This window comes from Gymnogyps californianus, chromosome 1 (assembly GCF_018139145.2).
Source record: "Gymnogyps californianus isolate 813 chromosome 1, ASM1813914v2, whole genome shotgun sequence".
Lineage (NCBI taxonomy): Eukaryota > Metazoa > Chordata > Aves > Accipitriformes > Cathartidae > Gymnogyps > Gymnogyps californianus.
The window spans coordinates 76,606,955-76,719,935 of NC_059471.1; the positions used below are offsets into that span (position 1 = coordinate 76,606,955).

The window sequence follows — 112,981 nt, forward strand, 5'->3', positions numbered from 1 at the left end:
CTACCCTGCTCTTGTGATTTTAAGTATCTTGGCACCTTCGGAAACACTGGGAAGTTATCTTTTAATTCCATTTGGCAGATTACAAATTTTATTGTAAAATTTTACTATTAGAATTGAAGGTTTCCTTTTGTTAGCTAGTGTTTATTGATTATAATTTCTGATTTTCCTCTGTTCATTCAACTCTGACACAGCTGTGTCTTTTGGTCAATATCCACTTTCTAGTAACTAATCAACTTTTACTTAGTAAGTTCAGATTTTGTCAAGACTGGTTTTAATATGGTTGTTTTCAGGAAAAAAAGAGTGTAAACATTTCAACAAATATTTATACACCAAAACCAAATGCTCCAAAATCAAATCCAAATTCATCTCAGCCATCCTGGGCACCATGAAATATTAATTAGTTGGTGGCCATTAGTCTTATTTTCATCTCGTGCTTTTACTCAGCCTAGAAGGCCTCTTGAGGTTATGTAGCTCTACAGTACAGTCATGGATGGGAGGGCTGCAAGTACCAGTGCAAACAGAACACTCAGTGGTGCACTGGTCCTGTAACAGAGCTATGGAGAAAACAAGAGTATTTGCAGATCTTTCACTTATACCTCTCTCTTCGCAGTATTGTGGAGTTATGAATTAGAGCAGCGTGAATCTGGAGGGGTTCTGTTTGAAAAAAGCTTCACTGAAGTCAGAAGAAAACACACAGAAATTCAGGTTTTAAAAGAGGAAACTTCTAGGAGAAGAGATATTCTTCTAAACAAAGCTCAAGATAAGATGCCCTGTATCTGCAAATAAATAGGAGTAGGAAATAACCTACCAGAAGTAAACCCGTTCTCAGTAAAAAACGTCCTCTAGGTAATCTCGTAAAGTCAGATCAGGTTTACTTTAATAAGGCATAAAAAGCCTTTTTCAAAGTCAATAGCATCTCGTTGAATAGGACCTACTAGGAGCCTTCATTGATGCCTACTGGCAGGTGGCAATACGATGTTGAGATGAAGGAATTCATAGTAACCATGGGAACTTTTAAAACCATGTCAGCTTTCTCAGAAATGACAAGGTATGCTTGTAGAAAAGTTAGAGGAGCAAACCTCTAAAGGAATTATCCCTACTGACCCCTGCAGCCAAAACCAAGCCCATCAGAGGACCTTTGAAAAAAAAAAAAAATCAAAACCAGTCAATCTTGGGGGGGTTACCTATTCATTTAATTCTAAGAGACCAACCCCTTCGGATCCTTTGGAAAACCTAGATGCATCATGCCTGTGACATTACTCACACGAGGAAGAAAAAGTCTCCTGTCTCAAGGATCTTTATGGAGTACTTAAATGAGTAAGAACACATGTTGTTTTAAAAAACAAGCAAGCAACTTCAGGGTGTGGTACATGTAAACAAGGGGGAAAAAGGACAATTATGACAAACAGGAGATGGGTATGAATCACTGAAAGTTATGTAATGGAAATGCAGATGGCATAAGCAAGAATTTGAAGCTTCCAGAAGAAGGAAGCAAAGAATAGTTATCAACATTTTAAGATTTCAAAGTAATTCATCAACATTTCTCTCTCCTGTACTGTTTTGGAAGCAATCAAACCATATCAAGAACAAGTGGAACGACCCTCTCCTTAAAAAGTCATGATGGTAGCTGAGATTGGCTGTGCCTTCTTCCTAAAACAGTTGCTAGTTTTCATCCCTGAGCTGAGCAAAGCCTGAGGAAATTCTTGGTTACAAGATTCATTATCTTCACAGTCTGGGTAGTTAATTTATAAGCACTGCTCTCCTCAAGGGCTGGCTGTTAGTTCTACTCCATGCAACTTTTTGTGCAGTCTAGAGTAGATGTGACACGCTGTTTGCATAACTCAAAAATCTCTGTATATATTTTTTGTCTTAAACTTCAGCTCTTGGAATCATGTGATTAAGGGAGAATCTCTAGGTTTTTTCTTCATTACAATTCTTCATTGTCATGATTTCAGAGAAACAGTTGAAAACAGGAACCATGAATGCTAAGTACAGAATCCAGTAAGACAAAACACACGATTCTAAGCCACTACCATAGTTTTTTTGGTAATCCAATACTTATTTGATGATCAGAATGAGCCTTGTCCTGAGCAGCCTGCTCTGGCTGACCTTGCCTCAGCAGGGGGGTTGGACTAGATGATTTCACGAGATGCCTTCCAACCTCAACGATTCTGTGATTCTGTGTTTGCAATGTCAGACACTTAATTATAATTTTAAAGGGGTTCATCTTATAAACAGTAAAGAGACCTATTGTTTTCTGTTGCTATGTGCCAATCATTTCCCAAACACTTCCCCCTGTGCGTGAGTGCACGCACGCACGCTCTCCCTCACATACAAACACACACACAGATGGTCCTTGCTCTTATCTAGTCTATATGAATAATGACCTGAGTATAATAAAAAGCACAACTGGAATTTCTTTTAAATGCCTGTGTCAGAATGATAATGTGAGCCAACAGGAAGATGGCATTTCATTAATTGTGTTAAGTCAGTGACAAACATGAAAAGTATGAATGTGCCAGTCTCAGAATTCTCTCAAAAGCAGCTTGTTATGCACCTCTGATATGTCACATTTCCACCAGGGAGGTAGTGAGATCTGAGAAATAAGCCTTCATATGCAAGCCCACCATTTCCCATTTCCACAGTGATCATGCCTCTCTGTGGATCTGTGAGAGGCACAGTATTTCAGAAAACTCTTAGGACACTGGCATACACTTTAACTCACCACTTACCCAAGCAGCCATGTGTCAACATGTCTTGAGTACATCACCTATAGAGCCTGAGCATTGTGAACCTGAAACACAGTAAGAGATCAGTTGATTTAATTGCACTATGCGCTCTATGGAAAAAATAAATCATACAGTACAGCTTGCATTTAAAGTAAGTAATCGTACCTTGCCATTTTTCAAAATATCTCCTTCATGGTGTCTATTAAGTTGCTGAAGCCACTGGCTTCAGAGCTCTAATGAAAGTGTAAACAGTCTGCCATGTACCACTAGTTTCAGGGCAACTCTTTCCAGCATTTTCTTTCTGCTCTGAGCACTGTAGGCCTAAGAAGAGTAGCCCACTTGCCTTTTATTGGTCAGATTGCATATATTTTACCAGGAAGACTCAGATATTTTTTTTTTTTAAAAGATAATAGCATGGAGAATTGTTTTGAATGCAAATATCTCTGTGAAGCACACTTGAGATTGTAACATACTTATGAAGGACAGTAGAAAGGAAATCCTATTCATATACAATTAAAAAAAAAAGTTTTCTTTCATTAAAAGATGTTACAATATGTTCAATATACTGACTGCCCAGCAAAGAAATCCTGCAGGAGAGAGAACACTAGGTCCAGTTAGAAAAAACTTGGAGTTTAGAATCCATAGGTATTATACTAAATGCCAAGTGCCAGGACAATATTTTCAGAGAATATAATACATTAATTGAAGTTGTTTCCACCCTCTTTTTATAGAAATCCTAGGCTATCACAAAACTTGTCCGGTAGGTAGGTGCTTTCTATTCGTAAAACAGCTGAGTGTTGAGGACACGCTAATGAAGAATTGCTCTGCTAGAACACAAGCCTCAGGAATGAATGGCTTGCAGGGAGGGGTGAGCAGTAGTCGAGAAGCTGTGAGGAACATTTTGCACTTGCTGATCATCTTTAATGAATGTATTTTACCCCTTCTCCCATTCAAAACTAGGGACACTATTTCAAATTCTCAATTTCCACTAAATAACACACAGAAGGAAAGGTCACAACCTGAGACCAAATGTCAGCATCTTTCAGCATTTTCACTAGCAGTTCTCTTTATCTGAAAAGCTACTCAAACTGTTTAACACAGCTGCTTGCATTAATATTACTTATTTCCTTGCTATGTAAACTTAAATGCTCATTTAAGTTGGCCATAAAGAAAATATGTCTATGGCTAAAGGAAACAGTCCTTAGTTTATGGACTGAGTATTTGCAAATGAATGTGTATCTGAGACATCAAGACTAACATTTCCCTGATGTATTACGCTCTGCATTGCAGTGCTTTAACATGGAAAGTATACAAAACCCACTTAGCTGGTACCTCAGCAGCAAGTCTGTGGCTGTAAATGCTACATTTGTTGAGCCTTCGAATAAACTTTTCATATTTAGCATCTGGAACTGCATCAACTTCATCTGGGTCTTCCAATAGCAATCCAGCAATGTGAATGCAGTAATCTTTTTGAAAACCATCATCTGTCAAATGGTAGGTTGTTTTACTTGACACATCCGATATATCTGTATGGAAAGTCTTACACAATGACATCTTCCTAATTTGCCACTCATCTAGTGAGAGTGTTCACATGTTATCATTTTACTGAAAAAACAGAAGTATTCTCCTAGCTGTAAGGATAGCTTCGTTGCTCTAAATTGCTTAAACTCTCTGCGTATGTCCTTTTTCCTTGGGAAAACAAAGTAGCATAAATGAACAAGGACCACAACATTAAACAGAACAACCAACATTTGTCTCTTGTCCATTCATATTAATCAAGTGTTAACAATGCATTCGTATTAAATATTTATGGAATGCTTTCTCTTGCGTCCTGGGAACACACTGTAATTCTTAACACACGGCTAAAAGCCACATTATCATACTATTAAATAGATCTTCAATGTTTATATCTGTGCATGAAGTGAAATTTTCTTTCTGTTAACCAAGAATAATTAATAATTATTAATAATTATTGATTATTAATAAACACTGCCAGTTCTTTTTACAAACATTGCTTTTTCCATGCAAATGCAGCTGTAGAATCACTGTGAGTTAGCTGTTCCCTCCACTTTTACAATAGATTTGTTTATATTTCTGGTCTATTGACCATCTGAATACACAGATTTCGATTGTAGTACAAGGCAGCTTCATGAAGAGGCATAAGCACTTTTCCCAAGAGTCATTCTGCATTTTACCTAACGACTGCTTCACACAAAACACAGAAACAGGCCAAAGAGGAACACCTCCCCTGACCTCCCCTCCAGGCTAAAAGCTCCAAACGTACTGACATATCCCTTCTCTATCCCTTCTACTTCTTACTTGCATGGCTGTTTTGTGGAAGTTTCATTATAAAGCCTTGAAATGTGCTTCTCATCCATCCTACATCCAGGTGGAGAAGACACAGACTATGAGGAACAGCAGACATATCATGCTAGCTTAGTACTCCTGAATAATTTTGGAAGCAGCACTGAAGCAACGTACAGAAAAAGATAAAAGGTAAGAGAGTAAGTATACTTTATTACTCTGCTTTCTTCCTTAACTAGTTAGCAACTGGCATCCATGTTCTTTTCTCTAGAATGAATTTCCTGCACAGAACTTAAAATTAAGTCTCAAACAAGGTGGCTACATTCTAATTGTGAAAACCTCTTTTTCAGGGCAGGAAGGAAACGGGATGATCTCCAGACATCCGTGTGAGTCATAGCATGCTAATGAAAGACAGATGGGCATGCTTATTCAGCACGACTTTTTTAACTTCTCATTTGGTATAACTATTCTCTTAGCTTTTTCCTTAATTACATTGACATGAGGTGAAAAAAGCAACAGGTCCCAGGATGTTTGACTTAGATTTGCCCTGATTTGTACAACTGTAACAGACAAGTACTTCAGGATTTCATAGGTTAGGACCAGATAAAGACAGAGACTTATATAAACCCATGTTTAGGACTCCATTTCCTTGAACCATATTTTAAAAATATTATCTTGAGGAGAGGATTAGAAAAGCTTTCAATGCTGTTAGTACTGAAAGTCTGCTAAAAGCTTGTCTGTCACTGTAGCTTCAAAATATATTTTTAGTAGTGTTTCACTAGCCTCAACAATATCAACCCACCAGAAAGGTATGCATGCATGGAAGAGCTGGAGGCCCAGCAATAAGGTTTAAATATTATGATTTTCCATGAACTGAAAGAGGATCTGACCAATTCCACTCCAGTGGAAACGGGCTGCTGTTGCCTAATCCTGCCTCAAGCACCAAGTTTACGGCTTGCTAATGCTACCAAGAAGCTAGGCTGTTACTTAATATCCTATTATCTAAAAGCAGCATTTTTGTATTCTGCCAGTGTGCTGCATGCTCCTCCTGGAAACACAGAACTAGCTCAGCTCCAGTTTGAGAGAAGAAAGGCTGTGTCATCCAACCAAGAGTCCATTGGGCAACAGATCCCCTTCCTTCAGTGGCGAGTCCGTATCTGGACACAGAAGTTTATGATTTTCTTCTAAACCCGTTGTCTTAGGGGGGAAAGAAAAAAAAAAAGAAAAGAAAACTGTGATTTGTCCACGCTATCAGGTGGTGATAAATCGATTTTGTTATCTGGGTGATGTCTGGGAAGAACGAAAATAGAAAGCCTCTGCACTGCAGCTATACTGGTCTTCAGCACTCCACAGAGAGGGACTGCTTGCAGCAGGGCTAGGGACTTAAACAGCCAAGATGCTTTACAAACCATAGGTGCTGTAGGAGCTACAGCTTTGCCACACATAAATACTGCAGCAGGGAAAGAAATAGTACCTTCACCCTGGCAAGACTTTCTGGGCTAGGCTTATTTATTTGGAATTTGCTGAGTGTACAGTCTTAAATGGATGGTCCATGAATTCCAGTTATCTGGTCTTTTTTAGTCTCCATGAATAAATAAATCATAACCCAGGAAAAGATTAGCAGCTGTTCTCACTGCTGATAAGTCAGAACCTAGTCAACCAGTGTAGTACTCCAGGTTTCTGCTAGTTAAAAGCCTCTCAAAGACTTACACTGATAGAAAATTAAAGTCTCATAGTTGCATAAAGGAGCAAATCTCCTTCCAAGGGAATAACAACATAAACTGTAGTGCTTGGCATTGTGCCATTCAGCAGACATTTAGTCAGTACCGGCTAGGACTCTGGGAATATTGACTCTTGACTGAGGTTTTGAGGTTTTGCTCTGAAGTATTCTACCAAATCCAGAGCGTGCAGAAATCCTGTGAGAAGTTAGGTCCCCCACGCCATCGGGAGAACATGTACTCCGAAGCTGCTCTATTGCCGAGTGAAGCTCTCTGGAGGAAGGGAAGGAAGTTCAATCTTTGTTCGGCCAGAAAGTTCAGACCTCTCCACAGATGCAGCTGGGGGCTGCGCACTGCCCAGCGCCCTGCCTCGCTCAGCTGCATCTGGCCTAAGCAGGCAGCCGGGATCTGCCAGGGCGTGTAGTAGGAGCACAGAAAATACCGATGACTAACACTCGCCACTCACACCCTTGCATTACTTCCAGTTTGACTTAGACAATACTGCCTTTTTCTGGTATTTTATCTTGCCATACCCTTACTCACTTCCAGAGGGTAATTTTTCTGACATGTTGATTTTTTTTATTTAGCGTTTGATCTTTTGACAAAAGTCAGCATTTGGTCCCCAGCAGGCAGTTTTAGGACAGCTGAAGTGCTGTCTTAGCAATCACAGATGAGCTGGTTGTATCACACAAAAGCCACTTTGTGTCATGACTCATTTCAGATCCTCCCTATTTCTTATGCAGAGTCCAGCCTTGTTCCCTTATACACAGAGAATTAAATTTTGTGCCTGTATTTCCTTCTGGCTTTTCTGCTGGGACACAAACTTATTCAGAACAAGCAGACAAGCTCAGGACCAACACAAAGACATCACCAATAGCACTTGCTACCTACCCTGCAGGGCCCCTTTGCATTTCACTCCATGACCATCCCTGGCACTGAAGGACCACAGGAGCCGATCTTCTTCTCATAACTGCACCCTCAGTCAAGGGCCATCTTTTTTTCCTCCCTTTCCCAAGGAAAGTTTCCTGCTAGGACAAACTCTGGGCTGCGCTCTCCTGCCAACACTGAATTTTTAGCTTTCTGTATTTTTCTGCATGTTCTGGCTTTGGTAGGAGAAGCAGCACCTCTGTCAGCTGTGTGAGTATCTCTACAAATCTGTTATCTACAATGGTCCTGACTAACATCTGCTGGAGGATATTCCTCTTCACAAGTGCAGCAGGTGGTGTTACAGACTTTTATCTGGCCTTTGCACCGCTGTAGCCACATACATGCAAATGCGTGATAATCGTAAGACAAACCTCAGAGGAGGTAAAGGGAAAGTACGATTGCCTGCCGTATTTATAGGCTCATTATTCTCTAAGTGAAACTAATGTACACACAGGTGTCCTGTTCCCAGGAAGCCATACTCATTATGAAACACGATTCAAATATGAATAATTAACCTATTTTATTGTATCCAATTTGGGGCAAAAAAAGGCTACAAAGAGGAAATAAACCCCAAACAAATACATAGATCCTACTGAAACAAATATTTCACTTCTAGTTTAATTCTGATGGGACAGCTGTCTTGAAGCTTCTGCTGCTATGAGTAAATCTGGCATGCATCTCCCTTCACTGACAGAGTACTGCTTTCAGAAATAAAACTTCTTGCTTTGGTTACAGCTCACTATTAACATGCTTCTTCAAATATTTTATGAAAGCGACATCAGGTGTGTCAAAAGGCACTCTTTATGGCTGCCTTTGCAATTACAAAGCAAGTCTCCTAGATACTATTTTCTCCTTACTTGTGTAGATGAACTCCTTACATAATAACCATGCCTTCAATTTTTGAGCAGGTGACTATATTTACCTCAAAGGACAGACATACTCCACAGCAGGACCATAGCATGTTTTGATTCCCAGTCACCCTGATTATGGGACCTCCTGAAAAATCCTGCAACTATCTCCCATGCCTAACTTTCCAGGAGAGATGTGTATCTGGATCTTCACCTGACTCAATACCGGGATGGTGCAAAGTGGCACATCTGAAGCCAAGGGGTGGGAATCACTCCGAGGCTCCCCTGGTAGAAACGCAGCCTGGGAGACTGCTGATGGAAATTTTCTCATCTGTTTGAGAAGACACTTCTGCAAGTAAAGTGGGTTTAAGGAGTTGCTCCCACTGCTCAAGAAGTACATGTTTTCATAACAATTCAGCTATGTTTCTGTTGTGTGTATCTCTCTATCTCTGCTTTCCCAAACACAGACAGCAAGACTAACAACATGTAGTCTTGTAATCTGAACTTAAGAAATTAATACTGCTTTTTCCAGGAACACTGGAAGAAAAGCCCTTGCACTCCATCTATTACGTATTAAACAGTAAGGGAGAAAAGTGCTGAAGAACCTTAAGGGTGGTCCCCTCTGCCAGTGCCTTCTCTGGTCTGGTTTCAGTTTCAGTCCTGTTGCCATTTGTCTTGGTTTCGGCTGGGACAGAGTTAACTCTCTTCTTAGTAGCTGGTACAGTGCTGTGTTTTGGATTTGGTGTGAGAATCATGTTGATAACACTCTGATGTTTTAGTTGTTGCTAAGTAGCGCTTATCTTAAGCCAAGGACTTTTCAGTTTCCCATGCTCTGCCAGCAAGCAGGTGTGCAAGAAGCTGGGAGGGAGCATAGCTGGGGCAGCTGACCCGAACTAGCCAAAGGGATATTCCATACCATGGAACATCATGCCCAGTATATAAACAGGGGGGAGTTGGCCAGGAGGCGCGGATCGGGATCTAACTGGGCATCGGTCAGCGGGTGGTGAGCAATTGCATTGTGCATCACTGGTTTCCCCCCCCCTTCCTTTTTTTGTTATATTCCTTTTCATTACTGTTATTATTCTATTTCATGATCACTATCGTTAGTATTATATTTTACTTTAGTTATTAAACTGTTCTTATCTCAATCCACAAGTTTTACTTTTTTTTTCCTTTCCTCCTCCTCACCCCACTGGGAGGGGGGAGGGGGAAGCGGCTGCGTGGTGCTTGGCTGCTGGCTGGGGTTAAACCACAACACCATTGCTCTAAGTTTCCTCAGACTGCAGCTCCGCTGCCAGTGGTCACTTCTGGGTCCCCGTTTCTAAAGAAAACAAAAGCTTGCCTTGGCTTTGCAGGCGAGCTGTCAGCGCGCCTTCTCAATGCAACACAAGGGCTGGCTTCCTTCCCCAGTCCCCCAAGGACCAAGTGCCATGCCCAAATCTCTTTCAGAGCCTTCCTCCAGCGTGCTCTTTAGTTCAAATAAAAGCAGGCATTGAATTTTTCTTCCTGATTTTCCTCATGACAGCAGAGGCCAACTTCACTCAGCCAACAGCAGGAACCCTCCCTCAGCCCTATCCTCCTCTGAGATGTACTTAAGCAACTAGTCAGCTGCTTTGAACAACTGCACAACATTAAAAGCAAAGCAAATACTTTAAATTCTATGCTAAGCCTACAGAAGTAATTAGAGAAGTATAATCAACACAAAAAGTCATGCCAAAGATAACTGTTTGCATATGTGCTAGAGAAAGCAAAATCAAAATTATAGATATTCTAGCACAGAATTTATAAGAGAGATACAGAAACAAACCAACCAAGCACTACGGGGCTGGCCTTAGAGCTAAAGATGTGAACATTTTTGTGTCTTTAAACCAAACATTTTGTAACCAACTGTTATTTGGGACTAGCTTTGTTAGTAAGATTCACAACAATTTGAGAACAAAGGTGCAATGGCCTGAGGCTGGAATTGCCTCATTTTTTTCTACAGTTCCTTTTTCATACTGCATTTAGTCAAAAGATTACAAGTCCAGTGCAAAAAAAAAAATCAAAATTTTCAGCTTCAGTTGTTCACAGCACAAACTATGCTGACCTTTTCCAGACAATTACATAAACCAGCAATGATAAGCAGTAGGGATCCCTATTAAAATACAACCCACGGCTTTTGTATGTGTGCATGCCTTCTTTTTGGCCCACAGTTACTGGCTACACTGAAAAAGATTTTATGAAGAAAAACAACAGATATGATAAATTCCAACAGAAATCAGCTTCCAAATATGAACGGCAAGCATAACCACAGTTGAATCCAGCATTTGCTTAATTCACCAGGGATGGTCTGAGACATCTTTTATCCTTTATACTCAACTCAAACTAGGCATCCTAGTAAAACCCCATTAATCTGTTTCATGAGTCATAGGCATCTTTGTTCTGTGCGTTTTGCTGATGGTTTCCTTTATCTGAGGGTGGAGAATGTGCTTTGTATAAAGTTTCAAGTTGTAAGTTCTCTCTGGCACAGCGCATGTGTCCTACCCAAGAGACTGTTTTCCTTTACCACATACTGCTACAGCTGAAATCAGCCGAAAATCTCAAGCAGGAAATCCCTTAATGTGAACTACAGAGTTGTGCTTGGGTAGTCTCTATAGACAGTCTAGGTTACAGCTTCCCAGAGACCCTATTGCTCACGTACTGTGCCAGCCGCAGATCCTGTTCCTCTTTTCTTAGTCTTTGCAAAGAAATGGAAATAACTGAGCAGGCCTTTGGTTGCTTGTTTTTTAACATACAGGCTAGACAGTTGTATTTTAACAAAGAAAGTAACTAAATCTAGCATCTAATGTTTGCTTGTTGGATCACCAATACAGCGATTGCAGTTGGAAAATAAATTATGCTGGGTTTTTGTTAGCAGAAAGCACCTTTCTATGGAAAAGCAATGGCAACCTCTCCTACACAGTTTGAAGGGGATCAGATTTCAGTTCACTGCTACTCCTCTTGACTTCTCCAGCAAGAGCAAGCATTTCTGAGATATTCTCCAAATAGTGTATGAGGATGGCAACACGAATGAATTTTTTTTCTTGAAAACAGACTTGAAGACACAATCAGTAATGCACGCATAGCCACACAAAAATGCATCTGCCTCTCCTTGCAAAAAAAAAGTCCTACTTCAGCTTCTAAAAGAACATATTTGTGAGGACGTATAATGATTTTCTTCCACTCTTCCATTCTCTACTAAGGAATGTTTCTGAGCTCTTAAATAGCTCCACCCAAAATTAATGCTGCTGAGTACATCAAGGGTCCACAAGCCAGATGCCTGAGACTTGACCAAGTGATCAAGTGTTGATTTTTATCTTCCCATATGATAAAATGGAACACTTGAACAAGGATGTAAACTTAAAATTTTAGTCTTCTGGTCTTAAGTGGTATTAACTGAATAACTGACTTTATATATATATCAAATTAGTTGTGTGTATCAGTTTCACCTTTTATACTTGTAAAATCCTTTATATCACTATACAAATGCCTCACTGAAGAAATGCTGATAGCAGGGGAGAAGACAATTTATGGTATACTGTGAATTACGCTGGTAATTAAACATACCTGGAAACTCACAGGAACTAGGAATATGCTAAATGAAGAGGCAAAAGGTTACAATGCCATTAATTTTCTGAACAAATAAATGCTGCAAGTCATGCGACTATCTTCACGAGTTGTATAAAAAGTTAAAAGCAGTTATATAAATTATTATTTGTAAATAAAGATGAAGAGGCATGTGCAAGAACAGCACAAACATGACATTCAGCTGTTGCCAAGTGAGGACAATAAAACAGTAGAACTGGTGTGCTGAGCTGATGTTTTCTTTAAATCCCATTGTGTCGAGTTTAAAAAGTTCACTGCAAAAGCACTGGGCCAGAACAGAACTTGTCAGGTCTGATGCATGTTTGTCCAGCGCTTCACCCTCCTCATGCATCCTCTCCTGCCCTGCATTACTTCTGAAACAGAAAATTCATTACTATAAGACAAATAGATAAGCAAAGCTTGATTTTCCTTCTCATTAGCCAGCTTTAGGATGTGAACACTAAGGCTGGTGAGTAGAGTTAATGCAGCAGAGAAAAATACTGTGGAACTGAAGGTGTTTCAAAACATTTTCAGCTGTGCTTAAGACAGTAGGGAAGAGTTTCTTCTACCTGCTTCTTCTCAGTGCTGTCTTCAGCAGCACAGAAGAGGAAGTGGGCTAGGAAGCTATTGTAGAGAGTGGCTGGGAGAGAGTGGAGGAGACCTGATGTCTCTTTTGTACAAAGTTAAACTTCTGGAAATGAATGGGTTGTTGTTGTTGTTGCTGTGTCAGAGAAACAACATGTTGTAAACATCTGGGTTTTCTGGTGGTGTCAGTTTTGTGCTGCCCAAAATCCCTCCAGCACTGGAATGTAACAAGACACAGCTGAGGCTCAGTGTGCTGCATGCTCCTGCTAACTGGAGAACCTCTGCAAAGATGTTGCAATAAAGTTTTGGTCAGTTTTTCAGCTGTGCTAACTTCAACTGCGAAGGCTGGAATGTAGCCTTCCTGGTTCTGTATCCAGGAAGACAGAAATTACTTTTATGTCACCTGTGGTCTGCTCAAGTCATCCACTGCATCCGCGTTGGCTGCATCCAAGGATTGCACGTGGCACATTTTAGCTTGTTAAAAAAATCAGAGCTAAATTTTGAAAGTTTCAAGAGTGTCAGTCCACTTGTAGAGCTATGGAAAGAAACAAGAGGAAGATAATCTGATGTTTTCAGGATCACAAACCAGGAATAGAAACAGAAATCTCAACTACTAAGCTCCCTGTTTGCATCAGTAAACAATTGCTATCTTTGCTTAAAATGTGTATAGTCCTCTTTTGAACCTTTACACAAACCAAAAATAATTTTGTGTATTCTGTACCCTAATATAAAGGCAGTGGCGCTCTGTAGGACTTGGCTACTTTAATTATAAAAGGACAGCTCATTCCCCGTAGTCACACTTCCTCACAGAATATTCACAGAGAGAGGCTAAGTGCACCTTTCTCTACTTTTCTGCTAAAGTTCATCTAAACCATAGGCCACAGCTGTCCCTAATGTCCCATTACACGGTAGTCTCCTATAGGAACCCATGCTAGCAGGATGCATCTGGAGGGAGGGGACTGAGGTGGCAAATGTACATTTGTCACTCAAAGCACAGAAGTATACACACAATTAGTTCTTACTAATGAGCAGGAAGAAAGAAATTACAGATTTCTGTACTATTTTGTACATTTAAAAAGATTCCCCTGGCATATATATCAGCAGATGTCAACTAGAACTGGGGACCGTCTATAGTAAAATATATAATTATGGTAGAAATGCCCTGCACAGATCCATAAACATTACCTCTCTTCTGAGATACAATATGATCAACATGGTATGTTCCACTTTCTTAGCTGGTCTTAAAATAGTTAGGTAAGTCTGTCACTGCACTTAACACAGTGCAGACTGAAGCATAACAAATCATCTTAATCATTAGGGTTTGGCCTGGTTTTGCACAAGAAATGAGATACAGCGTAGTCAGTAGCAATGCAAGACCTCATCAATACACACATTCGTGCTTTTGATCCCTCCTCCACATCTGATATCACTATGTAGTTTTAGCTTCTTTTAAATCTTGGCAAGCATAAAGCTTCAGATTTTACATTACAAGGGTGTGGGCGAACGGTCTCCACATGAGTCTTATCTCAGTGTGGTCTCCTCTCTGACGTTACAGTACTAGATGTAGCTGGGGGTGCTTGAAACTAAGGCCATGGTGAATTCCTTTGCTGGCTCCTGTCTAGAGCTCTCAAGAGACAGCAAGGGCAAGCTTAAATGACTTTTCCAATTACCCAGATACAGAAGAAGGAGACATGGCAACAAAATGGAACAGTAAAGGGGGAAAAGAAGGTGAAGCGATGATCGGAAAGGCAAGCAGCAATAGCTTGGAGATTTTGAACCTGGTAATAACAAGCCCCATATGTGAAAATCTGGCCCTATCAGGACCAGTGAGACCTCACTCCAATTCCCCACTCCACCCCCGCCAAAAAAAGGCAGGAAAATTTGCTCTCATTTGTTTAAGCTTTCTGATAGCACTCTGGGCACTTACGAAAAGAGCAGTGTAAAAATAAATGAGACAGAAAAATGGATGTGGGAATGACAAATGCATAAGCTATTTTTCTCAAGTGACACTTGCTTTCCACATTTCTTAAATTCTATGGAGAACTTATTCACAGCTAGTATTCCCAAGGCAGGTACAGTTATGGTAGCTTGTTTTATGAACTCAAATCTTATGAACTCAAATGGAAAATGCTGTATTGTTTGACTTAACGACTTTTCCTAAATGACACAGACAGGAAAAGGGGGTGTTCCAGCTGTGTGGTTTGTATTTCACATACATACCATTTCACCTTGTATTTCTTTTCTTTTCTTAATTTTGCAATGCAGTAAAAAAATTAGACAATCAAGAACATTGTAAGTTTACTTTAGTAAGCTGCACTTCTCTATTTTTGCCTTTAGATAATAAGAGAAAAATATTAGAAGAATGCAATGTTGTGAATGTTCTTGCTCAGAACTACAGTGTAGATCTGCCTCCCCAGATCCCAGCATTAGCAACAAAATCACATATAAATAAGTAAATTTTTATTCATAAGATGTCCTTTAAGGAAATAATAAAAGATAATTTGAATTATTTAGGCTTACTAAGTGCCTTTCTGTTATATGTGCTTTTTTTCTGCAAAGGCAGAAAGGCAGAAGCGGAAAGGAAGCATATAATTAATAGAGAATTGGAGGAAAAACTATTTCCCTCTGTAGTATGGAAAAAAAACCCTACAATGTTACTCCTGCCCTTCAACTGACTTTAAAACACCAGTTTCAAAAAAAGAAAGTCCAAGTATGAATCAACTGATTAATTTGTGAAATATGTTATCGCTTGCTGTAAATTGAACCATGGAATAATTTAAACTGCTTTTGGTTTCTTCTCAGCTGGACCATGACACCAATATCAGCAACTCCTCAACTTTTTGTTTTTTTCTACCCAGACAAATATCTACGCTTCCCCACCGTTACACCGTTCTCTCTGTCACTGCTGTAGAGACAAGTGCAAGGGAAAGGATACTAACAGTCATCTTTTGGGAACCAAACTCAGGAAATCAACTTTGTTCACCAACAAAGTGCACGAGGACAGCCATGCATTTCTGTCATGATCCAAAAAAACCTCTATGGGCTGAGGAGGGAGCCTCGTGAGCTGGCTAATCGGCATCGAGCACAAAGACACAGACTGTCATCTGCTCCTAAACAGACGACAAGATAAACCACAAGAAAGATCCTAAAGCAGGAAATCCACTCTAATGCTGGAAATGATTCTTTAAAGAAGAATTTTAAAGTTTTCAAAGGGAAACAAGAACAATAGTTTCCTACCTGCCTTTTTAAGCATCTACCCTTTAGAGGGGCATTTGCCTATTTGGATTTGTTTGTTCCTAAGACCACGCATGACTAGCAATGCACTTAGTTCTCCTGTGTGTGAAAGGAGAGTGATTCTGGGTATTCCCATATTTAAAGCATTGCAAGTTTTCCGCTGCCATGATTTTGCATTCATTTATATAGCTCTGTCTTTTTGAGAATGGACAGTATCTACCTGTCCTGGTGCACAGGCACCAAACTGAACGTCTTTCCATATGCATGCATGATTGACTTAGTGACTTGAGCTTCTTTGGGTCACTTAGCCCATAGCCAGGCTATGCAAAGATGGAGGCCGCTGCCTTTCAAACTATGCCCGGGCCTCAGGCGTAAATTTAAAAGCTTTAGTCATAGAATCATAGAATCACAGAATGGTTTGGGTTGGAGGGGATCTTAAAGATCATCTAGTTCCAACCTCCTGCCATAGGCAGGGACACCTTACAGATCAGGTTCCACTAGACTACCCCTCATTCTATCACTACGCTCCCTGATAAAGAGTCCCTCCCCATCTTTCCTGTAGGCCCCCTTTAATGCCAAGTGCAACAACAGTACACTTCATAACACACTGGAGCAGCTGCTTCTTTTTTTCTGCAACACACGACTAAAATAGCTTATGCCTATCTTAGACTGTAGATGGCTGAAGTTGCCAACAGCATTTGCCATAATATCTTAATGAAGGATTCTTATATGGAGATCTAAGCGAGAAATACAGAGACGTTTTTGTTTTATCAGTGCAGTTCAAAAGATTTTGCCCTGATGTGATGCATCTAGCACGCATACACAAAAATCATTATGAACAAAATGCCTTCACAATTGGCTGCTAAATTCTTGCCATGTTTGTCAGATCTGCTGGCCTCTTTCAACAATCCAGCTACACCCTCAGCATGTTTATGAAACTGAGCAGTCACATAACCTGTGCTACGTAACAGAGGTGGAGATATAGAAGACAACAAACCATGGAAGAATAATTAGCTCTCAGTAAACCTTACCTTTCTTCCCTGCTCTAAATCAGCTGTTTCTAACCTGAGCCCTCAGCACAGCACATAACCTGGGGTTATCTCATCGGATAACCACTGAAATTCCTAAATCCTGGTCGTCTTAAAGTTCATGCAGTTTGGTGTCAAACTAACTGCCCCTCAAGGCAACCTGTCCAACTCATGTCTCTGGTGCAAGTGGTCCTGTGGCCCATGCTGCAGGAGGCTTCGGCTGAATGGATCAGAGGGCACGCAGAAAATGAAGCCCTAGCAAGCCCTAGTTACCCAGGGCTGCATTCCCGAGGCAAGGAAAGGAAGGGGAACACATAGAGTGACATGTACAACTGCTCCCCCTCATTTTTACAGAAAAAATGTTTTGGGGAAACTTGATTCTGAAACAATGAGACATGCAGACTTGAGCTTGAAGGGAAGATTTTCAAGAACAGAGGAACCTTCTGCCTTTTTTTACTGTCTAGACAATGTCAGTACTGGGAGTATCACAAACATCACACTGGCTGAAAATGAAGGCATTCCAACTTTGTTTTACTGCTTGTGAATATAACAGTTTATGAAAGTGAGCTATTTTTCCTTCAAGGAGAAAATACAAACAGCAACAAAAGTATTAAGTAGGATATGTTCAGATAATATGGCAAATGGCAACAGTACCCGAACAACTAAGACATATACTCACATGTACCTGTTTTACGGAATAAAACACCTCTAATACGTCAGGAGTGCCAAAATCACATTCATTTAGACTCGGAATGATGCAGCTCAATCGAATAGTATAAACTGAATGTGGCACTTACCTGTTCAAGAACTGCTTCAGTCAGTTTTCTCCTTCCTTCCTCTCTGAAGAGCAGAGATAAACAGAATTTAACAGCAGGGAAAATAACATACAAAACCAGCACTAAGTTATCATCTTAAAATTGAATTATTTTGTTCTTAGAAGAAAAAAGAAAAAAAAAATTGGACATCACAGGTTTTTCAAAAGGAACAAACATTTCATTACTGAAAATGTCACTTTGCCAGAAACAGAGGAAAGGTATTTCAGGTTTTCTTTCCAGTAAGTCAAATATTTAAATTAAAATAGAAGTGACTTAAAATATTCAAAACAAAGTTTCATGGTGAAATGCAAATATAGGAGAAACAGGTTTCAAAAGATATGTAGTGAACCATGAAACCTGAATCTCAGCAGTTAAATTACAAAGACAGATTAATACAGTTAGTATAAAATTGAAATATTACTACAGGAGTTAAGAGCCCCTATCAGCAGAAGACCTACTTTACTTTCATTGGATACATCTACACCATAGCATACCTTAAAAGGCTTTATCTTTAAAAAAAGTTTTTCACTGTAATTGATAAGCCTATGTAGAGGTCTATACCATATACTGCTACAACCAGACTGCTTTCAGCATTCATAGTAGACTAGATATTTCTAGCTTATACTATTATGAAGACAAACTGTTATAAATGGCTCTGTAGACAGCAAAAAGCTCAACTTACTAGAATTCAGTGAAGATACAATAGTCTACTGAAACAGGAATTAAAGAAAATAAATCTTTACTTGAAGAAGATGAATATAAACAATAATAAATAATAGAAATTTTAACACACTGTAGTAACTGTAAAAAAAAAAATGTTCCAACAGAAGAGGAACTCATAAATATACAAAATAATAATTACCCCCACACACATTTGGTATGCTTAGCCTAAAAATACCACAGAATTAATTCTAACAAAGAAGACCTCTTAATATTCTGCTTACTCTGACATCACTAGATCTTGCAGGGGAACTATTAAAACATCTTAAGAAAACCACTGCTTATACATAAGTAATTCAATACTTAGATGATGGGCAGCTAGCTGTTTAACACTTGATCCTAATAAAAGGCTACTTGTTCCAATTCTGCTGGTGTGAGTTACTCCAGAAGAAAATTAATTTGGCTTTAAGGGGAAAGGGTTGCAGCTGCATGTATTAAATAAGAAAACTCCTAAGAGAAGGGGAGAAAAACAGTAAAGATGTTGCTCAGAAAACTGTAGGAAAGTTAGTTCCTCAAGATCTATGTATTGGTTAAGAAAAGATACTCAGAAAAGAATTAGCAGTGAGTATCTACAGTTAGAGATATTAACGCACTTAAATAGCCTATGTATCACTACCACAAATCTGGTTGACAGCCTTCCTGTATTGTACTCATGTATGCATAAAAGCATAGCTGAGCCTCCATATAACTGAGGAAGAACATGTTAAGGGTTGTTGCTGCAGGCTGTATTTGCTTGAAAGGGGTTATGCAGGAAGTAAAATATCCCTCTGATAAAATACAATAATGCTAAAAAAAAAATTCTTATAAGAGAAGTTATTTCTTTAATCAATAAGCTGCATGTTCTATTATGGAACTAAACTTTGAGTGGCATCCATGTCATATAATATACAGCTACTTTTTAAACAACTTTTCGCCTAATGTCTCTTCAAATGTAGATTAGTATGCAGAAAAATGATCTATAAAATCATATTTCTCTTTATGAACTGTTATGAAAAACCATAATAGACTTTGGACATAGCAAAGTCTTCAGATAGTCTACAGGAAGTGTAGTCAAAGTATGTACAGATGTTACCGGAAGATAAAAAACAACAAAACAAAGTATAAAACTACGTGGAGGGAATCTGAAAAGGAAACAATACCCGGCTGATAGTTATAGTAGGAGAAATCTCTACACTAGTAGAAATGGGACGAGCTCTGAAGGAGATGGGCTCTCAGTTGCCATAGACCTTGGTGCTTTACTATTCAAGCTAGTGCTTTAAGTCATGTAGGCATACTGCAATAAGTGCTGCTACTGGAAGGGAACAAGTGGTACCAACAGAGAGAGGGCATTTACCACAGGCAAAGCTGAGGGTGACTAAGACCAGGTAATTGGTCTTTGCAGAGGTTGTTCAGGATCTACACATCTCCCGCACAAACTCCTTTCTGAAACGATCTTTGTTATTGAACAGGCTGGTTGTAGAGGAATCTAATTTGTTTCCTTAGGAAGAAACCCTTAGGCTGCAGTGTCTTAATGTCTCTTCTGTCCTGCAAAGCAGAGAGCATCAGAAAATGGCACACAACAGGGGAGCCAGCAGAGGTTACGCAGCAGATTCTGGAGCCTTTTTGGACTCTGGCTCATTCTGAATATACCCTTATAACTGGAAACAATACTGCTGCTTCTTTAAAAAAAAACCCAAAAACCAAACAAACGTGATGCAGTTTTTATAATCTTTAACCAAAGATCAAATGGGGGTTAACTATGTTTGTGATACATGCTTTATATTTCGTCCTTTTAAAAAAATTTCACAATTGTATTGACTGACTATACCATATCAGTGTGTTTGTGGCCCTAAAACTTCAACTTGCTGCTAATATACTACACTTATTTACAGGAAACGTTGTTGGTGGAACTAGCCTCTTCTCATTCTCACAGCTCAAGTATGAAAACATTGGGAGAAAATAAGGTTTCACATGTTTGACTTTTATTTAAAAATAAAGACAAATGTGAACCTTTATATCCTCACAGCAAGAAGAAACATGAAGATCAGAACCCATGCTTCAGTAGATGCCATGACAGAAACCACCGCTGAAACCCTGCCTTTCAGTTTGATTTCCAATTGATTAAAGAAGTAAGAGATGCTTCTGGCAAATAGCCTTCCAATACATGCTGTTAGATGAGGCCACAACCACAACATCAACACACCCAAATATACTCCTTACATATGAGTGTTCTTGGCATCAGAAACATTGCACCTGAAATAAAAAGAATCATCGCAGAGTATTGCCAAATTCTGGTGAATAGTAAAAGCAAAAAAGGAAATGTAATTTCCACGGTTATTTTCATACTCATACCAACTTTGTAACAGTAACCGAATGCGCGTGTGCATCAAAGAAATAGCTTTCTACCATTGCCAATACCGCCCACCTCCTTTCTTTTTTCCCTAGTGCTGTCTTTGCCCATCTGCTTCACCATCCACTGGCAGTGGCTGTGGCCTTCTTCCAAAAGGCATCCTCGGGGGACAGAGCAGTAAGGTTTTCACTGCCTCATAAAGACTTTGCTTTTAGCAAATAACAATCTGTTTGTCTTTCCTTTGCTTCTTTGAACATCTGGAGAGCTATGCTGTTTCTGGCAAGGTTGAGAGCTCATAGGTAAAAGGGGCAAAAAGTTATGCCAAGGCAGGAAAAGAGCTACAAGGATCTTACTTCAGAAGAGGAATTGGAGGAAACTGAGAAGAAGGAGCATTTATCTTCATAGCTTACAGACAGCTACAAAGACAGCTCTTCAGCTGCTCACATCACTGAGTTTGTTCAAGTTTGAACAGTTTCATCTGGGTTTACAATTTCCAGCCTTCATTGCGCTGCTGTATAAGTCATATTTTTCTTCGGGCCAAACCATAGATGATGCATGTCTTTTAAAGATCCTGTTCTTTAGAAATAAATCCTAAGGTAACCTTCTCTCCTTCCAAGGCATCTTCAGATCGGGCAAATGCCCGAGCTGTTTGCAGAGGCTTCCTGGTAGAGGCTATGGGCAGGACACAGACAGACTGAAAGACCTGCTAGGACAACCACTGCAGGTTGAGCAGGCCAAAGATAGGTGCTATCAGAAGAAGTGGGTCTTGGATTATGCATATTACTCACACAATCAGATAACCAGACCTAGTACTAAATTATTTTTATTTTTACAGATGAGTTGGCTTTACATGTGAAATGACAAAGCCTGGGTTTTTTTCTAATCAAAGTTCCACACATAGAAGAGCTGGTAACCACAAATAATGAAACTCATTTCCACAAGATGTCAGTGAAATCTTCAGATCAAAAGATTAGTAAGATTGAAAAAAATTACCTAATATTTATAAATCTGGAAAATTTATTTATTAATATTATAAAGTGGCTAGTGCCAGCAAACTGTACCCCTGCCTCAAGGATCGAACCAAGTGGAAACCACTAGCTCTAGTGCAAAGTGCCGTTATCTCACATCTGTTCTAACAGGAGGCTGCTTTTACCTCATCTGAAGAGAGTAACTTTGACAAAGACTAATTTTGGAAACAGGAAGCTACAGGGCCCTGATCTGATGTGGTAATTCCAGTCAGATAACTAGGCTTTCTCTGTTAGTTCTGCAATCCTGGAAGAAAAAAAAAAAAGTGGTTTGGTACGATGTGATTAAATAGAGAAGTGCACAGTACTGATCCTTGTTCTTTTTGTCAAGAGAGCAACCTCTTAGATGATGCTTAACAACAGCTATAAACAAACACTCTGTTAAAGGACATCCTTTGAGCAACGTGAATAATTTCCTGTGTATGTGCACACAGCATTAATGACTAGATCCATACTGCTGGATTACGCAATGCACGTGCATATATTCAATCTTACCTTCTAAGCATGGAGTCCAGAAAAAAGTAAGCTGCTGACAACAATGTAATGTTGACTCCAGTGCTGCTCCTGCAAAACTCAGATACTTTAATGGAAAAGCTTATCCTTAATTTAAAACACAGCATAATTTTAAGATGAAGTGTGTTTAAGTTTATTACTACAGTTAAACTCGTTATTGCCTCAGGTTAAATCTAAAAATTACTTGACTAGGCACTGTCAAGGAGGAAAAAAATTAACCATCAATTTATGAACTGGTGACAATGATTCACTAACTCTGTGACTTTCCACTTTTCCAGCTAGCAAGGTCCTACAAATGCTAGAGAAGAGGCATAGACCTCTCTGAGGAAGGTATAGGCCTATGACCAGTGAATCCAAGTCAGCTGCACACTACCAGTTACCTTCTAAGTCACACGCTGTGCATCGCTGAACTACTTATTATCCAGTCAATAATCAGTGCATACCTGGCAAGTGGAAAACCAGGATTTGGGAGAGGTGTTTTCGTCATACGTGCCCCTGAGCAGAGCTCAGCACAACTGCGTCCACACGATTCCCACCCTGACCCGCAGCAGCAGCGCTTCAGTCTGCTACCACAGCACCCGGGGGACGGACCAGCCCTCAACCGAAAGCATCTGATACAGGCCATTAGAAAAAGATGTATACAAAACCAGGATCTTTAACATTCATCTTCCCACACCAGCAAAATTAGTTAAGAAAACTCAGCGCCGTACTACACACAGGTTTACATTTGTACCCGTCAGCCATGGACCTAGTGCGGCATTGCTTGCAAATATGAAACTCAAAGCTATTTTAGCAGTTTTCTGTCCAACCAGAGAAAAAGCAAGCTTGTTATGGGCAAGATTATTAGGTGTCCTGGCATGTTTAGTGTTGGGTAACTTTTCCGGAGGAAAAGCAGGAAAAGAGAGTGCCTGGGTGAAGAGAAGGCCGTGGCGCAAGAGCATGCATCTCTACTATTAAAACCTGTGGCTAGTGTCTAAGCCCTGGAGCTCATTTCGTCCAGAAAACGGGGCCTCCTTTCGGGGCTCCTTGGTCCGGTGCGTCCCTCTGTTCGCAGGCAGGCTGCACAGAAACGGTCAGGGCTGAGCAGCACCAACCCGCACGCCCCGAAGCCCTGCTCCTTCTCCAGCCCGCCGGAGCCGGCAGGACTTGGCCCGGCCCACACGGGAAACCCGGCTCCCGGCCGCAGCCCGACGCCTCCAGCCCGCCGGCGAACGAGGCTCCGCCACCGCCCGCCCTCCCCGGGCGCGCTGCGAGGCAATGGCGGGTAACGGCCGCCCAACCGCTGCGCCCTGGCGAGAGCCGCGGAGGCTTCGCCGCCCTGCCAGCCCCAGGAGAGTCCCGCTTCCCGCAGCGGGGCGGGCTCCGCGCCGCCCCCCCGCCGCCACCGCCACCGCCCCGCCGTCGCGCTGCCAAGCCAGGCGCTGTCCCGCCGCCGCGGCGGGCAGGAGGGGCTGGCTCCGCCCCGGGAGGAGCAGCCCCGACGCGCCGGGCCGGGCCACCCTCGCCCTCCTCCTCCTCCTCTTCTCCCCCCCCCCCCCCGCGGCGGGGGGACGGCACCCGGCCTGACAGCGCGGCGGCCTGGGCGTGTTCCGCGGCGGGCACCCAGCCCCGGGGGGCGGTGCGGTGCGGTGCCGCCCTCCGGCCAGGCGGGAGCAGCTGCGGCGGGTGCGGGGAGCGGCTGTCAGGGAGCGGCTGGCGTGTGTGGGGCGGGCAGCAATGCGGCGCTGGAGGCTCCTTCCCGTGGTGGTGCTCCTCGCCGTCCTGGTCCCCGTCAGAGGTGAGGAGGGGCGGGCAGCGGGGAGCCGTCCTGCCGTGGACCCCCGCTGCTCCGCCGGGCTTGGGGAGGGACCGCTCCCCTGCCCTGTGTCCCCGGGGCGGGGGGCCGAGCGCTGCCGCTCGGCAGGGAGGCGGGGGATGGGGTGGTCGGCGGAGCGGCCCCGGGGACGAGAGGAACCCGAAGGGAGCCGGGCGGGGGCTGCCCGTGTCTGACCGGGGCAGGGAGACGGTGCTCTGTCCCTCCCGCCCTTTTTTGGGCGCCCTTTTTCCTTTTAACTAACTGGAAAAGTTCCTGAGCTTTCTGCCGGCCTCCCGCACTGGAAACCCTGTCTTGTTTTTGATCTCTTCGGTGAGTACGTGGTACTCGCCCCAGCAGGGCCCTTGGGTGCAGGGGGGTCCTTGAAGGAGGCTTGGAGGGGGGTTTCTGGGCGGCAGGATCTCTGCTGGAGCTCGGCTTCCATTTTAGGAAAGAAAGCGGAGTTACGGCAATTCCGGGGCATCAGATACTTACTCACCAGAAGGTCTGCTGCCACACGACAGCCTTTTAAAAAAAATTTCATTATGGCAAAACTGCAGGGTAAAACGCCCAGTGTATTTTCTGAGAAGCTTCTTACGGCTTCAGTGTGTGTCAGGGATGATTTTCTTGAACCCTGATCAAAACGGTGTGCATGTAGTAGCACATTGGTATAAGGAAACAGTTCGAGTGGGAGAGAAAAGTAGCGAAGTTCCCAATACCAAGTTTTTTTCAGGAGGAAGACTCCTAAACTGGAATATGCAGTGCAAACCGTCATCTCCCATTTATATGACTTATTTCTAAGAAACCTTTTTTTTTATTTTACAATGTTAATAAGCATACTTGGTGCTATGCCTAGGTATTTTCTTTCAGGTGCTTTGTAAAAGTAACACTTCAAAACTTAAATATCTCTTCACTGTAAGAGAGAAGGAAAAATACCTGTTCCTAGCTTTGACTGGAAACTGTAGATACTGCATGCAGGATGCCATATAAGCAGTTTGGCGTCAAGCTTGTTTGAATTCAGTTCTTCTGCTGTGGCCTTATTGTGGTCTTAACTGCTAGGTTAGCAAAGCTGAGCTCTTGGAAAAGTGGTACAATTTTACAGTAACCGCCTTTAAAACTGACATGATTCAGGCCACTAACATTTAGATATCACCTTACTACTTATGTGGAAAACTTGCTACTCCACCTCTGCAGGCAGTCCTCATGGTCATGAACAGCAAGATCTTTGGTGTGACGCTTTTAAGATGTGGAAGTATTTGAAGTCACTCAAAAATAATCTTTCTAAACTTTCTGCCAAGAAGTTTGGAGGTGAAGAGAGTCTGTCTGGTTTCTACTTCACCAGAGGGAAGGTGCACAAGAACTGCCTTCAGGGTTGAATTCTTGCCTTGAATTCTGAGGAGAATTATGCTACATTTTTAACAGATTGCTCTTAAAAAGCTGGTTAATTTATCTGGTTACTGGTTAATGCTGATAATACTAACCAAATAGATAGGCTATAATTAGTTTGGATGCTTTTTCCTTAAACAGAATGCGTAAGAATTCGAGAACTGTTGAGAATGTCAGCCTGGGGAGGGTGGGGCCCTTCAGGGGAATTTCAGATATGTGGTGGTGCAATCTTAAATTAAAATAAAGGCAAAATCTGAATTACATACTTTTGAAAATTTTAATTTCACTGTTGGTAGGCTGTCTGTAGTCTGAATTTGCAGAACTGGTATAGAAAGTTAAGGATCTTACCTTATAAGCAGTTCAGCTGTTGTGCGATGGTTTGGAGGGGACTGGTTTCACTGGGAGTGCTTGCTTTCACAATTCAAGCGGACAAGTCTGTGCCTCGGGACTGAGAACTTCTTACAGGATCATCCATTTTAGGCACATGAAAGCTGTTAGTGTTATAACAACATTCAACATATCATTATTAAGCAAGGGTGAACTTTGTTATTTGAGCTTGCTTAGAAAAAGAGCTTGCAGTTTTAATTTCAGAACTGGTATTCAAGTGTTGTCTCATTTGCCAAGTATAAGCTCTGCAAGTCAGGCAGAGCTGGAATTTAGATATCATTGGGGCTGGATCCAGAGGAAGGTCGAATGTGAGTTTTCATATTATCAGTTTCTATAGGCAGTCTGACAGCTTGCCCCTGCTGAGGAGTGGGATCTTTCCATTTCTCTCCTCCTGTGTTTGTCTCGTGCCCATCGGGGCCTGCACTGAGATGATTCAGCTTGATAAACCAGCGGATGACTAATCTGGTGCACCGAGTTTGCGGAGTGTTTGATGGGTGTCAGAGCCAGCGCCAGGGAGTGGGAGGGCCCAGCATCAGAGGGTGGAAATGAGAGGGGCAGGGGAGGAGAGGGCAGGAGGCTTCCTGCTTTGGCTGGCTGTGAGGTGTGAGACCAGCTCAGTCATCTTACATTTGCAAAACCACCAGGTTAGCCCCGCGTCTAGTTTTAGGCATCTGGTTTTCAAAATACAACAAAAAAAAGTATTAGGCAGCAGATCTTCTGTACAATTTATATGAAGAGCACGGCAGAAGGAGAATTAAACAAAAAAATCCATACATGATGAGTGGCAGAAAACTGCTGCATGCAGACACAAGGCTCAAAAGTCTCCCTCATCTCCTGTAGAAAGATCAAGGCATAAAAAGCTGTCTGCTTACTGAGGATCTCGAGTTTGGACTCAGGAATATATGCTTTAAGTATCCTTTGCAAGAATTGAGTAGAGCTTGTTGTTGATTGAAACACAGTTGCCACAAGAAACAGTTGTGGTAGTGAACAGGGGGAGGTGAGCAAAATACATGCTGGAAGCTAAGGTATCTGTGTTGTAAGATCAGTAGCCTAAGGTGAGTTACAGGTGGAGATCCCTTCTTCGTAAGACCGCTGTAATTATAGGGCAGTGAGCAAAGGGAAGGAAGGACTTGTGCCCCTGACTTCTTGTTGAGGCAAGTCAGTGTTGAGAAAAATGACTAGTTGGATGAAGGATGGTGAAATGAGCCTGTCTGTAACCTCGTAGACGGAGCTTTCAGCTGGGGCAGGGAGGTGATGCAGGGACTGCTAGAGACTGATCTCTGCTTTGTGGGCTTTGGAGTTGTTTGCCTTTTAAATCTGATTTAAAAAAAAAAAACAAACCACCACACAACTTTCAGTTGAACAATTTTAGTAGCAGCACTAGTGTGCATACATGGCAGCATGAACTTGAAAAGTGCAGCACATGTTTCTCTATCTTTCTATTTCTTCTAATTTGAAATGGCTAAGAGGGCTTTTTTATGTGTTGTTATTTATATAAGATGGCCACTGCACTGCTACATCAAAATGACGTCACTGCAACAGTCCTTAAGCTTTCCTTAGTTACAGTGATTTAACTTGGCAAGAGTTAAGTGTGACTCAGCCTACTGCCATCCAGCCAAGACCAATTTCAATATTTTCCTGATGTTACTCTGGTGCATGTGATGGGGTCGCCTGCGCTTGAGAAAGGACTCTGCTTTAACTCTTGCTGTCTTGAACCTCTCATTGTGATCAACTTGTATTTCATCAGGTGACAGCTGTGTTAGTGAAATGCAGTAATAATAGTAATCTTCATCAGTTAGTATCATCTTGCCAGGGGCAAGCCTCTTTCTTTTAGCCAAACTGCTTTTCCATGCTCTGGCACGGGAACCTACTCTTTGGAGTCTAGTAAAAGTGTTTTGAGAGAATGTTATGAGCAAAACAGTCTCAACTCAGGGAACTTTTACTTAAATTAGGTTACTGTCATTTAACACAAACTTCTAATCATGGATTTGGGAATTGAGAGAAAGAAAACGGTCAATCAAACCCCTAAGGTCCTCCCCCTTCCCTACTTTCAGCTTAAGCCAAACACCCCTACCCACCCCATCTTGGCTTCCCTGGTTTTCGCTACAGGTTATGCTGAGCCCATCCCCTGCTCCTTTGGTGAGGTGACAGGCAGAGCAGGAAGGTTGTATGGCTAATGGTTTCTTTCTGCTGCTCCTTCTTGCTTCCTGCTCATTTTCCTCTACTCCTCTTTGCTTCTCAGTGTCCCTACCCTAGTGAGGGTTGCTTATGGTCCCTCAGGGCTGTCGCTGCTCTGGTGTGGGTGGCCCTGGTGTGAGTGGCCCACAGCCGCAGTCCCTCAGGGGTGTCCTTGCCCTGATGTGGATGGCTCATAGCTGCAGCCCCTCAGGGGCGTACCCTGTTGGCATGGAACCTCTCCTGTCCAGAGCACATCTCCAGCCACGTGTCCCCTCTGCAGTCTCTCCCTCTGCGAGTCTCGCAGACCGTCTCCTCATGTGTCCTCTGTCCCTGCTGGCTGATGCTCTTTCTTAATGTGTGTTCAAGCAGGAATACTCTGTGCTCCTCTGACCAGTTGAAGGTTTGGTGCACACCATCGGTGTCAGTGCCAACGTGACATGACTGTAAGCGGCACGGGGCAGTTCATGGCCTCTTCCCATACAGGGCACCCTGCAGCCCTCTGCTGCTGAAACCCTGGTGGGTTCATGCCCTGTACGTTCTTGAGCGATGTGTACCTAGGAACTGCTTGGACATACATCTTGTCTGCAAAGACATGTCTTGTGTCTCCAAAACACATGGCGTAGTTTATGAAGTAAAATAAGATTATTTGTATTATTTATATGAGTGTGTTGGGTTTGTGTAGTGACGGAGGGGCTACAGGGGTGGCTTCTTTGAGAAGCTACTAGAAGCTTCCCTGGCTCCAAGTCGGACCCGCCTCTGGGCAAGGCCGAGCCCATCAGCAGCGGTAGTAGAGCCTCTGTGATATCATATTTAAGAAGGGGGAAAAAAGACTCCTGAGGGAGAGAGTAAGATGGAGGAGGAGGAAGAAGAAGAAAAGCTACAGTAAAAAAAGAGGAGGAGGAAGAAGAAGAAGAGCTACAGTAAAAAAAGAGGAGAAGAAGAAGAAGATGGAAAAGAAGAAGAGGAGCTCCAGTGAGGAGAGGGATGTGAGAGAAACAGCCATGCAGACACCGAGGTGAGTGAAGAAGGAGAGGGAGGAGGTGTGCCGGAGCAGAGATTCTCCTGCAGCCCCTGGAGGACCCCACGCCAGAGCAGGTGGCTGGGCCCAGAGAAGGCTGTGACTCCTCTGTGGGAAAGCCCACGCTGGAGCAGTTCGTGGAGGACTGCAGCCCATGGGAAGGACTTGAGTTGGAGAAACTCATGGAGGGCTGACCCCCATGAGAGGGACCCCGCGCTGGAGCAGGGGAAGAGTGTGAGGAGTCCTCCCCCTGTGGAAGGAACAGCAGAGACAATGTGGGATGAACTGACCGCAACCCCCATTCCCACCCCCTGCGCCCCTCGGGGGGAGGAGGTAGAGGTGGAGGTATCGGGAGCAAAGCTGAGCCTGGGAAGAAGGGAGGGGTGGGGGGAAGGTGTGTTTTTAAGATATGGTTCTATTTCTCATCATCCTACCCTGATTTGGTTATTAACAAATTAAATTGGTTTATTTTTCCCCAAAATCGAGTCTGTTTTGCCTGTGACCATGAGTGGTGAGTGATCCCTCCCTGTCCTTGTCTCGACCCACGAGCTTTTTGTTGTGTTTTCTCCTCCCCATCCCACTGGGGCGGGGGGAGGAGTGAGTGGGCGACTGTGTGGTGCTTTGTGGCCAGCTGGGCTTAAACCATGACAAACAGCACTTACTTAATTTCATTATCGTTTTTCCAAAGGCCACCTAGTAGGTAATTCCTGGTCCTCAAGTGATAAGGACTCCTTCCTTAGGGATGTCAGTTGCTGCAGGAGGATAGACACGAACTGGGGTCTCAATTCTGGTGTCCCCAGGGCTGGCTGGTACTTAGTCACCCAGCTGAACTTGGGGTAAATGGTTTTCTGCAGGGCTGCTATGACAGGTTCCTACTTTTGTGTTAACTAGCCCCCCCTGCCCCAGCTTCATAGAGGTGAGATTCCTTTTCCTTGGAGTGCAGTTTCAAGTAAGCCATTGTACTGTTCTACCTTTCCAGATGCCTGGGGATTAGAGGGAACATGATACACCCGCTCTGCTCCACAATCTTCCCCTCATTCTTGGACAGCTGTGGTTTTGAAATGACTACTGCTATCTGAGTCTAGCCAAGGCTGCATTCCATCATGCCAACAAATACGTTCGTTTGTTCCATCTAGGGTGCTGCCTACATTTTCTTTCCAAGTAGAAAAGCTTCTAGCAACCCATTTCTAGGTTTGCCACTGTGAGGACACAGCACCTGCTGGTGTTGCTGAAGAGAAGGGGGCCGATCTACTTGCCAGGCTTCTTCAAACTTCCCTTTCTCTCATCGCATGTACTGGTTCATCATTCATACTTTCCACGTGCGTCATACTATTCCACAGATCTCACACTGCCTAGTTGCTTGCACTATGGTTTCCTGAGACAAGTCTAAGCTGCATTCTCTGCCCCAGTACATGAGCAGCAGTTTTGTGGACCTACCTGGCTAAAAATAGCTTTCCTTTGTGCTCACACCCTAAATATATGCTGGCAAGTTGAGCTAACTGGTCAGCCTGGTTATTATGTTTCTCAGATTGCCTTTGAATTTCAGATACGTGCATTAACACCGTGTGATCAAGTAGATGTTTCTCTGAGTAGCTGTTGTATTACTTTCCATTCTGCTGCTGCTGCAAGTGGTTTTCCTCACTGCTGCTGGTTATCATGATTCCAATCTTTGAGCCATTTCAGCACCGCATTAGTGATCACTCAGAAGTCTGTGTATATGTATACTCGGGGCCACTGATGCTTCTGAGCATGTTCCAAGGTGACTCCAAAGGCCATTACTTCTGCAAACTGATGGCAGCCTCTTGTCCCTTTGCAGGTGGCAGCCTCCCCTGTGTGGGGGAGGCTGCCATTTCCTGCTGTGATTTTACAGGATCTGTCAGTAAGCAAACTCCATTAATTATTTTCAGCATATAATTCATCATATACTATAGCATTTTATAGCCAGAGGAGTTCAGTCTTCCTCATATTGTTGATTTGCTGGCCATGGACTAATCCGTTCAAGTTGGGAAAGATAAAGATTACCTGTTGCCCATTACTTTGTACTGCTTCAAGAGTATTTCCTCTAATCAATACATCATCAATGCAGTGGAAAAAATCTCTAGAGTTATGTTGCTTTAAAGTTTTGTGGATAATGCCATGGCAGATGGTAGGGCTGTGTTTCCACCCCTTGCAACAGCCAGTTCCAGACGTATTACACACCATTCCAAGTGAAGGCAATTGCAGTCTTGCTTCTTCAGCCAGAGGGATTGAAAAGAAAGTGTTTGCAACATCAGTTGTAACATACCAGGTATATTTTTTGGCTTCTGGCTCATGCAAGAGCTGCAGCATGCCTGGAACTACAGCTGCTAATGCAGCAGCTACTTCATTCAAAGCTCTGATGTCTTGTTAACTGCCATTCTCCAGTATGCTTCTGGACAGGCCAAACAGGACTGTTGTAAGGTAAATGTGTTTGAGAGCGCCCCTCCCCTTGTGTTTTCAGGGAATCAGTTACTAAATACTTTTTAAATCTCACCAGCGGCCCCTTAATCAGTTTGATACCTCTTTCAGCAAATTATTTGCTTTGCTAAGGGAAGAACAACTGGGTCTATCTGAGTGCAGGCAACATTGCTGGGGTCAGTAAGAGTCCTGTAGCTGGTTCTCTGCTATACAAAGCACACTGCCTGTACCAAAAGCCCAATGCCTTCCTGTCTCATCTGTCCATCTATAGTGGTCAAGAAAGTCAAGCCCAAGGAGGGCAGGGGCAGTGGCAACAGGTAAGGGCGACCAATTTTGTCTATTCAGACTGAGGCTCCCTTCCACTGGAGGTAGGCATGTGTCTTCCCAACTTACTCGGTGCATAACTACTCATTCATCACCGCTACATAAGGGCAATAAGGTGCATTGAGCATCAGTATCCATTAGGGCATGATGTAGATGGGGCCAAGTGGTGCCTGGCCACCTTACCCAGACAGGCCAATAAATTTGGTTATCTGCACCTGCTGCCAGGCCAGCAGCAGGTCCCGTCCAGTGCAGTGAATTCAGATGGATTGTCGGAACAGTATGTGGTCCGGAGGCTGGGTCAGGAGAAGGCAGTGGTTGAACTGAGCTCTGACTCTGCCCTGTGCTCACAACTCCTCAGCTGGCAATGCTGCATCTCTAAAGGACCTTCTGTTTGACTTGGTTATACCCTCTCTTTTTCTGTTCAGGAGCATCTGTAAGTCTCAGCATCTATGATGGGGACATACAGAATTCCCATTCTTTCCAGTCATTTTTCCCCAAGATTTACGATACTGACAGAAACTTGGTATTATCCCTGGCCTTGCTGGTAATCCTACGGCATGCTCCCTCCAGCATGGTATATAGTAGGTCATTCCTTGGTCAACAGGGGTCCCACCATGTTATCAGTCCCTGCTACCCAGGCCCTGCAAGTTATTCCCAATACAGAGAAACAGCGTTCCAGCTTGTGTGTCTTGCCCTTTGCCTGTCTGTCTGTATCTTATCAGCTGCCGCAGGTCTCTGTGCCACCTTGCAAAAGCACATACTGGCAGCAACAGCGCTGAGTCAGCTTTTCTGCAGACTTGGGACCAATACTGCAAAAGCTAGTGTTTGCAAGGGTGCTTGGTATCATAAAAACTAGTTTTAGTTTGCTTTTTCATCAAAAAAAAGTCTTACTTTCTCTATATGCTTGCAAATTCTAGTCTGGGAAAGATTTCTCTGCTTGCTGCAGGAGAGCACGTTTTTCACCTGTTGAAAATAAAAATTACTGCAGTGATACTCATCACAAGCTCCTTTTAAAATGGTTTAGTCTCTGCATTTGATGTGACTGGGGAGCCCAGAAGAATAGGATCCAGAAGATTCTCTACAAAGAATTCCAAAAAGTCGTAAGGCGAATTCCTGTGACAGTCCAAGAACTTAGTTCTTGGTGGCGTAAGGCCTGTTTACAATAGTTTTTCTAAATATAGAGCAGTTTCTTTAAAATACATAGTTAACAAGTCAAGTGCAGGAATCATTCTAACATGTTTTGGGAAAAAGATCATTTTGAAAGAAAACATTTACATTTTAAGTCAGGTCTCATCACACAACGTCATTGGCTGTGTAACAAATGCAGTTGGTTTCCTTTATACAGATTGCAGTCACCTGTGAAGAGTCCACATACTATAAACATCTAAGAAATGGCATCTTTAACTGTACTTGTAAAAGGAAAACCTCTTGACTGAGGCACCTGTTAATTAACTGCAGATGTTAATTCCACTCTACTTCCCTCATAGCTTAAGTCCTGTAAAACTCCTGTTGGATCTCTTGTTTCTTCAAAATTTTTCACAAGAAATGGTATTCATTTCTTGAAGTGTGTAATGTATCCACAAAGCTCATTTCACTTTGAGCCAAAGAGTTCTAATCTAGGTAAAATCAAACTTTGTTTTTAGGATAGCAGTTGTTCTTTCATCAGGTAAATGTTATGACTTGGTATACAAGTTAATCTTTGCATGAAATAGAAGTTCTTTTTGATTAAACACCCATCAATTTCATTGGTAAAAATCAGATTTTAATAAAACTATCTTTGTATGCTTTTTTGCTTAACCACAGAAAATATTGCTTGCATCTTTTCTGTTTGTGAAGAAGTCCAATGTTCTGAAGGAAAAATAAAGTGAAAAATGTGTTAAACTCTGATATTTCCAGGACAGCCAATTCTGCAAATCTGGTTATACTTTGCAATATTGGTAGTATTACTGTTTTTATTACTGCCACAAAAATACTACACTCTAAACCTTTTCTATCTGGAAAAAATTAGAGTGTTTAGACTTATATTTTACCACCACTTGTTTGTTCCCTTTGATTTGGAGGAAAATGTTGAATCTGTGTGAAGAGGGAAGGGGCTAGTGGTGATAGTAGTAGTAGCATGATGTGGTGAATTAAAAATAAGTGAGATAAATGTGTTGGGTAGGATACAGTTTGTATTAGAGCTGATGCTATTGTTGGACAAAATAGACAGCTCTGGAGTCATGCAAGTCCTGTTAAATTTAGAAACAACAAGTTTCAGGATAAGGTTTGGGGGAAGGGTTTGGGGAAGCCTATGTGGAAAGCTTTTGGATAAGGCTATCTTTTTCTATATTTCTATCTTTATCTTTCAGCCTACTGTTTCTTCCCTCACCTCCAGCTATCCATGCCTGCCTGTATTCTCCCTCTTTGACGCCAGAAATCTGCCTGCCTCTGTGTTTCTCAGTACATCCTGGATGCCAAGCATCTTGCGACTGAATCCCAAATTCAGTAGTTACTTCACCAACTATTCCCTGCCCTCTCCCTCCCCAAATGTTGCAAATGGTTATACAGACATCACTTCTTCAGATCAGAGCTGTCCCTGCTTGTCTTAGCCAGCAAGTTTGCAATCTGATTTATGACATCTCTCCCCCCTCCCCTTCTCACAAAAACTTCCAGCTTTCGTTTTTGCTGTTGTGGCCTTCTGTAAAGGCCAGCTCTTTACTGTGCTAACTAAGCAGAGATGTGGACCTTTTTCCTCCAAAGCTTCAGGCAAGAGTTGTGATTCTGAAGCTTGCGGCTGTAGCGAGCTGACAATTTCTGTGCATCCAGACCTCTCCAACTCCGTCTCCTTCTTCCTCTTCCCTGCCCACTGCTTCTTCTACTCCTTTCCCTTGGGTGTTACTGTTGCATCTTTGTCACTGTCTCCACTGCCAGTCCTATACCCAGGCATGGCTCCCTTCTTGCAGTTCTTACCTGTCCTGAGGACAATTTTTCCATCCACTCCTATTGCTTTCCTGTGGTGTTCTACAAAATGAGTAAATTCATAGTGCAGACTAAAGTCTGGCATGTGTAATGGCTGCCTGCAAGTGGTAACACTGGAATATAAAATCCAATTTGTGTTAGAAGGTGATACAGAATCAGAGTGCAGATGGTGAAACTGTTTCTTAGGGTGGACATGGAGAATTCTTGATAAAAGTTTTTGTCTAAATATAGCAGGACAGGAGTACTTTCACAAGATGCACTTGAACTAGAAATGCTTACGGTTTCACTGTGAACGCATTCCAGATGCTTTGCTGAGCTCATGAACACGTTGGAACTGCTAAGAACATAGCCTTGGTACAAAAGGGAAGATTTGTTACTTTCTCAAGTAACAATAATGAAGGATGGGAAGCAAAAAAACACCCACCAACCTTTTTTTAAATGAGAAACAAAAAATAAACCCTCATCTGACAAAACCTGTGCCACATTTCTGGCTTGCCATATATCTGTGGCTGCCACTTAGTTGGGTTCTAACTAATCTATTTAGTTTTTTATCTGTCTGGTTTGGGCAACTAAAACTAAACACATTCACCTGGGTGCATACAGTATCTCTGTCTGCCTGGCTGTCCTTCAGAAGTATTTTTTTAGGTAGTAATTTTGTATACACAATACGAAGTTGGTTGAAGTAGAAAAAACAAGCCTTCTCCTGCAGTGTTCCTCATCTCCCAGAGAAGCAGGCTGCTGTCACATCACACGTCCTGTGGCTGAAGCTAGTCTGCCTGTTTCCAAACCAATGCTGGTGTGGTGCAGTGGAGCACAAGCTGCGAAATCCTGGCTCACTGAATTGTCACTTAATGCAACTCTGTCTCAATTAATTCCTTAATAGTAAATACCTGTAGGAAGAAAAGTGTCACTGGTGCTACTGAAACATGTCAATGTTTGAAGTTTGAGCAGAACAGTAGGTTTTCTTATAAAATGAGTTGACTAGTGCCAGAACTGATTCAGTCTCAGGGCAATATGAGTTGAATCATTGCAAACCACTGTATGGGGTCTGGTTTCCTCTACCCCCACCTTCCGCACAGGAAACCCTCATTGTAAACCCCAAAGTCTTCCTCTTCTTTCTTTTAGCAAAAGCTGTAGTAGCTATTTTTAAGTGTACAGATTGAAAAGACTGAAGAATCTTTTTAGCCATAGCTGAACAAGCCACGATGAAAAAGAGTCTAGAAAAGCAAAGTCAATTTTACTGTTTGGTTAATGTTTCTGACTAGATTACAGATTTTGTTTGGATTTTGCTATTAGTTTACAAACTGTATTGAACTGGTAGGGTGAGGAAGGTAAAAGAAACAGGCTGTGAAATGAATTGTCAGTTTACAATTATCAGCAGACATAAAACAGTCCTGCTTACTACGAGCCATCGTTTTGGTGTACTACTGTAAAAATAAGAGTATTCTTGACCTAGTTTGGTGCGCATTGCAAGTGTATGTTTCAACTAAATTTTATTTTAAAGAAGGAATTTCTAAATGGAAGGCCAAGTTCCATTTACTTGTTCATCATAAGTTATATTTTAAATTCTTTTTCCTTGATCAGAGTGAGGATTATTTACCACTCTAACTGTTGAGGTTTTGGAGCTTTTACTTCACTGGCTGCCAGATCACAAATCTTGGTTTCTTAATACTTTCTTCTTCCTTGTGCTAAAATTTTACCATCTTTTACCTAATGCAGACCTCCCTAACCTTTCTGCAGCTGAGCCTCGCTGCTGCTCTTCCCTTTTCCTCCGAGCCCCCTCTGGGACTGCTCTTTCTTCTGTCCCTCCCTGCCCCAATCCAAGAGGCTACCAGAGGTGCAAATTCAGAGTGTGAGCAAATAAGCATGCAGACAAAACAAAATGCTGGTGTTTCCTGACCGTTTGGTGGGGAGGGAAGCCTCCAATCTGTCATCTCACACACTTTATCGCTGTGTAAGGTGTTTTACTGAATTGAGATGAGCAGAAAAAGCGCACAACTCTTGAAGCTGTGGCTCAAGAGATCACACAGTTGCCCTGAAAACACTTCTCCCTTTCTCCATACAAGGTTGGGCAGAGTACTGAACTGTACAGGTGCTTATAGAGGTTTTCAGTGCAAAGAAAGGAGAGTGTTATTATCTGAATAGAAGTACAGATAAACTTCTGGCGATAAAATAGCGTTAGGTTACGTGATGTCAGTTGTAGTTACTTTCAGGAGAACCAATGATTTTATTAAATTATACCATGCTGAGGAGTTTGCAAGCTGCTTGGATAATTTTCTTAAATTCGAGACTAATCTTTTGGTTAACTGCCATTGTAGTCTTTCCAGTGTATTTAACTGTTAATTTTGGTGCTGTCTGCAATTTGGGTTGTTATCCCAGTGAGGCTTAATGTTCATGAATCTGTTCACGAAGGTGAGAACACTGAGTGTTCAAAGGGCCTTGAATGCGCGCCCCACCATCTCCTCTGGTGTCCATCTTAGTGCCATCAGTGTGTATATTGTTCCACAGTTTTCAAAGTATAGTTTTGACTGCTTGTGATATGCCCACTGTTTTGAAGCACATGCTTCAGAGCAAGAGGTTTCACGGATGTCAGTCAACTGCGGAAAGGTTCTTGCCGTGAACTGCTGAAGCTATTACTAGATATAAGTGCAGAAATCCTCAAGAAGTAACGAGATTCCTTGACTCTGGAAGAGGGAGCGGTGCTGACATACTGACTTTGACCTTTGGAGAGTGTTATGAAAACTTGCAACTGACCCTTGGCGACTGAGGAAAGAGGCTAGGATGCAAAATACAGAATTACAGGGGTAAGTATTTATTCATGCACATGAGGTGTCTGAGCCAAATTGGGGCATCCCTAATGTGGTTTTACACAGGGTTCTTGTGGCCTTCAAATGTTCAGGTACAAAACGATATGACTAGTCACTAACACCCACACTACTGAGGAGTAATCATAGTAAAACTTTGCAAAACACCTATATTTCTGCAGCATTCTTGCTGCTTGTCTATTGATCCAGACGTCCTTGGAGTCAGTCTCGCTATAGTCACTTATCTATGATGCCAGACAATGCTGGGAGGGTTTCAAAGAGGTAGAGGGGCTAGGATGCTGGCATTATCTTGATTGTCCAGATGTATCTTTTATCCTTCACAGACAGCTCTAAGCTTCCAAGAAGTAAAGTCCTTATTTACAGGGCCGAGCTGTCCTTTGGTTTCTTTTACTTAAGCATGAACAATACCAAAGTCTCCAGTAAAATTCCACTACCTCACTACATTGCAATGTATAATGTGAACTAATATATGTTAACAAAATTAATACACTTTCATGCTATAAAGACTGATTGATACAATAGTTAGGGAAGGGAACTTTCATAACGAGTAAACGTGAGCCTTGTGGTAAGAGTGCACCTGCTTATGGAAATTTAGGCTGTGTGAGTAGTAGCTGCAAGGCTTGCCAGCTTTGTGAAAGCCTGAAGTCCTGTCTATCGAGTGGCTTAAACTTTGAAGTTGTAGACTGCGAGCAACATGTACTTAAAGGATTTTGGTTTCTTAGGCTTATAAAAAATTAACTGCTGACATTTCTTATGCCAAGACAGAATTTCAAAAGTGGCTGAATGCAAAGTAGGTGCACAGTGCCCACTTGATCTTGGTGAGTTTTGAGAACAGGGTTTCCTAAGACTGCTTCAGAGCTCCCGGTCCAACCCTGGCACAGGTTTCTGAAGAGGCAGTGGTGGAGAGCAGAGGTGTCTTGGCCCATTGTGCCTGCCCCATGAGCCTCCCTGGGGGAACGGTGATTGCCCTGGCACCTGAGTGGGAAGAGGGGCAGGGAGTACTCCTTGCCTGCCCCAGGGGCAGAAGGACAAGGCTGGCTTCCGCAGGTGCTCTGTTGACACAAGAGAAGGCAGTGGCAGCAGTGGCCCCAGGGGTGGCGTTGCTGACATCAAGTAACTTCATGCTTAATGCACAGAGTGACGTCTCTGTGGTTTAGGGCTGCTACGAGGAAGAGTACCAAGAACTCAAGACCAGTTACCTAGAAGGTTGAAAATTTCAGTGTGCCTAGCACTTGCAGGTGCAAGGACCAACATGCAGGCTTTAAGTAACATAAGGCTAGGCAATATTTAATCAAACACCTGCAGCCTTCATCCAGGGTATGCTGCACATGAATGCAGATAAGACTATGCTTCTGTCTGCCAGTCATATTTTGCCTTAGTCTTTGAATTTACACGAAAGGAAACTTAGTATTTGCTTTCTAGAAAATACTTTATTAGAACACTCACTAATTTTAGTAATGCATTTATGCTTGGTAAGGCCAAGTACTTAGGTGAAATAGCAATAAGCATAGTATATGACATTTGCAGTCTTGAAGCGTGGTCAGGCCCTTCTGAAGTTACAGGTAAGAAGAAATGAGTGAAAATCAAATAAATATGTCCAATATCTTTTTATTTGTTGCCATCTGGATTCAGCACTTTTATTAAATTTTGCAAAACCCTTCTACTCTCTTCCCACTTCCTAGCCCAGTGCCCCCAAAACTTAATCTTGTCATTTCTTGATGCAAGTGCCATGCTTCTGTCACCCAAATATTCTTCTGACAGCTTTTGTTAGTGTAGCTTAGGTTTCCACATACAAACTTCATGAGACAAAGCAATGTATTTCAGTTCTCATCTGTAAAAAGAATTGCAGAGGGACAGAGTGATTTATTTTATTTGTAGTTATATGAGTTTTGTAGTACAAGGAATTTAGTCCAGTGACTAGAATTGGCCCAAGTCACAGAACCACAGGGTGCTGAGGCTGGAGGACACCTCTGGAGACCTTCCAGTCCCACCCCGTGCTCCAGCAGGGTCAGCCACTGCAGGTTGCCCAGGACTGTGGTCAGCCGGGTTTTGAATATTTTGAGTGTGTGTGGGAGGTACTCTCTGCAAGAAACAACTTTCCCCGAAGCACAGAAAATACTTTAGCTCTTTCCAAGCTACTGTTAGTGACAGTGCTTTGGAAGCTCCTTTAAAGCTCAAGGAGGAGATCTGGGACCTGTGGCTCTGCCATTTGATGTTTGATATTGGTTTGCCACCGAGGGTTGTAACCAGAAGAGAATCACCAAGCATCCAAACCATTGCTTGGAGGGAAAAGTAGTCACATTGGTTATAGACATGCAGAATTACAAACTGTAAGAAAACAACCAGACTGTGGTAGACAACTCATCACTGGGCAGGTTGTGATTAAGATGTCAAATATTTGTTTTTATCTTCAGTACTTGATTGAAGGAACTCACAGGAGTTCTTAGATGTTTTGTAACTATTGTGTAGTTCTCTTTTACCCCTTCTTGTTTCTGGATAAGCAGCTCAGCATTTGGCAGGACTGTTGCCGTCGTGTTAATTCTCTAGCTTTGTGGTTGACTCGGTTCTTCTGTATGCTTTCTGCTGATTTAGAGCTATTCATTCTGTCCTCTTATTCCTATATCAAATCCTCCCTGGAAAACTCTGCTTATAGCTAATGTTTAGAGCCCCTTTGTATTTTCCTACTTTCTACAGCTCAAAGAGGCAACAAAAGTTGCCCAGTGCGTAGGAAACTTTTAGACAAGCAAAATTCCCCAAACTGTGCTTCAAAATATGGGTTTTTCTTCCCCAGTAAATGAGCTATTTTACCATGTTCTGTGAAAAAACCCTCACATGACTACAGTTATTTAAGTAAATAGATTTGAGTCAAATTGTGACCTTGTAGGCTTTTTAAAAATATAAAATTGCCATTTTTGGATGGAAGGAATAGTTAGTAATTCAAATATTAAAATAAATCACCGATTAGTCTAAAAACTATTTTCTAGCAGTCAGAGCAGAAAAAGATTAGGCCACATAATTGCCTAACTTTTTCTGTACTGTATTTTCAAGATTGGTGCAAATAAAGTAACTTTTCAAAGAAGTAGCTTTTGGATCACTGTACAAAAATTAAATATGATAGTTATTAGAGTAGTCATGCATCTTTTTGAAGAGGAAATAAATCTTTTTATTGGTTGCAGCGGAGGCTTAGCTGACTTTATTCCCGTCAGATACATTAGTGAACACTCCAGATGTGCAGAAAGCAGACACTCCCCAGATGTAAAAAATTGTCTTTGTTTTTTGGCTCATTTACAGTTGTTATTTGTGTTTGGGCCGTATTTATTTTAGGTAGGAAGGGGCTTCATTCTTCTAAACAGAACTTTATGCAAAGCTTTTTGTTTTCTCTTGCTCTGCAGAGAAACTAAACGAAAAGCAGCATCGATAGGTGGGTACTTGTAGGAGGAACAGGGTTTGAAACCAACTGTGTGGGATTTAATTTCATGAGACTCCAGGCAGGGCTAATTAGAAACTGCTGCTTGGCAGTGGGAGTAAACATCCCATCTGCATTGCCTGACGCAGAGGGATCTTGCCTGCAAACCTCTGCCCTGGCTGAGAGGAGTACAGTTTTAAGTACGTTCTTCAGCTCGCAGCGAGTGGTTTTCATGTTCCAGGTTCTCCATTTAAAAACTTAGAAAGGCAGTTCTTACAGCAAGGTATGGAGAACCAAGTCACCTTTCTCCCAGGTTTTTCGTGATTAAACTGCTCCTCTTGGTTTTGCCTGCTTAGGACATGTTGGAAAATAACTGTCAGAATGTGAGCTGAGCAGTAGAAGTCTTTTATTGTAGATAACGAATGCTGGTGGGGCAAAACCTGGATTGAAATCAAGTGCTGGTAAGCTTAAAAAGCAATTGTAAGGGATGTGATGGCTTTGCTCTGTTATTTAAAGTGTTTCATGAACAAGTTTCAATGTGTTGGCCTTCCTGCATTTTCTGTAGCTCCTGTTAAGGTTCGATGTTGAATATTTGTACTCCTCGTGTTTTCAGGCCCCCAAGGGGAAGGAGCACAAGACACGGGAGTATGAAATCCAGTTTCCCTGCTGGAAGTTGGAGAAGCTGCTTTTCGCCTGGTTGCCCAAGAGTTTATGCCCTTGTGGCTACCAGCATCCTCGTTCCCCAAGAGGGCTGCCAAACCACGTGTAAACTCTACAGAGATGAGAGGCCTCTTTGAGCTCAAGATTTTTGCAGATTTCATGAAAACAAATGACTAGGCAACAGGACAGACCCAAGTTGGGCAATCACCAACCGTATGAAATTTAACAAGAGCAAGTGCTGGATTCTGCACCTGGGATGGGATAATCCTGGTTATATGTACAAATTGGGGGACAAGAGGCTGGAGAGCAGCCCCACAGAAAGAGATCTGGGGGTTTGGGTTGATGGCAAGTTGAACATGAGTCAACAGTGTGCCCTGGCAGCCAAAAGGGCCAACCGTGTCCTGGGGTGCATCAAGCAAAGCATAGGTAGCCGATCGAGGGAGGTGATTGTCCCACCCTAAACTGCACTGGTCCAGCCCCACCTCGAGTACTGTGTGCAGTTTTGGGCACCTCAATATAAGGAGATGAAATGGTTGGACTCGATCTTCACGGTCTTTTCCAACCTAAAGGATTTTATGATTCTATGAAACTATTAGGGGGTGTCCAGAGGTGGGCAACCAAGATGGTGAAAGGCCTCGAGGGCAAGACTTATGAGGAGTGGCTGAGGTCACTTGATTTGTTCAGCTTGGAGAAGAGAAGGTTAAGGGGTGACCTCATTGCCATCTACAGGTTCCTCAAGGGGGGTAGCAGAGGGGGAGGTGCTGATCTCCTCTCTCTGGTGACCACCAATAGGACACAAGGAAATGGAATGAAGCTGCATCAGGGGAAGTTCAGACTGGACATTAGGAAAAGGTTCTTCACTGAGAGGGTGGTCAGTCGCTGGAACAGGCTCCCCAGGGAAGTGGTCACGGCACCAAGCCTGTCAGAGTTCAAGGAGCGTCTGGACGACGCTCTTAGTCATATGGTTTAGTTTTAGGTAGTCCTGCGAGGAGCAGGGAGTTGGACTTGATGATCCTTATGGGTCCCTTCCACCTCAAGGTATTCTATGATTCTATGATTGTAAGTTAGTCGGCCACTGAAGGAGTGGCAGGTAACGTCCAGTGGTGGGACAGGGACAAGCTGACCGCTGTCACCTGATCCATAGGCCTACAGCTGGAAGACCAGCTGCAGCATGCAGGCTCTGTGGCATCCTGTGGTGCGCAGGGCACTGGGGAGGGAGGGAGGGAGGGAGGGAAGGAGGAGAGCACCAGCATTTTTAGAAAAACAAAATTCAAGCAGTCTGTTGCTCCAGTCAGAAAGTTATGTTTGTGGTGATTCATCACAAGTCTCCTTTCTTGGTGTGTCACCATACATGTGACTAATGGAGGAACTTTCCAAAGCTCGTGTCGGCTTCTGCACTGGAATGTAAATATGACTAATCTAATACTGTAGCAGTAAGTGTCTGAGAGCGGTGATGGGTCTTTGCAAAGGACTCCTATTTGCGTAGTTACTTGGCTTTCTTGAATACCTTCTAGCTCATCAGCTTTTCAAAAGCTTATGTTTGCTCTTTTGTTTTACCTGCTGTTTTTCCCCCATCTGACACAAACTATGCAAGTTACTGGGGACAGCCTGCTGAAGATCTGTCTCTTGAGATCCTGGTATTTGAGCTACGGACATGGAAGGAAAATAGTGTAGACACTTCTGAAATGTGTGGAGAACAGTGGAGAAACACCCAGTCTTTGCTAGGAAAGCAGACTGCCAGCACTTCAGAGTGCAGATTATTGTAATGAGTTTCATAAGCTAGGTTTTGACATCTTCTGCTACTTTATTGAGATAAAGTAATGTGTTTGAAGATCATGACATCTTGCTGCATGCTTGGAAAACAGAATTGTGGTTGCAGAATATTGAATAATTCCAGTCAATATAGAATGACTTTTTTCTTTTATTAAGTCTCAAATTTGTTTATTGCTCTCTCAAAGCATGTCTTATGTGAGATTGGCAGTCAGCAGTCTCATCCTAAATTATTTCTCCATGAAGATCATGTGTGAAAACAGTCCCTTAAAATAGCAATGTCACTAAATGCATACTCTTTTACACTGGTTTCCTCCTCTTGAGGGAAACCACTGCAGCTGGAACCACTCAGAGTTCTTGGACTAAGTTTCATGGTGGCAGTGGGAGACTCTTCGAATAGCCTCTTTTCTGCTCCAGGTAAAACTTCAGCTGCACCAAAGCATAATGTTGAGTATATGTGCTTGTTTTTCCCTCTGCCACTCCTAAAAAGAAATAGTGTTCTTGAAATATACCCACCAATGTAACATTCATTGACTTAGTGATGTATCTTTAACCTTGAGACAGGTGGTGTTAACAGATGGTGGTGGTCCATTCTCTGGTTGCTACTCTGGTAGAGTGTTTTGAGGAGCATGCATCTTCAACAGATCCTTCTGCCTGCCTTCTTAGAGTTAGACTAGCAAATATCTGATCAGGTCCTGTCTTAGACATTCCTCCCTGGAGGACTGTAGCCTGAGAGATGTATGTACTTGAGAAACAAACCAGAAATCAAGTTTGAGGAACAACTATACAAATACCTGTTTAAATTTCTCTTGAGTGTTTTGACCTTTTTTGCCTGTTAATATGGAGGTTTCTTGGAGTAGTCTAAACAAAGGGGTAACTTCAAAGGTAACTGAGATTTGGGTCTTAGCAACTGCTTATTTTACTGAGGTTTTTAAGATTGTATTGCAAGATGATATAGGCTTCAGATAAACAACCTGCAAATATTTTGCATTCTGTGAAACAGTTTTTCATGAGCTAAGTATCTAAAAGAGCTTATGGTCTCCACCTGGAGTGAAGAACACCAAGTAAAACATCTTCTTGCTTTCTATCCAAGATCTATACCTAGTGACTTTATCCAGGATGTTCTAAATGCACTTTGCTTGTGCACCACGATAAAGCCATGAATTGCCTCTGTTTCCATGAAGGGGCCTGTCACAGACCAGGCAGTGCTACCTCCCTACTTGGCTGTGAGCAAGGTGGTACTCAGTTCAAATGTTACAGTATGGGAATCGCTGCTTAGACTTCAGAGTTCAGTTTCTCCTGTAGCAGTTCAGTTGGCCAGACTGAAGACTAGCTTGAAGGATGTTTTCAGGAAACTGCAAGCTTGTCTGATTTTTTTTATTGCAGTTGTCATTCCTTGCTTCCATATTAAAAAAATAAAAATGTATCTTAGTCTCATTTCTTCTCTGGGGAAAAAAAATGGCATTATTAGTGCATTTATCTGAGAAGGAAAAGAGATTTCAATTTTTACCTCAGTTGAGATGAAAGATGTCACAAATTATATGAGCATCCGTGATTCCTGGTACTAGACTTGTGACTTGTCCTTGTCTTAACTTGGCCTGTCATGTAAGCAGAAGGAACATTCTGCTTGTTGTTTGATTTCTGATGTTTGTTTTTTATTCCTCTCTTCAGACTTTGCAGTAGCCAGTTCTGATTCCTCTTCTGTAGCTACATTCTTAGAGGGAAAAGCCAGACACATCAATGCTTTATGCGTGTATCTTCTGAATTAAGGTAGCTCTGGCTGGAATTAAGTTTTGCTCTGGCTGGCTTGATGCTCAGTAGGTAGAAAAAGTCTTCCAGCTTCTTTGGGGCTGGAGCAGTATATTTGGATGTCTTTTTCTTGAATAGCTGGTATCTACTTTCATGCCTTTTTCTTTTTCCATGCTTCAGTGAAAGTAGGAATGATGAGCTATCAGAAATATCCCAAGCAGTTGTTTTAGCTGTCCATTTATCTTACGAGCCTCTGCTGCTGAGATCACACTACTATATTCATGCTGTGAAACCAGTTCGAATCATGAATACATTCAGTTAGTGTGTTTGCAGTTGGCTGGGTAAGCAACAGTAGCTCTAGCAACTGACCTAATACAGCAACAGAGAATGTTCTTTTCCTAAGGGCTGAAAATGAAACTTAATCTGCCTGAAGTGGAGAGCCCATAGTGGTGATAGCTGCATTTAAGTGTCTTTTAGGAAGTTGAAGAGACTGCTCAAGATCATCTGTGCTAATAACTTAATCACCTTCATACTGTTAACCTTTGTTAGGGGAAAAGATAAGTCTTATAAACCCATGAAAATTAATTTTTAATGCTAAGGTATTAAATCCATTACCCAATCATACAACTTTGATACCAGCCTGTGTGCTCCAAGGCTCTTCTTCACACCTGAATTTTGTAAATTCTTGTGAATTGGAGCTGTGCCCCTGCTCATTTTGTGGTTCAGTGGAAAGAAGGCTGAGAAACAATATGCTGTGGATGGCACTAAGAAAGCATGCAGTAGCAGTGGCAAGAATAAAGGATTAAGTGCATTATATTGACTGTAGGAATATATGATCTGGCCCTCTGGATCCTTTCTATAGAGACAATTTTTAGTGCTGTTCCTTTGTTTTCCGAAGAGATGTGTGGATAGTGGTCTGGAGAAATAGAGAAGAATGGCTGTCTTCAGCCCTGACTCAAAATATTCTTCTAGTGTGACGCAGGAAGCAGAAAACATACCTCAAGATAGATCAAAGACATGCTTATGACTGTAGTAAGTGTTGGTTTTGAGTAAGAAAAAACAGTGTTCTTACTGTTGCTTTCATCTTCTACAGGCAATTTTGACGACTTCAACTTACAAGATGCATTTGGTAATTATTACACTCTTGCAAATATTGGGAGGTAGGCGGGAAAATGGTGGCTGCTCTTTTGACTTGTTTGTTTCCGAGTATCACTGCATGACCAAGCACGACATCTTCCCCACATATGGTTTGTTTAAACCTCAGTGGAGCAATTCAGCTATGGGTATGTTAAAATGTTGACTGCATAGAACTGAAATCTGTCTTTGGGAACACTCAGGGATTCCTATTAAGGGGAAAATGTCTTGCTGTATAGAATTGATCTTGTGCTTTTCATTGTATGGACATAGACTTACATTTGTCCATTATCTTCCGAACAGTGTATTAAATAGTATTTAAACTTTTTTTTTCCTAACCATCCCTGACAGAAACTACAGCGAAGCCTCCTCTAACTCAGAAGCCACCACCATCAGATTTGGGTGAGATCTAATTGGCTTGTAATGCCAATTACTGTCAAGTCAAGTGTAGTTGTACATACTAATTTGAGAGCCTGAATTTTTCAATTTAGTAGCACACAGAGTTGTGATATTTCTATAAAAGAAAGCAGTTTCGTAATAGCAAAAGGATTTCTGCATTTTGGAGTCTTCTGCTAGTGCTTTCATAAATTTACTTTGTGATTTCACAAGCTTAAAGACCCTGTGAGAATGCCTTCTGTTGGCTTTCAATCTGCATGTTTGGAGCTTGCTCACCTTAAGCTGGCCCTTGGCATGTACCATGGTCACCAAAAGCAGCATACAGTTTGGCAGATAATGCCTGGTAACTCTGTGGCGCTCTTCCGTGGGCCACTGTTGAATGAGCATGCCGTTATATTCTTGGTGAAAACATTGTGAGGTGCGTTTTGAGTAAAAATATTCTAAAACTAGTTCAGTTTTTGCATTACATTTAAAACTTCCCTTCTTTCTTTGTAGATGATTTCAGCTTGGAACATGCTCTTCATCCTGGTAAGTATCATGTTTTCCTGGATACTGCTCAGTGGTACTTGGTGCAATGTCTATCCATCCTTTATTACCTAAATGTAATAAGGGCACTGAGTTGATTAAGGTAACAGACTGCAGATAAAAATAATTGCAGTCTAGTTATGTTTATTTACCTTCATTTTTAAGGATCTGGATAACAAAAACTGTATGTAATTTCACTCATTTCTTAGCCAAGTCCTATTTGTTTTCATTGCTGTGTCTTCACTAGATGGCACTAATTCCATAAACTATTACTTATGGAAGTAGGTTTTAAATCTGAAGTAATCTCTTCCTTTCCAGGAAGTAATTTTAGTAGCACAAGGAAACATTAATCTGTTTGAAATAATATGAGGGAAGGTACTCTTTCTAATGCACTTCAGCTCTGCAGTGTGGGCAGCAGTAGAAATTGCAGTATTGTTTTCACTCAGCCAGTAAAAGGTGCATCCAGTTAGGCAGGTAACGCACTGTAGCTTTTCGAGTACCATCACTAGACCTGTTGCAGCATAGACAGCTTTCCTAATACAGGGCATACAGTTGTAGGACAGTAGCACTGTTTGCTGCTCTGCTTGATTTAGCCCTTTGAAGTCTTGTCTCTCTTAAAGCAGTCTGTTTCCAACTGCTGACATTTTTGAAAACAGAGTTGGCTAATTGAGAAACAGCTGGCTGAATGAATCAGATGGCTCACATAAGTGAAGAGAGAGGATCCTTTATAGGATGGCAAGCCTAAGTTGGGGTCTTACAAATGTGCTCTGGAGGTGCCTGCCTCTTTACTTTGAACATGCAGATAGCCTAAGGAGACCTGATCTGACTTGTGCTAGAGCTGGGAGGAGACAAGACCATGCAACATCAAGCAGAAGTAGCATACAGAAGAAATGGGCCGCTAGATTGGTTCAAGCTGTTGGTGAAAACACGGTTTTAGAAAACCACTGCTGGTGTGTTAATTTGATGTGGGCAACAAAGACTGTGACCAAAGAGTACAGAGATAATTACTAAGGTATCTTATTCTCCTATTTTGTGGCAAGCTAAATGAAGTGTCATTGTGGGGACCATATTTCTAGTTTTATTGTGTGTATCTTTTCTTTTTTTTTTCTTTTTTTTTTAAAGTGAGGTACCAACCTTTATTATCGGTTAAAATCTGGTAATTTTAAAAGAGGAAACAGCCAAGTAATCTGCACCTGGTAGAAAAATTTAAAGAAGTTCAGTGTTTGAAATCAGATGTGCAAACTAAAATGCTGCATAACACTTAGTGAGTTCTTCTGTATATGTTCAGTTATAGCAAGGGTCTGACATACAAGCTAATGTAGCAGAAACACTGTTAATTGCATTAAAGTACAGTGTTTAACCTAAAATAACCAAAAAATACAGCATTAGCTAATGAAAGGAAAGGAGAATGACGTGGGGAAGATTTGATACCATTTTTTAGGTCAGATGGTCTTTCAAGGTCACTGTATGCTCTGCTTTTGGTCTCTTCACACTGGTAATTTTGCTCACTTTATTCTAACTCTGTTTGTCTACAGATGACCCCAAGCCAGGTCCGCCTGCAAATCCTAGAAACACTGGTAAGACTGACCTAACAGGAGTTTCTGAAGAGTAGAAAAGTATTTGTTAATCTTTCCTAGTCCCTTTCAAAGTTACTGTATTGTAGTCTGCTTTTGATATCTTAACCTTTTTCTTTTTTTTTCCTAAATCTCTCTTTTGTGTGCAGATAACCCCAAGCAAGGTCCACCTGCACATCCTAAAGACACTGGTAAGGCTTCTAGCACAAACTCCGGAATCGTGACATGGTTTTACTGTCTCAGTTAAACTTCTAATAATTACTCCTTGTTAATTGGCTGCTATGTATGTCAGATGTTGCACTGGATAAACACTGAGGATTGAGGAAAAATTGTCTTGCAAATAAGCTTTGCAGCAGTCTTGAAATTCCATAACAAACCTGTTGAGTCATTTTCCTTTCACTTAAAAGCGGGGTGGTGTGGGGAGGAGGAAGGATGGGACACTGTGTGCTTGGGCCAATGCTGTTCTTGGCTGCCTATGGTTGAGCACCTGTGTATTGGATTGAGTCCTTTCATCTTTACAAACTGAATCCCTGCTAGTTGTGCTAAAAAGTAAGTAGGAACTACCTGTGATCTGTATTCTTAAAGCATCTAAATTAAAGCTCAAAGTTAAAGGGCTATTTGGTTTAGGTTTTTTTTTTTTAAAGGCCCAGTTAAGAAATACAATTCTTTTGTGTTTGAAAGGTAGGCTTAACATACATGTCCTTCCCTGCCTGTTGTGCTTTAGAGGTCTTCTCTGTCTTTGCCTAACTCAGAACAAAACAGATTCAGATGGATGCAGCTGTGATGATGCCATTATCCACAAATATGCTGGTAAAGAGTACTTACCTGGAATGCAAGCCCTGGTTCTTGTTCCGTCTCCCGCCTGATTTGCAGCAGATACTTGAATTCAGGTCTTGCACGCCTCAGTACAGTGCTTTTGCCACCCAACTAAAACATCCTCTGATGCAATGCTTTTAGTTTTGCTACTTGAAACAGATTTGCTTTGCATAAACTGAAGATTCATTTGGCAGCAGAGGGAAGGAGGAGAACTCAGGCCACATGAGGTAGGGTCCAGTGGAAATGGAGAGGGACTGGTTCAATGTCCCGCAATAAATCAGAGGAGAGAATTATATTTGGATCTTCCCGTTGTCATGCAAATACTGCAGCCACTGGACTGTGGCATGTTGAACTCTTTTTTTTCTCTAGCTACTGTGTTGTACAGGTTCAAAAGACTGGTTGTGACTTAGAAACCCAACTCTGAAGAAATGTTCACAGCTGCAGCCTTGAAAAGAAATGGTCCTTTCCTGTCCATGTCCTTTCTCTGCTTTAACAGGATAGTGAGACTTGGGCTGTTGCAGTTAAGTAGCTTACAGGGCTTCTTGCTTGCTTACCCTATGAGTTGTGCAGTACTACCTGCTCTTGGACAGTGACTTCTCTCAGTTGTTCAGGAAGTCCAGAGGCAGCGGTGCTGGTATCAAACTGTATAGTGTCCACCTGAAGGGACTTGAGATTGGGAGGGCTTTTGAAACGTGAACGTGTTGTGACTATGATGCTGAGCCTAAAACCACCACAAACTCAGCTGAACGATCTAGAGAAAACTTCCATGTCCTTATGTGCCTTGAGGTGTCTTTTCACTGAACTTAAAACATGTAAGATAATACTATTTTTATTTTTTATAGGCAACCTTGATGATTCAGATTTATACGATGGCAGTTTACCAAAAGGAGGAGGCGGTGGTAGTGGCAGCAATGGTAAGAAGGTTGTGCTTCATATTGATCTATGGCTACCTGAGCTTTTCAGAAAAGCTTGCTCACAAGCTGGTTAACATGGTCTAATTTGTAACACCTTTGGTTCTGGTATCTGAAACTTAAGAGCATACCTTCCAGTTCAAAAGCAATTTGTTCTGTCTCTGCCAAAACCCCCCAGATAATTAAGACGTAAAACTGGTCTAGAGGTAAAACCTTCAATGATTTTTATTGTTATGCTAAGAAAGATGGGTTTTAAAACTGAGCTGTGAATGTGGTACTTATTTCAAAATTCACTGCGAATATAGTTCCTAAAGGCATCCAGGTGTTATTTTCAGTTCTGTGACATACTCTCAGTTTCTTTTAGTTCTTGTGGTTAGGAAGCCGAGGACTGGGCCAGAAGAGGGTCCGCCTTGTGTTCTCAAAGATTTCATCTGTCCCACAGGATGAACTGATTGTTAGACTTCGAAGTGATGTAGGGTATATCTACTCTAAGCAGTATAAAACCATTTCATAGCTTACCAAACTCTTTTTGAGTAGTCTGCCATGTCTAATTGTTATGGCGCAGCTCAGTACAGAGATGGTCCTTGGGACCAAGCTGCAGTAATGGTCATCATTAGGATGGGGTTAGTCATCCCTGTGTGCATTACTGCAACTTCACTATTTCCAGATCAGAGTTAGCTTAAGTATCTTGACGTGGTGTTGAGACATGCCGCTGGTCACTGACTTCTTCAGAGAGTTGTCCCAGACAGAGATTACTGATGCTGATTTTTTGGGAAGCTTTCACCTTCCAAGGTTCCTTTGGGGCAGTAAGTTGAAAATTGGCAGGGGCAAGAAGCATCTGTTGAGACCTGTGTGGTGTTTTCATCTGCACAGGTTCCTGCTTCAGTGGTACGAGTTGCATAGTGACAAGTAAGGATAGTATTACAGAACTTCTGTCTTGTTTCCTAAGAGAATTGCAAAGGTATTTATTAAATGAGGCTGGGATTTTAGGAAAAGATAGTTGCTTCCATGGAAATACAGTTAAATGCTACCTTGAAATTGTATGCTGTTCCTCTCCACTGAGCATTCTGTGGTGGTGGGCAAGTTGATTAAACCAGATTTTGCAAGTGTGCTGTGCTCGTTTTGTAGAAGTGCTGAGCACCCATGAAGTTGGCACCACTATGAGCTGTGCTTTGAAAATAGAAAGTTTGAGTGCCAGAGCTTAGCACTGTGTGGATATAATAGATGGCTTATAATTTTGCATGGTTAATTGACAAAAAGGTTGTCAATTATGATATGACTGTTCTTTAGACATGTAAAATCTAAACTTTTTGTTCATTTTTTACAGAACGAAAGAGCCCAAGCCCAAATAATGGCGAAGAAGCTGAGGGTAAGTGCGTAAATTTATGTGTATGATGGTGTCTGCATGTCTGAAGCTTGTTTTCTGTTTTTTTCTGTATTGCTAATATTCTGCTAGAATGGTCACTGCTGCTAGTGGGTTTCAGCTTAAAAACTTTTGTGGAATCTAGAATTCTTACTTTCAAGCTCTGCTTTCATAATTCTTTAAAATCTCTATGTTGCAAATGATTCAAAAATGTTAAGGTCTAGGAGATGCTGGTTCAGTGATTGCATGCATACAACTTAGATTTGTCTATGAAAGGGTAGCTTTTTTAATTAGTGGAACTTAGGCATGCTTAAGTTGCTTAACAATAGGCATTGCTAAGAAATCAGTGGTTATAAAATGAGAGAATTCACTTTTCATTATTCACAAAGACAGAAAGAGTTGATTAGTGCAGTTTCGTGTAATAATTTTAGTTTATTGGTTTTTGGAAGTGTTCACAGGGTTTACTTTGAGACGATACAAGTTGGACATTGCTTTCAATTCTGAAAAATGTAAACAAACTTTTCCCCCTCCCCCCCCTCCAGCTTCTCAGGGAGCAATAGCTGGAATAGTAAGTGCTGTGGTTGCTACTGTAATTGGAGCAGTATCTAGTTTCATTGCTTACCAGAAGAAGAAACTCTGTTTCAAACAAAGCGGTAAGAATTCTAAATTAGTTTTGTTTTCTACTGTCTAAAGAGATGTGTTTGTGTATTTATATGGGGGCTAGAAATTGATCTTATGCATAAGGTAGTTTTAATAGCACAGTGAATTTGTGTTCACAGGGAGTAACCTCTGTTACTAGTCATCTACGACAGGGTGTCTGAAGAATGCTTCGCCCAAAATTTAGACTTTCAGAAGCAGACAGACTTAAGGCTTTGCATTTCTTAAAATAAAAGTAATTCCTGCTAAAGAGTAAGCCAAAGAGACTGCAAGAAAACATTTCTTTAAGGAAAATTGAGTGGAGGTTGGGGATTAGAGACTATTTTCATGCTGAAAAATACTTTGTCATTTCTAATTTTGTAAATCTTGCCTTTGTGTTTTCACAAGATGCTTGCCTACATACCAGTTTTCTGACAGCTACCCAGATGTTCATCCCCAAATGATTCTTTCTTCTACAGTCGTTTATTGCTTGCTATCTACTTCCTTTCCACCTAAATAAGATACAACTTGGATCAGAGAACTTCAGGAGTACTGTGGGTGATAGGTGGGGCAGAAGCTTTGGTTTTGTCCTTTCTAGTCTTTCTGACTGGTTGATGAAGGGATAGAGCAGCCAGCCAGCCAGGCACTCCTGGTTTGTAATTTGGGAAGTTTGGAAACTGAGTAACATCTACCATGCATGTTAAAATTAACATGCAGGCAACACAGGGGCAACTCAATTACTATCAGTAGCCCAGTTTCTTCAGTGCTGTTTCTTCTCTCAAATTACCTCTATTAATCAACAACTTCGAAGATAGGAGAATTTGAATGCTAAACGTCTGTTTGTTTCCCAGCAGATGAAGAGAATGTGAATATGGAAAGCCATCGGGGAGCGCAATCTGAGCCACCTGGTAAGAGAAGAATCTAGATGGAAGATCAACTTTTTGGTGGGGATCCTATTAAATGCACTTTATTGACACCTAACATAGTGGAGAAAATTATTTACGCTGTTTTGTTTTGTTTCAAAACAAAATGTTTGTGACTACCATGACAACTTAGAACTGAATCAAGATTTCAGTTCTGATAATATGGCGTATCTTCTCTAGTTTTTCATTCTTTGAACAGATTGGTTTATTGCCTTGAGGAGTCCTTGAAATACAGGAGCTTAGAGAAAGTAAAGAATTGAATTTGCTCTGCAAAAGTGTTATTAAAGACAATTATGAAAACACAAACCTGCTCCTTTAGTGTGATACATAACTGCAATTAGCTGACAGGTGTTTTATTAGTGTATGTTGTGTCTGATTGGAATCTGATACCTTTTTTGATTGTAAACCCTTATAGAACTCTGCAAGAATGTATACTAAAAAATGTTAATAGTGTTTGGGCAGAGATGAAACTACACTGGAGGCAAGGAGGACTGAACTAACTAGCATGTTGTTGTAACTAAAATATTCTCTGTTGTGAACAGAGAATGATTCTTGTATGAAAGAATCATCATATAATAAATCTTTCTACAATGGTGACAGCTATGGAAGGATCTCTTTTAAAGCAACAAAACCCCTAACAACCTCACCCTTCCAGGTATGGTCATCTAGGGTGCTTGGCTGATGGAACAGGTGATTAACTCCAGGAAAGCCATAGATAGATCTGGAGGAAACAGTATAGGTGAAAACTTGGCCTTCTAGCCCTTGTGACTGGTCAACAAAGGAAGAAGCAGTACAACCTCATGCTGAAGTTTGTTGAGTGTCTTTGAAACACTGAATATTAAAATCTCAAAGCAGTATAGATTTACAATACATTCTTCTGTGGGCTTAATCTAAAACCCGCAGAACTAGTTCTGGTTTTTTATAATTTAAAAAAAAAAATTTATACCTTATTTCTCTCAGGTATTTCATCAGTTTGCTAAAAACTTCCATCTGGCTCACGATCCTCTTTATAAACATTTTTCCTTTAAGCTGTTAAATATATAAAACTCTCAAGGAGAAAACATTTTCTTGTGACTGGCTGTTGAAGTCAGGACTGGAGATAGGCAGGTATCCTCGATTCAGCTATGCATCAGTGAAGCAAGCAGTATTGTTCAAAGACCTCTACCAAAGGCAGTTAACATATGAGTTGGAGTCAGGATATGCTAAAATTTTGGCCAAGATTCACTAGAACTCGGATGTGAAATGTGTCAGATGATGCATACTTTATTTTAACCAATAAAGTCAAACTTTGGATGTTATCATAAATGATTACTCCTGCCTACACGTTGATGTCATGTTACATCCCAAATTTCATACCTCTATTATATTTTGCAGGCAAGCATGAGCATGTTTTGAGCCAAGAAACTGGGCAACCATGGTCAGCATGGTGCTACTCCTGATCTAAGTTCTGGGAGTCAGCAGACATTAGCTCTGCTTTTGGTAATATAGTGTTGATGTACCTGCATGGCTTCTAGTTAGAAGCAGTCTTGCATTAAGCCAGGTGAGATGGCATGGCAGAACAGGTTTGCGTTTCTAAAATTTTATGTAGACTTATCTTTGATTTCCTGAAAATGTAGATAACCTAGACTAGCACTTTCTTTCAATAATCCACTTATTCTATCAGTTACACAGACCGTACTCCACTTAATTTTTGCATCTGCAAAACTGCAAGTCTGAAACTGCATGTTGGGTTATACTGCAGGTGTAGATAGCTACGTGGATCTAGTAGGATGTGGTTATTTGAGTGAGAAATCTGGGATGTAATATCTCTTGGTATGCAGGGTACTGGCTTCACAGAATCAAGCCTCTGCTTAGCTGAATTTATCCCACAGTTTCAAACGCCTACTGAAAAAGTCTGTTGTCCACATATACTGTCGTATAGTAATACATAACTTACAATGTACACTAACTTAGTGTGCTAATCTTGAGTTGTTTTTCACTTTTTAGTTCAGCGCACACTTCTGGAGAACTAAATTAAAGAAAACATGATGAAGAACAGATCACTGAAACTGGATAGAGAGCCTGCATTCTGCCTGAAAAAAAAAAGGAAACAAAAAAAGCATAATGTAAACAGCAGAGTCTGAAGTTGCATGAGAAAACAGTTCTTGTTTGAAACACCTCTGGGAGTGTGACTTAGACCTGAGTACTTCTGTATGGTTAGCCCTGTGAAGCATTGTTGCACACCAATATATGGCCTTAATGACAGGAGTGTAGAAGTATGTTGTGCCTTTACATTCTTTCCTTTACTCCTGTGACAAATGGGTGTGTCTCAAGTGCATTCAGTATGTTTAACTTTTCCTTACCTCTCCAAAAACAATAAGCAATTAACTTTTTGTTATGCCATTGCTTTCAGGCAGTGCAAACTTTTTTTTTTAATATCCTATACACAGTGAGTGTACCAACCAAACAACTTGGTATATGTTGTGGGCACCTGAAAGCAAATGGTTCACTGTGTGTAGATAATGGACCTGGGTGTGGGTGCTGCTGATACAATCTGTGTAGCTGCCTGGGTCAGCCACCAGGGAAGAGATAGTTGTTCTTGATCATCCAAGAGACAAAAATTCAGTTTTGTTTTTGCATTTTTTTTGTTGCATCTGTCTGGTACAGATTCAGAACACCCGAACTAGTGCACACAGACCCTTCATCCTTTCTGGCTCTTCCTGCTTAGCAAGTATTGAGCTGGTCAGATGTGGAAAAGCCTGATTTGCAAATCAGAACCATGATTGAATTTTGTACATCTGGTGAGATTGATGTTTGGCAGTTGTTTAAACAGTTGTGGATGAAGTATTGGGGTGTGGGGATTAACATCTTCAGGCTTCCATAACCAAAAACTTAACAGAAAATAATGTTGAATTCAGAAGTCTTATCATACACACTTAAAAGACAGGAACAGTACTACAGTTTGAAAGTACCTAATAGCAAGACTGACCAGAACAACACAGCCTCATTCCACAAGCATCCATTGAACAGTATAAATAATATACGTGTGAAGAATGCTTTTGGACTTGTGAAAGATTGCCATCGGGATGAGGACCTGTGATTGCATCCTCAACTGAAAGCACTTGTGAGCTTTGCTGTGGCTCTTGAAAGCCACAGGAAGGTTTCAAGGATCTGTGGAAACATGGAAAACTGCAACTCATAACAGCTAAAGGACTAAGTCTGGAATAATAACTAGTTCTGTCTGGAAGGAATAGTCTGACCAGTTCTGTTGGCTTTCATTCTAATTGTTTCCAATTTTCATGCAATTTTACAATATGTGTCTTACTAATGCGCTTCAGCCATCTGGCAAAGTTCTACAGAAAGATGACATTTCATGGAACATCTTAGAAGTCATTATGAATTTGGATATTAAACATGTAAATATATCTGTGCATTCAGATATGAATGTATGCCAAGGATAATTCATTTAAGAATTTCTTGTACATGTTTCTTAGCTTACAACAAAGCTTTACACAGATTTTAGTATTTTGTTATGGAATTAATTTGTAAACCTCTCTTTGCCCCACTTCTGCTTTTAGTATAAAAGTGCTAAAACCTTTAAGTGTGTTTGAGGGTGGAAAAGTGATTTTTATATAAACATTTCATCTATGTAAATACAAGGAAATGAAATGTACTGCTTACCTGCATGAATAAACAGGTATCTCATATCAATGCCAAGTATAGAAAAAACAGAAATAAGCCAGTGTTTGTTAAGGATAGAATGGCGGGGGAAGCTCAAACTAGCTTTTAGCTAACCAGACTCTTGAATCCTTCTTCAGCTTTTGCAAGCCTAAAAATTACTTATTAAAACCTCCTATCAACATTGTGATTTTTCTAAAAATAAATTAAAAAAAAAAAAAGAAAATGTTTTTGTATTTTCCTTCTTAGTAGCTCTAGAAATACAAAAATTTTGGTGCTCCACCAGAGAAGCAGTCTTCAAAGGGAGTTTGTCTTCGTGCTCCATCAGCAATTCAGGTTTATTTCTTACAGATGTTTTAATCATTTTAGAAGGAAGTTGGCCAGTAGCAACAAAGCTGTGAGCTGCTTTCACAGGGTGCTTACCAGTGCAAAGTGCAGAGAAGACCTCTGTCTGAGTGAAGGACAGGCATGGCTTCTGAAGAACACCTAGATTTGGTAACACAGAATCTACGGAAAATATGCACACCAATAGAAGGCTTAGTATGGACAAACTTAACAGTGTTTGCGTTGAGTGTTCCTCATCCAGCTATCATCACAGCCCTTAGGAGTAGACACTTTTGCAGGGCCATGTGTCATTGTCTCACCTTCTGATACGAGAGGACCATAACTAAATGAGATGGCAATGCCAGGGTTGCCAAGTGACTAAATAGTAACAAATTTACTGATTTTTTTTTTTTTTTTTTTTTTTCCCCAGTCTGAACAGGCATGGATTGCTGCATGAAATTTGGGCACAGCTATACTCCACAAAGCAGGCAAACTTAAAGATGATGTTTGGAGGGAATGGCTGTTGTAATGCTGATTTCAGCAGCTCTCATCTCTTCTGGCTTTGTCCATTTATGGCTTCACAGGCTGGAGTTGTGAGAGAACGAGCAAAGACTGGCTGCTGCCACCTAGGAAGAAAAGGTTAAAGTGAAGGCTTGAAATTTCAGGCAGTTCTCTTGTGGTAAGCAAGAAACTGCCAATTTATGAGTTGCTATTACTTATCTGTGGATAAAACGTAGCAGTTCACTTATTTTTCAGTTACCAGGGTATTAATTGCTATGTTGCTATTTGCCTCACTACCCATTGAGACTTTGATCTTGTGCCTTCCTAGCTCAACTGTTCTTGCATTGCGTAACTAAATATCCAAATTCATTATTTCTCACATTCATTGGGTCAAGAAACATTATCAGTTAACAATTATTCTTCACCCTGCTGAAGTATTTTTATGGTTATCTCCCACGGATCAGCTGCTGCCCATCGTGGCCTTACGGGCTGTCAGTGACTTTCAGATCCCAGTTTGGGAATTAACATTCCAGTTTCCATACTGGTTTCAATCAGACCGTGCAGCGGGATGAAAAATTACTCTCCTTTCTGGGCCCAAACTGCAAGTTTACTTCTGGTGATGTACCTTCAGTATTAAGCTGAGTTTAAATGGATGGCAACAAAGAGCTCTGTCCCAGTCCTGTGGCACACCCTCTTCAGTTCTGGTTTTTCTCTAGTCTACCTCCTTTGAGGAGGAGGAGTTACCTTCAGTAATAGGAGGAAAAAAGCAAAGCAGGATGATCTTCTTCTAGAATATCATGTCACTTCAGCTTCCGCAAGGGAGCTGAGGTGGTAGTTTAGTTCGTCCAAACTATCAGTGAAACGACTGCTTGAAAAATGTTTTGACGGTTTTCAAATGTGATGTCCATTTCAAATACTTATCCAAACAAATTCATTGGGCTGTGGAAATGAAAGCAGGCGACTCTTAAGCATAAAATTTGGCAGCTTTTTACTGTAGCTTCTATTCATGCTCATTTCAATATCTGTGCCAAATTTTGAATGCTAAGGAAAACTTCTTAGTGCACTCAGCTTTCAGTGTACCTTGGGCTGAATTACACTCCCAATTGTGCGTTCTGGTGGTTTTCTCACTAATTATTTTAGGCCACTATCTAAACTGTACTATTCTCTGTGTGTTTTTCACTTGACAAGATTATGAAACAAACCTTAACCTTTTCATAAACTGAAAAGATTATTTTCTTTTTGCTCTTTTCTGTTATGCAGATATAAAAGACACATTTGAAAGAAAGCGAAGAGATGATTAGGAGTAGGAAAAGGACTCGAATGGAGCAAAAATACAATTTTTTCAAACCCCTGCATCTGGAGTACTTTAAGAACCACAAGAATAAAATACTAAAATGCATGTTCCTCCATTTGCTTGTGAAAAACCATTGAAGTTTTAGCTAGCGTGTAGTTATTGTATTCTTCCATTGCCAAGAAATTGCATCACTGATTCACTTGTGTATTTGGCTTATATTTAAATTAATGTCTAATATTACCGGATGTGTCAATATTTTAATTAAAATACTTCAATTTTCGTGACAAAATATGAATACTGTAGGATATTAGTGGCTTTCCCCAGTAGTTCTAGTGTATAATTTGGTTCTTTCATCTCCGATAGACTCATACAGCAGGTCACGCGTGCCAAAGAGAGCAATGTCTAACCTCTGCCCACAGGAAGGATGGGGCTGCAACTGTGGTGAGTTGTGACTGTCCTCCTCTTTTAGCTTGTCTCATCTAAAAGAGGCCTGATGAGCTAAAAGTATATGGTGTAGATAATAGACAGACACACTGGCTCTCTTTCTCCACCCATTTGCTATTTCTTAAATATATGTTTTTTTCTTCAAAGAACAAGTAAAAAAAATTAGGCAAGTCATCCACCTTGTCAGGTGAATATTAGGCAGAACTGTTTTCCCTTTAAATAGAAAAAGATGGGTCAATGATTTCTCAAAGTGGTAAAACTGCAATTTATGGTCAAGTTTAAGGCCTTATATTTGTTTTTAATATATAATATTGTTTACTTGATATCTTGGGCAAGCAGTTGCACGTCTTTGACAGAGGGAGCTAAGATTAAGAAGTTCCTGCAATGCCCCCAGAAACAGAAGTGGGATAAGTATTTGAGACATCCTGACTCCAATGCTAGGTCCACTCCTTTCTGTGCCGCCTTTGTATCGTTTTTATTTAGCTAGACAGAGCAGTAGCTGGCTTCAGAAGAACTAGACAAGGGATGCATCATCTTCAAACTTAATTTGAGAATGTTCAATATCCCAATGAACTAGTATCAGCAGACAGGTGAGATAACGTGTTTTGGGAAGACTTCACTTACAAGAACAACTGTTTTGAAGTAAAGCTACTGAACGTTTGTGAGCTGCTGGGACTTGCCTGGGACTAGTACATAGTGTTGCTAACTTTCCTGTTCCCTTCAGGCAAATTCGTCACTGATATGAGGATTAGCACATGTGTGCCTGCTTTTGTTATTCTGGAAAAAAATAAACAGTGGACTTATGGGATTGCTCGTGTCATGGTATAATTCTTATTTTAACTGGCTGACAAAGTCACCTCTTAAACCTAAATGTCCTTTAACTCTTCTGAGATGGAGCAATTGGCCCTGACAAGGAGAATGATGATACATAAATTGAGCTTTAGAGCTTCTATTACTAGCTTAAAAATAGTTAAGCCATGTGATACAATAAGCCAGGCCTTTATAAACCATTCTGCTGGTTCAAATTTGGGGTGGGGGGGCTGACCTGCCTGCTGTCACCGGGTTCTATCTGTCCAGTTTATGTTGTTGCGTCAGTTTTTTGTAGTTAGCATAAAAGCATGAATTCAGTGCACACACTGTATCGTATGTTCTAGGTAACTCAACAGAAATGCACTTGGGGCCAGCCTGTGCCCCGCATCAGACTGAATCACCCAGCAACACCACGAGTGTACAGATCGGCCGTTCGTGGGAGCAGAGCCCTGAGCGTATTTGCTGCCCTAGTCAAAACAGCCCTGACAAAACCACCTGCAGCTTACCCCCCAGCAAAAGGGAGGACGCACACCAGTCTCCTTGCTGGTGCTGGGCACCAGTGTGACGGTGGCAGTCCAGTTCAAGAGACAAGTGCGCTGACATACGTGTTTGCTAGAGAGAGGCTGTGACAAAACTGGATTTAAATCACATCAGTGATTTTAAAGTATGTTCAGGTATGGGTGGATGCATGATTTTTGTTCATTTTCCAAAGCTTTGTGTTCTCACGCTCAGCACTATCTGAGCTCTCTCTCCATGTAGGATATGCATGGATATTTATATTTAAAAACAGATCTAGATCAATGGAAAAAATCATGACAGCCAACGTTTACCTTGTGAAGATAAGCATCTGCCAGGGAGCTGAGCATGCTTCAGTTCAGTAGTCCGACATTACATTTTAAGTTTATAAAATTAGGGTTTTTGTCATCCCTCTGTAGACATTTCCCAAGTCTCTGCAAAGCAGATTCTTGGCCTCCACTTCCCTAACGCGGCAGCCTGAGTTAGCGGTTAGGACTCTGACAGGATTGCCTTTATCAGCAGTTACTGCTCAGCCAAAAACTGAGCAGGGAAGCAGCGCTTTGAGGACAGAGTATATCCGAGAGACTTTTTTCACGTATGCTTCAGAGAAAGCTGGTCTCCTCACAAGCTACTTGAGCTCCCACAGCACCACACCCTGCTTTGAAGGCGAGGATGTCAAACAGGTTGGCTTTCCCTCTGGCAAGGAGGTGGATTCAGAGCGCGCTGGCTCCCTTCTCATTGGGTGCTGCCGCTGGTTCCCCGGCTCTCCGCGCTCCCTGCCTGGGCGATAAATAGATTTCTTAGAGGGCGGGTGGCAGCTGCGGTGCTGCTCAGGGCTTGGCCGTAGCGGGGTTGTTTGCTTTTGTTACTTGTCTTGGACTAGAAGAGGTTGTTAGGGACTTCTCTCTCTTCTGCGGTGCTTGAGTGTGATGGTGAGAGAACTCTTTGGACAGAGCCGCTGATTCCAAGTGTCTCCCTCAAACCTTGGCACTGCAGTTGCAACATCTACTATCATCGCTTGGAAAAAAACAACCAGTGCAATCAAGGCACTGCATAGAAGACCATGGGGAAATTCAGAAGTATCCTTCTTTTGTGCCTTGGCTTTCTTCTAGTCCATGTAAGAGGTAAGTGACCTTTGCCTTGGCTTATTTCTAGGGTGTGATTATTAAAAATGAAAAAAAAACCCAAAACCTAAACGCCAACCCCTAAAAAAATACGCTTGTTTATTTGGAAATGCTTGCTGGCATTTTTGTTGCTACTGTTTCACGAGAAACATTCAAGAGTGTTTAGACAAGTACTTCTGCAGTTTCTAAAGACAGATGTATCTTTTGGATGATCGCTCATAATAGCTATTCTAGTTGGAGTTTGTTTGTTATAATTTCTTATTTTCTCTTTAGTGTTGCTCCCCTGAAGTTATTCACGATCTTGGACTTGAGTATAAACTTTTAAATGGAAGCTGTAAAATGAGACCTTCCAGGGGAACTTAAAGTTTCCAAAGAGATCCTTAGTCAAATACTAACTTCACGTTTTTAGAGCTTTTCTTGGTTATTGATATTTTGAAACATATTAGTTATATTGTAAAAACAAATTCTGATTCAGTTTAAAGATGCTCATGCTTTCATATTGGTGCTCATGCTTTAATAATTATAAATTAATAATTTATTAACTTTAGCCAACATATTCATGAATATATGAAATCCACACACAAGCAGGCATATTCTTTTTTTCATGCAGGATTAATGAAGAATTGAATACATTTTGTACATATTTTTTGACAAATGAGTAGCAGTTGGGAAGATGTAGTCCTTTCACATTGAGTCGTTTTTCTGTATTTGAACATAATTTTCTTTTAGCAAAACATTCTGTAAAACTTTTTTTGATATCAAACCAAATAGGATCATCCTCGTGTGCATCTGCCATGTAGTGTACTTGTAACTTTTTCTCTTTTGTATGTTAGCATTACTTCAAAAACTTGTAGCGCAGTGTTTGACTGCAGGAAGAAATCATTAAGCACTAGTTCCAAAATTGCTGCTGCTGCTGCTCATCCTCCCACCACCCCCAATTTACATGGAGTCCCTAGGAGATCTTGCAGTGATGGGCAGTGAAAAAACCTTGCCTTAAATTAGTGCCATAGTTCCATTTGAACAAATGAGGAATTATTTAGAGGTCTTCAGCAAGTAACGTGGCATAGAAACAGCAGAGCAGTAGGACTGTGCTGGCCTGCTCCGTAGTATGTTGTAAACAGCGATGATTCACACGGTCTCTCATCACTGGCATGCAGACTTTCTTGTTCTGGAGGACTGTCTTATGTTGAATATTTCTGTTCAAACAATCTGAGCATGGGCAAGCTAATTTTCATATATTCTATCACTTTAATTACAAGGATAGTCAGCCTAACCATTCTTGCTTTATACATGTGCTAATTTAGAGCCAGTTCAGGCCCTGCTTTGGGGAAGAAGCCACTGCTGAAAGCTGCTGTGGGCTTTGGGCACAGTCTTATGACTGTGGAAACTATTTAATCCACTTTGGAAAGCAAAATGAATTATTTTAAGTCTACAGCAACAGCCACTGAATTTTATCATCAAAGTATCTTTACCATGTTTCAGGGGACATTTACGGGAACCACTTCTCAGTCCTAATCAAGACATGATATGAGAAAGGCTTGGCCATGCTGGTGAAAAGCTGGTCTAAGTCCTTATGATAGGAATGTCTATGGCACGATTTACCTTTTTCTATGCACCCTTAGTTCTTATCTAAGCTGTAACCATCTGTGATAGCTTCTAGAAACTACCGTGCCGCCACGGCCAGGCCAGATCACATCACCCCACTTACCATCTAGCATTTCCTTTATGTCCGGCTATCTTCAGTTAGTTGGCTAGACTTCCTTGATGGACACATCTCAACAGAAGCATGGCATAACCAAGGATCACATTGCACAAGGAAAGTGAGATGTGATATAGTTCAGAAACTTACATGCTCACTGCAGTCTTCCATACTTTTATCTACACTCTTTGGCTTTTGCTATTTCCAAGCTTAGGCGGGTTACATGAGGTCTCCCATATAAGTTGAGCTGCAACAACTAATTGTCTGAGTGGCTTTTAGCGCAACCCAAATGAAAGAAACTTCATAGAAACTTCTTCCACTGAAGTTCACGCTAACATCCCACGTCGGTTACTGCAGCTCGTCTGACCTGTGGTAATTCAGCTTTGGCTGTGTCTACATTGCCCACTTAGGGTGTGGTAAGACATAGCTTAGGTCCTAGTCCCCCAGTAACTGAGATCATGCACCTGTTTGAAACATATTGGAGGTCCCATTTGGGCCATACACCTCAGTTTTGAAACACTGCGGGTCCCATTTGGGCCGTACACCTGTGTGCATACTTGCTGCGGGGAAGCAGTGCAGCCTGAGGGCTCTCTCCTATACGGAGCTGGAAAGCAGCTGAGACTCTCACTCAGACCTGACTGCTCAGAAATGCTCCTCAGGTTCCCAATATAGATATAATCTATATATATCCGTGGTCTTTAAGATCAACCGATAGATCACATGTTTAGTCAGTAACAGACAGTGCAAAGGTTGATGATGTTTAAGACGCATTAACTTTACTGCATCAGGTATTGCATGCTATGCAGGTAAAAGGAACAGCATTTATTGCTAGCCAGTAAACCATGTACCAGTGTCCAGCTAAGGCTTACAAAGATGTTGATTCAAAACTAATTGTATTCTCAGTTAATTAGCTAGGCACTTTATGGGGAGAAAATTACAGACCTGTTTGGATTTGAGACACTATGTGACTTTTATGAATAATGTAGTTTTCACTGGAGTTAAAAGACAGAATGGGAGAGATGAAAAATACAGTCTTGTTTTTCTTATACTGCTCCATCAAGCTCCAGTCCTCGCTGTCGCTCGTGTGAGGTCCCTGTGTACGTGCCGAAGCACTCGTGCTATCAGCAGGGATATATCAGACAATGAATTCTCTTGTTGCTGGGCGCCAAAACTATTTCACTCGCAACACCAGAGCTCCGATCATCTGTAGGCATGTCAGCACTATCACCCAAGAGTGTGATTGCAGTTTGATAAACAGACATACCTGAACTGGTTGAAATGCTAACAGCAGCAGAGCTGTTGGAACATCAGAGCTTAGGAAGAGCTAGCAACCAGCGTGGTTACTCAGCTTCTCGGGTTCACTTCTCAAACATTGCTGCCACATTGCAAGCCTGTTAGCAGTGCTCAAACTACCTGTTTTCACTATGTATTTTTCCCTCATTTGCATCAGCAATTGTCAATCCCTTTCCATCCCACTGAGGGTAATAAATAAATAAATAAATAAATAAACATAATTTTTTCAAGATTAAAAATCAATAAAAATATGCCTTTCTGTGGCATTTTGCCTCGTGGTTATGAGAAGAGAGATTCAGATTGGTTTGATCTTCTTTAACATCAGAGTCTTCCTTCTTTTCCACAGGGAGGCTGACATCTATGAATGTTATGGAAAATACTATCTAAAACTTGATCTCCAGTATAATATCTCATGAAGGCAAACAGGCCATCCCAATTGCAAGAAAGGGCTTGAATGGGTTATGAAAATATAACAGTCCCACTTTCACTGCATAAGCTTTGCCTGTCATCAGTGCCTTTTTTAATTCCTGAGGAATTTATTTAAAAAGCTAAATCACAGCAATATATTTTCAAAGGGCAACAATGCTCCAGATTAAATGAAAAGAAAGACAAGAGTAGGCACTAAGATTAGCAGACAAATTAAAGCAAAGTCCTTCCTTACGTCCCAGGTCTTATAATATTAGTGGTGGAGGAACCAGAGGTATACACTCCACACCGGCAATAGTCCTGAGTTAACAGCAACAAAGCCTCCAGGATCACAATCTATACTGCATCAAAACTGCAACTCTGCCTTGCAGGTTGCCATCTGCAAGGAGCAGGAATTGAAATATGAGCCAGATATTTCTATTCACAAAGATTGTACAGATCATTTTGTTTCCTGAGCATAATGGTAACAAAAAGAAGGCTGGCTCTTTGTTCAGCAATCCAACCCAGATTTGCAGAGCATTGTGCATGCCAAGACTCTTGATTTCTGTTCCCTCCGAAGGCTAAGCCGCCAGATCTGCTTCTGAGTCTCCTGCTTTTGAAGTTCAGATACCAACTGATGCTCCATGACCCTTTGCCCAGGGTCATTCACAGAGGCTTCTCTGTGCACTCCGGCGGCATGTGCAGAGGCTTCTTCCGCTCTGCAAAGGGAGCCTAATTGCTTTTCTCATTTAGTCCGAACGAGATGAGAGGAGGCTCCTGAGACTCTGCAGAGACTTTGTTGCTGAACAGGCCTGCTTGTTGACGTCCAGCAACTCTTTCCAGCATTATTCTTTTCTAGAAAGCACGTTCTTACTGGTATGAAAGAGAAAAGATGCAGGCCTTGCTTCTTTGCTGTCTTGCATCTTAAACACGCAAGCAAAGAATGTGTATGAAACGCCCTGATCATCCACCTTGACTTGGCAGTATTACTAATCCCCTTGGAAGCAATATAAATCATTACGCTGATGAGCTACTGTGGCTTCAGGGGGCACAGGATTAGTTATACAACAGAATTTCTGAAACAGATGCAACTCGGTATTAAGTTACAGAATAGCACTACTGAGATCTGTGCTACCCATATTGAAGAGCTAAAGGTATTTTGCATGTATTTTACCAGGGTACTTGGGATGAAGGTGGAAGGAGGAACATTAAAAGACACTCTGTGAGCAACAGAAATAGCAAAGCCTGGCATCTCCCTGACCTCCTGCATTATCTTCAGCTCCCTCTGTTGTCTCTAAACTAGCAGCTGGGGAAAGTGTGGATTAGCCAGCTGGTACTTAGGCAGTGAGTGGTCACTCAGAGAGCTCAACACAGCTGCTGCTTGTGCCACACTGTCGGGTTTCAGTAGGAACACTCATAGAGGTCCCTTGTTTGAGCCTGTCTACTTGTACAGTTCTCATGTAACGTGACCGTCATTAAGCCTGACAATCTCAGACCAAATGGCTGAAAAGGGCTGACAGCTTCACGAACCACACAGGGCCAGAGAGAAGCTTTGGCTGAACAGCCCACACCGTGGCCTAAGCTCCACTCCCTCATGACACAAGGCTGAAAACCTGAGTTTCAGTAAGGTGCGCAGACATATGGTGCTGCTTCATCGGAGATCCCAACTCTTTTGCTTTGCCTGTAATTTTGCAGCACACACCAGCTGCTTCTGCACTCACTCTGAAGCAAAATATAGAAAATTATATATGTTTTATTTTATGTATGCAGGGCATATCACATCATAAAGAATGGCAGCTACCTTTGAACAGCTGTTGTTTGTCCACAGCAAAGCAAACACCATCGAACTAGATTTTCTTTCATGTTTGATGAGACCATGCTGCACAGACCTAAAGCAGTACTGCCACTCTTGCTTTATTAGCGCATCTTATTTGCTGGTAATTATTTAAATGTGTTCTTGTATGAATAAGTGAGAGAGACCTTTTCATTTCCCTTGAATTCAAACTATAAACAGAAGTGGCCTAGCAAAAAACATGAAGCCAATAATCAGGTCCATATGCTGTGGTCTTTAGACTAGAACTTAGATCTTAATTACAGATTTTAAAGCATACTCATTTTCCACCCCAACATCAAGGGGTTGTAATGGCAATCGTTGTTTACGGAACGAAAGGACCATGATGGAAAAAAAAGCTACAGTAACCTCATCAGGAAATATGGATCATGAGGGTATTACATCAAAGAAATAGTACCTGCTTATTGAGATTTTGTCCAAAGTGTCCACTCTGGGGCGTAAACCTTTATGTTTTCCCACAACTTTTCTTACATGAGTAATTTCCTTTAAACAAACATAATTGCTTCCTGAAAAAAGTCGGACCGGTAAATGGGTATGTTCTGAATCACATACCTGGGAGAATACATCCCATTTTCTCATTACAGGGGAAATATATCTCATGATTGTATAATAATCAGAAATGATCTATGCAAAGAATAACTTACTATTTCAGCTAAAAAGAACATAAAATGGGTCCCACAAGTGATTTTGGTAACATACTGTTCCTTTTTAGAAAATTTTTGTTCTCATTTGTGAGTCACCCACTTCTTCCTCAGTCTCTGCCAGCTTCATAATGTTTTAAGCTCATTGTATTCACAAAACAATTCTTATTTAATTACACTGAAGAAATCATTTTTGTTCTTGTTTTTAAATACTAAAATCGACTTATTTTCCTTTTCTATCTAGCTCACATTTCGAAGTTAGTGGCTTCTAACTTATTTGTAACACAGGTAATCTCATCCCAATCATATGACTGCTAGCAGTGCACTCAAAGCCCATTAATTTAATCATATTAATGACAAAAGGATTTATATAATACACATGTGCATATATGCATTTAAGATGTATGTCCACACACATGTATATACACGTATAAACACATTTTCTCATGGATCTTAGCTTCATTTTTAATACTAGAGTACGGATATTAAATGCCTGAGAAGTTCATTTCATTTGTTGCATAACCTGACTCTCATTCAGCAATATTCATGCTGTCTTATTTAAATATGTGTCATTTTAATGGCCACAAGCTGTGTTCGTATGGATCCAGTGCAGGACTGAGCCTACTTATGAAGATTAAAAATTGCAGAGTGATGCCATGGTAGCCTTTTGTCAGAAACTTCTGACTACAGTCATAATGACGAACAGGTAACATCCACCTGCAGAATCCAGCCTTGTTCCTCGTAAATCCTCCTCAAAAACTGTGGGACCCCAGACCCTTGTGATCAATCAGCAACGCAGTTAAAGGGTGATGGATCCATTTAACCTTTAGGTCACAAATTAAACCACAGACAAAAGACGCTGCTGTCTGCATTTTAGTGACTGGATATTTGGGTCACATTTTCAGAAAACAAATATGGGCAAAAGTTTGTGAACATTAAATGCACATGTGCCTGAGGACGCGACTTTGCTGGGGACTGCCTTGGTGGGGTAAGATGACCTCAGCTCCGTAATGCTTCAGCAGGATGTGCCTTATATTCAAGGGAACTTGCTAAAAGCTGGCTCAGTATCTCTGTGGCAAACAGCAACCATAACACTTTCCATAGTAGAGCAAGTGGACTAACAAGGGTTTTATATCACCAGCCTTCCACACATGATATTAAAAAGGCTCATAGAAAGTATGGGCATTAGTGAAAGCAGATGTCCTACTTGGAAGAACCATGCCTGTAAAAATAAATCTAGTAACTTTGAAATTTAAGCTACTATGTTTTGATGCTTGGCTTTATGGAGTCTATTCTCCCCTGTCTGGCTGCTACAGAGAAGTCCACTGTTAGCTATGTAGGCCAGGTCTACACTTCAGATTTTCACTGGCACAGCTACATGTGTTGGGTGGGGATGAGGGAATTACATCCCAAATCAGGCTGGCAGTGCCAGCAAAAGTCCTGCTGTTAGTATAGTTCATTGTGTTTGAGCAGCTAGTACAAACATAATTAAAACAGGTCCTTTCGCGATACAAACCGTATATCCATCTGGAAGGCTTGCTTTCTTAGGTTAGCATTTTCTCATTTGCAGATAAGGATTGCTCTGTGGTGTCAGGCAGGAGCTTATAAGCATTTTCTCAAATGCTCTGTTATGAATCTTTGTGGACCACCCAACAAAACCACTATTACAATCATTTTATTTCTTTGTAAAAACAGGGATACTCCCAGAAGAAAGGCTAGAAGCGATGCCAAGAAATAGCATACTAGCCCAAAGCAGTAATAACAGAGATAACTCTGAGAGAATACCTCCTGCATAGCTAAATCTCTTCATAACTTTATCCAGGTTAAAAAAAACCCCACAAACAACAAAACCCCCACACAAAAAACCTCAACCAAATAAAAAACCCCAAAGGAACAAAGCTATCTTCTCCCCACTAAAACTTCTATCATTCTCATTTTCATCAGTATATTTCCAGCTGTTTCTATTATGGAAGCTGGTCCAAAAAAAGGCCATTTTTATATGGAGAAAATTAATTTCTTTCAGCCTGTTTGTTCTGTGAAGAAGCTTGACTAATTTATTTCCATTGTCATTTATCTTCAGAGTTCCCTGAAGTGACTGCAGTTCCTATTGAGCTAAATATTCTCTGAGTCTCTAATGTGTTTTTGTTTTTAGACCCACCATTTTGCAGATGAAATCTGGGCTGTTCAGCTATTTAACCATCTGTTATCCTCCCAAATTAGATTCTTAAAATGTCTAGGTGCAGTCTCAGAAATGGTAATGAGCATTTAAAATTCTGCTCCACAAAATCTTACTCCTTGCGGTCATTTGTTGTTATTATTGGAGGAAGTCGGGATGGAAGTCCAAGCAATCTTTTGGTTTATTGGAATATCATTTACCATGCTGCACAGATGTCCACATACAATCTGCCCATCTGTCAAGGTTTATATTTACACAGCCAAAGAGATTTCAATGTAGATTCCTGTCTTACTCCCAATCAGTCATTCTGTGTTGGTGTCTGTTTCTTTTTATTACTTGGTTTATCATCAGAAATAATTTAAAGAAATCAATCTGAATAATTTCTGCAGGAGATTTTTGGGCTTCTTTTTCTCTTCTTAAAATTTCTGTAGGTGTCTTCTATTTCTCCCTTGCTGTCTCAAAACAACACCTCTTGTCTTTTCCCACCTTTTCAATAACAGAGCAGACGTACAACTCCCTCAGGAGAGGGAAACGTCAGTATTGTCCAGGAGAAGGGCAGATGTTAGTAACTGTTTCAGTATGCTGTTTTGCTTTGGTTCTCATGCAATTGGAAGCATCTGCATCATCTTGCTTGAATTCCATAATCGCTTTTGATTAGATTCCTTCTATTTTTTTCTTTTCCTTAACTTCAAAGAAATGTTGTACCTGGAAGTTTTCCAGAGTCTTCCTTCACAACACGATTTTGTCCCTTTCTTTTACAGCACTAGGACCTTGGTAGCTGCTTTCCTTATCGTTAGTTCCTGCATGTCAGGACCTGTAATAAAGGAGCTGGTTTGGCCAACAGCTCTTCGGTGTTACAAAATTATTTCTGATGACTCACTCTGACGGGAAATGATTTGAGCCCTGCCGGCGATACCCTGCAGCAGCAGGGGTCAGGTCAGACAGCCTCCTTCAGCACTCAGGACGCCGATCAAGAATGAAGATTTATCCAGAGGGCAAAATCAAAGGACAGTCAAACTTAAGTTGCTCGTATTGCTGGCACTGAAGAAATGCTTCAGAAAAGTATCATTTGACCATATAAGTCGAGGCAATGCCAGGATGTCAGCCTGCGGGTAGGGGTCTGCATCGGGATCAGCTGGTCCCATGGCTGGGCAGCAGCACGGCTGTGACAGCCCACGGGCAGGGGCTCAGGGCCAGTAAGGGCTGGTGGTGCCCTTAGGGCTCCAGCAGGGAATCTCTTCTGAGGAAGCCACTTGTCAATTTTATGTATTTATGTATTTAATGGATTCATATAAAAAAAAAAGAACATGTCAGGGTCTTAGAATATTACCCATCTAAGGACCCAGTCCAAAGGTTACTGGACTTGGCAAGGTGGGCTGAGCAGCCAGGGCAGGGGAAGGAGAGGTGGTTGGACGAGGTGACACTCCAAGATCAGTTCAAATGATAAGAGACAAAATGCTACTCCAACAACATTACCGGGAAAGCCTTACGCTGTTATCTGCTTTTCCTTTCCGAACACGGGTTTGTCATAATATTTTATAGGGACAGTTTTGCTTTAGAAGCCATTCACTATTTTGCATTCCAGCCTCGTTTTATCTTTTCCGTCAGACACCAGCAATAATTAAGTTCACAGACTAATGTGAAAATCCTCACGGGAATCAAAACATTTCTACTTTATGCTCCTGTGCTGATTGTTATTTGAGGATCACACAGCGTTTCACCACTCATAATTAATCGCCTTTGACACAGACGAGAGCTATTATTCAGGAACAGTGACTAATGTAAAGAATGCCATGAAGACAGACAGCACCTGTCAAGAAGAGAGAGCTGAGCAGAGCCCAGAGCGCTGTCACGCTGGAGAACCTCTGACAGCCTCTCGTTGTTCCTCAGTTTCCCCGTTTGAACAATGACGGCTTTCTTGCTGTGAAGTGTTCAAGACTTACCAAGAAAAACACTTCATCGAAGAGTTAGGTATTAAGCCTTTTAGACGGGATAATAAACAGACACAGATCAAGAGGCTTACTCGATAGAGCACAGTAAAACATTTCTGCTAAGGGAAGCCATGGCACGTCATGACTTTTTGCGGGTTTGTGCAGGCTGATCTTGTATTTGGTGTGCAAACACAAGGATGGTGAAGTTTCAGTCTGGATGAAAACTAATGGATACATACTCTGCAAAGAGGTGTTTCATGAAGGCTGTGTATTAAAAGGGAAGTGGCAGATTGTATGAGAGTGGAAAGTAAAACTCACATGAATAACTGTGTGTGTTCAGTTCAAAGTCGTATGCTTCAGTTTATACATTTTAAACATTTTCCAGTTTTATTTACCTACTAACCTCAAAGGTCAGGATGCTAATTGCCCTGCTGTAACATTTAATGACATCATTGTCACCTAACACAGAACGGGAAGGGTTCTTTTCTCCCCTTTCAGATTTTTTAAGGTACAGCGGAAACTAAACTAGGTAAACACATCTTTATATCTTTTACTGCTGCACATGTTACAGGAAGAATTAAAAAAAAAAGTTGACTCATGTTACAAGTGATCACAAGGCAGGCTTGCCAGTAAAGCTGCTCTCTGAAGCTGAGCTAGTAAAAGAGTAATGAAGATATTAAAAATTCTCACCTAATGATTCTGGTTTGCAAGTACCGTGCTGAACGCTACGTTCAGCTGTCTCCTGGCAATAGCCCTTGTGCCCTGTAACAGGCAACCCGTGTTCTTCAAAGGCATGTTTGCACAGCGGCTGAATATGGATAACATGAGAGAGCAGATTTGCTTTGCGCTACCTGAATGAATAGCTTCTTTGAATTAAATAAGCCCATCTCGCATGGTCATTCAGGACTGCACGGTGCAGGGACAACAGCTGACAGCTTGCTCTGCGCCTGCCCCTCTTTGGATGGATTGCTCTTTTGCCTCTTACTGGTGTTCTGGCTTTGTCCAGAGCCCTCAGCCCTGGAGGTCATGGAAACCTGCCCACTGACTTAGTCTCTTTTCTTCTGTCACCTTCCTTCTAGGTCAACGTGATTTTGATTTAGCTGATGCGCTTGATCACCCAGGTAGGTAAATCCCCTATCCTTATTTTACCATGGCATTTAGACCAAATAATAAATCCCAAATCCTTTTCCTTGAGGACTGGAATATGAAGTGGCTAGTCCTAAACTTAAAGATATACAGAACAGGCAAATGCTAGATTTCAATTCTTCTGTTATAAAATTAAAAATTTTCTTTAAAACAAAAAAAAAAAGTCTTTGAAAACATATCCCTTCATTTTTAGCTTCTGCCATGATACGTAAAGAGTTATTGAATGCAGCTTTCTAGATTTGTAGATACCTTCTTTTGTTAAGTTGAAAAAGTTTAAGCTCTTATTGTTTATTGGCATGTCATTGTGTCCCACAGAGGACATAATTACCGGAAGCCTACAGTGATCAGAAGACCGACAAGGCCTGTGCTGAGTGAGTAATGAAGATAACGGGTCATAACTGATTTTAGATATGTAGAAACCGTCTCCCATGAGATTCTTGATCATATTTGCTAATGTACCGTAGCTGAGATCATTTGTGTGAATACTAGCTCTCTCTGTATGTAAAGTAAGTGTTTTTTGGACAATTACCAATTACATGTCTTTACTGCTTCCAGTAAGGCTTTAGAGCATGACTGGCCACTGATGGCATTTTATTTCCTGAAGATCTTCTTCACATTTTTCCAGCCTGTACTGAACTCCCTGGGGAATATAACAATGGGTAACTGTTGCTAAAAATGGGTAACTACTCTTCTACTTTTTTTTTCCATTATCTTTTCTTTTCGCATAAATGTTCATGGTGTTTGATAACAGACTTGGAAAAAAATCAGGAGGAATCTGGGTATTCTTTCTTCTCCCCGTGTATTTACTTAATATTATCTAGTATTGATTGCTACAGTGACCTGTGTCAGAAAGGCAAAAAGGCTCTGAACAGCGGAGAGGACCGAAAGGTTTTAGCTGTAGTCCTGAGGATGACAAATGATGATTTCCAATCAACACTCGTTACTCCTGAAAAATCCAAACCCCAAACAACAACAAAACCACACATGTATTTATGATGGAACATTTTATGATAACATAGACATTTTTCACCTAAACTACACCGAAAGAAATTTCTGGCTACCAAACAAAATGCTTGAATCAGGAAATGCTGGATAACATCAGCCCACACAACAACTTTTAGTCTTTTTCTGGCTTAACATTGCAGTGAGTCTTTAGGTACATGAAAGCAGTTACATTTTCCATACAATTCTCTGGCTCGCTCTTTGAACAAACAGGGGCAGCACTTTGTGAATGTGGTAGCTGCTAAATACTGTAATGGTTGCATTCTTCCTTCCCACTTCATTTTGCAAAGAAAGTCTGTGTTTGGCCTAGATTAGAAGTGTCTGTTGTAAAGTACTGCTAAGCCACTGCCCTCTACTTAGCTAGCTGTCCTGACTTCCTTTAAAGTCAGTGGAGAGAAATCAGCATGCCTAGGGACGGTTCATAACCCTAAACGTGGATTTGTTCTCATCCTAATATAGACATTTTAAGCAGATTACTTGAATTGTGCCCTAAAAGACTTTGTCCTCAGTCATGTTTAAAGGTAACCTAGGGATGCCAATATCTACAGCGAAGCTGCCTCAGTCAGGTGAAAGGAATTTGATTTTTAGGGACTCCTAAATCTGTTAGAGATACAACAGTCAGATGATTATCTGCCCTACCTGAATCAACTTCGCTAATTCTTGGAAATGAAGAACTCCATGTTTTCCAGACCATTTTGGAATCTCTTTCACCGCTGAAGAGGATTGCAGGGAGTTTAAAAGCAATTAAAACTAATTAAAAAAACAGTGTTAAAAATCAGTTACTAGATTTGGAAACATGCAGAAAGACAATAGAAAAGTATGTCCTAACATCTACCTGATGCATCTTAACCTCAGGGTTTCCTCTATGTCACATTCAGCCAGTATCATTGAGAAATGAAGCTGGCTGACGTGATGATTTTGGTTGAGCTGGGGCCAATTACTGTACAGGCCATGTCCTCTGGGCATCACTTCCCACGCACCTCTGCCTGAGTTGAAGCTCTCCTGTAGGCACCTCCAATCTAGTGTAACACAATTCAACACAACACTTAATGGAAGGAGAAAGTGATGTTTATTTACAAAATCTCTAAATAAGTTGGTTTTACCCACCCACATTCATCCTGCCATTGATTTAATTCAGCCATATGCTCAAACCCGCATATTCATGAGCACCAAGATATGTGTGCTCAGGTCTGGTGAGCATCGTGTGCAACACGGGACAAGGTACACCAGCTACTGAGTCCTCGTCCTGTCTCTGGTTCTGCTTGATCAGAAACGACAAGCTAGTTTATGTACAGATCTTTTACACCCTTTAGGAGTCATCAGCTATTATGGAGAGGTCCTTTGCCTCGTAATCTTGCTTAATTCAGCGTCTCTGAACCCTAGGCCACGTTGCTGCCCACTGTCTGGTTTTGCTTGTTTGGGGCACACAGACTATGTCTACAGTCTATTTTCTGGGTGGGCAAACAGGAAAAGTAGTGGAATAGGTGACATGCTGCAACCTTTGGCTTTAGAGTGCCCTTCCGCTTTTGCTCTGATGACAAGTCATCTGTTCTGTCATCTTATTGGAGCACAGGCCTGCTGGTTTTGACAGAAACAACACATTCCTCAATTTTACTGCTGGGAATGCTGACCTTTACTGTCTGTTCTTTTAACCCTTTGCTCTGCAGTTTCTTCTGGTCCCTACAGACACATGCATTTCCATTTGTATTTCATTCATATCAACCTGAGTATTTCTGCAACAAATCTCTGCATGAACCCTCCAGAGTGGAACTCTGCATTTTACCTGAATTCTTCATCTTAATAATAAATTGAATCCAGTTTGCAATTTATTGCTTCTTACAGTGTTAGCATTTGACATGTAAAGGTATTTTTGAAATGCAACTCTCTGCTGGCCAGACACAGACAGCATCAACACTTGATTTGACAAGAACAAACTGAGTCATGTAGTATGAATTTGATTATTTTCCTGCCAGATTTCCTGGTGACATCAAAGCATTTCTGAGTTGTTATACAAATGAGACTAGGTACTGTGCAAAAGCATCTTCCCACTCCCTCTGGATATAAAGAACACAAGAAGGCAGAGTTCTGCACAGTGATGCATTTGGATGGATTTTCCTGGGTTTGGGGAATTCTGACACAATTATAATGAAAAAAATATATATTTGAGTGTCTGTCTAATTTTCTGTGGCAATAAGCATCAGTATCAAAATTTAGGTAGATTTTGCTGTCCGTTTTCTTCTGATTCATTCTAGCACTCCACATTTATAAGGAGCAAGAAAGGGATTCTTGGAGTTATGACATCCATCTAACGTATTTCTGCCTATTACTCAGTGACATTTCAGAGCTCACCATCATTCCATACACACCCTAAAATATCACCCACATACTCATATCCACACCTGCAAGTTGGAAACAGAGTTCCTCTTGTTTATGCATCTGCAGCTCATGGACAAATTGTTTATTGGATGGAAAATTCCATCCCAGGTACAGCGAGACATGTGTACAGTGCTGGGGGAACGGCAATAGCCTGTTGATTCAGTGCATAACATGCACATGCAGACATTGAAGTATATTTTAAAACCTTTATAGATCAGCCAAATTAAAACAGACTGTCACCCAACCTCAGACAGGCGCATATGATTGCTTGAAGCAAAAATTTTTATGTCATCATGACCCTGACATAAATTAGTTGGTTCAATTCTCTCTCCCTAAGTAGGTTTATTACTTCCCAGTATTTGTTCTTGAAATGGGTATTCAGTTTTTGCAGTTCAACAAATTACAATTAAGCCAATCATGCATATACCAGTTTTAACCACAGACATTGTATTGAGTCTGGCTCAGACGGAGTTAATTTTCCCCATAGCAGCCTTCACAGTGCTGTGCTCTGCATTGGTAGCTAGAAAGGCATTGATAACACACCAGTGGTTTGGCTACTGCTGGGCAGTGCTTGCAAGCTGTCTCTCCAACATTCCCCCCTCACCAGTAGGCTGGGAGGTGGGCAAGATCTTGGGAGGGAACATAGCCAGGACAGCTGACCCAAACTGACCAAAGGGGTATTCCATACCACATGACCTCAGCTCAGCAATAAAAGCTAAGAGGAAAGGGGCAGGGGGGGCATTTGTTATTAGGACATTTGTCTTCTGGAGCAACCGCTACACGTACTGAAGCCCTGCTTCCTGGGAAGTGGCTGGACATCGCCTGCTGATGGGAAGTAGAGAACAAATCTTTTGTTTTTCTTTGCTTCCACACGCAGCCTTTGCTTTATTAAACTGCCTTTACCTTGACCTACGAGTTTTTTTCCATCTTATTTTCTCCCCTCCGTCCTGCTGAGGAGGGGAGTGATAGAGCAGCTTGGTGGGCACCTGGCATCCAGACAAGGTCAACCCACCACAGACATAAATGTTAATAAATACGTATATTTTAAAAATAGATACATTTTAATATTTTAACATAGCTAATTTTATTTATATACTTGCAGATACATTAAAGAGGTATTGATCTTGATTCCACTATGAGATTTATTCTGAGCTTATTTAAAGCAGGAATAAATCTTTCATATTTTGAGTAGAAAATATTGTATCACTTGTCAATTATTGTGTGGGCAAATATTAAATTCTATAAGAGTTTTCAAGAAAAGTGCAATCCCTTATCTGAATTTGTGGGACTGACCTGAAAAAGTTGCTTGTCAAACATGCAGTTGCACGTTTTCTACTAAAACTAACATTTCACTTCCCTCAAGAATTGTGTGCAACTCACTTCTCTACATCTGCCTCCTTTTCATTTTTAGACAATGATCTGCATTTAGGAGATGCTCTCGGTGGGGGTGAGTACTCTCTTCTCTTCTCAATTATAACGGCTGGGTTTTTTTCGTAGTCTTTTTCTGAAGTCTGCCTAATTTGTGAAAAGAGATTTCAAGACTGTAGGAGGAACTGTAGTAATGGGAGTCATTACAACTCATGTACATACAGCCCTTTTGCCAGAGGCTGTCATGCAGAGCCGGGACAGCAGGATGGGCTGTGTCTGGTTGCCAGCTATGGGAGCTTGCAGGCTGGCCTACCTGCGTGAACGGAAGTCAGCTACAGTTTACATTACCATGCCAGGCTAGCACAGTCATGGCTGGGGAGAGGAGGTACTGCCCATTCAGCCATGATGGTTCGGGGTGGTGGCCTCTGGCAAAAGGTTGAGGACAAACAACAGGAGACGGCAGTAGTTTCTTCAGCTACCAAAAATGAGTCTGCCTAAGGTTAGGAACCAGAGGTAACAGTGGATAGAGGGAGGTGTGAGCTTGTCGTAGCTCTGCTGATCCCAAGTCAGAAATGCAGGAAGGAATGTTTCAGAGGTGAGCACTGATGGACAAGATATAGCTTAAGCTTGAAGCAGTCAAGCTGTTGTAACCTGCTATAACTTCCAGGTATTTCTATAACATCCAGAACTGACCCAGGAAGTATTCATCGTACTGTGCTGAGCTGTGTAGACATATGAAATTCTTGACTTTGGGAATTTTTGCACCACACTTTGTTCAGTGTGTTTAGAGGTATACCAAGGATGTGAAGTACTCTACAAAGGTTCTCGTACACTGAAATTATCTAAAACGCAAGTAGTATTGAATCGAAGCCTAAAATTCCACTTGAATCAAGGCTACACAAAAGAAAAATTACTTCTCAGCCCATTGCACAGAACCTCTGAATTATGACTCCAGTCGCAGTGGTCTGGTTTACTCATGTTTCAGTCTTAGAAATCATAACTTTTATATTATCCTTTTCCATTTCCAGGGCTTTCCGCATTTCCAGGTTCCCCTGTGGCATTTCATGCCTGTGTTTGAATGACATGTTAGCCCACACTTTATAAAGCTGAATCTGATTTTTTTTATAATTCCCACGTTTATACTGTCACTTCTTCCTGCCCGTACTAATTATTCCATTCCTGCAAGTTTTTAATGGGTACTTTTATGAGAGGCTGGGTTTAGTATATTGATTAAATTATTAATTAATAGCTTAAGTACCTTCATTAAAACCCACCTTTTCATTCAGAGGCTGGCAAATGATGTTTCCCTCAGTTTTTATTTCTTTGCTCCATTTTCAGTTCAGGTTCTTAATTGACATTCATACATGGTATAATGGGATTAATGATATGTACCTCATTATCAATAGTTCCGAAGACATTATTTCTTCACTAGCTATGCCATAGAATATATCTTCTTATGCTTAGAGAAGGCTGAATAAGTGCAGCATCATAATAGAAATGAATAATTGAATCAGTAGTTTTCTTTTGTGCCATGGTGGGTCTTAGTTTGTTACACACGGTTCTGGAACAGAACAAGTCTCTTCTCCTATTGAATAGAATTAATTGGGCAAAGTCTGGTTCAGCAAAGCTTTAAGACTCTACCTAAAATCCACTGACTGCAGTAGGCTAAACTTGCCTGAAGTTAAGCATATATCTAAATAATTTGCTGAATCAGAACCTAAACATTACTCACAAACAGAAGTATTATGTTTAGCAGCTAGGCAAGAAGAAAACATGACAAAAGGGCACCTGGCATGTATTGAAGGTGAAAGAAAGATTTAAGGAGAGGGAGGGAAACTGGTATTTATTTCTGTGACCTAACTTTGATTTATTCAGAGCTAAATTCACTGTCTGGCTATGAGAACAGTTAAATATACGACTGAACGGGCTGAAGAAAGGACGGCAAGAGGGGACCTACTCTATATACGCAGAGCAACAGCCCTGGACGTTAACTTTGGCAGGTTTTGACCTGAGTCAGCTCTTGCTACTCCAGTGCTGTATGTGCAGTTTGGAAACTGCTATTAGTCATCAGATCTCGCGCTCCATCCAATGCATCTCTTTCTAATACTTTGGCAAAAATTAAGGTCAAATACCAGCACAAAGTCCTAAACAACAAAGCTGAAGTCTGAGTTCATTTTGCACTGTTCAAGAGTAGAAAATTCATCATGCATTAGATGAATTCAGCATCTGTTCGATGAAACTAATCTGCAGATCTTATTAATACCTGCTGATGGCACAGAGATAACCTGTTGCCTCCTGCCCAGCCCAGAACACCAACTTCTCTGTCAGCTGTGCGTAACTGCACCGCTGACACCTACAGTAACACACTGTGCTTCCCAGCTGTCAGCATTAAACAATGTTACCATTTGCCAGAAATACATGAAATATTTTCCTTCAACGTTTTTATGAATTCTTCTCTCACTTTAATTTTGAAAATATTCCCTTTCCACTTTCTAATTAGTTTTAGTAGCTAGCTATTTGTTGATATAGTGCTTGAGACTTTTTAACTAGTGACAAGGTCCTTTCCTTAATTCACCAGAGGACAAATTAGAAATAGGTATAAAATCTCAGGTTATCATACTCTTTATTTACAGCTCTCAGTTTTGCCTGTCCAACCATCTAACAATATTAATTATCAATAGGTGACATACCAAGAAAACCTTTATACCCACCTCTTCCACCACGACCGGGAAGCCATAGTAATTCTGGTAAGAATATTTTCTGCCAAGAAAATCTATCACTATGAGCTATTCAGTGCAGATACTTTGAATAGTTTGCTCTCTTATTTCTTTATTAATAGTTTTTATCATCCCTTCCCTCCATCTCCCTTTTGTAATCACTGTTCCTGACCCAGTGTTTGGAAAGATTTTCTGAGTTTTAGTGTTGGCACCATGAAGCTTTTCTGTCCACCCAAAATGTGGGACGTTGACTCCTAAGTAGCACGAGACTAACACTCATCTTGTTTGCCTTTTCATTTTGGGTGTGTATACACTGAAGCATGCTAAGGTTCAAATTTGACATCTAGCCACAGGGCGTGGATAAGCCTATGTTCAAATCCATACTGACATGTGCATCTGAGGTGGCCCTGGGGCATACCACAGGTGGGACTGGTGAGATGGATGTAAGCCTGTATTGCTTTTAAGTGTGGTCCCAGACACCCACTTAAATAGAGTGGAAGTGGCACATCTATCCCAGCTACCACCATCTATGCCGTATTTACTTCTGCTATGATTGTAGTGGTGAGCCGTGGACTGGTCCTTCTGGAGTCCTTCTGGAGTCTTTCCTGGAAAGGACCCGCTGATGTCCTGCTCCAGGAACTGCTGGGATTTGAGATGTCCATATTATATAAGGATTCGTGCTGCTGAGAGCCCAAGCCCACACATCCCACAGGTGCCAATACAGATGCAGAACGGGTAGACACCAACCATTTTACTACTCCAGCTTCCAGGTGAATTTGAATAGGTGACCATTCAGTGCAAGACACCTTACCCACCTGCCATGTCAAAGCTGGGATTTCGAAGGTCCCCCACCCCTCCCTAGAACATTACAAAAAGACTGGACAAGGGAGCTGAAGGGGTTACCATTGTTCAGATAATTTTGCAAGAGAAATCCTAATCTTTATCTTGCAGGAGGTTTTGATGACTCAGATCTCCTTGATGGGAAACCTTTACCGCCGCACATAACAGGTAGTATTTGCCAATTCTCCTTGCAGCTTCTCCCTAATACTTGTAACTCAGAGCTGGCTGGTTTTGCTTTAGCGGCAATCTGTTTGTCACTGAAGGTATAGGACAAGACTCTGCTATTTTTATTTAGATTAGTTATCCTTCTCCACAAATCATGGCTTTGAGCCTGAAGCTCAAACTTGAAACATATTCCTAAACATTTTGTAGCGTTCTGGCATATGCCAGAACCCTGCAGGATTTATCCCTTTGAATTCAGCTGGGACAGTCCCAAAGCAAGGGGCTTCTGCTGAGAACTGAAAGTGGATGCACCGGGCCTATGATCTTGACTTAAATTATTGATAAATCATCTGATTGTCTGGCAGTAGAGAATAGCCAGAGTATACTGGCCTCCCACTCCCTGTGAAATCAGCTTGATGTAGAGTGCTAAGTATTATCCTTTTTTTAGAAGATAACATTCTTCTCCAAAAACGAAGTGTCAGGAGGATGGACGGTTATTCCTCCAGCCAGTGCAGCTGTCAGTCAGGACTGGAAGGGGAGCTCCTCTCTCACAGTCCTGCCGAGCTGCCCCCTTTCACCTTTTGTACGAAATCACACTTTGCTGAGTAAAGACTTTGTTCTCAAAACAAGATGAAAAACATTTCTTGATGAAACTTCACCCTCTATTCCAGGAGAAGAGGAGCATCATTTCAATCATGGAGGAAACACGGGTATAGTAAATAATTTATTCTATAATTTGTTTCCGATCATCATAAAATAATAAGAAAATGTTAGCCTTATAAAAGTAGTACATATACTAAATTAGGCTTTAAGACACCGTTTTCACCCCAGCTATAATGTAACATAATTTCTAGTCTTCTACTTAATTCTATGTAATAAATTTCCACTGTTTCACCAAACAATTCTCATAGTTTGGCAAAAGCACACCTTAGTAGAGAATATGCTTAAGTCAAACCATTTCAGTGCCTCTGAAAAAAACCTCTCTCTTTTTCCACAGATTCAGGATTAGTAGCTGGAGTTACATCTCCTATAATTTCTGCTTTTGTAATACTAGTTGTTGGATCGATAGCGGCCTACTCCGCTTACAAGAACAAGAAACTTTGTTTCAAGCCACATGGTAAGATCAAATCAGTTTCCCACTTTCAGAGCTGATTTAGTGCTGAAGTAGATGGGAATTTTACAAACAATTTCAGTGGGGGCAGAAATAGGCCAGGAATGAGGGCATTCAAAAATCTCATCCTAAACAACCTCACTGGTCTGTAAGAGATACTGGTGATTAATATTCTTCATCAAGGACAAGAATAGGAAGCCATAACATGCCCAGAAGATGGACGTACATCACTTTATGAAGGAAATTACATGACGTGAGGTCTCTGCCACCACAGAGGTGACTGACGGTCGTGGCTCTGCATGTGGAAACCAGCCTGCGTGGCCCAGATCAGCCTCGCCTGGGGCACCCCATGTACCCTCTGGCTGAGGCCCCCATTTCAGCTCTGGCCCAGGTGGGCCTCCTGGGCCCACACGCCACATCCCCACACGCCTGCCCTGGCTGTGAGCCCTGATGGCTGGCTGGGTTTCCTGGCTTGGCCTTGGGCCAGGCTGGTTGCCTTGTCTTCATCTGATGATGGCTGGCCCGTCCATGGGGCCCATTGGCCATGGCTGCCCCTCTGTGTGTGTGCCTGCCACTGGGGAGGCGACGGCTCAAGCTCCCCTGGGGCTGCCCTCAGCTCCTGGCTCTTTGGGAACAGCCCGGCCCTGGCCCTTATCTGCCATAGAGGTCAATTTAAACCTCTAATTCACGTTATTTGTTCCATAATGGGACTGATGACTAAGACAGGAAGAGGTGTGTGGAGAAGCTTCACAGGCATTTCTGAGAGCTCTGGGGTCCCCTGGCACTTCAGAAAGCCTCAGCCTGGGGGTGCCATGGTGGGCTCCGGGGCAGCCGCTGCTGTCTGGGCACTGGGGGGAGGCTTGGGCAGGGTCACACAGGGGAGATCCAGTCAGAGCATGGCCCAGGGATGCCCCGGGGGAGGCTGGTCAGGGCCGTGAAGGCTGTTTGTGCCCTCAGGGTCCCGACAGTCACTTATTTTCCTCTGTTTTTATGGCTGGGGTGTAACTAAAGCATCAAGTCAGTGATCCCACAGCCCTCTGGAAATGAGGATTGAGACAAATGGGGAAGGCTGTCTATACGTCTCTGGGGATACGAGGTTCCCACCTGCTGCCTCAAAAGGATTGGAGCAAAAAAATCCCAGAAAAGCTGGCAAAGGGCATCCGTGGTGGAAATACTGAATGTTCAATCTTCATTTTTCAGGTGGGGCTACAGTCTAAACTGCTGAAAGAAGAGTTGCCCTCTGATCCCATGCTCCTTTGGTTGGTGACATTCGGCCCACAGATCTGACAATTTTTTTCTACTTTATCATTCTGACAAAAGAAAATCTTCCTCTAATGAATGTTTTGTTGAGACACTGCAATCCTGCTCTCTTTAACCTGACGTCACTCTTGCACCTTGAGCTTTACGTCATCAAAGATGTGTTTAAAACGTCTGGGGATTGTATTGAACTATCTGACCTGCATTCATAAAGGTTGGACATGCATTTTGATCCAGAAGTTATTTTAAGCAACAAAGACATCAAGTTTAATATAAGCTAAAAATGGAAAGAATTTGCTTTGTGAGCATTTGAGTCACCGAACAATTTTTTTTTCCTGTTTTCAAAATTAGCCAAAATACTTAATCCTTCTGATAGAATAGGAACAAGGAAATTGCCATTTCCATTCATACATGTTGGGTTTCTTCAGTATATTTCTGTATTGTCTATAATGTTTAAGGAAAACTTGAGGTTGTATAAAGGATTAAAAATTTTAATGCCTTTACTTTGTATTTACGTCTGAATTCTAGCAAAGTGAAAGCAGCTATAGATGGAAAATGCATTCTTAATTTTAAAATATAGCATGAAAAGAGTATGTACATTGACGAACCACTGTTTAAAAAAAAATAAAAATGAGAGGAACACATGCTGATTTTATTTATTTATTTATTTGTTACTGAAATGGTGTTTAGCTCTTCTCGAGAACTGGAATTTGATGTAAATTTTGTTTCTCTTCTTGAAAACTTAGGTCCTGTTCTAGGAGCCTTTAAAGGCATTAATCCGGCAGGCTGTTTTTTTTAAGAACCATATTATTCATAATTTCTCTAAAGGGAAAATAGGTACAAAGTTTTCAGAATCATTTAGAAAGAGTCTGTGACACTTTGTTCTGTAAAATCTATGTCACACCAACTTTTAAACTTCAGACCTATGCGGAGGTATGGTTGATACAGTTTTGCTGGCAAGGCTGTTTCATCTTTTTCCCTTGTTCCTGATCAACCTTGCTGTGCTAACAAATGTCCTTATGTAGACAAATCTATCAACAAAAACTAAGACTTTTCCAGTCCCTCTGCCTTCATTTAGCTAACTGAATCGAAATACTAGCAAACGAACAAAATGCAGATGAAAGCTGGCAAAACTAGTAGTTTACTGACATAATTCTGCAATACAGCCATTTTAGCTAACTCTTTAAAGCATAGAGGAAATCTGTGTGTTTTTAACTTCATCTTATATGTGAAGCATGCTTTTTCTTACTGAAATTCCATGTAGATGGAGGTAAACATGATTTTGTGTTTATTAAATTGTTGAGAGAAAGACATAATCTGAAAAAGTGTTCTTTTCATAAAATAAAATACTATTCTATATCTAAATTATATTTGAAATGGATATATATCAATTGCTGAGGAGATGACTACCATAATCTTTATTTTGATCCTGAAAGTAAAAAATGATAATGTACATCAGTTTAAATACAGAAACATCTAGACAACACAAAAACAAACGAGCACCTTTGTGGCTATCACTTTCAACTTATGAATGATATCATATTTTTAATATGGTTTCCAAGGACATTTGACATTTCTTTAAAAATACTGATTTTCCATGTTAATAGTTAAAACAGACTGATATATATTTTGCCAGGTAGACATAAAGTTTTGACTAATGAAATGTTAAAATGTTTTGCGGTTACCTCTTCAGTTGTCTGTTTAACAATGAAAATATACATTTTGCTTCTTTCTCTTGAAAATTTTTAATAAACACATACTGTATTTTATCTAAGATGATCTGAGTTTTATTTGTTTTGTTTGTTACTTTCTGGGACATATGCTGGCTGATACCTTTTATATACAAATTCATCTATGTCCTGCTAGGGAGGAGAAAGAAATGCTTCAAATTAAAGACATTAAGCAAAAAAAAAGAAAACAGCTTAAGAATCTTTTTTTTCAGGAGCAGTGTCCAGAGAAGGATCTATGTGCATTATTAAGATTTTTGGTTTTGAAATTTATTTAAATTTGTTCATAGTATTTTCAAAAGAATTTCTTACTCAGTTGAAATTGCTTGTGTTCATATTACTAGCCAAAAAGCAGATTTTATTACGGAGAATTTGAGAAAAACCCATGAACTTGAATTGTTAAACCCCCCCTCCCCAATGTTTAACCTTCTGAAGTTCTTTGGTCTAATGATGTCAACATACAACCAATATACCAGTGTGCAGGCACACTTTTCAGTGTCATTTCCCTTTTAACTAGGATAATGATGATGGTAATAAGAATAATAATTGTATTATTTCAGAAAATTGGAGGGTTATGTAGGGAGCTCTAATGTATTTAAATGTCGAGGGGAAGGAAGGAATATAAACTGGCTGTTAGACCATCAGAACTCTAGCTTGTATTATTGGCTTTGACATTTTAAGTCTACTCTATACTGTAAAAAAGTTGCTGGTACACAAGTAAACCAGAAAATCACCTAAATGTAGCATCGCCTTTATTACCAGGAAAATGGTTTTGTTGATTATAATGTCCTCCAATTGAAACAGATCTGCCAGTAAAAATATCTACAATAGCAATCTTGCTACTCATAAGCATACTGTTTAGTTGGCCTGTCTATATAAGCAGACGATGAACACATTTCCTGAGAATTTTGTTTCTGCAGGCTAAATAAAGCTTGATTTCATATGCATTTATGTCCTTCCTTAAACACCTCTGCCACTACTGGAGCAATGACATCACCTTCTCCGCTGGACCTTTAGGATACTCCCAGTGTGTGAGAGAACAAATGCTGCAGCTTGGAGTGGCAACACCGATCACTCGCAAATTGTTGGAAATAAAGGTTTAATTTTTAAAGGTATGTGCATTTTCCTCAGTGGCACAGTGTCGTAAATTGCTGCCCTCTGCTAAGCAGTTACTGATGTTCACAGAACAGTTTGATGCAAAGATGCCTCTACTGAACCAGGTCAGCCTAAAACTACCTTGCAGAGATATGCTGTGTGAATATATGTGCACATATATATATATATGTATATGTGAAATACATACAGCACTCTGAATAGCACAAGCTCTCTGAAAACATTTATCCATTTATCTGGGTGACAAATTATGGTGGCTACAGACAAGTTACGGGGTAGACTCCCTTAACTCACGGTGAATCCCATGTATCTGGGTTACCATAAGCCACGCTGGAGTCATCGTACTTGCGCTCGAAGATCTGTTTTCCACACTCTGTGATCTTGACCATCAAAGGCGTTGATGTCTTCCTCAAAGCGCTGCACGGTAGAGTCTCCCCCAGCTTCTCTTTCTTCCTCTCCGTTTCTTCACAGGAGTGTGCGTGGTGGGGAGGCTGTCGCAGTCGAGGTGTGTGGGGTGTGGAAGGAGCACGGCTGGCGGGACGTGGCCCAGACGCCCCCCGTTTTGTCAGCCTGCCGCCGTGACCTCCCGGCCCCCGCGGCCAGGCCGGGCGCTTCTGCGTCCCTCCCACAGGGATTGCTCTTCTCTTCAGTGTCGGCCTGAGCCACCGCGCAGCCCCGCAGGGACCGGCCGGCGCCCCTCGCCCGGGAGCCTGGAAGCAACGGCGGGGGTGGAGGTGAGGGGGTCCCTCTCCTTCCCCAGCGCCCCCGGGCAGGGCGCAGGCAGCCTGCCGGGCGGATGGCCCGAGAGGAGGCGCCTGAGGGCGGCTCTCTGGAGGTCCCGCTGAAACCCACAGCCCCCGAGAGCCGCCCGCAGGCGACGGGACGGGAGGGAAGGGGAGGGGAAGGGAGGGGAGGCGAGGCCCCCCACCTCCCGCCATGCCGGGAGGGCTCCGCGGGCCGCCGCCGTCCGCGCCGGGCGGGCGGGGTGGGCGCAGCCGCGCGGCGGCCAATGGGGCGGGAGCGCCGCGCCGCGCCGCCAGGAGGCGCCGCGGTGCCGGTGCCGCCGCCGCGCGTGGGGGCGTGGGGGGCGCCGGGCGGGCCCGGAGCAGCGGGCAGGTGCGTGGCCCGTGTCGGGCGGCGGCTGTGGGGGCCGAGCTCCGGGCTGTGCCCTGCCTCGGGGGCTGGGCGCTGCGGGGGCGCACGGCGGGGCAGGGGGCGAGGGGAGGGTGGCCCCCTTGCAGTAAAGCCAGCGCCGGGAACGGGGGGCGGGGTGGGTCGTGCCAACCCTCCCAAATGGTCTCTGCCGCTAATGCCGTTTCTCTGCTGCTGCGCAGGAGTCCCTGCGAATATAATTCACCTACCACTGTCTTCAGCAGGAAAGAGGCTAATCCCATTTCGCGATTTACCGGGCCCGCCGCGAGCAGGTGAGGCGGCGGCAGAGGTGGTCGCCGTGGGCCTGGGCCGCGGGCTGTGCCCCTGCCCGGCTGGCCCCTGCCTGCCGCACGATGTCCGGTGAGTACCGCGGCTCCGGCCGCCGGGCTCTGCCTGAGGGGCTGCCGTCGCGTTTCGCAGCACCCCGCTTCGTTTGTGTTCAGCTGCCTCTGGGGGACGGCAGGGCTGCACAGGCGGCGCAGGCTGGTTCCCGCTGGGGCCTTCTCCCTCCTCGCACCCCGGTGTGGGCAAGGGTCTCTGCTGTTTTGTTATCAGCAGAGTACTGTGCTGTAATTAGCAGTCTCGGATTAGGATTTAAACTGTTTGGCTGGTGGGATGAAAGAGCTAAACTCATTTATGTGTTCTGCTTGTACGTAGAGATTGGCCTACCCAGGCCTCTCTGCGCTTTCCTGGTGGATCTGCAGGGTGACGGACTGGGGTGGGCTCCCTCAGCCTGAGGCAGATTCAGAGAAACCTTTCTCACGTCACTTCTTACATAGCAGCGGTATTGGTTTTATTCAGTTATCCTTAAAGCCGTGAGGGACTGGTTTAGGGCTAACTGCCTGGGGTGGATGCAGGTGCCGTTTCGTTTCTTGAATGTGCTCTCAAAACTGAGGAAAAAGTTAAGCAGCAGCCCCCCGAAGTTGGGTTTGTTGAACCATTTGAAGGGTCTCGCAGACATACCTTCCTCGGGCATTCGGCCTGGTGGATCCCGAGTTTGAATTCATGTATGTGGCACCTCAGCACTGGGGGAAGATGCAGAAAGGGAGTCTGCAAATTAAAGGATTAGAGGATTGTGGTTTTGTTTGGTTTGTGGTGAGTTTTTTTGGTTTTTTTTTTTTTTGAAAGGAAGGCGGAAAGACTGGAAACATCTAACTTGGTACATAGCAAGTCCTCTGTGCTGTCTCTGGGTTGCTTAAGTAATTATTACTAATTTTTTTCAAACTGATATGTTACTATTTTGGGACTAGTTTTGAGTGCTGTGCATTTTGCTTATTTGCATATTATATAATGTTGCATTTGATTTTTCATAAGGATCATTTGCTGTCTAAGAATAACAAAATTGCAGGATCTTGAAGCAGAAAATAACTGTTCTTAACTGAAACATATATAGTAAAAGCTACACAAACTGAGAAACAAGTCCTCTTTCTGTAGCCTTCCAAGATAACAGTTGTAATCCTGTCTGCTAAAATTTGGTATTGCTTTAATAAAGGATAAGAGAGAATCTGGTTTTGGATCAGGCAGAACTTCGTTAGACCAAGAGAAATATTGCATGCCAGCAAATGTTAATTTGTATTCTGCTATAAAAAGGTCTGTGTAAAGTGTTGGTTGTGTCACCTTCATCAGTAATGTAAATGTTGCTACTATTGGACACAGACTGAGGAAGCATGGGAATTAAAATTGCCACTGTCATTTGTTTACTAGGGCAAGAACTGCCTCTTTGCTGAAAACTTGCATAATAATTTCTGATGGTGGTCTGACATGATTATTCATTTTACCTAGTTATAACAAAATACTTCTGGACTGCTTTTAAGGTTGTGGGTGTCAGCTGGAACAGAGCTTTCTGTTCCAAGTGCTTCTGACACGGTTGTGGTAGGTCAGAGAAGTGAGAAGGCCTGTAGCTTTCTTTGTCTTTGCAGTAGTCTTAACACATCTTCACTGAGACATGCTTCTGGGGGAGGATGCATAGAGACCTTGTGTGTGTGGGGGGGGGGTAACAAAATTGTTGTTAGAAAACGTGATGTGAGTTGGGGCTGTGTTATGTCATTGTCGCTCGGGATTTCAGAAAGGTGCTTTGGGCTCAGCGGGCACAGGTCCAGACTGCAGCCTGCCTGTCCTGCAGATTGTGTCTGAAGTAGAAGGGGGGAGGTGACAAAAGAGCAACAGATGGCACCAGGGAGGAATTTAGGAAAGCAATGAGACGACGTTGGTTAGTATGAATGGCAGTACATACTGGAAACCTAACCAGGCTGTTGGAGGCTTTTAGCTATTGGTTTATCTACTCTTGTTTTTCTGCATAAGATGGCAATGTGTTGTTTAGAATATACTTGTAGGAAAGTTGTAGCCTATGAGTTTCTAGTCTCCTATTGCAATTTTGGAGTGGGCAACTAGGCAAATTTGAGTTGTTACTCTAGGAGCCACAGCTAGAGCACATTTATCCTTTCTCTATCAGAAGAAAGACCGAAATACGCTTAAAAAGCTATATCTAGTGGATTATGGAAAAAATCCCTACCCTACTTAAACTTGTCTTGAAGCTGGCAGGTGCATGTGGTTCATTCAGTGCTTGTTATTATGAGTCACTCCTGATTCTCAGTGGGTACCTGGTGTTTGTTCATTCCCTCTCTCTTTTTTTCTTTGAACATCAAAGTGAGCACCACCCTGTCTGCTTGCTGGTGCGGATTCTAAGTAAGGCTTTTAGCTGCCCTGGAATTGGTTTTCAGGCCTGTTGAAGAATTTTGCCTCTGGCAGTGTCAGAGGTAGTACTGCTATGAGTAAGTAGCATAAGAAGCTGGTGATCTTGGCTAAAAAACTGTAACAAGTTTCACATAAAATCACCCTGACTGTAGTGATTCACATTGCTTTTGCTGTCTTTTCTGTGTTGCTATCTGTAGCTGCAGAGCGGGCTCTAAAATAACTCACCAAAGTTACTTGCTTGAAAATCCTTGGTTTGTTCTGAGAAACTATTGTTAGGTATTAAAACTGAGGAGCCACTGCTGATGATAATGATTTCTAAACTTGCATCTTCGTGTGCTGTGTGGTAATCCAAACAAGAGAAATGAGCACATTTATGAATTCATACGACATGGTTTTAATGTGATTCTAATCAGACACTTACTTTTCTCATAATTCACTGAGAGTCAATGGTATTAGCCATAGGGTTCCCCAGCTTGAAAACAATTTGCTTGAAAACTTAATACTGTTCACGCTAGGTGTTTTCCATGAAAAATCCTATTGTCATTCAGCACAAAGAATTGAAAGTTATGCATAACGGTGCACTTGACCCTTCAAAAAAAAAATCCAGTTGCAATGAATTTTAAATACCTACACCTTTGGCTTTCAAACTTAAAAGATCAAATCTTCTTTTGCAGCTTAAAGTCAGTGAGTGAAACCCTGTGTACCTTAGATTTAATGCAGCATTGTCCTTGATTTTAGTTAAATGGGAATTTTCAGGTAAACAGTTTACTTTCACAAGTTTATACGAAAATCTGATCCTTAGTTTTCAATTATAAAAATAAAACATTTACTTACAGGGACAGTGTTCCAAAGAACGTTATAAACGAGGCAAGTTGAGTAACACTTCTTCCTTGAAAACAGGGATTAGATGAAAGAACAAGTAATGATAAAATCTCTTGATTTTAAACACCCTATGGATCCTTAATGGATTAGTAATGCCCCTGTCTGATTCTAAAATAGCTAGGACATGCGTGTCTCCTTGCACCAGAAATATTTTAATGTTGCATGGTTTCAGACAATAGTTCGATTATCTATTTAATTATCTCTGTAATGATTCACTGTACTGAGAAGGCCATAATATGTATCCCACTTTTGATTCTCAAAACAGACAATTGGTCTCTTTTCTGTGTGAGGTATTACCAAGAGTTTCTTAGAAGCTGTATTTGTTTGGCAGTTTGCTTCCTTGTGGTCTGACCACAACTTTTGCCCTGGAGGTGCAGGGCATGAAAGCGTATGTAGGATGTGGTAATTTGCCATACCAGCTTGCTGAACTATTTGATGAGTAGCTTGTGTATTTTTAGATATATTACTTAGGTAAAGATTCAGCTTCTGTAGCTAAAAGAATTTGCAGAAGCAATAAGAAGATTATGTGTTCAGTTTTATGGTTGTTATTTAAAACAGTATTTTAAGATTTAAACTCCCACTCATTTTGCAGTTTGCTTTTTGTATTAACCTACCTCCCACGTTCCTCTCAGTAGTTGTTTTATTATCTTTATTTGGCTGAAGATGCTTGTTGCCTAACACAAAAGTGCTTTTCATTGCTGACTCTTTGTGTCTTTTGAGAATAATTTTGTTGCTAAAGTAGCCTTCAGTGTTTTTTTTTGTTTTGTATTGTTTTTTATGTATGGTTATATTTATTTGTGTAACCTTTTGGAAAATTGCAGTAGGAGCAGTTTACTTGCACAACTCTCTTTTTAAACCACTCCATGTAAGCAACTCCTTATTCATTGTTTTCTGGAAAGCCCATAACTTGTTTGAGCTGTTATGATAACGGGAGATTTGAAAGCTCCTTTTTTCATTTGCTTCTTCTGGAAATTGTGATTAAAAATGTTATTGGAGTTTGCTTAGCTGAGGGATCTGCAAACTATTTTAAGTTTGGATGGATGATTCAGTTTTTTTGGCCAAGTTTAACACTACTGGGATTCTCCTGAGGAGCAGGGATCTGTTGCAGTGTCAGCAAACGTAAGGTGTATGTGCTTGATTCGAATTCAGGTCTGGCTGGAGATGAGTGGGAGGTAGGGCAAAAAGGGAGGAAGAAGACAGCACACCAGTGGGTCTGTGTTTTGCTCTGGATTTGGAGGACATGAAAAATGAACATAGTACCTGGGAGCTTGTCACCAGCTCCATGCTTCATTGCATACCTTGATGTTAGGTTAGAGGTTTGAACTCATTCATTTTGGCAGCCTCTGGCTGAGGCAACCATGAGGTCATCTGTTGGGTTCTCTGCAACTAGTTCTGTGAGATTCTTTCCTAGTGTCTCTCACAGAGCCTGGAAACTGTATGACAGGGTGTTTATGTTGTTGTTATTGTTTGGTTGCTTTAATTTATTTAACATAATCGCTTGTCTCTTAAGGTGATGGTGGTTTTAAACAAGTATTTCGACACAAGTATTTATTGAAACTCTGTAGAGCTCAGTGGAATTCCCCTCATCTGTGTGACCCGCTCATCTTGTTCTGGTTAATTTTGCAGCCTAGAATGCTGAGGTCTTCCTTCTGCTCCGAGGAGGCTGTTCACCTTGCTGAATCATAGGTTCTGGCTCTCCCCAGGAGAACCCCGATAATGGTGGTTCTGTCAGAGGGCAGAGCTGAAGAAGCAGCCCCTGGTGATGCTGCCACAGGCCTGGTATCTCTACAAAATACATTGTGTCTCCTGTTGTGCAGGAGTGTAGCTTGCTTTCTTTTTTATTGTAACTTTTTTCCCATGTGTTTCTTGACAGTGAGGAACACTCCTAATTTTCTTGGAGTTACTTGAGGTAGGGATCCTTAGCTTCTGGGAGGTGTACCCATCTCAGTAGCAATTTCTCTGCATTTGTTCAGCCAGCAACAGTTACTCCAGTACAAAGAGGACAGAGCAAAGAATAATGCCTGTTGGGTTGATTCAGTGAGGTTATGGAAAGAAGGACATTTCTGGCTAGTACTTAACATCCTGTTTTTTTCCTTAGCTTTTGGTACTATATAAACAGGAACATTTTCCTTATCAGTTGTATTATACTATGTTAGTTAAATGTAAAATCTAAATACTTACATATCAGCTTTTTTGATTGACATTATGTTTAGGCAATAAGACTTAGGGAATTATTTGTTTAAGGCTAGCCCAAAAGCTTCATACCTGTTACTATGTAAATCAGGCAAACAAAAAATAGCAAAATTCAGAAACATACATTCTGTAATCATGTTCACTGGATTTTCTATTCAGTTGTGTATTCTGGGGGAGTTTGGGAGAGAAAAGAGCTTATCACAGGAACTGCAGGTTGTTATAAGCCGCAGCCTGTTGGTTAGCTGGAGGAGGAAGGAACCTGCCAAAAAAGCTTATGTTAAAGCTGTAAAGTGACTCTTCTGAATATTTGCTCACAGTAACAGATCAAGCCTTTGTGACCCTTGCTACTGATGATGTGTACTGTCAAGGCGCTCTGGTTCTCGGACAGTCATTGAGGAACCATACGACATCTAGAAAATTGGCAGTACTAATTACACCAGAGGTTTCCAGTGGGATGAGGTAAGGATTCATGTATTTTTGGAGGTTGATATTATGGAAGAATAAACAACAGCATGAAAGATTTTAATAGGCTTCCTGTGGATTTCACAGCATTATATCTAGAAGCTCCCCCTTGGCTAGCAATTTCTGAGAGGGGTCCCAAATAACATCCATGATAAGATCATAAGCCTAATAAGAATTCACTTGCAGAAGTAGAGCTGGTGGCTGGAAGTTGTCTTAAGCCCATAACTGGGAACATAACCTGAAAGTTTGGGAACTAAGGTTTTAGTGTCTTGCTTTTGAGCCGAAATAAAGGCACTACTGTTTTTTTCCCTAAGTGTTTCTCTTTTAGAAAGAGCAAGATACATAACCACATGTGACATCAGAACCCTCCAAAAACCTTAGGGGCTTGGTTTCAGATGACTAATCTTCTTAAAATATTGGTGCACAGCTATCATAATGAGAAACTCATTTATTTTTGCCTTTTTTTTTTTTTTTAATCCCTTTCCAATTTGCATTGTGATTCTACAGGCACTACAGAATTGCATGTACAGAAATCTCATTAGATCTGTTGAACTCAAGCCCTGTTATTTGGAGGACTGTGTTTCTTGTTAAAAGGAACATGACATGCCATAGCTACTTAAGCCATAACAGAACTAAGAGTTGTGAAAGTATTTGCAATGCATCTGGCTCAAGAAACATATTTTCCCATTTTTGCTGTGATTAGATGTACAGAAATCTGTTTTTACAGGCTTTTTAAAGTATGGATTTTGTCAGAACACTGTAACCTTCCTGAGGGAATACTGTATACATTTGACACCTGGGTGGATACTGAGTCCATCAGTTTTTTCATCTCCATTCAGTGGGGGGAAAAACCTTTATAATGTTTTTTTAATCAAGGATAGCATTTTTAAAAAAAGTACATCACTGAACTGTGCTTCTGAAAATCTGTACCTACTCTTAGTTCTTTCCCAGTTAACTCCTGTCCCTTGAAGATCAGTCAGGCAAAAGCTAATGACTCTGAAATCTAGATAATCAGCACAGGCTTTTCTTTTTCTGTGTTTGTATGACATCCAGGACTTTGTAGTTAATAGTGTAATGTAAATAAATAAGCTGTGTTTAAAAGACTTTTTTTCTTGTGTCTTGAAGGAAAATTACCTACTTTGGTATCACCTATAAAATTCCCATGAAAGATACACATAGAAAAAAGATGTCTTCCTAAAAGTCTCATTTGAGACGATTTTTAGTAGTGAGCAAGTATATATTGGCTGTTTTAAAAGGTGCAGTTTTGAAGCTGTGTTTTATTGGGCATAATAGGTGCAAATGACTGTGCTGACAGTGCATGCCACATCCTGTGCAATGCACAGGGAGCACAGTATGCTGCTGTTCTTTAGAGTCAATTGTGCAGGATGAAAGCTGCTTTTATTTCTGTTGGCGTTTCTGTAGGAGATTAAGTAACTAAAATGAGGATTGGTTTCTCCTCCATACAGCACCTGTTGCTTTTGAGATGTGCTGGCCCTGTAGTGGAAGAGGTGATGGTTTATGACCTGATTGATAGCTGTCACTTCAGCAGGCTGTTTACAAGGACTTTTCACTCCTGACTTCTCATTCTAACCAGTCAATCTAGCCTTTGTTATTGTCATAATAAATGTGGTGCTGCGTGTTACTGTTTTCATGCCAGAAGTGAACTCTCATGAACCTCTATAAATTCCCTTCTTTCTCTCGACTGCTTGCTCTGGTAGGTCTGTCCTCCACAGCGTATTTGATGAAGTCATTGAGGTGGATGCGCTTGACAGTGCTGACTCAGTCCGTTTGGCTCTGATGCAGAGGCCAGAACTGGGTGTAACCTTCACTAAGCTTCACTGTTGGACTCTTACTCATTATAGCAAGTGTGTCTTCATGGATGCAGACACTTTGGTGAGTAGAGTGGGAGCCGTGGAAACGTTTGTGTCCGTCTTAAAGAGCTACTATGAGTGTGGGATGCTTCCTTGTCAGGCAGCCTACTGGCCTGTGAAGTGACCAGATTTGCTGGTGGTCACAAGGTTGCAGGAGCTCCAGCTGGCATGTTTTGGCAATGCTCACAGTTTTGCCGGCTGCATAGAAATAAATCGTGTTTTGAGAGTAGCCTCAGGACTGTCCTCAAAAGATACCACAAACACACTCTGTGCAATTGAGCTTCTGACAGATGTTTAAAGTAGATCTCTCTCATATACTTTCATTTGGACTTATTCTGGTCAGGCATGCAGGCCACTTTTAAAATGGAGGGGAAAAAAAAAAAAGCCCAGAAACATTAATTACTTTTTTATTTATTTATTTTTTTAGCAGTATAGAGATAAAAATGGCCATAATTTTGGCAAGAACAATCATGTCAGCCTTCCCCTGCACTTACATGGCTCACTTTGGAAGACTGGGATGCATTTTAATTTAATTTAGAATTATTTAGATTATTTAATTTAAATATTTAAATTATTTAATTTAGAATATTTAAATTAGAAACCAAATTAAGTTGTTATTCTCAGGCAGTGAGGTGGGGAGGCTTATGATTTCCTGCTTTACATTAAAGTTAAAGGAGGAAGGCAAATATTTGGTTTTGGTTTTGGTTTAAATTCAATGAAGTAATCTTTCTCCTAAAAATTTTTCTTCTCCTGCTTTTCACAGTGACTCAGTTGTGGGTGGGGTCCAGACTTTGAGTACTGCACAGCTGTCTTTCCACCAACTTTAAAAGTGATCTTGGCCTTAACCTGATTGATTTTTCCCACTTCCTTGTGAAGCTTAAAAACCAAACCAAACCAAAGCAAACCTCTGAGCTTAACTTACATTAGAAAACTGGCAACAAGAGACAGTTTTTCTGCTACCCCTTTAGTCAGTCTGTTGCTAACTCAAATTATTTGGATTCCCAGCTTTCATTCAGCTCTGTTGCAGTCACTGAGAATAGTGGACTCTGGGAAGGTGAGCTAAGAAAGAAGGAAATTGTGTGTTTTCATGGTATGTTATAATATTTAAAGGGACCTTCTGGAGGGTCTCCAAGGCTCATGAAATAATTTCACAGGGTTTGCGCTTTTATTACAGAAATCGTGGAGAACCACAATTAATGTTGCTGCCTTATATTAAAAATAGAGGTTCTGACCACTAGCATATTTTGCATTGCCACTGCTTTTATGTTCTGTGAGCTGTATACTTGGCCAAACTAGCAATTTCCTCCATTGGTACTGATTTAGCTGCTCATGTTCTAGAACAACATTTGCTCTAACAATTTTTCTTTTTTCCTACTGTCTCTAAGGTGCTTTGCAATGTTGATGAATTGTTTGATCGAGAAGAGTTTTCAGCAGCTCCTGATTCTGGCTGGCCTGACTGCTTTAATAGTGGTGTATTTGTGTTTCGACCTTCTTTGAAAACTTACAACCTACTGCTCCGGTTTGCTGCTGAACATGGCAGTTTTGATGGTAAGGGGCAAGGCATAAGGGATGAAGTGCAAGACATTAGATTCCTTCTCAGTAAGCTGTTTTTCCGTAGCTTCCATGCTATGAGGCAGAATAGAGGAAGGCAGGAGTTCTCTGGGCTTTACGTAATTGTGCCCCCACGAAAATTTAAGGTACAGACCTTTGCCTCTTACACTCTACTTAAGACCCATTGAGTTATTGTGGACTGTGCTTCCCAGAAAAGGGCAATGAAGGGACATTGTGTCTGAGTCTTGCTCAGTAAGTTTTAATTTTGCTGTCTGGTTTAGGAGAGAGAAATACAGCTGATCTTCAGTCTTCTGCTCTGAGGGAGACCAAAACCCTTTCCTACTCCTTTCTTCATATATTAGAATAGGACTCCATTTACACTGAACTTGCATCGGAGTGGATCAGGTATTATTCACTTGTACCTGCTCACATGGCCATATTGTCAAGTCCAAATTGCAGTCCCATGAACACACCAGTCTCATTCCCATCCTTGGACGTGAAATTTTGACGTAAATTTGAGTGTACGCATATTTATGGTAATACTGTTTTATATATTCTTTAGGGGGTGATCAAGGCTTGTTGAATAGCTTCTTCAGCAACTGGGCAACAGCAGATATTGGCAAACACTTACCTTTCCTCTATAACTTAAGCAGCAGTGCTGTATACACCTACGTTCCTGCTTTCAATCAGTAAGTAGTAACACGTCTGACTGTAAACCTCTGTAGTTTGTTAACAAACGTTCTGTTATAAGAGAGAACAATAATGGCATATTCTGTTGATTATAAATTACAGCAGTCAGAAATGGTGTTATGTAAAAATCATGCAGTGGAAGCTCAAATGCAGTATGCATGGCTTGCATCTGGACACAGAGAGAGTCCCAGAGCTGGCTACACTGTCTCGTGTGTTGTTTCAGAGAAGCTTTTCTCGTATTTGAAAAGACACAGATTACTTTAGCATTAGATTCTGACAGCTTTACTTTGAATGTTGTTCCCGTCTTTTCCAGTCAGTTCTATGGGAAACAGTTGTTTTGTGTTGGGTTTTTTTATTTTTTTGAATAATTTCTTAGGTTCTTCTGTGAAACAAAATTTGTGCTAGTAATTATATGACTTCAGACAATGCAGTTAGGAAGCTTTTCTGGCAGAAGGCAAGTTGGATTTAGGGTGTCATGAATTAGTGCTTCAGTTGCACAAAACACTCTTACTGGAAGGTGAACTTAGGATGATGTATTTATTAGTAATTTTTAATATGGGATCAGTAATAATCAATTTTGTTGATGCAATGTTTGAAGTGGTATTGAGTTGTTTGTGAACAGCGTATGCAGGAGGACTGGAAATGGTACTGCATGAGCCTGTCATTTTCCTTCATGAACTTTTCAGCTAGAATCAGCAGCTGGAAGCAAATGGCAATGCAGCCTTTGTTTTCTGTATGCTAAACGAGATACCTTAAACTAATAAGGTAGAAAAAATACTAAATATATACTCATACTGAATGTGTTGCTGTTGCAAAACGTCGAAATTACCTCACCAGTGAGAGTAAGCATGTTTCTTTAGCGGTTTATATAGGCTAAAAAAAAATATATTTAATGTATAGACCTGTATGTTTAATCTCTACAGTTTTGGTAGAGATGCCAAAGTTGTTCACTTCTTGGGAGCGACAAAGCCCTGGAACTACAAATATAACCTTCAAACAAAGAGAGTTATGCAGGATGGCACCACCTCTGGATCTTTTCATCAGCTGTCATTTCTTGCCCTCTGGTGGAATATATACAGTGCCAGTATATTGCCTTTGTTAGAAAAACTTCAAAAGATGGAAGAATCAGAATCTGAGGAATGCAAGGTAACTAATAAGGAGTTAGTGAGAATATGCTGGAATCACAACAAAAATTCTGAAAATTGTCTGTTTGCTAGAGGAAGGAATTACATGAAAAAACATAATATCTGTTGATTGGTAGTAGCAGTGATTGCTTCTAGAAGCACCTAAACTAGCAGTTTAGGAAGGATTTTTAGTACTATTGGCTTTCCAAAGATTTGCCCAAGCCCCCTTCTTAATTGATGAAGACTTTGTATGGGAACGGATGTGTGTAGATTCTGCAAATTAAACAAAGTATGATACAAATTAGCCAGAGAAGGTGATAATCTGGCTATGAAACAAATGGACTTTTGACTTTTTGAAGGCAAGTTCATGTAGACCATCAAACCAGACCTTGAACTATAGTAAAATTTACCTTTTCAGAACTGCATTATAACTTGTTTTATGAGGGTCATAACAAATAAACAGATTTGCAAAGGCAGTGTTAATTACATTTAGGACGTTATATTCAGTACTCATCTGTCATCAAGCATTTACTGAGCTCTTTACACTTTTATTTTTTTCTTCAAAGGAAGTGCAGCAATGTATTGTTTCCATGAATAGAATAAAAAATCTGTTGATAAATAGATGATTTCTTGGACACCAGCAGCATAAAGTAATGAGAAGTATGATTTTTGATTTTGTATCCAGACATGACAATTTAGATCACTTTTATGCATATGTAAATATTTTCTTAATGTTTTTTTTTTAATATTAGGCTATTACCATCATTGGACTAATTGCATAGTCCCATAAGATCAGTTGGACAATTACCATCAAAGCCCCAGAGAGGAATTTGGTTTGTTAACCTCATGACAAATTGGAAAGCAGAGGAAGGAATGGGTAGTTTTTGATCTCGTACTTTAACATGCTTTAATTTTTAAGAAATTGTGCAGTAAAGAAATGTTTCAGCCACGGCAACATGAAGGTGGAAATACCTGTTAGATTTACCTCCTGACGATGCTGGCATACTTATGAGTGCAAAAATCCAAATTGCAACATGCTCTGAATCTGGGACCACAAACTTTTTTGAATTTATTAACTTACTCCTTTAATGCTGAGATCCTTGTAAGGAAGTGAAACTGTTGTAAATAAGATATTAATTTCCTGCAAAATTGCATTTCAGTGGTGAGATGTTCTTTTTTTTGTTAGCACACTTTCAATGGAGTTGAAATTACACTGAAGAAGGTCAGTCCTTATGTGGCTAATTCGCTGCAAATGCCTGTGCTTCCAGACCAGACATATGAAATACATCCCACAGCATGTTCACCCGAGGAACTCACTTTCAAAGCTGTAAGTATGTTGTATATTACTATATGCAGTAACAAATTAAAATGATAGACTAAAATGAGATTTTTTAATTATGCTTGTGATCTGGGAGATTATATCTTCTTCAATTTAGCTGTAGCTATTGAATTTTCTTGCTAGCATCAGAAACAGTCTAAAGAGTATCTGTTTTCTTTAATCTTTAGTCACACATGCATGATATGTCTGGAGGTTGACAGGGTTTGTATTGAATTTTACGAAGAGATTACTTATTGAAAGTTGTTAGGTACTTAATAAAGTGTAATAAAAAATTATGTTACTAAAGTAATCTTTTGAATATTAATACTCTTGTGGATTACTGTATTTAAAGCTAGAATCCTTTGTATCACTCCTCTTTAGAAATTATTTTTTTTTCCAGAAGTATTGACTCGGAAAACTCTTCCCCAGATTTCTCTGATTTGAGCAACAAGGAGTGTCTTAAAAGAATGCACTGATGATCACTGTAGGGGTCGTTTGTCACTGTTCTTGTATTTGGGTGTTTCTGTTGCACTGACTCCCCTTATTTTATGCAGGAATTAAGTTGGACATAATAGCACAATGTTTCTGCAGCTATAAGTCATTACGTGTTCTGTGATAAACCATGCTACAGCAAGGTACAATTGGGAGAAAATAAAATTAATGTTCTAATGTCATCTCTTATTGTAACTTGTGGACTACTCTCTAGTAAGATGAAGACAGGTTTTTTAATTATGTTCAGTGCTTCATCCCTTTAGGCTACAGTTACTCCATAAAGTAAAACTGTAGTCTTGTTTCCTTTCTTTTCCACCTTCAGTGTGGAGGGGCTGAAGGAAAATTGCAAACCTTCCAGCTCTATAACTTAATACATCTTTTGCAAATAAATTACTCTTATCTTGTGTGCCTCATACATCTGACTCCATTGGAAATGCTCAAACCAAATAGGGACATTTCAAGATGTTTGTTTGGGGTAAAAAAAAATCATAACGTTCACTTAAAGTAGTGTCATTCAAATTTAAATTTCTTTTATTTTTTAATTACTAGGATTGGTTTATCAGAAGATCATACTAATCAGAAATTAATAGCCTGATTCTCTTCTTACTTAGGAACACCATCATTCCACTTTTTGTTGCTTAGCTTCAGTACTCTTGTGGGATTGTTTTGGTTTTCGTGGAAGAGACTTCAGAATGGAGTCTGTCTGCTCATTTATGTTTTGGTATCTGGCAAAGGCAAATATTTGGGGTAGTATATTTTAGGCAATCTATTGTACCACTGTTTTGGAATACATGGTTCTGTTCTCATTCTATGCATATAACAAGCTCATGAGTTATGGAGTAAGCTATTATCCTAAAAGGAGATTTTTCTCATTGAAGTTTGGCCTCGTGAATGGTAGGCATCTACTGTAAGCTAGCTTTCCAGGCTGTTTCTGTAGTCACTGAAGAATGACAGCCACTCTTGAACCTATTTTAGGATGAGATGAGTTGCCCTCTGGAGGTAGTTATCCTAGATTGATTATAGTAGGAGCTTATGTTCAGTGCCATTTTGATAGCTAAAGCTAGGTGAGATGAATTTTGTCCTTGGTCATAATGTGTTTCGTTCCTTCTTCTCCCATCCACTGCTTTCCCCTACCCCAAGACTGAAATCTATTTGTATTGTATGAATTCTCATGATAAGGAAACTATGAAAAAATATTCTCCTAATAAAACCTCAGTGGCTGTATTTTAGCAACCTGTATGTGAAGTTCAACAAAGCAGTTCTAACGTCCATCTCTCTGAGCCTGACAGACCTTCAGAACGACTTGTATTTCATCCTGCATTTCAGGAAACCTCAGAACTGGTACATGTAGCTTTCTGCATTGTACATCTGTTGATAATTGCATGCATGTCTTTCCCAAAATGATGTTGGCAGCAAATATCAACTAATTATGATGCAATGTGCAAATAAAATCTTGAATCTTTTAGCTATGTAATTCCTTAACTGCTTCCAATACTGGGGTATGATCCCTTTCTATCAGTTATACTTCTAGTTTTTAAATGTGTATTTTCCTGTGCTAGCCCCCAAGTAATAAATGCATGGTGTTAATTTTAACTCTCCAATACTAATGCAAGCAAAGCTGTTTGGGGTTTTTTGTTCTGTTTTGTTTCTTTTTTACCTCCTGAAGTGATGTTTCCAAGCAAGTGGAAAATGAATGTACAGTGAGTCAGGCATGGAGCCTAAGGTACCTGGCTTTCCTTTGTGATCTTGCACTGCATTTATCTGTGGGCAGTGTGACAGCAGTGCCAGACTTGGCATTGATGGGGGTAACAGGGTGTCAAGGACTTGTATCTTGTAAGGTACACAACGCAGTCATTTTCCTAATGAGGCCTTTTGTATGATTGTGAAGCACTACGGTGAAATACTTTAGGACTGAGAAACAGAACTGTAGGTGAAACTGTAGCTCCCGTGCAGCCAGGGGTGTTTGGGCCCTAGCTAAAATTCTTCATTTCGAAGAACATGATGATTCCTGTCATCTTGTTAATGGCATCCAAAGCTGTTGATAAGGCTTGCCAATGGTAAAGAAAGGAATCTTCATGCATTACTGCAGTTATGTGTATACAAAGCCTCAAAATTAAATACCAAGTATTGTTGCATATTTGCATATATAGGGAGCAAGCATGCTCTTCAGAGTTTTTATTCATATTTAAAGTCATGTACAGAGTGGGACCCAGGTGGGGGTACATATGGAAGGATGCAGTTGCCTAAGCATGTAGTGTCATGTTGGCCGTTTGAAATACCTTACCTGGTCTGCAGCTGCAGGTCTTGTGCAAGTCCTGTGCCTTGTCTGCCCCAGAGCGGCAGATGTAATGGTTATTCCAGGGCATTTAGGCTGTTTAAGCCACTGATTCCTGCCCATTAAGTTCTATTCTGAAACAGCTTTATATTGAATTTGTGAGGGCTTAACTGGAAGGCCATTCTGGTTGATTTCAATTTTGTTTATAACATGAGATGAGTTGTTTGCCTTGGAGCCTCTTGGAGTAGTACTGAAAGCAGGTTTTCAGTAGCTGCCTTGATTAGTCCTTGTTATATTTAATCTTTGTTACTGGTTATAATTGTTGGGATGTTCGGTTTTACTGGCATTCGTCAATCATGGACACAGTTTTCCTTTTATGTGGTTGAAATTATCACTAATAATGTGTCTTGCATTTGTGCACCTATGATAACTTGATCTTGAACCAGGATTCACAATTTTGGACTGTCGTTCAAAATGAACTAGTTATCGGTGTAATGAATAGTGTCAATCTTTTGAAGTAATTTATATGGGTAATGTGTCTCACATCTGCTAAATAATACTGATCTCACTGGAGATCAGATAAAACAAATGACCAAAAATTCTAGGAACTTATGTTCACATGAAAGCCTGTTGAAGACAAAATTTGCACAGATATGTGGTGACACTATATTGTAGCAAATATTCTACTCTAAACAGGCCTTATTTGTAATATTCTCATCGTGTTGTTGCTGAGTATGCAAAGGTCTGAGTTAAGACAAGTAAGATAAATGTTTGGTATGTTCAAAGATGCTATGACAAATAGTAAAAGCATGGGAAAATGAGATCACATTATCAAAACAAGAACAAATGTTTGAGTACTGTTTGTTTTATTGTTTTAACTGGGACTGTACAAAGCAGAAGTTTGACATTTAAGGTTTAACTTCACAGCACTGAAATGAGAACAACCAAATGACTGTTTTCCCACTGTTCTGCTTCTTCCCACAGAATGAGATTGCACATTCTGTTTCAGAGCTGTCTATTCACTTCAAACCAGAAGAACCAAGTCCAGAAGATGAACGGAGAAAATGGGAGGAAGGGCGCATGGACTATATGGGGAAAGATGCTTTTGAACATATCAAAAAGAAATTGGATGCATTTTTACATTAAGATGGAGTGTACTGTAATGGCCATCACGATCTATGTTTCTTCTATAAATGCAATCCTTGAATACTTGGCTATCTTCATAGTTTATTTGACACCAAAGTTAAAGAGGTAGATATGGATCCTCATATATTTTTGGGGAAGATTAACAGATACAGACTCCTGTTTTTTAACTGTTAAGTGTGCCTCATATTCATTGTTCTCCCGTCGTGCCTTCTGAAGTATAATGAATGGTACCCTCTGAGTTTGAACTCTCATATTTATCACTCTTCCCTGCTCCTCCCCATAGCATTCTGCAGAAACAGTCGTGAGTGTGAAACATATTGGAAGTAGAGATTATTTCACAAGTTGAGATTATTTCAAAAGTACTTTTACCTTATAGAAGATGCTATAAAACTGTTTAAATGAAAACCTTGTTCTTGAAACCAAGTTAACACTTTCAAGGGCAACCATAGTGTAGACTTCAATATGAGAAAAAGTGAGGAGATTAAATCCCGGCCTCATAGGACTCTGCGACAAAACTTTTTCATTTAAGTATACTTAGGATTAGAGGAAATTCAGACTTTGTCTGAAATCACTAGTGGATGTTCTCCCTATTTATAGGAAGCTGCTCAGATTCATCACCAGTGTGATGAAGAGTGGTGTAAAACTCTTAACATAGACTGATAATGTATGTTAACCTTTTATATTGTTGCTGTAGGATACTGTTGGGTTTTTAAATATTGTTAGCTTTACTTGCATATTCAGAGTTGCGTAGTCAGAGGAAGAAATGCTGACACTATAGTATAAACCTTCTGGTGCTTTTTATCAATTTGTTTACAGTACTTCAAACTGCAGTTGAGAAAGGCGTTCTTCTCCTTTAGCATGGTGGCCCCATATTGCAGGCAGTTTGAGTGCAACTGAAAACACAATTGGCACTTGTTTTAGTAAACAGGCCCTTTGAAGATCTTTTAAACAATAGCTGTGTGTGGGAACTAATAAATCTGTGAGTGTAGTTCCAGAAAAATCTACTGATGAGACTCCATTATATTAAGGATACTTACGGGGGATTGCTTTGTGAATTTGGGTATTTAAATTTGACTAATCTCAGCAAGTTTGTCTTAATAAACAAGGAAAAAGAATCACTTTGAAAGAAAGAAGCTTGACAGACATGCTAATATAACAGATTTGACACAGTTATTTGTAACGCCACTCAATATTAGAGTAAGAATTCTGCAGTGCTGATGCAGGACTTGAAACACGTTTCAGTCTTCATATGTCACCAATTTTGGTACAGATATACCTAATGAAATAACTTGGGAATTGTGTTTAAAAAGCAATGATGTAACATTATGCATCAGAGGGATTGCCATAGATGCTAGTGGAGAAAAAGGCAGAGTAGGAGGGAAGGAGTTTTTGTTTCTTTTTCCTCCATCAAAAAGGATGGGGGGAATGGGGAATAACTTGCACAAATTAGGAAAGGAACAAAAGAGTCAAAAGGTCTCTTAAAGGACGAAAAATTATCTTTGAGTATTTTAGAATTACTTTCTAATATTCACAGTAGTGGATTTGCGTTTAGTTTTGTGGGGTATTACCCATTTTATCTAGTTCTTTATTTCTCGTTTATTCTAAGCACTCTTAAAGTGGGAATCTCTTTGGTGGGTCTGCTGAATTCAAGCTTCTAGTTCAAGTTAGATGTTTAGGGTCTCTGAAGTTGAAGAGAGAGATGTCCAGAAGATGATTCTTCTCAGTTTCTGCATTGATCATAAAGGGATCCTCGATAGCCTGCCTCTCCTAGGTAGCCTTCACATGTTAACACAAGTAGGTGCGTTCTGCCTCTTGCTGCGTGTGGCCCAGTGCAGCACCATGTGGAGATCACAGTGGCTGCAGTGCACTCTTACTCCTGTGGCATTTGATCTGCTGGTCATCCCTGTTTCTTAGTGAACTTGTGCACTTCTGAGAAAGTTCTCTGTTTTATAAGCATTAGTGCTCATATAATTCAGACAGTTTTTGAAGACTTTATAAAACTGTAGCCAACAATGTGAACTCATGCTTCATGCAGCTGTACTTTTTACAGTAACTACTAGATCTTACTGGGCACGTTAATTAGATTATGGGAGAAAAATTACTGACGTGAAATCAGTAACTGAAAGGTTTTAAAATAGGCATATGAATGTAGTAAAAGGAGCTGTCATGGAATACATTTGAAAGTGCTAATATGTAAAATGGTACTGTGTGTGGATTATACAATGTTTTGCAAAGAATTGTAGTACATTAATGTCATGGAAATAAAATAGAAATGGAAAGGACATATGAAGTCATGTGCTTATCAGATGATGGCGGGGTTACAGGTTGTTCATGTTGTCCCAGGGAGTATTATTTGTGACTGACTGGCTACTTTAATATGTTTTTTTAATTTTATTAAATTGCTTTTGAGACATTAGCACTACCAGCTGAGCAGAATTAAAAGGTGTGAGTTATAATTATTTCTACAGGGATACATAATTATAAGCTTTAGGATCTCTTAAACCAACTACTATTGTGCTATTGTATTTCATGGAAAAGTGTAGCTGTGGTTAAAAACCCTGCCTGAGTTTTTGTGTACTGTCTTCACACAAAAAAAATGTTGAACTAGTTACAAGTAATGTAGTGTCGTAGTGGATTCCAGCACAGTACTGTTGTCACCAGGGTGTGAGAAGGGAGAATCTTGTGAGTGAATCCAGAATTTGCAAGTGCTGTGCTTCGGGCAGCATTCTTTGCTCTTATGGACATCATTCTGAAATCTTGGGGCCACAAGCAGATCTGGGGGGTGTTATGGGCTGCATGTTGCCATGAACCACAGGGTTGAGGTTTGCTAAGTGGAAACATGACTTGGGGAAAAAAAAAAAAAAAACCTCAGCAAGCTTCACCTGGAATTTCTTCCACGTTAAAGTGTGGTATAGACCCAGGTATTTTTAGGGTAAAGGAAGTTAAGAAACGTAGGCTTTTTGGTGGCACCATTCCTCCCTAAACAAGACATATTTTCACTTTAGAAGCAGCTGTAAGGATTTTGAAAGGCCAGACTCTGACCTATTGCTGGGTGGCAGACTCTGTGTTTGAAGAGGACAGCTTGTGTTTAAAACAAAACATGCTGATTCTTCTTCTGTCATGTGCTTAGAGTTATTCACAGCTAGACTTGGAGGGTAATTTTATTTGCCATACAGCAATTTTATTGGGTGCTCTTCATGTATAAACAGGAGATAGTGTGGGTGTGCCCCAAGGAAAATTCCTGAAAATTTTAGACATGTGGGTTAATGCACTTTCCTAGCCTACAGGAAAAGGAGGTGGTTGTTCTTGAAATATCACTTTACTTACTGCCTGGTCTCTTGTGAGGACCTTTCCAACTGGGTTGTTCTTGGGAAAGAAGTTTTCTTTGTCTCTCTAGTTCGGTCAGCTCACATCAGTTGTTTTGTAAGGCTGGTATTTGAAAAAATGCTTAGTTATTTTTTTTTACCTTGATTTTTCTGTCCGGGAATGGGAGGCTAGGCTAGCAGCAGGTGGCTTTACACATTTGCATGCTCCTGAAAATGTCTGTTTGTTCAACAGAAATAAGTCTGCAGCATGCCTATTTATTCCTTAATGGATCTGATTCTGTTGTTTTGCTAATCTAAACTGTTTTGATTCCTATGACTTTGAAAATAACATGAGATGGGCCTGTTTTCTTAATTCACATCTCTGCTATTTTTACCTTTGTGTGAAGGTATTCAGGTCAGTCTATGGAAAAAAATGTTATATGTATTTGATTGCTTTTTTCCACCAGTTTTCTCTTCATCATTTTGGGATTTTATTTTTGTGGTTTTATTTTTTTTTTTAAATCAGCCCTATAAATGAGATTAAATGAATAGTAGTCAGTTCTTAAATAGCCTGCAAAAATACATGTCAGTTAATACTAGTCATTGAAGTAGTCTGCATTTTCAGTATATTGGTTGCAAAATGTTTCAGCTGAAATTGTGTTAATCCTAAATTGGCTGGCTCATAAATGATAGTTTCTTTGATGCTGACAGTTAAAAGCGGTGACACTCAAGCAATACGTTGCATCCTGGTATAAACTTCCCACTTGTAATAACAGCATACCATAATTGTAGCAAAGGTAGTTAAAAAGACAATGATTGTCACATAACTGACTTTAAACATTATAAAAACTAATTGTTAGAAGACTGACAACGATATACTATGAATAAAGGAAAAAAATACAGTTGCAAGCATTTTTGCTGAATTTTACTTTGACTGTTGTCAGAACCCTTTCAACTTCAACAAACTGGAGGGGAAAAAAAAAAAAAATTTCCAAGAGAGCCAGCCTCCGACTTGTGATTGTTTTAATACTTTTCCCACTTCAGGATGGCATGACATTAACTGCCTTGGAAGAGTGTTTGTTTCTTTTTATGGTACTGTGCAGGGTTCTGAACCATGATAAATATAAGTGGTTTTCCTTTAGATGTGTAATATCAGAAACAGGTGATTTGTTTTATTTAAGAGAAATATGATTTTCAAAGCCTTCTCATAGTATTAAATACTTGGAACAAAACTGATTGCATGTGATGGGTGGGTATCTGTTTTACGTTTTGTTTAAAGGCCTTTTTTTTTAATCCTCCATAAATTCTTTGTGTTTCCAAACCTTTTACTTACAGCTTTTAGACAAATGGCAGAACAGAAGCCAGGGTTGTTTGGAATCTGTAGTATCCCCATTTATCTCAGAAATGTGGGGTTGGGTTGGTTTTTTTAATATTTTTTTCTTGCTTTCAAACAATCTTAGTAATGCAGTAATATGGTAATTCAAAGAGAAACTAGGTTTTTAATAAGTTTGATTTTTACAGAGTTGTTTAGATGTAACATTACAATCAAAACATTCTACAAAAATCCTCCAATATTTTATTCAGTTCAACGCTATATATATGGGTGTGTATTTTAACCTACAGTCTGGCGGTGGGCAAAAGCTTTTTGATATTTACTTTTTGGTCATTTATGTAAATGCTTGTCAAATATACTCAGAGTCCTCAGGAATTTCAAGCTGGATAAACTTTGAGCTCAAATTGCTTTTCTTAGTTTATCTGTTACACAATTATTTTGCATCCTCAAATGATGGGATCTTGTGATCCATGCACCAGCATTCCCTTGGGTCCCAGCAGGGAGAAAAGCGACGTGTCTGGTATTTAAACATGGTGAAGTGAGGGCTCTTAGAAGCTTATTGTCTCACTGGTGTGAGACTCAACAATTACTTTGTTGAGTCAGTCTAATGCAGCGATTCCAAATGTCATTTAATAATGATCAAACTATTTAGATGGAAGTCAGCTTCATGCAACATGAATGTCAAACATTTATACAGTTCAGCCACAGCTCTTTCAGTAAAAACAAACTTCATTTGTTATGGAGTAATGCTTCCGTCGCTATCGTGTCTATATCTAACCATGTGTAGGCACATTCTCCTATGGTTAACACTGGCTTGGAGATTTGCCAGTTGTCTCAGGTTTTCACAGCAGGCCATTTTATGTGGTGCTTGCTCTCTTCTGCAAAGGGAGAGACCATGAGAAAGAAAGGGAGAAAGCACATAATTTAGCTTTTATTCTTACCTTCATATGGTTTGCAAAAGATCATTGTAGGCGATTTTTCAAGCAAACCTAGGTAACTGACTTAAGAGTTTATTTCTTTCAGTATTGTTCAAATGCAAGCAGTTTTTGTAACAGCTTTTTACTTATTAATGCATTTTATGTGGAAGCGTGTACCAGGACAACTCTTAAGTGTGATGTTGGGTTCACCTGCTTTATGGGGAATATACATTTCCCAGGAGATCAGAATTATAGCTTGTGCAGAGCTTGCATGCTCTGGTTAGTGTATACAGACAAAGAGATCTGCAACCACTCCATGGCTAGGATCTGCAGGAAACTGGTAAAATAATTTACCTCCTTTCCCTGCTTACCACTGTCTCCTCAAAATTTGCATCTTTTAAGATACATTTAGCTTTAGACAGTGAAAGGAATTCAGGACTGAAAATAGTCTTCCCTCCTGTCCCCCATGTTTTTTGAAGTGACATTGTGCATCCTATTCAGTGATTCCCCATTACTTTGTTCTCCTTGTCCCCTGCAGTTTACCTCTGTGCGCACTGTCTGCCCTCTTCCTCTCTCTTTGTATGGGGAGAGCTCATTTCCCTACACCTGACAAAAGCCAGTTGTTCTATGTTGCCAGGCCTGTTTCCTCCCCCTCCTGCCCGAAAGCCCACAGATGCCAGCCAAGATGAAATTATCTGTGCTTGGATGTCAGGAAGGCAGCGCGTATATTCATGTGAGTCCTTAGTGTCTGACTCTATATGGCAGTTTAGCAAATTTACCTTTCAGAGGAGTGAGGTGTTGCACAAATGTTTAATCTTTACTTTTATACGGGGTGATTTTTTTTTTCCTGTGAGGTAAAGGGCAGGCTTGCATGATGGACAATGGTATAAGCCAATCCAAATGCACTCAGCTCATGTTGCTAGCTCTTAGCCTGGCTTTAAACTTGGGTCGAAAGCATTCACACTGTGCTTGGAGATGGAGTTCAGGGGTTTTGCTGATGTACTGGGCTTCCCAGTCTGTTAACAGGAGCTTGGACCTATGCTTACATGCTGCGTGGGTGCTTGAACACCTTCCCATCCCCTGGTAAACATTCTAATCGTGGCCTAGCCTGTGACTGGGCATGTTCTTATGTATGGGGTGGGCAGTTGTGGGGAGCAGTGAGGTGAACTGAGAAAAAGCTTATCCTCATGCTTAACTGACAATGTAGATGTCACTGAACTGACAGGCTTGACTCTAGAGAACAGCTTCTGGCTGTGTTCCCCACTGAGCAGTAAGATTTCTCCTCCATCTCTGAATTGGCCAAACTGGCTCTAAAATGCATGGTCTTTTACGCTCTTTTCTTTCCGCGTGAATCCAGCGAAATGCAGCCACTCTGGTTTCAATCCCCGTCGGCCACAGAAAAATGTCAAATCTTTTGACAAGTTCTTAGCAATGCTGATGTGGATTTAAATGCTATCAAGCAGTAAGAACAAATGTATTTTTAGATACTTCTGTCAAGTCTGACATTGATGTGTCCTATCAGTTCGTTGTCAGATAAGCCCTTTGATTTATGTGGAGTAATTTCCACATAACTTGCTTGGTGAACTTTTAGAGGAAAGGTAAAACAGGAAATAACCTGAAGAAATGCCCAGTCAGCTTTTTGGAGACTTGCGTTTGGTGCTGCATCACGGTCACAACCTGTGCTGTTTAGAGCAAAATAACAGCGACTTATCACACTGGTGACATACTGCATCGGGGATGTAAGTCAGGAGCTTGCCTGAAAGGTGCGTAGTCCAGGCACACACACTCTTTTGTCCTGAGACTGGTGAAAGGGCTGGGACCCGCTGTTGCAGCTCAAGAGCCGAGAAAGCAGCGCACTGTTCTGGGATTATCGGCTGCTGTGGGCCACTTTATCTCCTCCCATTTCTAAAAGGCAACAAATGACACACGGACAACCTTGGTACTGAACAGAGCTGCACTGGTGTGGTTGTGCAAGGCGGCTAGCTTTAAGGAAACAAGTCACCTGAAGCACCTGCTGTGCTGCTCTTACTGTCCCTTGTTACTTTTAAAATCCTGGTGACCTTTAGCTGTGTGGTAGGAGAGAATATACAGTGTTCAGGAAGGCTTAGAAGTTTGAATCTGAGTCTCTGGCACACAATCTACTTTTTTTTGAAGCAGAAAATGCAGGAACCTCCGCTTCAAAATCGGACTTGACACAAAAACCCTGCAAGAGTTAGGATTATATATTGAGAGATGAATTTATTTAACCTGAGGGCAGCAAGAGAGGATTAGATATTTTAATTCCCTCCCTTTCCCTAATGACTGTACAGAGTGCTGACACTTGTTTGGCTTGGAGAAGATGACCTGTACACTGAAGTGATTAGTGTGTGCAGTGAATTTTTTAACACCTACTGAAAACAAAGTGCTCTCTCACAAAACAAAGCACATTTTTCGTGGGACGTAATAGCACTCTTATGAAATCAGGAGCGTTATCACTCAAGTGGGACATGCAGCTTATGAATTGGTCTCACAGATTGTGAAATTTGGGACCTATCTTGTCAAGGCA

General features: G+C 41.0%; 3 protein-coding genes and 1 long non-coding RNA gene across 6 annotated transcripts; 3 read left to right on the forward strand and 1 right to left on the reverse strand.

Moving 5' to 3' along the window:
• Window positions 1-2,756: 2,756 nt before the first annotated feature.
• LOC127027336 (uncharacterized) lies at window positions 2,757-22,462 on the reverse strand. Its single transcript, XR_007767796.1, has 3 exons — window positions 22,361-22,462; window positions 17,774-17,816; window positions 2,757-2,794 (listed from the first exon to the last, which is right to left on the reverse strand). It is a non-coding gene; the product is annotated as an uncharacterized LOC127027336 (long non-coding RNA).
• A 1,587-nt stretch (window positions 22,463-24,049) lies between these two features.
• On the forward strand, window positions 24,050-57,851 carry CD99 (CD99 molecule (Xg blood group)). Of its 3 annotated transcripts, none has more exons than XM_050912190.1 (11): window positions 24,050-24,155; window positions 46,361-46,396; window positions 46,753-46,803; window positions 47,293-47,325; window positions 48,858-48,899; window positions 49,046-49,087; window positions 50,555-50,626; window positions 51,951-51,992; window positions 52,529-52,639; window positions 53,474-53,566; window positions 55,532-57,851. In XM_050912190.1, exons 1-10 carry the CDS (start codon window positions 24,095-24,097, stop codon window positions 53,545-53,547), a joined length of 564 nt encoding a protein of 187 aa, XP_050768147.1. In that variant the 5' UTR covers window positions 24,050-24,094; the 3' UTR covers window positions 53,548-53,566; window positions 55,532-57,851. The 3 variants fall into 3 exon arrangements, with proteins under 3 accessions (XP_050768147.1, XP_050768131.1, XP_050768139.1); XM_050912174.1 differs by having other exon boundaries at window positions 24,053-24,155; window positions 53,474-53,530; XM_050912182.1 differs by having other exon boundaries at window positions 24,054-24,155; window positions 53,477-53,530; window positions 55,532-57,850.
• Window positions 57,852-62,154: 4,303 nt separating this feature from the next.
• Window positions 62,155-84,727, forward strand: XG (Xg glycoprotein (Xg blood group)). The gene is given in 10 exon segments (XM_050914993.1): window positions 62,155-62,215; window positions 73,292-73,333; window positions 73,674-73,682; window positions 73,685-73,729; window positions 78,148-78,183; window positions 80,786-80,851; window positions 81,773-81,829; window positions 82,495-82,533; window positions 82,821-82,940; window positions 84,720-84,727. Coding segments are annotated over 10 exon segments (483 nt in total).
• A 3,758-nt stretch (window positions 84,728-88,485) lies between these two features.
• On the forward strand, window positions 88,486-107,191 carry GYG2 (glycogenin 2). Its single transcript, XM_050896957.1, has 8 exons — window positions 88,486-88,543; window positions 94,270-94,411; window positions 96,133-96,307; window positions 97,671-97,833; window positions 98,399-98,525; window positions 99,450-99,672; window positions 100,837-100,977; window positions 104,720-107,191. Exons 1-8 carry the CDS (start codon window positions 88,537-88,539, stop codon window positions 104,879-104,881), a joined length of 1,140 nt encoding a protein of 379 aa, XP_050752914.1. The 5' UTR covers window positions 88,486-88,536; the 3' UTR covers window positions 104,882-107,191.
• The last annotated feature ends 5,790 nt before the right edge of the window (window positions 107,192-112,981 follow it).

What these genes read in the sequence shown, in the direction of transcription:
- CD99 (XM_050912174.1), top strand. Translation starts at nt 24,095, where the DNA reads ATGCGGCGCTGGAGGCTCCTTCCCGTGGTGGTGCTCCTCGCCGTCCTG. An exon ending in CAACTTACAAGATGCATTTG is followed by an intron (nt 46,397 to 46,752) that starts GTAATTATTACA and finishes CATCCCTGACAG; the next exon opens with AAACTACAGCGAAGCCTCCT. An exon ending in GCCACCACCATCAGATTTGG is followed by an intron (nt 46,804 to 47,292) that starts GTGAGATCTAAT and finishes CTTTCTTTGTAG; the next exon opens with ATGATTTCAGCTTGGAACAT.
- GYG2 (XM_050896957.1), top strand. An exon ending in TCATGGATGCAGACACTTTG is followed by an intron (nt 96,308 to 97,670) that starts GTGAGTAGAGTG and finishes ACTGTCTCTAAG; the next exon opens with GTGCTTTGCAATGTTGATGA. An exon ending in TACGTTCCTGCTTTCAATCA is followed by an intron (nt 98,526 to 99,449) that starts GTAAGTAGTAAC and finishes TAATCTCTACAG; the next exon opens with TTTTGGTAGAGATGCCAAAG.